Below are 120,083 nucleotides of genomic sequence, written 5' to 3'. Positions count from 1 at the left end.
TTTCTTGTGGTTCCTCCTATTGGTTCTAATTCTTCTTTACAACATAACTAATGTGAAAACATGTTTAATAAGAATGTATATGTAGAGCTTTTATCAGATTGCACACTATCACAAGGAGGGAGGGAGAGAAAATTTAAAATTCAAAAGCTTATGGAAGTGAATGTTGAAAACTAAAAATAAATTTAAAAATAAAAAAATAAAATTGGATATTTTTAAAAACCAACAAATTAAATTATAATTTAAATAGATATATCTCTGGAAAGGCTTAAAAAGAAAAATTGATAACAATTCTGGTGATAAGGTTAATGCTTCTTTACTAGGTCAGATGCCACTCAAAATACTATTTTATTTATTTATTGGCAAAATATTAAAGCAATGCTCACTGTGTTTCCACAGCAAGTCTATCCCTTAATGTTAAAAAAAAAGTACCAATAGTAGAAACTCAAATGATAAGGACATGCCAAATTAGTATAAAAAGAGAAGAAATAAGATGGCTTTGCAGTTTTCCTTTAGTGGCATCTCTTTGTAGTCATAGCCGAGATTAATTTGTCTTCCGTTCTCTTTCTCGGGCAGCCACAAAATTCAGCAGATCAATGGCAGTGACAACACCAAACACCATCTGCCTTTGACTGGAGTTGCCATTGCTGCGATCTAAGGATTTAAAGAAAAGAATAAAGGAAAAAGCAACCTTAGTAGTTTCCTAGAAGGCTCGAGAAGGAACTGAACACCAAACCTTTCTCAGGCAGCTCTTAACCCCAGGGGTGGGTCACCTGTGGCCTCAAGGGCACATGTGGTCCTCTAACCGAATCCAAACGTCACAGAACAAACTGATGTGGATGCAAAGGGCCACATGTGAGGACCTAGAGGGATACATATGGCCTTGAGGCTGCAGCTTCCCTACCCCTGCCATGCCCAGGTATTCAAAGAAACCATAAAAATCCTGTCCAAATTAGGGAACATCTGGGTTGTAAACAACTGCACTTTGGATGACTTTGCCCCAGTATGTTCCAGAGGAGTGAGAGGCAATCTGACGTTTACCTCTAACCTCTCCCAACCCTCAAATAAGGTATTATTTCTAGAATAATGTAATCTTACATGTAAGAGGGATACACAAAGAAATCTGATAGATTATTTTAATCCTGAAATATTAACCACATCTCTGAATAAGTGTTACTCTGGCTAAAAAACATACCAGCCAGCAGTAATGGCCTTTTAAAAAAAAATCTGCTTTCATGTTTCATCATTAGATCTCTGGAATACTGGTTGGTCATAGTATTATACCAGTTTTATGTCGTAACTTATTCAGCCATTCCTCGCCATTCTCCTGTTGACGAGGAGCCCCTCATTCTTTATCACTTGAGACAGCTATAAATCCTTATAGTTTGTTTTGCTTTGGACCAATCTCTCCCTTAATCTATCCACCCTTAAATTCACCCTCCTTGCTTCTCCCCCTTTCCCTGTTGAATGGAATGTATTTCTGTTCCCATTTGTGAATGTATTCTTCCTTCTTTTGACTAACTTGGATACGAATGAGGTTCAAGCGTCAGCCATACTTGTATCTAGATGTTTACTTGTGCATCCAATCCCATTTACCTTCCCTGCTCCTAAACCCCTACCAGGGTGTTTCTCTTTCTCTCTCCTTCCATTCTTTCTTCAACTCATCAAGACAAAATAAGAGAACCACTCCAAGGCCATGTCTAATTAGACTTCATTTATGAACCCTGATGACGACAGTGTTCAGAGGGGACACGTATCATATTTCCCATATTTCAATGTAAGCTATTAAGCCTTGTTTAATCCATCATTGTTCATTCATTTGTACCTTTCTGTGGTTCTCTTTACTCCTCTGTTTGAACTTCAGAATTTCCCCATAGTGCTCATCTTTTCATGGGCAATGCTTAAAACTTTTCTATTTTATTAAAAGTCCATCCCCCCACCCCCACCCTGGCAGCATCATGCTCAGCTCTACTGAGTATGATATTCATTGGCTGTAAACCCCATATCCTTTGTGTTCTGGAATACTGTATTCCAAGTTCTCTTTTATACCGGTGGCTGCTAAATCATATGTGATCCTGGGGCAGCTAGTTGGCACAGTGGATAGAGCATGGGCCCTGGATTCAGGAGGACCTGAGTTCAAAATCCAGCCTCAGACACATAACACTTACTAGCTGTGTGACCCTGGGCAAGTCACTTAACCCCATTGCCTAGCCAAAAAAAAAAAAAAAAAAAAAGGTCAGCTAAATTATATGTGATCCTGACTGCAGTCCTTCAATACTTGAATTCTTTCTTTCTGACTGCTTACAGCATTTTTTCTTTGACCTGGAACCTTTGGATTTGGCTATGATGTTCCTAGGAATCTTCATTTTGAGGTTTCTTTCAGGAGGTGACCATTGGTTTCTTGCCACTTTGCCCTCTGGTTCTAAGAGACGTAGGCAATTGCCTTTTAATAATTCTTGAAACGGGTTGTCTAGATTTTTTTTGGTCATGGTGTTCAGATAGTCTATGATTCTTTATTTTTTTTCTCCTCAATGTGTTTTCCTGGTCAGCTGTTTTTACTAGGAAACATCTTACACTTTCTTCTTTGTTTTCCAGTCTTTTGACTTTGGTTCAATATTTGATGGCTGCTATTTGGTTCATTCTAATTTTCAGGGAGTTTGCTGCTCGGGCAAGATTTTATACCTCTTATGCCAAGCTGTTAGTACCCTTTCCAATTCTTTTTTTCCATAGCTGTCATTTCTTTTCAATTTTTTCAGTTATAAAAACATTAAAACAAATTTTTTAAAAAAAAAATTCCTTGCTTCCTCTCTTCCAGGAATTCTAGTTTACGCCCAAGCTGTATTATTCTGTATTAGCTGTATGTATTCTGAAATTATTCTCCTATTCCACTTTTAGGTTCTGAGCATCCCTGTCACCACAGTAGTTCTTTACAGTAGGATTCTTTTTTTAAATGCTCATTCTTCTAGCCTACTTCCTGACTTTGGACTTAGGGGAAGCTCTACAATACTTCTGTAGGGAAGGTCAGGGTTAGTTAGTTTTATTGCTGCTTTCTTAGGGTATTGAGTGTTGTGTGGTTACAAACAGAGGTATAAACACGATTATTGCTACTACTACTACCTAACATTTATACACAACTTTAAAGTTCAAAAAGCCCTTTATAAACATTAGCTCATTTGAACCTCACCAGTACCTTGTGAAATAAGTACTTTTGAAGTTATTATTCTCATTTTACAGATGAGGAAATGGGTTCAGAGAGGTTAAGTGTACATACCTGAACTCCCTCCCACTATTTCTGACAAGGACTGGTCCTGTGCTGTAGGAGCCAAGTGCATTAGAATCGAAATGTTAGAAAAATGACCATGTCAAAGAAAACTCACTGGCAATCTCCACTACTGGAAAAATAACTCAAAACATTCACCCTACTATTGAAGGTAACAGTAGGTAAGAAACTATAAACAATTCTGAAAAAAAAAATCACCACTTTGGTAAATTAACAACTAATAAATGCCTACATAAGAACATGGAATATTTTTTTGACTATACAGTAAAACAGACATGATATCTCTTTGGTATATGAATACCATACAATAGGCCTTGCAAAATATCTCAATAATAACAACATAATTTTTACGCACACACACACTTTGGGTGGATTGGGGTGACCCGGACTTGTGATTTCATCAATCTGAGGCACTCAGTGAAGAAATTATTCTTCTTTCCAATAGCAGAACAATAAATCATAGGTAACATAGTTTTGGAGAGCTGCCCAGAGGCACTAAGAGATTAAGTGAGATGCTCATGGTCATATAGCTGCATATATGTAGTAGGGCTTGAACTCAGGTCTTCCTGACTCAAAGGCCAGTCTTCTATCCATTACCCCATGTAACCTCACATTTATACAGAATTTTTAAAAAGCTAATAAAGCATGTTTTGTTGTTGTTCGGTCATACAGACATTTCCAACTCTTCATGACCCCATGGACCATACTGTCCGTGGGATTTTTTTGACAAAGATACTGGAGTGGTTTTGCCATTTCCTTTTCCAGTGGATTGAGGCAAACAGAGATTAACAGGGTCACACAGCTAGTAAGTGTCTGAGGTCAGATTTGAACTAAGGTTTTCCTGATTCCAAGCCCAGCACTCCATCCACTGAGCCACTTAGCTGCCTCATTAAAAAAAAAAAACAGTATAAGGTAGGTGGTATAAGTATTATTATCCACATTTTACACATACACGAGAAAGTAAAATCTCAGAAGGGACTTGCCCCAGTTACAAAACTGGTAAATGAGATGGAGTCAGAATTTAAACCCAGGTCTTTTCACTCTTTCAGTACTTTTTGTAGTACATTGTACATCTATGAAGATAAGAAATCACAAAATAAATTTAACATTTGCAAGGGAACCAGTAGCTAAGCAGCATCAGTAATGAACAACTGCTTTGATTCAGATATTTTCCTGGGTTTTCCCTTTAAATGTAAGACTATCCCTTAACCTACATAAGTAATTTTTATAAAGAAGGTTGAAAGATCTGAACACATGACCCCTTTAATGGACTTGGCTCCAACAGCAAAGGACCAGACTCCTGGGAAGGTCAGCCTCACAGGTGGACAGCATAGTTTGGAAGGTACAACAAGATCTCCCAAACCTGAAAACAGCATCCTACAGCCCTCGTAAGACCTTCCCTGCTATCTGGATCAAAATTCCCACTATCACACACACTCTCACAGCCTCCACCTTTGGCTGCCTACCACCCTCCTCTGCCTTCTCTATTACTTTCCTTCCTTCTCAAAACTGGAAAGGGAACTCAGAGACCCTTTAATTCAATTAGTAGAGGTGGGGGCTACTGTTAGTGTGCCCTTTTTATTGTGGCGAATAAAAAGAGGGAGAGAGAAAGAAACTGGAAAAGGGAGGCATGTCTCCTCTAGCCTTTTCCCATAAGCATTGGGGGGGGGCGGGGGGAATATGAATTGATTGCAGGTTTGGAAAGCACTGAGAACCCAGCCTGAAGAAATGAGACAGAGAGCACAGATCTGGGGGAAAGTCATACATGAGCTCACAATTGTGCAGAAAGTCAGTGTTGAGCTATGCACAACCAAGCCTGCAAGCTCGGGATGGACACGCGAGTGAAGGGCTTGGTGGGTGCCATGTCTATGCCAATGAAAAGCTTCTTAGGGCAGGTACCTAGAAAAGAGCTATGTAGTTTCTGACATTCCTTTCAGTGAAGGGAAATGGCAGCCTAGGGAAGGGGAAGAGGGAAAGAAAAGGGAAGGGAATAAGCATTTATATAGCACTCACTATAAGTCAGGCACTTGGCTAAGTGCTTTACAAATATTATCTCATTTGATCCTTACCATCACCCTGCCAGGTAAGTGCTGTTACCGTCCCTATTTTATGATTGAAGAAACTAAGTCAAACAAAGGTTATGTGACTTGCCTAGGGTTACAGATAGGAAGTGTCTGAAGCTAGATTTGAACTCAGATCTTCGTGATTCCACTGTGCCAGAAAGTGCAAATTTTCGCGTACATGTACCTAGAACCTGCTCCCATGTCTCTTAATGCTAAACAATGAGGGGCAAGGGTATTAAGGAGAGAGAGAGAGACTGGTTTTAAATTACTTCTTTCCAGAAGAATTTCAAGTTAGAACAATGTAATAATAAAACAATACTTTAAAAACAAGCCAAAAAGGCAACCTCCACAATCCGTGGATTTTGGCCTTGTACCTTATCTCAGGCTCCCAGGATTTCTACAGAGGGAATAACAAAGTAAACTTACACTGAATCTGTTCATGAACCACTAGAGCAAAATGGTCAGTCTCTAAGATGTGGGAGAGCATCCCCAAGGTGTCTGTCAGATGAATCTGCAAAATAAAGAATATGTATGTTTATGCATCCTCTTGGCTCCCCTGGAGAGCCCAAAGTAAAATGGCTGAACTGTAAATGGCTACTTTTTTCCTCAACAACACCCCCCCTCCCAGGTGCATGGCCAGTGGTGAATTTATCAGTGGATATGGACAAGGATAGGGAGGGATGAGTCATAATCTAAATTGAAAGAACTATCTACATTAATGGGATCCATTTTGTACCTTAATAAAATTAGATACTGGTGAAAAACAAAACTCAAAATAAAGCTTGTCTGAAGATCAAAAGCTAAAATGAGTAAATTTAACATTATGGTCTTTTAAAAATAACCAAAGAAATCTTCCTAGCATTGAACTGAACCAAGAGCTTAAAAGATATCAGAAAAGGGAAACATAAAAGGAAATAAGTCATTTTCTCACAAGTAAACGTGTGTATATTTTGCACACGCTACAAATGATTTATACATCTGGGAGATCAGAGACTTACTCTACAGAGAAAACTGTCTTAACCAACCAATGAATATTTGTTACGTTAATTATGAATTGATTGGGAAGGAAAATAATAGTTACAGCATAGTATGAATTCTTCCTAAATAACTCAATAACGTTACAGGCATAAAGATAATTAATTTGCAAGAACTATGCTAATTAGGAAAACCAAAAGTCCTTGACTTTGTTAGTGACCATCAAGGTGAGGTTTCTTTGCACAAATATTTGTTAAGCTAGACAAAGTTTCAACAGTGCTTTCAATTTTGCAATCAAGCATTCAGCAAACCATTGGTCAGTTATTAAATGAGAATTTAAAATAAAACAGCAAAGTGAACAAATACGAATAACCCATCCCAAGGACTTTAACTATTAAAGGGTAGAAACTACTTAAGAATAAGTTTTCCTCAGAACTAGAATAATAGGAAAATTAATGTTTACTTAAAATCAATCAATCCTTTCTTCTTGCCCACAGAGCCTTTTTGAAGACTCAACACATTCCATAAGAAATCTGTTTTTAGAGATAGTTTTGGCATGATGGAAGGAATTCTAAAGTCTTACCAGAAGGAGGAGCCCAAGTTTGGAACATTTTTTCCTTACCATTTCATTGTGATTTCATTAATTTACAAATCCTCTGGTGAGGAAATTCCAGTGCAGGTCAGCCACTGTTCTGCAGCTAATAACTTGTACCCAGGGTCACACAATATGAGTTGGGCTTGAGCCAAGCTCTTATTGACTCTTTATCCACAATCTCAAGTTAAGATGTGATCCCACCCATACTCTCCCCAGGGGAAGGGGGGGGGGAGAGAGGCTATCTGATCTATGATAGAGCAGTAGATTTTAAGTATACAGGCAGAGGAATGGCAAAGCACCTGGCTAATGGTATGAACACACTGGTGAGAATACATGTAGCGTTCAGTAGCACATCACTGGATAGCAGACTCATTGAAGATCAGTGTCTGTGGGTGGATATCAAGTTCCCAGTGCCTTTCTATGGAAGCAACTGATTACTATGGAGTCCCACTGACTAGATACAGAAAAACTGGAGCAGTCTGGTTGCTGAGAACAGAGGACGACAACTGGGACAATCTCCTTCTCCCCTCTCTCCCACTTCCTGTAGAGTAATTCCAAAGCTTACCTGTGCTTCTTTAAAATTTTTTAAAAATAATGCCATATACTGAATCTGACAAAGTGGTATTAAGATATAAAACTGTTAGCCCAAGGCATCAGTGTTTTATACACATTTTATTTGCTTAAGAAAAAGTTGGGGGGGGGGGCTCAAAATGAACCAGAGATTTTACTGATATAATTAAGTCTGAAGTAACGTTTCAGACCATTTATGGCAGTGAAAGAACTGATTCTGCAGGACAAGGTGGGGGGGACCCCTTTTTTTGTCCAGAGCACACATTCTCTCTCTCTCCCCAATAAGGACAACCAAGAAGTAATAACATAAATAGAAACAAGTTTCCATAACCATAATTCCAACCTTATATTCAGCAAAGGACAAAGAATTTATGCTGTCATTAGTAGGTCTCCTTTGAGCCAGAAAAAGGTGTTAATTTGCAGTGAAGAAACAATATAAAAGAGAAATGATACTCATATATGCTAGGAATCTTGGTATAGAGGAAAGAAGAAGGAATGAATTCAATTTCTATTCCTGGCTCTGATACTAACAAGCTGTGTTTAACAATAGTCCTCACAGAACCAAGTAAGGAAATGTTATGTGAAAGTGCTATGTAAATCTCAGCAATACTAACCACAAATATTTAGGTGCCGATTACATTCCAAAGGTAGTAGGTGAGGGAGAGAAGAAGAACTATTATAACAAGATATGGAAGAAAAAACAAACCCTTCATAATCATGAATATGAATAGGATGGACTCAATCATAAAATACAGAAGGGTAGAACAATGGAGAAGGGAAGTAGAATAGATTACAAAACAAAACCCAATAATTTGTTGTTTCTAACAACTATAAAGACTAAACAGTAAAATAATAATTTCAGATGGCTTAAATGTGCCCTCTCTCAGACTTGGATAAATTTAACAACAACAACAAAATAAGACAGAAGTTAAGTATCTTAATACAATGTTAGAAAATTTAGGTATGATAGACCTATGACTATTACAGAAGAGTAATCCTAAGGAATACATCTATTTTCAGCACACAGAGGTACAAAATACCTATATAAAAACTAACCATAAAAAAAAACCTAACCATATGCTAGAGAGCATAAAAAGCATGTACTAAAGAACATAAGACAAATACCAAAAAGCAGAATAAGTAAACACATTCTAAGAAATACTATGTAAACTGTAAAATGCTATCTATACAAATGTAAGGTTCTGAAATGGTCTAGGTGAGCACAAATTCTCCCTTTTAGCCAATGTGGCTACAAAGACTATGAATTTGAGTGGATGTGGCAGGTTCAAGGTGGGAGGTGTTGGTGAGAAAGTGTTTCCTCCTTTGTTCATCAGATTATAGCCAAGTCTAAAAAAAAAAAGGCATTGCTGCATTGAAAGGTATTTTGCTTCAACATACTCAAGACTATACAGAATTTTCTCTTCAAATCTCCCACTACTTTCCAATTAAAAACTAAATAAGAGGGCTGAACAAGTAAGGAAACACAATAAGAGCTCTCTTCTTGCCAGCACATTAGCCATATCCTGCATAAATCCAAACCTGGCTAAGAAAATGCTGTTCGGTTTGATAATGATTCATAAATATACCAACCAGCCTTCACCAAAGAATTTAAAAATGTAGCTCAAACTTCACAACTTTGAGTTTTTCCCATCTGTTTTCTCTCTCCTGTCTTGAGGGCTGGGACTGTTTTATTTATCTCACTATCCTTCACACCCAATACAATATCTTACACAAAGTGGGCACTGGAATTTAATTGAATCTATAAGAAATTACTCTGAAGAGAATGCAAATTGAATTCTTGAATGCCCCCATTACTGTCCTGCTACTGAAATCACCAGTCTTTAAAGGCTGAGTTCAAGTACCTTGTCAGAGTAGCATTTATTTCTCTCTCCAGTCAAGAATGATCATTCCTTCCTTCTGCAGACCCTGAACAGAACTTACCATGTTCCCACATTATGCCATTACCTTAGAACAGTGCCTGACACATAGTAGGTGCTCAATAAATTTTTGTTCCCTTCCTTCCCCCACATATCATTAGTATAACCATTTGAACCTATCTTTACCCCTCATTCTCTTAATAGACTGTGAACTCCATGAGGACCACTACTATGATTTATTTAATCTTTACATTGTTCTCTGTGCATAGCATAGTGTTCACTGCAGGTGCTTTATAAATGTTTTGTTTAGCTGAATTCCCACTGTTAAAATGTAGATAATATGCCTCTCACTATGAAAGGTCATCAGTGAGTGAGCAGTTCTCTCTAGAAAGGGTTCCTAGTTTTTCAGAGTACCTTCTGACAGAAAAAAAGGCCCATATAACATCAAGTATAGGATGGTGTGTCTGGTTGTACATGCTAGGTGAGTAAACCACATTTTTACCTGACGAAACTGCTTATAGATGACTTTGCTGACTTGGTCTGAAGGCTGAACCTTTCCGGCAAGCAAGGATGAAAGCATATTACCAAGAGTGACCATTCCCAATATCAAACTGTAGGGATATAGAGAACACAGAGATATATATCTAAAATAGAGGAATGTGAATCTTCTTTCTCAAGTCAAACAATATCAACAGAATGCTCAAAAGGCTACCTACCATCTACCATAAAAGTCAGAAATGGTTTTGTCCTTTGGGGTCATTATGTTTCCTGCTTTATTTAAAAAAAAATAAAGAAAAAAGGAACAAGGATATCTCATTTCTTTACTGATCAGTTTTGATCTTAAAACTTTTCATGTGACAAACAAGACCTAAATCAGTGTCATTACTCATTAAGTGATCAGAACTTTCAGATAATTATATAATAATACATAATTGAGGAGTTGGTGGGTACTTTGCAAAACATATAAGAGTCTATGGTATGGACAAACTTATTTTGTATGACATTCCAGCCAACAGTAAACAAGAACCAAGATTCCAACGCGCCACCTTAGCAACAGAGGCTGCCACAGATTTATTCCAGGTCGCACAGCAAGCTGACAGGCTAGCAAGCATCAGTACAAATGGGCTTTAAGCTCCAGTCAATTAGTTAACACAGTGATTTTGCCAATCAACAAGCACTCAGTGAATAATCCTTTTTAATTTCATCCTCATTAATTTTACATACCACTTATACACAACTGGTACAATTTGAATCTGGATTTCCCTCTTTAATTTAAATTGGCTCTCTAGGACAAGGTCTCCCCTGGTACTTAGTAAACTAGGCTCCTGTGTGAAAAGTAATGCAAGACTTGTCGATTAATCTGAACTGCTAGATTCTTAAGTCCCAACTAGGCAAGGATTGTTTGTTTATTATTTTTATATCTCTCCCAGCACCTAGGACAGTGGTTTGCCTACAATGGGCACATAATAGGCAGCTGCTAACTACATGAATGAACTGTCCACATGTTCCTCAGTTTTGCCACAAGGCTGAGTGAACTAAAGGAAGCCCCTACATTTGAGTGGATCCTCTGTGATGAATTTATGGGCAAACACACTAGAGCTGGACAGGATGCACTCGTATCTACATCTCTGGAGAGAATACCTACAAAATGAAATCACAAATCTGCTGGAGTATTAGAGGACTGGATGATATGGAAAGACTTATTCTCAGTCACCAATACTGTCTCATTTCAATGAAATCTATAGAAGGGAAAATCAAATGCAGACCATTTTATACTCTGCAGGATTACACATAAGAAAAAGTCATACAAAATTAAAGGTCTGGACTTACCCAGATTCATCCACAACTGGTACCTGGTCGAAACCCTTCTCTCGAAGGATTTCAATAGTTCGTTCACAGGTGACAGTTGGCAAGACAGTCAAAGGTGCAGAGAGGCTTAATTCTTGGATCCTGAGGTGCCACCACCTGGAAAAAAATGGAAAAGAAATGTGTACATTTGTGGAATTAAAGAGAATGGGAAAACCATAGCCAAGACCCCAGAAATATTTTCACTAAAAAGAATTACATAAATGAGAAAATATGCATTGATTACTCCACTTGGCTGCTTATCACACCATATCTCATTAAGGCATTATGTCTCATTCTTTCAACATTTTTAGCTCCAGGAGATGAATTCCTTCCTCAAATGCCTCTGTGTTCTCTTTCACTGTACCAGTCAGACTAGGTAGAATGCCAATTCTCTTGAGTTGCCAAAATACTGGCATTTGGAAATCTGGAAAATGTTTTCTTACCATGGTTTAGCAATCGTGATATCTTCTTCCTTCATAAATCCCTTCTGAAGCATCCATTTGTCACTCAGAAATTTCGACCTATAAATCATCAGAGAACCAAAGTTACCTATTTCCAGAGTAACTGTTTCCTATGGGCTGTGTCTCAGTGGAATACTTGGAATTGACTCAATGTCTGAAATCCTAAAGTATAGTTTGAAGGGAGAGTGAATTGATGAAGGTTGGAATGTTTGAGATGTACTCTCTTAGAACACAGAATTAACTGAATAAGGTTGGGAAAAGCCAAGATTTTAGCATGGTATTAGGAGGAAAGTCCTCTTTCTCCTCTTCCTGGATGTTCTGCTCCTCTCTCCTCCTGCTCTAGAACAAACCCATGGAACCTCAGGATGGCTATCTGCTGGCCATAAACTGACCTTAAAAACTGCCAACAAAGCAGTTGAGATTACTGGGTTCCAGCAGATGCGGCTGGCCATCTTGAAGACTTCTCAAAGACCTCTACTGGTGGTAGCGCCTACAGTGGTTCTTGAGACACCAATTCAATTAGTTTCTAGGTGGGATTTCAACTCTCAATTTGTATCCTGAGTTCTGTGTGATTCAGGTCCTTGATACTCATCACTGTATTAGCTGCTTCAGAATACATACAACTCATGCCTGGAGCTTTCCTGGGATGCAGAGTGGGAAAAAATACTGCTGCCATCAGTAGATGTATTCAAAGCATGCAGAAAGCATGGTTACTAATATGGCATTATAAGGACATCCAATTTCCCTACGACATCTCTATCCAAGGGTATTATGAACATAGACCCCCAAGGATCAGAATCAATATCTCTCATAGGAAGGGCAGACCACCCATCAGTGATATGGTACCAGTGTAATGTAATGCATTGTCAATACACACCACACACACACACACGGTTGAAGGAAGGAGGAAAACAAAAAAGGGGAACCTTCTTACATGTAATTCCTCACAGAATCAGGCAAAATGACCACACAGCGCTCACCCTCCTTCAGCTCCTTGGCAGCCTTTACTGCAACGGAGATCGTGCTGCCAGAGCTACCACCTGTCACAAAGAACCAAGTAATTAAATATCACTTATTGTTATAGCTCACATAATTATGACTAACTGATCTAGTGTGCAGTATACTGGTTGCATTAAGGATTCATAATCTCAGACCTATGGATTATAGATGGATTTGGACATAATAAATCACTTTTTTTTAAAATATTCCTTGACATAAGCTAGTATTTTCTAATCCAATGCTGGCATACTGAGTGTAGCACTCTTAACAGTATCATCTTTTAAGGAGCACAGCTGGAATTCCATCACTTCCACCAGCCTTATTATTAGCAATACTTCCTAGGGTGTACTTGACTTCATTCTCCAGGATGGCTGGGTCTAGATCAGTAACTACACTATCACGGTTATCAAATGACGTTAAGCTCTTTCTTGCATAGTTCTTTTGTATGTTCTTGTCACCTCTTCTTAATCTCTTCTGTTTCTGTTAAATCCCTACCATTTTTGTCCTTTCAAGCACCCTCCCGCATTGTAGTACACTCTCACAGAGAGACACTGATTCATCTGTCACCCTTCTATTATTTCCTGCCTTGTGTGTTGTTTTTTGTCTTTTCCTGTTTTTCTGGGAGACCTATGAGCCTTAGATTGTCTAGGCAGCCTGTCTTCAAGATCACTAGGTTTTGTTTGCATAGTGAGGGTATGTTAAAAAATAATCTACTGTTCCTTCTTTTGTTGCTTAGATGAAACTTGCCATGCATGGTGTATTCCGGTTTTTCTATTCTAGTAGTTATTTTTGGTGTGCAGGCCATAAATTCTTTTCTCATTCTCATTTCTCTTTTGAAGCACTCAGGAATACTGTTATGGCTCCATGTTATCCTCACATTTCAGAGTCCTCTCTCTCAAGGGTTGGATCATTTTCCTTTGTTTTGCAATATTTATTCACAGATACCTGAACTCATATACTAGATCAGGAGGCCATATTTCCTTCTTTTGTTAATATTTTCCCTGCTGACTTATCTGTTCATGTTCAAGGTCTTTGAGTTTTCTTCTTCCTGAGATTGTTGGTAATTTTAGCCTTTCCCCACCTACTGATTTTCCCCAATTTACTTTCTAACTTTGTCCCCTCTGATGGTGGTGGTGGGGTGGATCACAAAGCATCTCAGGCTCCTCCAGTGCTGGGTTAAACAGCCTGGGTCTCTGTCCAAAGTGATTGTTTGGTGGTCAGAACTGGCTCTAGCTGAATGCTGTGCTCTCTTCCTCAGGCTTAGTGGAGTGCTGCACAGCCATACCGCCACAGCCACCCACATACGGTGTCCAGTCCTGGTCCTTTATGGTCCTGCTCCCTTTGTTCCTCAGTCCTCTGCCCCACTGATGCTAAAGAGTTGTCTGTTCCAGCATTAGACATGCAAAGCCTTGCATCCCTGGTACTATGGGGTTGCAGCCCCTAGCAAGCTTTTGCTCCTGAAGTGCTGCCGTCCATCATTCGCAATCTATCCCTGCCTGAGCAAACTTCCACAGCTTAGAGCTGGGGTCTTCATGGCACTGGAAAGAAAGAGGGGGTACTGGAGTGTAAGACTGAATTTCCTTCCAAGTCTAAACCAATATATCCTCTATCCTTGGGTCTACTATGCAGCCTCAATACTGGTAGAGGGATAAGTAGGGAGGGGTGCTGAGGGAGCTTATGGTCAGTGAATGTCAGTTCATGGGTTTTGGTTTGTTTTTTTTTTAAACTTCTTTTTAGTTTCTGAATGTCCTAGACTACAGAGACAGCTGAACTTGCTTCATCTTTGGTGCATAATTTCTGTTTCAGAGAGGTCTGAGAGGTTGTGGGAATTAGAAAAAAATCTCTATCTTGTTGCTCACATGACCCAGAATGATACAGTTTTAAAAAATTCTTTTCAGGCATTATCTCAACGGTATTTCAATCCTGTGAAAGAAATACATGGACAGATACTATCCTCATTGTACAGATGGGAATACTGAGGGTCAAAAACATTAAGTGATTTAGCTAGGGTCAGAGGTGGGATATAAACCCAGATCTTCATGCCTCTTAGTCCAGCTCTCCATCTACGATTTTAGAGTGAAAATGGGAGTCTTTTGTTCTTAACTTTAGAGATCTAATCTAACCCTCGGATTTTATCGATGAAGGAAATGAAGTTAAATTTTGCCCAATGATCCTAGGTTTGACTTGGCCTAGTTCATTTGCTTTCTTGTCCTATGATCTTCCCAGAACACGATACTGCCTTTAATCTTACCCAATTCGTGAAGTGAACACAAATAGAAGTATGTGAATTTATGATTAAGGTTGATAAATTACATGTGACCTATGTGGCAACATCTTTGTGGGCCATAAGGAGGACATTATCTCCTTGGACATCACACCATTCTGTAAAATGAGATGCAACTCTACCTGCTTTACAGGACACAAAGTTAAGAGGGATTGTTTTTTTTTTCCCATTAAAGAATGTCTATGTTTCAAAACACAAGGCAGGAATTATAACAACTTCTATAACAAATTTTGGAAATGTATGACTATTAAAAAAATAAATAGTATTCTTCCCCCACAGTCCTATTTCTTTTCTGTCCCGTTCACAGCACATCACTCATAGTAGGATTAGTAATCTATTCACTCACTTACCACAGAGTAATCCTTCTTGGGCAATTAACATTCGAGCAAAAGCAAAGGACTCCTCATCACTGCTCTTGTACCATTTATCCACCATCTACAACCAGGTAAAAAAAGAAATGAAGTCCTATATTACAGTTTCGTAGAGATGCACTGTCTGTGTTTTAGGTGGGGTGGGAGTAGTGGGGGAATGGGATAGGATTGTTAATAGTAACGTCACATTTGAAGTTTCACAGAACACTTTACATACATTGCCTCACTTACATACATTTTCTCACAGAGAGATGTGGCTAGATGGCTTAAATTGGCTAGAACTCTAGTTGTATAGTTATTTGCCACTTAGCCATTAACTTCCTCTGATTGGACAAGTTCCTCCTCTGTTCTCTGGTTCAGGTTTGAAAACAATCCTACTAGTCCTTTCATCCCAAGGAGACTTTTGGGCGTAACTCTAGCCCCTCAAGTCCAAAATGTTTCCCACACTACCCCTGAAATCATCTGTATTGCTTTGACCAGATGTTATTATTCTCTCCAAAGGCTCCCTCACTACAGCCCTCCTGAATAAGGTTGATCTCTACCTTTTCTAGCAACTGGACCTACCCATACCATCTATTCTTGTCTCTTGCCAAAGTTCAGCTCCTGCTGCCATTTGCAGAGCATTTTCTCTACCCTCCAAACCTGCCCAATTCCTTCTTTCCCCTTACTTATACCACAACTGTCCTTTATAAGGGAACAAAGTTCAGGCTAGAAAGCAGGTGTCCTAGACCCTAATTCAATCTGATCATTGTCAAGTTCTTACTTAGTCTTTAGGCCCAGAGCTGGGACTAGGTTGTAAACACTACACTGGTATCCAGGGATACAGTTCTAGAGAATGAACTCCTCTACTCCTAGGAGATAATGGGAGAAAAGTAAACATTAACATCTACCCTCCAAAACCAAACCCTGTCACATTAAGACTTGACCACACATCCATAACTCTTATGAATACTGGTGGAGAGGACACAAAAGGGTACAGAAAAGTATCAAAATGAGAAGAAAATGACAGAGAAAGGTACATCAGTGGCTTATGGTGACTTCTTATACTCCTATTGTTTCCCTATCCATCTGTATACACTTTTGGCTTCCTGCTCTTTTACAACAGTTGTTGCTGAAGACTTTTTCAAGAGACCCCCGAGAATCCACCTAACCTCTCCAAATGGATCTCCCCATCAAATCTCACCAAATCTACAATTCAGCTTACCTTCCTGTCTAGTACTGTGGGGATGAAATCATACCCAATGCCCTCGACTTCATAGGCTGTTCTGTCAGTCTGGTTCAGTTCTTCTGGCTCAGCAAGGATAGATCCTTCTGGATCAACACCAATGATCTGAAGAGATTTTCCAAAATAAGTTTCAAGATTGATGTCTTTTTAGGTTCCCACATAAATATACAAAAAATAGTCATCAGAAGCACTATCAAAAGCATTAATAAGTGCCTACTTGAGTTTGATGTCAGTTTACTTCATAGGAATGAGATTTGCCTTTAATTAGTTTATGGTCTCAGATTCACAATTCTCATACCAATGGACTGAGGAAGGCTACCCATGTACATTAAGTGCAGAAATACTGCCAGGTCCTGTATCAGAATTCTCCAATAAAAACAAATCCCCCCAAAAGCCCTCCGTTTTAGCAGTACACCTGGGCTTTGACAATGTATTACAGTGAGTTGAATCTGATATTCACCTGTGTTAGCATTTGATCTACAAACCTTAAATATTTCTAGTAAATTTTCTTGCATGGTACTCTAGTTTCTTCACATTTTCTAGGTAGCCTTGATTACTTTTATGGTAACCTAGGTAGTTCTTAAAATGTGTTTTGTTGTATCTGCCACTGCATATGCCATTCCATCCTGAAGCAAGATGACACTATTTCTCAGTGAACCAACTGTTTAATTTCTGTTTTTCCATGAATATTTCAAAGTTGTTGAGTCTCATGATTACCGTATCCTGTTCCTTCTTTGCTAATTTCTTAATTTAGAGTTTATTAGTCACATGGATGTCTTATTTTTTGATGTTCGTGGTTTTTTTTTATTCTCAGCTTTGCTTCAGCCTTACTAACATTTTATATTTGAGAGGGCTATTCAGTATCAGATTTCTCTTGTGATCTCTTATTCTACCATTTTCCTGGAAGTCTCTCCATCCATCAGAGACATAACTAGCAATTCTGATACCCATGGAAAATACCACAAACCTAGGGCAAAAAATATGAAAGGTATCCTCCAATGAACTTCTTAAGAAAAATTCAATTCAGCTGAGCAGGCAGGCAGGGTATGTGTGTATATAGGGGTAGTGGTAGGGGAGAAATCTCACTTGGGAGATAAAGGGAGAAGAAACAGGGATGAGTTATTTGATGGCTTACTATTTTAACTATTCTTGCTAATAAGGTGCTAAACTTAGTTTTTTCAACCTGCTAAAGGAAAACATAACTTATTGTCTTCTAAATTTTGATGTACCAAGACAAAGCTCTATGGGATACATTCTTCAAAGTTTTTCCACCTACATCTCTATATATCCTTCGATCAGGCAAATAAAATCTAAAACTCTTGGGAAGACTGACAACTGGACTCATGACATCTGACATATACAATTCAGAGTTACATAGCAGAAAGGAATTTCCCTATAAGGCTCATATTAACGCCGTCCTTCAGGAATAGTTATTGAAATGTTTAGGTTCCGGGGAAGCTAGGGTGGCGCAGTGGATAGAGCACCGGCCCTGAAGTAATGAGGATATGAGTTCAAATCCGGCCTCAGACACATAACACTTACTAGCTGTATGACTCTGGGCAAGTCACTTAACCCTAATTGCCCCACCAAAAAGAAAAAAGAAAAAAAAAAGAAATGTTTAGGTTCTCACAGAACTTACTTTGCATCCTGGGCATTTCTCCTTCAGCTTCCTGGCAATACCTGTAATTGTGCCCCCTGTGCCAGCAGAAGCTACCAACATATCTAATTTCCCTGTTGTTGTGGAAGAAGTTAGAAGAGCACATTAACATCATCTTTTGACCACATCGCCATTCAAATGTTGTTGAACTGCAGTATAATTCACCCAAACTGAGGCAAATAACCAAAGACATATATATACATATATATATACATATATGTATATATATACATATATATACATATATATGTGTATATATGTATATATATACATATATACACATATATATGTGTATATATGTATATATACGTATATATATGTATATATATGTATATACGTATATACATATATATACATTTATATGTATATATGTGTATATATATATATATATATATATATATATATATATATATATATATATATATATATATATATATATATATATATATATATATATATGAAACTGAGACAAAAGGAGTTCTTTATTCTTTCTAATCCTACACAAGGAAATTCTTATTAGTGGCCAGAAAAAAATCAGATGGTTTTCCATCAATTATTAAAAAAGGATAATGATGTCTACCAGATCTCATTTCCCCTTACTTCATTAGCTTCATAAGAACTCCTACTCTTGGAGACAGGTCTGAGCATGGATTAAGGAAAGGTGTGTGGGTACCTGGATCAAAACTCAGGGTTTGGGGGCCAAATCAAAGCAAACCAAAAAAGAATCCAATAATGAGGTAACTAACTTAATGTTGCTTGGCTCTGAGGCAGAAAACAGGGTTTAAGTGCTGCTTAATGTCAGTGCCAGAGCTGGAATGACAGGAGAGACCTCATTACCCTCTTGGCACACTACAGTCTACTGGGAGGCACTGGATACATTCCTTCTCCCTAAGGGAGATTTTATCAAGTAGATCAAACAAACAAAAATATTCCCACAAACACATACTTTGCCCTGACCTCTATGAAAATACCCAACGAAGCATTATGAATTTTTTTAAAATTGGCTTAACCTCTTATGAGGTAAATAGGGAAGAATAAATGGCACCTAGCAAATCAGTAGCAATCACGCATAACTCCTGGGACAAGACATACATACCATCACACTGCTGCAAGATCTCTTCAGCTGTGCTGTCATAGTGAGCGAGTGGATTACTGGCATTTCGGTACTGTATGGGAAAATGAATGAAGGGAGCAACAGAATTGTAAGACAAGTTGAAGGAAAATAACATTCACCCTACAAAGTGCTCTTGCAAAATGCTCATCGCCTCAAAGAATGGGAAAGTTGACTTTTTTTACTTCATCTAATGCAATGCTCTCAGCTTACAATGATGAAACTGAGGTCCAGAGGGGTTAAATGATTTGCCCAAAGGTCACCCAGAAAGTTAGAAATATAGTCAGCATTATGAAAATCTCTAGAAAACATTTATCCTCATGTCCTGGAACCACTTACATTCCCCTGATGTTTATGTATAATAGTTCACATTTCTAAAGTATACAAAGTTCCCAACAATAACACTATGAGGGAGGTAGTATGGATATTACTTTTCCCATTTCACGGATGCAGATGGAGAACCAAGAAATTAAGTGACTCACCCAACCACACAGTTAATATGTGTCAGAGCCTGGATCCTTATATTATAACATAGCTGCCTGACAATTAGGTCAAGCGCTTCCTAAAAATCTCTTTCCTTAGGCACAACTTCAAAGGGGAAAACAAGTGGCTATGGAATGGTTTAACGTGAAGAGCCTATGTAAGAAGACTATCCCACGTCCTTTACACAACGTTCATTTCAGTCTAAACAAACAGCAATAAAGTGTAAAAATGCTGACAGATTAACATTTACTTGATTTACTTAATGCAGAACACAAATAAAAACTACACCAATCCTCCCAAGCCCAATGGAACCGGAAAAAATATGAGAGCCAGACAGAAAGCAATTACCAATTAATTATTCTGAGTCTACTCTATAGGCCTAATACTACTGTGCTTGCAAATACTGAAGACCAACTCCTGAAGAAAAGTCTAAGGGACCTACGAGATATTCATGCTTCCCTTCCATGCCTTATACCAAGAACCCAACAGGGAAAAACCTTCCTTATCTTAGGGATTAATGTGACCGCAAAATCAAAAATATATAAGACAAGGCCCACTAGCATAGTCTTTGTTCACTCCAGGTGTACAGCCAGACCTTACCTGGTCCAAAATGTGAGAATTGGGAATTTCATTTTTCAGTCGCCATGCCACCCCTACATGAGACTCAGGGGAATCAAACCTGGCATTTGTTGGAGTTCTCACAATTTCAGCTCCTAGTGCTCTCAGGACATCCACCTGAATGAAGAGTACACTGACATTCAGAGTAGTCTGGGTCAAGAAGAGATAATATTCTATCCAAAAAAGGGTGTTGGAACTGTTTGGATGAGTACTGTTTAAAATTAGGAAGCAGAGCTTTAACAATGATTTATTCACTCTTGCCTGAGCAATCAGTCTGAGTGAATTTGGGCAAACCTACCTTTTCCATACTCATTTTCTCTGGCATCACAATGATGCAACGATACCCTTTTACTGCTGCAGCCAGAGCCAGGCCAATTCCTATAAGATAAACACACAACAAGGATGCCCATCAATTGGGGAATGGCTGAGCAAGTTGTGGGATATGAATGTAATGGAATACTATTGTGCTATAAGAAATGATGAACAGGCTGACTTCAGAAAAACCTGGAAAGACTTGTATGGTCTGATGCTGAGTGAAGTGAGCAGAACCAAGAGAACGTTGTACACAATAACAGCCACGTTGTGAGATGACTAATATTGATAAACTTAACCCTCCCCAGCAATACAGGGACTTAAGACATCTCCAGAGGTCTCGTGACGGAAAATGCTATCCCTATCCAAAAAAAAACTATGGAAGTTGAACTGCTATTTTTTTTTCTCTTCGGTTGAGTTTTGTTTCCTCTTTCTGATAGTTCCTCCTATTGGTTTTAATTTTTACTTACAACACCACTAATGTGAAAATATGTTTAATAGGAATGTAAATGTATGGCCTATATCAGATTGTGCGCTGTCTTGGGGAGGGTGATAGGAAGGGGGAGAAAAATTTTAAACTCAAAAGCATATGGAAGTGATTGTTGATAAATCAAAATAAATAATTAAAAAAGGTAAACACACAAAAAAAGTTGTTTAAAGTAGACTGTGCAACCATCCTTTAGGAATGACACAGCACTGAGAGGGTCATATAAGCTACTGAAAAGAATATACTATCTCTGTGGAATTTAAAGTCCTTCCAAGAACACGTCCAAAAAGCACATAATGGAAATACCTCAATGGACAGAAATTTTTTGGAATTTCAAAATATATATAATTTGACCCCCTAGTCCCAGGAGACGTAGATTAAAAACATTAATAATAATAATAATAAAACATTAATGGATTTACCAGAATAGACAACCAATTGAGTAGAGAGCACAGAAAGCCTAAGTCCAATTTGATAAGTATTTGTTACACATCTAATTTCAGTCACTATACGAGGACAGAAATATAAGATATAATCTGACTTTCAAAGAGCTAAGGATTTAGGTAGAGAGAATTGGGAAGTAAGACCAAAGCAATATACAATCAAGTGTATGATAATGTGATACACTAATGATATGAATACGAGCTAAGTAAATGTCAAGTAAAAAGATCACAATAAGGTTGGTCTTGCCAGGGAAGAAGTCTTGAAGCCTTGAAGGAAACAGAAGAATTGAATCAGAATCAATGAAGATGGGGGAAAGTACACAAAGCTTGCCGTCTCTACTTTCCCACTGACTGGGAGCTAAACTCCTACTGGAAGCAAAGAAAAAAAAACCCCACAACTTTTCATTTTTGTAAACGTAACTAAGCAATGCTGAACAGACTCTGATCGAGGTCAATAACAATCATGACTTCAAAAGACTAATAGTGAAGCATGCCTTCACTTGGCAGATGGTGTGGAATGCAGCATACGCTGTCATAAAATGTGTGGATTGTTGTTTAAATGTGTTTTGTTGTTATTGTTTCAATGGAAGGTTCTACGGTAGTGGGGAGTAGGGAGGAGGGAGGGGAGTTGGGGTGGGGGGAAGTAGGGAGGGCTAGGGAAGAAGGAAGGAAGGTTCCAGTGTTGATAAAACTGACCAGTATTTCCAGAAGTTGGCTCAATGATTGTATCTCCAGGTTTCAAAACGCCTGCTCTTTCAGCATCCTCTACCATTCTCAAGCTGATTCGATCCTTCACACTCCCTCCTGCATTGAAGAATTCACACTTTGCCACTGGGGAAGGACAGAGGATAACAGATCAGGTGGTTCTGATTTCGATTAAGTAAGCCTATCTCTCCTTTAGAATTTTCTTTAGGATTCTGCCAAATTCAGTTCTGAATGCCTACATTCACAGGGCTCACACTACTTGGGAGATTCTTGGGAGACTTGCTAAGCATCCCCTTTCAGGAAGATTTTACACACTCAGATTTTCTTTAGTTACATCTGGTGACATTTTCTATCATTTGAATAGTATTATGGTGCTTAATGAGAATATAAAGATTTAAATGCTTCATTCTGTCCAACACACTTGCACATTTATCACAGAAGAGATCACTGATCCCTTCGCTATACTAATAAGGGGACCCAGAGATTAAGGGGGTAGTCAACAGTGTCAAGAGAGATCAAGAATAAGGGCTTTTTTTTGTGACAGAAATCTTTATTAAAATGTGTCCTTCAATAACATGTTTGCATACATACAATATACACACACATACATATATACACTCTGACACACCTCACGGATCACCACCAGCTGTTTAACCAATAAATTAAAACTAAAAAAAAAAAAAGGAGGGGAAAGGGAGGGACTGGAGGGTAGAGCCGAGGGGGTAAAATTTCCATGTTTCATCTTGTAAGAAATGGCATCTTTTCCAGAGCTACACTGGGGTAAACCTGTGACCAGAGAATATTTGAAATAAAATACATTAACTAAAAAAAGTTTCCAAGAGATGCAGTTACAAGTGTGCTTCTCCAGACAGGAACCTTCGACTTCATACTCTGACTTCCACACCTTCCAACTTCAAGATCATTTCCTCTGACTTATGCCCCTCCACTTGGGCACAGTGGTTCATGTGGGCACTTGGGCTCTGTGTGCCTCTGGCTCGGGGAGTATGGGGGTGGGCTGCAGTCTGGGAGCAAGGGGAGCCACATTCATCTGACGTGATGTCCTGCACATCATCTGACTGTGTGTCCGAGCTCTCCAAGTCGCTTTGGATACTCTCGGGCTGTGCCAAGGTGATGTCCCAGGTTTTGCTGGCAATGCAGTCCTTATGATCACAGCTTTGGTGTTTGCACGGTGGCTCCTCTTCACTGCCTTCCTCATTCTCTGCCATCTGGGCATGAACGTGTACAGAGTCCTCTGTGCTACTTCCACTAACCAGCTGATAATGGCTAGGTTTGGCCTCAATGTCCACTTGGATTTCCATATTTTGCACTCTCTGTCCTGGGGATTGTAGGAACTGATTATGGAACCAGCCATCGCACGAGTGCTGGCGTTGTCGCTAATGGCGCCAAGACTGGCCGTGTCTTTGGGGAAAATTTCCTTTTGGATATCATCTTGGACTTCCAGCCTGCTGTACTTTCCCTTGCCACTGGAGAGAACTCCACCGCTCAGAGTGCCCCGAGAGAGCTGCAAAGCTGGCTGTCTCACTATAGTTGCCCTGCATGACACCGAGTCCATCTGTGGGGCTCCCACTGGTACTCAGCGCACTGGTCATCTTCTCTTCCTAGATACTTTGTCCTGCCTGGCCTTTCATGACACTACTCCCTCTTGGCTATCCTATTTGTCTGGTCTTTCTAAGTCTCCTTTGCTGAATCACTGTCCTTGTCTTACTCTCATTCATTAATATACTCCAGGGCTCTGTCTTCTTTCTTCTGCCTGTTCTTTCTCTAGATGATTCCACCACTTCCTTCTTTCATCTCTATGCAGATGACTCCTCTATGTATCTAGCCCTATCCTAAAATTCAGACTTGTATTACCAACTGCCTACTGGAATCTCCAACTGGATGTCTCGTAAGTATCTCAAACTTAAGACTGTCCAAAATAGAATTCATTAACTATTCTCCAAAATGCTCCCCTGTTTCAAACATCCCAATCCTTCCAGTAACCCAGCTTCAAACTAAGAATCATTCTCAACAGTTCCTCCTTCCCCATCCAATCATTTTCTAAGCTGTGTCAATTCTGTTTCCACAATGTTTCTCCCATCTGTCCCCTTCTCTCACAAACGCTACCATTCTAGTCTCTTGCCCGGATTATTGCAAATGCTTCCTAAATTTATCTTCCTACCTCTCCTCTCTTCTCTCTATAATTCATCTGTCATGTAGCTTCCAAACTGATATTTCTAAAGCATAGGTCTGTCCATGCCATTCCCCCACTCAAGAACATTGCCTGTAGGATGAATACACAAACTCCTTTGACGTTTAAAGTCACTTATAACCTGGTTCTATAAACCCTTCCAGGCTTTTTGAACATTTAACAGTGGGATAGCTTATGCATATAGAGGGACTTGCCTTGGCAAGAAGTAAGATTACTTCTTCATGTGAGTGAAGGAGGAGATAAGGGGTCAAAGCTATCTGAGATGGGAGATGAGGGGGCTCACAGAAAATGACCTCAATTTTTTCTGTAAAACATGAGGCAACAGAACAACTAAGTGGTGCAGTGGATAGAGCACCAGCCTTGGAGTCAGGAGGACCTGAGTTCAAATCGAGCCTCAGATACTTGACACTAGCTATGTGACCCTGGGCAAGTCACTTAACCTCAACTGCCTCACCAAAAAAAAAAAAAGAAAAAAAAGACTTCAAGAATATAAGGGAAAAAAAACCATGAGGCAAGATGCTTAGCTGAAGGAGGAGGGGAAGCCTTGGGAGGTTTGAAGGAGGATGAAAAGGTGGGAAGAGTAACCGTGGAGAGTGGGATAATGAGTTGATAAGGGGTCTAAACTTCTTGAGAAGGCCATAGGTACCTTCACTTTCTCTTCTCCCACTTTTTCTAACTCCATAACAATTTGGCTTCTGACCTCATCGTTCCACCAAAACTACTCTCTCCAAAGTTACCCGTGATCTTTTCATTGTCAAATCCAATGGCCTTTTCTCAGTCCTCCTTGACCTTTCTACAGCCTGTGACATCACTGATTACCCCCTTTTCCTTAAACATTCTCTCAAGATTTTCAGGACATCATTCTCTCTTGGTTCGCCTCCTATCTATCTGATCACTCCTTCTCAGTCCTCTTTGCGGCATCCTCATCCAGGTCACGGCCTCTATCTAACCACAGTGTTGGGCCCTCTTCTCTTCTCCCTCTATACTGCTTCAGTTGGTGGAGCTCATCAGCTGCCATGGACTTAGTTACCATCTCTATGTTAATGATCCTCAAATCCACCTTTCCTGTCCTAACCTCTCTGCTGACCTCAAGTTTTGCATCTATAACTGCCTTTCAGACATTTCAAACTGGATGTCCAGCAGACATCTTAAACTCAACATGTCCAAAACTGAATTTATTATCATTCCTCCTAAACACTTTCCAGACTTCCCTACTACCACACTCCCAGTCTCCCAGGCTTACAACTTAGATGTCATCCTCAGCTTTTCATCATCTCTTCTCCCTCTCCCCATATCCAAGCTGTTGCTGAGGCTTGCTGACTTCACCATCTTGATGTCTCTCAAACACAGCCAGGCCCTCATTGCCTTAGGCTGGGATGGTGGGTCTGCCTGCCTCAAGTCTTTCCCCATTCCAACCCTTCCTCCATTCAACCACTAAAGGGATTTTCCTAAAGTATAAGCCTGATTTTATCACCCCCTTGCTAAAAAAATTCCAGTGGCTCTTGATCACCCCCAGGATTAAATAGAAATCATTTATTTTGGCATTCAAAGCCCTTCCATATCCTAGTCCCCAGGCTTTCCAGTCTTACACTTTACTCCCTGCTACACATACCCTTGGATCCAGTGATAGTGGCCTCCTTGTAGCTCTTTGAACAAGACACTCCATCTCTTGGCTTTGGGCATTTTCTTGCCAGGGATGTTCTCCCTCAACTCTCCCTACTGGCCTCCCTGGCTTCTTTTAAGACCCAACTAAAATTCTATGTACTACAGGAGGCTTTCCCCAACCCCTCTTAATTCAATTGCCTTCTCTTTGTTAATTATTTTCTGTTTATCCTGTATACGGTTTGTTTGTACACATTTATTTGTATGTGAACTCCTTGAGTGAAGAGACCGTTTTGCCTTTTTGTAGCCCTAGCACAATGCATAGCACAAAGCAGGTGTTTAGCAACTATTTTGATTCCCTTACTTCACAGACTAGCTACACCTGCTTTCTTGTTGTTCCATGGATACAACACTTTATCAATGACTCTGAATTTTTGTCCCAACAACCTCCTACTTTATAAAGGTCAAGGGCTACTTCCTGAAAAGAGCCTATTCTGATATGACCAATATAACCCTCCAGAAACCAGTGTGACCATTTCTTTAAAATTTTTATTGTTTGTATATTACCAAGAGAACTTAAGTTCCTTAAAGTCAGAGACATTTCCTTTTTTCTGTTTGTACTCTCAGCACATAACAAAGTGCTTGACATACAGTAGGCACTTAATAAATATTAAGGGCAGCTTTGAATGTTACATGTTTAAATTATCATGTAATTAAAAGAAAAAGCAGACTATACTGGAGAAAGATTTGTCATGTACAGTCCTCTTCTTCTGTTCTACTTTGTCTAGGGAAATGTTCATTTTCTTTGATGCGTATTAAGTTCAGTATCAGTTAAGCTTTCGTCCATAGCATGAAGATTTGGTTAGAACACATTAAAATCACTACAAAGACATTGGTTGTGTGCAGTACTCCTATAACCCCAAACTACCATGTTGTTGTTCAGTCATGACCAACCCTTCGTGATCTCATTTGGGCTTTTCTTGGCAAAGATACTAGAGTGGTTTGCTATTTCCTTCTCGAGTTCATTTAGCAGATAAGGAAATTGAGGCAGACAGGATTAAGTGACTTGCCCAGTCATGCTGCTAGTGTTCGCAGCCAAATTTGAACTAAGGAAGATACGTTTTCCCGATTCCTGGCCCACTGATCTATCCACTGCACCACCTAACTGCTGGAAAACTGTCCTAGTTCATAAGTTTTCAATTCCTCTATGAAGCTAAAATACTTACAAAGTTCACATTTCAGTCCAAAGTTCTTCCCAATCTTATTGATTCTGACCATAGGTGTGTCCCCAATTTTCTTCAAAATATCAGGAATGACTTTGGGTGTCTTTGACCTGAAGAGACCAATTTGTACGTATAATCAGAAGAAAAAAAAAGAACCCACCGGATTTAGCAGCAACAACTGAACATATACTTTTGTTGTTCTATGGTGACAATAAATTATCACGTGAATACAGACATATTTATAGTCACCACCAATTTTTTTTTTTGGTGAGGCAATCAGGGTTAAGTGACTTGTCCAAGGTCACACAGCTAGGAAGGGTCAAGTATCTGAGGACAGATTTGAACTCAGGTCTCCTCCTGACTCCAGGGCTTGGTACTCTATCTACTGTGACACCTAGCCACCCCAGTCACTACCAATTTTTAAAAGTGCAAATCAAAACAGCTTTAAGATATACCTATCAGAATCACAACATTTCAGAGTTGGAAGGGAACTCAGACACCATCTAATCCAACCCAGACCTGAACAAAATCCCTTCTACAGCTAGAAGAAAAAACTTTATACTCTGACCCTGTAATTTCACTCTTAGGGATCATTGCTGGGGGGGAGGAAGAAGCACCTGGAGCTATGATTTCATATGTATAGAGACCACCCTGTGTGAAAATGAACTCTACAATGCAGGTTGGCAACTCACCTCAGCTTCGACACACAAGGAAATTCATACCCTTGATCGCAAAAATAAAAAATCCATCTACTCTACATATACTTATTCATATAGTGTCTCTCCCATTAAAATGTGAGCTCTTTGAGGGCAAAGACTGATTTGTTGGGTTTTTTGCTCTTCTTTGTATCTCCAATGTGCTATAGCACAGTGGTTATCACATAGCAAAGACTTAATAAATGATTAACTGAAATACCTTTTTTAGACCATAACTTCCTATCACTTCATCTCTTCCTATGCTTTAAACCTTCTAACCCTATTCTTGCTCTTCCCCTGAGACCTGAAATACTTTCATCTCTCAACATTCTCCCAATCTCTGCGGAATTGGGTACGATGGACTACCACAATCTTCTCTTTTTCTCTTGCCTTGTCTGTTTGCTCTTTGTCAATTTTATTGGTTCATGCACCACATTGCATACCCTAACTGTGGGTGTACTGTTTTCAAGAGAAAACTCAATATTGTTGGGAATATAAAGGGAATTCTTCATGTGGAAATTGAACTCTTTGTCTAAGATCACAGGATCAACAGGAACTAAAACACAAGGTCTTCCAATCCAATGTTCTATTATTATGTCTTTTACTGCTTCATTTTCCCAATCACGTCCTGGCTTTTAAAGCGCTCTGTCCCCAAACCCACATACTCATCTCTTTTCCTCCTAATTTGTTCACGTTCATTTGTATCATCTGCTGAGTAATAGCAATTTTGGAAGCTTCTGTCCTTTGGGTGAAGTTTGGAGGAAAGGATAGGTTTTACTTCTGTCTAGTTATTTTATGTTGATTGGTTCATTTCTGTAATTTTACCTTCTCTCTATCCCCTCCCACACCCCTTTACAGCTTCTTTTGAATTTTGAATCAAGGACCTTCAATAAAGGGTTGTCTCTTGTTTTTGTTTTTATTTTTGCTAACATTTGCATTCCCAACATTTAGGACAGAGTTCAGCACATAATAAGTGTCTTAATAAATGCCTGTTGATTTGACTTCACTCTCAAAGCCTCTGGTGCCTAAACAGAATTTAACCGCTGTTGCTAAGGATTCAAATGGTGGTATGGGCTAATGTGGAGAATTTCAAAAAGAAAACACTTACAAGGAGACATGATGATGAGGAGATTCTGAGATAGGTTTGCCTAGCTGCCAAGTACACTTGCTAGGGATGTCAGGCCGGATCCACTTTCGATCCTTCTCACAGTTCTCACAGTTAGCTGATGACTCTAGGTTCACATTCTCCAGCTTGCTGCTAGAGAGATGAGCGGAAACCCTGGTTTCCTTCTCCATCTGGGAAGGCTCAACAGGCATCCTATATGGAAGCTAAGGGCAAAAGGAACAAGCAACAAACATTCTATTTAAGATTTGTCCTACATTTAAAAAATTATTTTCACTTTTTAAAGTTTTATTAATGCCATTTATTTTTTACATTACACTATGATCTGGATATACCTCTTCCCACATTCTTCACAACCCCAGCCCTGCCTTTCTTTGTAACAACGAGAAACAATCAAGCAAAACTGATCATGCAGCAACTACCTATGAAATATTCTTTACCAACTCTCCTTAGCTCTAATAGGGAAAAGATTGGTCATAATTTAAAAGTTGGGACTGGTCACATTGTTCTTTTTGTTGACATTCTTATCATTACTCATGTTGTTTTATTATTTCTCCTTTAGTTCATACATTTCTTCTCATATTTCTCTTTTTCTTATTCCTCATTTTTTATGGCACAACATTCAATTATTTTAATATTCCAAAATTTGTTCAGCCATTCCTCAATCAATGGGTATATGCATTGTTTCTGGTTCTTTGCTACCACAAAAAATACTGCTATGAATATTCTACTATATATGGAATCTTTCTGTCTTTGACATTCTTGGTCATATGCTCAGATATTTTCTTTAAAAAGTTAGTGATCATCTGTTCTTTTCCTTCAAAAGACTGAAGAGCATTTAACAACCAATTCTTTCTAGTTAAAGCGTGGTAATGCACAACTGATGCTAGGGTTGTTTTGGATCTAAATTAGACACTTCATAGGGACACACTCAAATGAAGTTATTTGTCCCCCTTACACACCTCCAAAAGCACTTGTATGTTCCATATTTATTTGTAAAATGGTAGAGCTAGAAAGGACCTAAGAGCTCAATCATCTAGCTGTACCCCCTCATCTTTCTGACATGAGTTTAATATACATGTTATGTGTTGCTTTATAAACCTTAAAGTGTTATATAAATACTAGCTATAATTATTTTAATAGTTCCCCCCTCCTCCACCAATTTAAGGATGAAAGAGAAGAGAAAAGGAAAGTTCTGTACAGGTATACAAACATTCCTAGAGTTTCTTTTTCCTTTGCCCTTGAAGACATTTGGAGTCTGCTATGCCATTCCGTTATTTCCACATTGCCAGTGGTGCTGGTGACTGATGGTTGGGTAACTGTTAATGCTGGAAAGGGTTGGAGGCACTGCAGTGGTGGATGTGGCTAGCATGGCAATGTTGTGAAGAACCTACTAAAACCTTCCCTGGAAGCTCAGGACTGATGACCTCAGGTTGGGAGATTGTCTCTTCCCTTGATCTTATCCATGATTCATGTGCCAGAAGGAAGTTTTATTGGGAAAGGCTATCAAGCAAAGAAATTTCTTTACAGCCCTGCTCTGTGCCAACTCCAAAATAGTGCTTTACCATGTTTTTAATAAACCCCATGGCCGGTGAAAATTTAACTGAGAACTGACTTCCCAAATGTGAGGCTGGGTAGAACCACTAAGAAAATCAATGGAGATTTATGCAATTTTAATATGTAAGAAGAGTTTGGGAACTGACTAGTATTCTGGAATTTGAAATTCAGAGGAACATCCATACCCTTTCTAGATTCAAGAGAAATTTGGACTAGCATGATCTTTGAACCAGGAAGTAGACTGGACTCCCACCCAGAAGTTTTTTAAAAAAGGATATAAGCTCCATTAGAGAGCAATTAGCAACAGCAGCAGCAGCAGTTCATACCTAGAACTTAATAATTATTTGACTAGAAAGGAAGTAATAGCCAAGAGGATAATGGGTGATCAGAGAGAGAAGAGCTGAGCTACATAGAAAGGAAAGAGAATACAAAGGACATCTGGCACACACCCTCTGGCAGGAATAGGGGAATATTCCTGACATACACAGTTGGTTTTAAGTTGCCTATTCAAGGCCTGAGGGAAGCTCCAAAAGGTCAACTCTGGCCCCAGTCTCCTCTTCCTAAGCCTATCTGATAAGCAGATTTTCTTATCTCTTTTTATCTAAGCTCTTTATACTGATTTTTCTTCATATAAAAATCAGTGATCTGTACACTCAGTCTATGTCAAAAAAGGAGGGAGGAGGCTGGGGTTAGCTGTAAACATATAGAATTTAAATAAATTAGAGATCTAGACTTCTTTCCTAAGGGGGGGGAGGGAGGTCAGAGCTATAATGTTACTAATAACTTTTTATCTTACACAAATTCCACAAACTAGCAAAGAAAGGGAGTCACTATGGCGAGACTAAAAAGTGAGCCAATTGTTGTAACAAGGTGTCACTGATTAAATCCTAGCCTGAATTGAAAGCAGGAGACAAAAGGGAAAGTTGGACAAAGAAAGGAGAGAAAAGAAAGAGGGATAGAGAGGAAGAGTGTTTAAGAGATGCTAACCAAAAAGATTGTATCCTAAAACAGCTTCATAGAAGGAGCTCATTCCTTGCTTTAGTTCCTCTGAGAACCTCTATTTTAAAGAAGCACCTCAGCCAGTTATATTGACTTCATTGATCTCTGGGTTCCACTCCTGACTCTCTGGACTTCTTTCTCCATCGTTACTCCAGTCTTCTATCCTAGAAGACACTTCCTCCCTGTGGCTTTCTTACCTTAGAAAATCTTTCATTCATTTGGTCCCCTCCTCAGATCGGTGACTTCCCCCCAGAACCTCCATTTTTGAATAAGTGCCTAAGCCAGCCACACTCGCTCCATCATTTCTCTTGAGCTTCTCTACTTCTGACTCACCTGATTTCTCCACCGTGCCCCAAAGCAGGAGCCTCTACCGCCACTCCTTCCAGCTCCCTTCTATGTACTGTCTTCCCCCCACCACAGTGAAAGCTCTTTTCTTTTTCTTTGTATTTGCATTCCTAGCGCTAAGCACAGTCCTGACAAACACTAAGTACTTAATAAATTTTTGTTGACTTCACTTGAGGTCTGGCCTCCGGAGACTCAGTTCTGCACCTTCCCAGAAGAAGGGAGGATGGAGAATAAGTAACAGCCCAGCAACTCAATAGTAATTGACTTCAATAGCAATGCTTGCTGGTTTCAAGAACAATATTTCAGTTTGTTTTTTCCCCGTACTCCAAAATCTATATTGAAACAGTGGGGCAGTAGCAGTCTCGCAATCAGGAGGGGAGAGGGGAGAAGTCTAAGAGCTTGTAAGAAGAGGTGTCCTCTAGTGAGCAGTGATGACACCATAGCCTTTGGGAAATCCAACAGATGGGCAGTGACCACCCTCTACTGAAAACCACTTAGCTGGTAGCTGGTGGTAATGCCATCTGGTGGTCAAATTGTGCACTACACTCCCTTGCTAGTTAATTCACAAGCTGCTTTTTCTGTAGGCTTATAAGCAGAGAATGAGCTAACTGTGCAGTGTCTTATTCAGTAGTGTCAAACTCAAATTGAAATAGATACCTGAACCACATATTTACTTAGAAAACCACAAATTAACATAATCTATACTGTATTATGTTTTATTTATTTTGTTAAACATTTCTCAATTACGGTTTAATCTCCTTCCTCCTGCCAGTCTGCCTTATGTCACCTAAGATACTCACAAGTACATGCCAGCCTGTATTGCTGATACCCACACAAGAAAAGTAAAGCCTAGAAAGGGGAACTAACTCATTCAAGGTCACATAGCTCATTACCTTATGAAACTAGGAATCAGGTAAAGACTAATGGAAAAACATGAACTGAATGCAGAAAGAAAAAAATCCGTGAATGCCATTAGATGGTATACTATAGAACAAAAGGGGCAGATGGTACGTAAGACACTTCCCTCTTCTGGATTTTGTGGATGATAAGAGAAATAAATACTATTCATAATAAAATTTTATGTTGTGCTTTAAGGTTTGTAAAGCACTTTCATCTCAATGACACAGAAAGATAGGTAATACAAATACCACTCTCCAGATATATACAGAGGGAGAAAATGAGGCTTTAAGAGGGTAAGTAACTTGTCTATAGTCCCTTAACCAGCCAGTAAAGTGCTGCCTTGAAAAGATGAGTAAGATGTGGTCAATCCATCAAGAAACAAGCATTTATTCAGCACCTAGTACGTCCCAAGCATGGCGCTAAGAGTTAGGGCTACAAAAACAAGCTTGAACAGTCACTGCCTTCAAGAAGCTTCTCAGGGGGATAACTTGGACACAGAGAACTAAACACAAAGTATATTCAAGATCAATGCAAAATCAATGTGGAAAGAGCACACGAGGAAAAGCCTGAAATAGGAAACTGCACTTTTGAATTGAGTTTTAAGAAAGTTAGGGACCCTAAAAATTGGAGATGAGGAAAGCACACCCTCCAGGTATAAGAGAAAGCTTGTGCAAAGGCACTGAAATATGAGAAAGAATATTATGTACAGGGAAGAGCAAGGCACACGGTGACCATGTGCAAAAATGTCTCTTTTTGTACTCTGAGTCCATTATTTCTGTCAGGAGGTGGGCAACATTCTCTGGAAACATGTTGATAATTGTTTTGATCAGTGTTCTTAAATCTTTCAAAGTTATGGGGTTTTTTTAAACAATATTTTTGTCCTTCAATACACTCACAATTGTGTCCCCTCCAATCGCCTCTCTATACCACTGGTACAGTTTAGCTGATTTTCCCATCTTTGTTCACATTAGTTTCTTTCTATATCTACTACAAGCATGTCCAAGTTTGTGATGTGGTTTCACTTGTTCTTGGCTAAGAAATGCTTGTTAGAAGGATCTGTATGAATCTTTGACATTATTTTTCTTTGTTGTCCATCCTTTTTCATCCTTAAATATCCTTGGCATGACTTTGCTTAGTTGAATCTCTCGCAAAGCTTTCTTTGAACCTATTTTACCCTTCACTGCATCTCTGTACTTTATGAGATCGTGATGCTCACAACTGTCCATCCTTCTTCATAAGATTTTACAGATGAGTTTATGTTCTAACAATTTTGCCTATGGCAAAATTTCTTTCCATATGTAAGACAAAGGTCTGCTGATTAAAGCACTTTCTGTGCTCTTCTGGTATTCTTGTGGCATTTAATTCACACTGGTTAAATTCCTGTATAAAATTAGTATCTGAAGCTTTTTTGGGTGTCCACTTCCGATTTCTATTATGTTTCAACTGTGTGCTATCTCTTTCATTATGATTCTTTCTTCTCCCTAATTTTGATCTTAGCTTTGAATAAGCTTAATAGTCTGATAACTACCACATTAACAGACCTTTTCCTATCTGTTAAAATAGAATCTATTTCATTTATTGTGGGTGTTATTTGGTGCTCATATCCAACAACCAGCTCTTGTCTCTTTCTTTTCTGGCTAGGCAATGGAGTTACGTGACTTGCCCAGGGTCACACAGCTAGGGAGTGTTATGTGCCTGAGACCACATTTGAACTCAGATCCTCCTGACTCTATCCACTGTGCCACCTGGCTGCCACAATAGACATCAAGCTTTTTGTAATCTATGTCTTAAGACTCCTCTCATTCTTTCTTTCTGAACTATGTAGCTTTATGATATATTTCTCCCTCTCTCACCTTTTCCCATGTTTGGGACATTTTTATTAAATTCTTGGTAGAATTTCTCCACCTCATCCTCACCAACTAATGTCGGTGAATAAGCCACAATTATTTCCATTGCTTATTTTTAGTTTGGTTTGGTTCCTGTTGTTACAAATACTTGTTATTAGTATTGCAATATATGATGATCAACCATGCCATGAAATAATGTTTCTTATTGCCTCTGGATATATAATAAAAGACCCACTCCACTAGCTCCTTTCTTTGCCTTTCCAAGGAATACCTGGGAGCCACCCTCCTATTTAAGTACAATTTCTTTCTTCTGGTTTCTATTATGGGGAGAATGTTATTTGCTAAGGAATGATTCAGCTCCCTCAATATGTTTACCTATTGCCTCACTGAACAAGGATCTCACTTTTAGAGTATCAATCCTCAAATTCAAGTTAATGAACAGTTTAAAAATTGTATGACTCTGAGCACCTTCTGCTTCCCTTCTCATCAGTCTGACATGGTCACTGAAAAAGCAGAAGAGGTCTACACAAGACCAAGAACCATTACGCATTTTTATTTGTCCAATGAGTTGCCATGGTCAAAAAATATCATCACTACGAGGCCAGACTGCTAGGTTGGCTCCCAGAAGACAGTCAGTTGAAGAGCCAAATTTGGAGCCTGGTAGAACCTGCCAGAGCTTATTCTTTCTCCTCTGAGAACCCAATTTAACCTCCATATCAAAACAAAGCATCAAAGTAGTGTAGGCGAAGTCCCGGCACATACCACGACCTTAGTAAATACTCGTCCAATTAGCTGACCATCCCTTCCTTCTGGATATTCTCTCATGCTGGGGTTTTTAGAACACTGCTCTTTTGTGGTTCTTTTCTACCTATAGAAGGGATTCTGCTCAGGCTCCTTCACAGCATCATCAGCTGGCCTCTTTGTACAACTGACTCTGGTCTTTCCTGGGGTCTTTTCCTCTTCTTGCTCTATTCTTTCCTGTTGATCTCATCAGGTACTATGGATTCAACTCTCTTCCATCTGCAAATGACTTCCAAATTTACATATCTAGCTAGCCCTTATCTTTCTCCAGATATCTCTATATCTTGGGTCTTGCATCTCCAACTGCCTTCTGGATGTCTCACAGGACATACAAATACAACTTGTCCCAAACATTACTCATTTCCTGCTCTAAACTTAACCCACCTTCTAATTTCTATCGAGTTCCCACCATCTTCATGGTCACCCAAGTTCAGTTTCAGAATCATCCTTGACTCTTCACGCCATCACTTCCCATATCCAATCATTTGCCAAGTCTTAATAATTTTACCTCCTCAGTATCTCCCAAAACCATTGCCCTTTCTCTAACCAGACCAAGATGACTCTACTCTAGGCTTTTATCACCTCTCCCCTAGCGATAGATGGTCCCTCCCAGATGGTCTCCCTGCCACCAGTTCCTTCCCTCTCAAATCCATTCTCCACATATTTGCCAAAATTATATTCCTAAAGTCCCAAGTCATTCCCCAGCTAAAGAAGCTTCACAGGCTCCCTATTGTCTCTAGGATAAAATACAAACTCCTCTGTTTGGTATAGAAAGCCCCTGACAATCCAGCCCCAGCGTACCTTTCTAAGCCGACTGCACTTTACCCTCTGCACCACTCTAGGCTTCAGACAAACTGGCTTTCTTGTTGTTCACCATATGTAATATTACACCTCTCTCCTCTGTGACTTTGCACAGGCTGGACCCATACTTCCCAAATAAGAACCCTCTCCCTTCTGACAACCTGCCTCTCAGAAACCCTCACCTCTTTCATGACTCATTTCAAGTTCAAGATGTCCTTCCTGATTCTCTCAGTTGTTAGCGCCTCCCTCCCTACCACTATGTACTTATTTTATGGTATTTTCTGTATTTACTCATCTCTATACTTATTTGTATCTATAGCATCTGGCATAATGCTTTTCACATTGTAGGGGCTAAATTTAGGCTTCTCAATTGATGGATGGAGAGACCACAGCCTGGGGAGAACAGTAAAGGCTGTATGAAGGAGGTAGCATTTAAGATGAACCCTGACCGATGGTTAAGATTTCAACAGCAGAGGGGCAGCTATGTGGCACAGTGGATACAGCACCGGCCCTGAATTCAGGAAGACCTGAGTTCAAAGCCAGACTCAGACACATAACACTTAGTAGCTGTGAGACCCTGGGCAAGTCACTTAACCCCATTGCCTAGCCAAAAAAAAAAAAAGATTTCAACAGCAGAGAAAGGGTAAAAGTGATGGAGGAAGTTAAGAGGGGAGGCAAGAAGGTGGGCAAGGTCCCTAGTGGGGAACTATGAGCAATAAAATAGGTTAAAAGGGCTAGGCCAAGTACTGGGAACCAGTACTGTGATAAGTACAAAGGAGCCTTACAGGCTAGGAAGCATTTACACTCACAGGATAGGCAATATTACTGAAGAAGTCTAGAAGACCTCTTCTTTCTAACAACAGAAAAAAAAAGACATTTATAGTTATGTCAGGAAAAAAAATATAAACAAAAGAGCCACAGGTGATCTGTAAGGACAATAATGATTAAACCCAAGGGCCAAACTATACAGAATAGCCATGAAGAGCAGTGTGATTTATTAATTCCTTAAATTAAGCAGCTACTATGTGCAAAAGCACTGTATTAGGTAGGTACTATGAGGGATTAAAAAGGTATTTAATAATCAATAAATATTATTATAGAATAATACTGGGCACTATACTAGGCATTAAGGATACAAAAGCAAAAATGAGACAATCCCTGATTTCAAGCTTATGATTTACAGGGAAAACAACATTCTATAAATGTAACCATATTTCAAAAGCCTCTCTTATAGAGACTAGAGGATCTGTCTCTAAAAACAGACAAACTAGGAGTTCAATTGTAACTATCCTGCTAGGAGGCATTTTTCCCTAAGGAGTTTAAATTTGATCTATAAGAATTTATGAGATAAATTACGGAGAAGTGAGATACTAGGTGAGGAGAAATTTCAACCTGGTAAGAATTGTCAACAGTTATTTCAAGCAATATTATAGGGGCAGCTAGGTGGTGCAGTGGATAGAGTACCAGTCCTGAAGTCAGGAGGACCTGAGTTCAAATCTGTCCTCAGACCAAACACTTGACACTTACTAGCTGTGTGACCCTGGGCAAGTCACTTAACCCCAACTGCCTAAAAAAAAAAAAAGCAATATTATGATGAAAATTTTCTGAAAAGTGGAGTCTGGAGAGAGACTATTTAAAATGAGAGTTTGAAAGAGAAGCTGAAGATGCTATTTTCCTGCCAAGTTTGGAGAATGACTAAAAGAGATCATAGAGAAAGATGGAGATATCAATAATAACACTATTTGTGAAAATACAGTATTTATTTTATCTTTTTTTTGGGGGGGGTGTTAAGCAATGGGGTTAAGTGACTTGACCAAGGTCACACAGTGTTAAGTGTCTAAGGCCAAATTTGAACTCAGGTCCTCCTGACCCCGGGCCGGTGCTCTATCTACAGTGCCATCCCTAGGGCCCCCTATTTATTTTTATAGTGAGAAGAAAATGAAGAGAATTCTTTCTTACCTTCATTTCGTATCTTGAGTGACCTAAATGGTATGTTTTCAGAATAGGACTACGGTTTCAAAAAGGAAGAGAAGTAATCTGCAATTGAACTAAGGTTTGAGGTGGTTCTGGCTGTGATCCTTAAGACAAAACATTACAAATAATTATCTGTCTTTATTTTGTTATTTATGTTACTGTTAACAAATTCTATGTTTAATAACTTTAGTATATAAGTTATTCCCAGTTGTACAAGTTACCTGATCCTACAAGATGAGATCTCTTTCCCCCAATCCTTAACATAACATCTGCCCAAGCAAATGGACATATCTAGTATTTCTCAGGGAGAAGGAACAGAAGGGTGTTGGGTCCCTAATCATTTCTTAATTATCAATTATTAATTATCATGTTAAGAAAAGAAACAAGCTAAAATTCCTAGCTGGGGAGTAGGTTTTAAAAGGAAAAAAAAAGAACTTATTTCAATCCAAATCACCACCTAATGTCATCACTTTTAAACACTACCCTCAATAGAAACTGAGTTACACAAGATTCAGAAGCAAATATAGGAGGATAGTAAGGATTCCAACTACCAAGGTAAGGACTTTCTACTCAACAAAACCTGAGAAAATTGTAAATCAGTCTGGTGGAAATTGGGTTGGACCAGTGTCTCTCACCATGTCACCATAAGCTCCAAAAGAATACATCATAAACAAATTAGAGAAGCAGGTAAAGAGATACCTTCCACAACTATGGATAGGAAAAGAGTTTTTGACCAACTAGGGATAAAGATTACAAGAAATAAAAATGACAATTTTTATTTTATGAAATTTAAGGTTTGCACAAATTCAATGCAGTTAAATTTAGAAGGGAATCAGTTAACTGGGAAAAATCTTTGCAGCAAATTTCTCTGATAAAGATCTGATATCCAAAATATATAGGAATTTAACAAACATAAGAACAAGAGCCAATAGCTAAAAAGTCAAAGGATATGAACACAAAGTATCATCAAACAACCATATGAAAAAATACTTCTAATCACCAACAATAATAGAAAAGCAAATTTAAAAAACTGAGGTTCTACCTCACACCCTACAGATTGTCAGAGATGACATAAAAGGAAAAATAATTACTGGATAGGATGTAGGAAGACTGTTGGTAGAACTGTGAATTGTTTCAGCTATCCTAGAATTTGGAATTATACCCCAAAAGTCACAAAATTTACATACCTTTTGGGTCTGAGTATATCACTGCTAGGCCTGTACCCACAAAAAAATCAAAGAGGGAAAGGACTCATATGCGCAAATATACACATATACTTATATTACATTATATACACATATAATATTATACATGTATAATATTACATATATCATACATGTATAATATTACATATATTATATGTGTATAATATTGCATATATTATACATGTATAATATAATAGCAGGACATTTTATTACAACAAATATCTGGAAACAAAAAGGGTGCCAGTCAATTGGAAATAGCTGAACAATTATGGTATAGGAAAGCAATGGAATATTATTGTGCCTCAAGAAATGACCAAATAGTTTCAGTATGAGGAAAACATGACATGCAGAAATGTGCTTGTCCAGATTCATCACCTTCCAAATTTATGGGGATTCACAAAGTACGATTTGATAGACTGTTTTGTTTTTCATCACTCACACAATATTGAAAGGACGATCCTTGTATATTTTAGACATCATCTATCAAAAGAGGGCTCCAGAGAGAAAAAAAATACAGTAAAAACTTGTTGGACTGATGGTTCTATGAAAGTGTCATCTTCGAATATGAAAGACCACTCTATCATCTTCATATTTTATGCTGCTAGCAAGTTTACATAATCTGTTTCCTAGTGGTTTAAATTGAAGTTTTTGTTCAAATGTGAGCAGCTTTGGATCAGTGTTGTAAATTAAAGTTATTATTAATCTAAAAAAAAAGAAAGAAATGACCAAAGAGGGGCCAGCTAGGTGGCGTAGTGGATAGAGCACTGGCCCTGGATTCAGGAGGACCTGGGTTCAAATCCAGCCTTAGACACATAACACTAGCTGTGTGACCCTGGGCAAGTCACTTACTCCCGCTGCCTAACCCTCCCCCCCCCCCAAAAGAAATGACCAAGTGGACAGATTCAGAGGAACCAGGAAAGGCTGCATTAATAGCTTTAAAGTGAAATGAGCAGAAAGAGAAAATAACTCTGAAAAGATTTAAAAATCAAGCTTCCCATCACTTGACACAAAGTGATGGAATAAATGCAAAAAGGAACATACATTTCCTAACGAAAGGCTTTTTGTTATGTGTTGCTTGATTGTACTTACTTGAAGGGAGGACAGCAAGAGTGGGGGGAGGGGGAAAAGAAAAATAAAGAAGGAAAAAAAGTCAAGGAAACATTTTAAATTACAAATGGAGAACAAAAGAAACTTCAGAAAAAGAAAGCCAAGCAAAACCATTTTCTTGGCCACTTCCACAGGAACACATGTCCCCAAGGCATTAACTTTTCACTTTCAAGCAACAAACTTCTTAGTCTTTCTTTTTTACTTAAAATAAACAAACACACACACACAATAATATTCCATCTATCTCTTCCTTCAAAATCCTCAAACAGTGGGTCCAAAAACTACAAAACTGCGTGGCTAGGAAGAGAGAAATCTTGAGTTGGAGGAAACCTTTTAAAAGATATCAGCGTTACAAAGAATAAGTGACACCACGTGGGCCATTAACGACCCAGGAGGAAAGAAAATCCCATCTTCCCAGCCCAACAATCCCTTCCTTACGACAAAACAAAAGGGGCTCCCCACCGCAAGTGGGCTCTTTGGCTTCAGTCCTGCCCAGGGCCCTCGAGGCTTCCGGGTGCCACCGGTCTACTTTCTCAGAACTTGCCCAAGGTTCCTCATAGCACCCAGGACTCTTGTTTAGCGTGTGTACAATTTCCAACACGTGCAGCACCCTTCCAAAGTAAAATATTTGCCCCGTTCGCCGGCCAAAACCACCAGAAAACGTGTAATCCATGCCAAAACCCATTTTCAAATCCATCAAAATTTAAAAAAGAAAGTACCGGTGTTATTAGCTTCCCAAAATTTCCACACCTAACTTTAGAGACTCGCTTCCTCACCCCAGATTTAGATACCAAGTCAGGCAAGGAAAAAAATACTAACTGTAGCCTAATTACAAAGTCCCCTGGAGTTTCTCTAGGGAATTCCAAGTGACATTTGGAATTCTTTTTCAAAATACTTAACTTTGTCCTCCCGGAAAGAGGGAGGAAGTGGCTTAGCCAACATCCCGGAGATCTGGGGGTGGGTGAGATGGAGGTGGGGGCTCCCATTAAGTATCGCAGTTTGCAATCACGAGCAGTCCTAATTCAAAGGCATTAGGTTAAAGAAATTGGACTTGAGGTAGGGGAGGGAAGCACTGAAAACCGATTGTTTTCCAAAGAGGGGCAACACCCTTGCCCTGACTTGTCCAGACAGACTCACAGCAAACAAAAGGTGAAGCAGGAAAAATTTAATTTTAAGGGGGTGGAGGAGGAAGCTGGTTACTTTGTTCCCGCTTAACTTCGGCAAAAAGCTGCGTCCACCCAGGTTAAGATGATGCAATATTGGGCTACGTTAAGTCACCGGGACTACCCCACTGGCATTGGGCCACCTTTTCATGGACCCACACATGCATTTCTGAGCTGGAAAGTTCCCACGCACTGTCGGAATCAGTGAAGCGGAAGGCGAGAAATGTCTAAATAGGAGCAGCTCTACTTACTTGAGTTTAAGTCCGGCCAAAATTCTCGGTGGGGTTGAAATGTTCCCTGCAAACCACCTGCAAAAAGAAGAGGAGAGGGTGAGTAATTCAAGAGCTGCGCCCACAGCTTCAGCTTCAGTCCCCACTCCCAAAGCCAGAAGTAAAAGGAGGCACGGAAGCCAAACTCCTCCCCGGACCAATTGTTCCAGCACAATAATGAAAGAAAGCCGATTTGCTGGGAACCGGGGGCGTAGATGGGCGTGAACAGCCAATCACAGGTTGGACAGTAACCTGGTTTCCTGCGACCAAAATTTCGGGCTCAGTAATTCCTGCAATGTTTGCGAATTGGTTTCGCTGTTGGACTCAGTTCCTAATGCCCGAGAGTGGTAACATGTGCTCTTCTGAGATGATTGTCCATGTCCGCGGTGTTCCCTTCCCCACCTTTCCCTTCGTTTCTCACTGGCCAGAGCTGGGGAAGATCCGAAAGCATACAGAAATTTACAGGCATGAATTTCTTCACTAAGCTGCTGGCTGTGGGTTTAGGGGCGGCCTTGAGAGCCTGCATATGCCCTCTTCTAACCCTTTGTGAGGAGGCCGCCAAAGTCCCCTTTACTGATAAAGTATTTTCTTTCTCATTTTGATTCTTTGCAAAATCAGGGTGCTGCCAAGGAGAGACACTTGGAGGCCTGTGATATAAAACGTGGTAGTAGGGAATAAGGACAGGGTGAGTCCCCGTTGAATCAAGGCGGGCAGAGGCGGAGACAGGAGTAAGTGACCCTCTTTAGGCTTCATGTGTGGCGGGAAGAGGGGAAAATGGGCTTCAAGAAGTAAGACCCCATGATGTCCATGGTGTTGTAATAGAAAGAATTCTAGATCTAAAGTTAAAATAATTCATTTTGATTTTCTGCTTTACCGTGTCCAACTTTGGACAAGTCATTTTTCCTCTTTGGGCCCCATTTTCCTAATTTGTAAAATGAAGGATTTGAAACGATGATCACTTTAGCACTAAATCCTATGAAGCTCTCTGGGTAACTGCTTTAGTTCTCACTGCTTTCTGAATATGACTGGCACTGAACTTCAGTAACCTCAGCAACAAAATAAACATCAGGTCCTTAGTACACTTTGCTTTGTACTTGGTGTCCTTAACTAAATTCAAATTAGTTAATGGGTTTATACAGTCAATTTTGGGGACCAGGAGAGAAAGTTAGTTATAATTATCAATGATAATTGAAGTCAATATCAAGTTTATAAAATCTTTATGTTTAGCCGAGTAGCATTTCCCACAGTGCCCTCACTGAGTGATTATTTCAGAAGGAAATCTAAAGATGAAGAAAATACCAAAGTCAAAGAAGAAAATTCTCACACCTAAATCCCCTCCCCCCAATCACTAGCAACTTGTAGAGCTTCTTTTCTTTATGCAAAATCTTAATTAGATTCATCTATACAGGTTGTTGTTGTGGTACTTTCTTATTGTTTGACCTCCAATGACATCCAGAAGGCTTGAGGAAGTAGGGCTTCTGCAATCAATATTCTTTACCATTTGCTAAATAACTGACAAATAAAAATAATAATAGCTACCATCTCTACAATGCTTACTATGTTGTGCTAAATACTTTACAATTATTATCTCATTTGTTCCTAATGACAACCCTGAGAGGTGGGTGCTGTTATTAACCTCATTTTACTGATGAGGAAAGTGAGGCAAATAGAGGTTAAGTGACTTGCCTAGGGTCACACAGCTAGTAAATGTTTGAGACCAAATTTGAACCCAGGTTTTCCTAATTGTAGGCCCAGCGCTCTATTCCTTGGCCACCTACCAATAAATATTTGTGTACAGCATGTCCTTGGTTAAAGTTTGTTTTACTTAGGACCAACTAATCCCTTCCTTAATCCCAATCTATCTCACTAATTCTCCCTTCCCCCTTCTTCCATTTCCCTCCTATTTCCCTCTTGAGTGAAATGCATTTCTGTACCCAGTTGTGTGTATTTTTTCTTCCCCCCATTTGACCAGGTCAGATGAGAGTGAGGTTAAAGTGTGAGCTGCTCTCCCCACTCTTTCTTCATTGTTTATATAGATTTCAACTTGTCTACCCTGGCTATGTGAGATAATTTTCCCTAACCTTCCTTTCCCTCCCCTTCTCTGTATTGTATCCCAATTCTGATTCTATTCTTTTAAGATCATCAATACAGAACAACTCCCAGGCCTTCTGTCTAATTAGCTGCCCTCCATGACCCCTGATGATAAGGTTCAGAAGGGACACATGCATCATCACCTCATATTAGAATATAAGCAATCGGGCAGCTAGGTGGCACAATGGATAGAGCACCAGCCCTGGATTCAGGAGGACCTGAGTTCAAATGCAGCCTCAGACACATAATACTTACTAGCTGTGTGACCCTGGGCAAGTCACTTACCCCCATTGCCTAGCCAAAAAATATATATATACATAAGCAATCAGTAAACTTGTTTCATCCCTCATGATTGTTCATTTGTGTTTACCTTTTTGTTTCTCTTGACTCTTGGGGGTTAATCTTTGAAATTTCTATGCAGCTCTGGTCTTTACATCAGGAATGCTTAGAAGTCTATTTCATCAAAGGTTTCACTTTTTCTCCTTCAAGATTATACTGTTTTGGGGCAGCTAGGTTGCAAAGTGGATAGAGCACTGGCCCTCAAGTCAAGAGGACCTGAGTTCAAATTCAGCCTCAAACACTTGACACTAGCTGTGTGATCCCATTGCCTAGCCAAAAAAAAAGATTATGCTGTTTTGCTGGATAACTTATTCTTGGTTGTAAGCTTCTCTTTTTTGCCTTCTGGAATACTATATTCCAAACTCTCCATTCCTTTGCTCCATTCCACTCCTGGGGAAGTGCACCTGCTTCTCGAGAGAATCGAAATGGCGCACTTTAACCTCTTTAATAAAAAGTCTTTGAGACACCAGTCTTCAGAACTGAGTCTGGGGTCATCTTTATGACAATAACCAAAAATCAGTCCCCAGTGACAACATGGTCCAAACGATGAGGTTGGGATCTGGGCCCCAGAAAGGAAAAACCCTGGACTTTCCCACAAGGCCAAATCTCTGGCATTCCCTGAGGCTATAATCCCATCAAATGGCCTTTCATTATGGCTACACCCAATCTCTCCTCCATTGTCTTACCTCCCTATGCCCCCCCCCCCGGGCCATTTCCCACCCTTAATCCTGGCTAGGCTCCTAGGCCATGAGGTCCGGGTCCCAAGAGTTCTGTTCACCCAATTTACTGGCCCCTCCTAGGACCCTCCCACAGGCTTTCTGTGTGTAAAGTCCATCTTGTCTCCATTAAGATGCTCAGATTCTTATAATCTAGCCACTGCTAGGATTTTTATAATCCAGCCACTGCTTAGATTCTTAAAATCTAGCCACTGCTCAGATTCTTAAAATCTAGACAGTAGCTTACTAATATTCAGACTCCATAAGGTCTGCCCAATATGATGGATGTTCTAATAAACGTCTTTGGCTGAAAGAAGGCTTGGGTTGAACTCTTTCAGACAGGACCCACATGTTGATTTTGGGGTCCCAGCACCCCTGAACCCCTAAACTGCATCACCATCTTGACTTAAATTCTATATTGACTAAACTCTATATGTTTCAACACTGAAGGACTCTGAGTCTTTGAATGGAGGATGGATTCCCCCTTCTCATTCCACTCCCAAGAGAATGCAAGCAGAGACTATCCCCACTGGTATCTGTTTTCCTTCTGTCCTTGGGATCAGCAGGCCTCGGCTCAAACAATGCAATAATGTTTTCTCCCAGTTCCCACAACTGAATAAAGATTTTTCACAAGACAGAGGTTGGACTATACCTATAACTGAACAGAAACCAAACTGGGCTAGCTCTAGAATTGAGTCATAAGATGGAGTTGGTGTGGTTCACTCAAATTACCACAGTAATCAGAACTATAAAAAAATAATAAAATTCATCTGGAAGAACAGATGGAGTTGGTGTGGTTCACTCAATTACCACAGTAATCAGAACTATAAAAAAATAATAAAATTCATCTGGAAGAACAGAAGGTCAAGAATATCAAGGGAATCAATGAATAAAAATGCAAAGGAAGGTGGCTTAGCAATACCAGAATTCAGACTGTACTACAAAAAGCAGTAATCATCAAACCAATCAGGTACAGGCTAAGAAATTAGTGACTTTCTTCACTGGCCACATACAGCTGTTGAATTGAGTCTGAAGTTGAGGAAAATCCGCCTGCCCCTAGAATGTGGGCATTTGGCCTTTGAATGTTTGTCCTTCATTCTTGAAAAGGACCATGACATTAGGGAGCTGATGCCATGACTTGCAAGTAAATTGGATTTAAGTGAGAGAGGGCTGGGCAAAGTGACCACTTACATTTTCCCCCAGAAGTCATCTGAGTCCAGTGGCATAACTGTGGAATATGGCTTGAGACCAAACCCCATCCGTCTTCCTGTTTGTGTTATTCAAGGCAGGGGTGAGATCAGAATAGATGGAAGCTATCTCAAGTGTGTCTTCTTCCCCTTCCTCAGAACGATGTAGGGACAGCAGGTTTGGGGAGTGGAGGTTTGTTTTGAGTACAAACCTTCCAAGCCAGCTCCTCTTCTTCCTCTTGCCTGTAGGTGCTTCAGGTGCCCCTGTGATCCATTCTAAAGGTGACCTGCCTCCCCAATCCTAGGTCTTTTTCATTCTTAGTTTCCAGTTTAACCCAGTCCTGCCTCATGCTTAATCAGCTGGATCACTTTCCTTAGAATCTCCTTGTATTAAGACAGCCCAAGAGCACGCCTGCATTCCTGTATTTCTGTTACGGGATGTTAGGGAACAGATCTACTTATTAGGTCCCAACACTCCAACCAAATAACTTGGAGTTTAGTGTTTAGGTCATATATGTATTCTGCAAGTTGCAGAATGGAGCCTGGGGTTGTACTAGTCAAATCAGTTTTCATGAGCTCACAATTTTTCTTATTGCTGTAACTAATGATAATCAACCTCTTTGATTTATTCCAACTTTTTCGAAGTCTGTGGTATTCCTCTATTACAGATAATGTTGGCTCTTTAGAAAGATGACATTTACCTTATTAAGGAAACACCCATTTTCCTTTGCTTTATTTTTTTTTACATAAATGGTTATTGTATTTGGTCAAAAGCTTTCTTCTTCATCTATTGATATATTTGTTATTTTTTGTTTTATTATGTTTATAGTTTTTCTAATATTGAACCAACCCTGCATGCTACGCTTGTAGTACATGCCTCTGGCAATTCTAGTTCAGGGAAACAACGTGGGTTCCTCTCCCAGGTAGGTGAAGGCTCTAGAGACTGGGTTGGAAGGGGGTGAGGCTGACAAGCAAGCTGGTGATGTGGAATGGAGAATCCTGAGAGGTTAATGTACTGAAAGCTCCTTTCATAAGTATAAATATTTGTACATCTTGATGGGGGGGGAGAAGAAATTTGTGCATTTGCTCCAGGATTTTCATCAGCTTTTACAGTACCTGGGTATACAGAAATAAGGACTAAACCTGGGATTTCATTGATGTAAAGTGAGGCAACTTGCTCTACCTTCTTTGTAACTTAAGTCTTGAGTTACCTAGAACACTGATTGAAACTTGTCCAGGGTAATACAGTCACTACTCACACTTGAATCCAGGTTTTCCCAGGCTCCAAGGCTAATCATGCTGTCATGCTGCTTTTGTATAGAGTAAGCTTACTTTATTAAAAAGGAAATGTCCTTGTTAAAACCTTGTAGTTAACAGGGACAATGGCATCTTATATAACTTCATATTCTTTAGTACAGAAATTCAGATTGCTCTGTAGCTCTTTTAAACCCTAGCACATCCCATCCCAACATATTTGGCGATCCTAACTGATTTGTTTCACAGTGAATGTCACTCAGGTGCCATGGGTTGCTAATTTGGCCTAGGCTGAAGACTAAGTGGCATTTCAGAAATGCCCTAAGAAGTTGCACAACCTGAAAACTGTTTAGAGTGGTCGAAGGAATGCTATTTAAATAGGAAAGGTGCTACATTTAGTATGAAATGTCATTATTCCTTGATAATTTAGACCAAGGGAGTATATTTCTCTTACTAAGGTAACTAAGACCATAGAATTGAACCAATTTTTTACTAAGCCAACTTTAACTACAAAACAGCCAAAATACATCCGCAGAAAAGCATTAAAACTTTACGAAGGGGTCATTTTAAGAAAAAAAATCCAATAATCAGGACGATGAAAAATTACATTTCTTATTGCTTAAGAAAAAATATTCCAAAGGAAGGAAAAAATGTCAAATCAGAAATGAAGCAGAAGAAAATATTTCATGAGTTTTCCTACTTAGATTCATTTTATCAAAAGAATGCCATTTAGAAGACTTTCCTTTTTAAAAAGGCTTTAAAGCAAAATGCTGAAGTTCTGCAATGTGCAAATTCCTTATTTAAAAAACCTTTATTTTCAACAACTTTTCTCCATTTGGTTTTACATTCTTTTAAACATACATCATATAATATTCATGGACAAGCAACATTTTACAGAAATAATTGGATTTTAACCTAAAGCAAAAAAAGAAGCCACTTGGGATAAATTCCAATCAAAAAGAAAAATTTCATGGACCCAAGTAAAGTTATCACTTTACTTCCTGTAGGCTGATTCCATGAGTTTACTTAAAGTTTATTAGCTGTTATTCACCAGTTGAGATCATAGTATACTCAAATAGAAGTAGCAACACAGTGTGATGTCATCTTTGGAACAAAACTTTCCTCTTCTTCCTTATTCCAGTCCTGTATTAGAGGCACAGAGGGGGAGGGTACGAAGTGAGTAGGTTTCCTCAAGTTTTACTGTCTAAATCTTCAGTAATTTCAGGTGAAAATGCTTAAAGAAACTTATAAGATTTTAATTATAAGCTAGTTCACAGGAAAAATCAAGAAAAAAAAGTAAAACATCCCCTACCTTTCTTGTCTAAATGGCGATTACAAGTTTTCACTGAAATCTATGATGCATCAAATGATTGATTTCATGTTTACTTTGGAGGGAAGATACAATGATCAAAACTAAGTTAACTGGTTCACTAACTTCAAATTAATTTTCATAAGTCCCCCTCCCCCTATGACTAGTATGGTGATTCCTGTAGTAAAAAGATCCAGTATCAAATTTCTACACCTCATATCTGGGTTATAATCAATGGAATTAACTTCACCAATTAGTGGAGACTTTTTATCAAGTTTATTTCATAAGCATTACCTTCATGAAAAATATAGGCCAAGAATATGTTCTTTTAAAAGATTTATTGAATTTCTAGCTTTTGAAAAGCAGGGTGCTCTCTCCAACAAAGTAATGTGCATTTTTCTGAAAATTAAATTGAACAGGGGGGAACTGCATATACAGTGAAAAAGCTGATTTTTAAATACACACACGATAATAAAGGTTCGCCTACACTATATAGAACAATCATGATAAAGTAGGCTTGGATAACCTCTGTTGGAACTCTCATGTTTCTCTAGTCAATCACTTAGACACATGTATTGGGTTTGCCTTTGACAACTGTCCATTTCAGCTTTAAAGCTTTTTAAAAAGCTTTTTCATTCTTAACTTTAATCTTAGTTCTGCTATACACTGAAAAGGAGGGAAAAAGAAAAACATTTTCAACTGCCAGCATTTAAATAGTATATTAACTGATAGAAGTTAATTAACAATTTTAGAAATTTTAATGCACAACCACTAATCATTATATTACTTTACAAAGCAGAGAAATTAAATATGAATAAATCTGATCTTTAGGTGGGTGATTTTTGGAGAAACCCTTTAGGATATATTAGTTTGATTTAAAAGATTTAACTTGCCTTGTGGACTACCAATTGTGGCAGAATGGCCCTAATGGATTCTTATGAGACACTATCAATATTGGCATAATCTTAATACTGATCTTCTAGGCACTACTCTAATTTTGGGGCATTAAGCATGAAATACCATTTAAAAAACCTTTAATTATATACAGACACCACTATCAATTTCCATTAAAGATACACTAAGACAATATTTTATACTAAAAAAATTGGCTTTACTGTAAATATGCTAGTTTACAGTGCAGACATTTCTGGTCACAAATCAAGTTTCCAGCTAAGTATTTCTACAGAGTAAATAAAAAAGATGTTTCCAGGTCTGTTTAAATTAACCTGACACTCACATAGCAGGAAAGAAAATATTATAAAAGTTAATTTTTATGCATCAAGCCTTTTTAGTTACTTGTTCAGTTTATGGTTTCTTCAAATAAGTTTTCTATTTATATAAAGTTCACAAATCAACTTTTATCTATCCCCAAACATTTAAAGGGCAGGGAATCTGTATTACCTTCACCTCAAGCACTGCCAGGTCATGCATTTGATGAGGTAAAGAAATGAAAATTAATAAGACTTCCCACAAGAAATAGTTACGCCAAGAATACTGTATCACTACAAATTTTATTCAGAAGCCCATCTTTTTTTTTTGTTTTGTTGTTTTTTAGAAAAAAAAATTCTCATTATGAACTTTGTTTGGTCAATCAACTACAAGACTTTCTAGCAGACATACAGTAAAAATGGCATGGCTCAGAATCGACCAGATCTTTCACGATCTCTTGACCGCCTCCTATCACGTTCCCTTCCTCCACCACCTCCGCCACCACCACCACCGCCGCCGCCACCACCGCCACCTCCACCACCACGGCCACGATCTCTTGATCGAGAACGACGTTCACGAGATCTCGATCGGGACCTATGCCTGTGAATAGAAAAAAGATAAAATGAAGTGGTTCACTAACTTAAATTATGATTTAAAAGACAGTATACAAATACAAAATTATTACATGATGGTTCCAAATTTTCCTTCATTTTTCTGAACTAATTTAAAGAACTGAGAATAAAATAAGATGAAAGGACATAATTGCCAGGAAGGCATTACATAAATTAGTTTATTATTTCACATGAAGTTTGGTTAGCCAGGCGCTGATGTTTTTCCATTCCCCAAATAGGAAAGCAGACAAATAATGACAAATCACAATAAGGAAACCAATCAAGTTATTCAAGATTCATTTTGAGTTGACTTATTATAAAAGTATTGTTTTCCAAGCTGAATGATGCCAACCAGAAATGCAGTTGCTATGAATAATAATAAGCCTAACTTATTAGATACAAGTCAACTTCAAATAGCAAAATTTAACATCTTTGGCTATGCTGTCAATATTAGTATTATGTTAAGAGGTGTTTGAGGTATAGCTAGGTGGCACAGTGGATAGAACCCTGGCCTTGGAGTCAGGAGGACCTGAGTTCAAATCTGGCCCCAGACACTTGACACTAGCTGTGTGACCCTGAACAAGTCACTTAATCCTGACTGCCTCTCAAAAAACCCCCAAAAAACTCTCACATCTAGAACAGATGCACACCAAAGCCTAATGATACTTAAACCCAAGAATAAACGTTTGGGGAAGTGGCTCCCCATATTTAAAAAAAAAAGTTGGGAAAACTGGAATGCAGTTTGACAAAAAAGAGTTAGTTCAGCATCTTACGGCACAATAAATTCCAACTGGATAAGTGACCTAACTGTAAAGGTGCACGCGCGTAGGGAATGGTAGAAGGGAGAAAAGAGGAAGAGAGGGGAAAAACAACAGTAGAATTTTCCACATTTATGAAGGGGAAAAAAATTTAACCTGGAGAGATTATTTAAGAGACAAAATAGACACTATTATGTAATTACGTAAAATAAAAGTTTTGCACAAATACTATCAACGTAGCTAGAGCTAGAAGAAAAATATCTTCATCGTTTGCTAAAATTTTGACATCCAAAGTATGCTGTGAACTGACACAGAAGTGTCATGTCCCAATAGACAAATAGTCAAAAATGTGATGCTTTTGAAAGAAAAATCATCAAAAACTACCTGAAAAGCTTAAAATAATGAGAGAAATGCAAATGAAAACTCTGAGGTTACCACACAACTACACTCTTCAAGCTAACAAAGATAATGAAATATAGGAAAATTGGATTAAAAGAAAAATGACACATTGGAGGAGCTGCAGAAAAACAGGCACATTAACGGTCTGTTAGTGGAGTTATGAACTAGTTCAGCCGTTATGGAAAGCAAACTGGAACCCTGGAAACGACTAATGTAGGAATTTGTTTTTCTTTACTTTCATGGGGGTGGGTAGAACAGGACGACTTTAATTGAAAACAATTTAGATTTTTTATATATCTATCTATCTATATATATAAATAAACATATATCTTGCCTAGGCAATGGGGTTAAGTGATTTGCCCAGGGTTACACAGCTCACAAGAGTCAAGTGTTTGAGGCTGCATTTGAACTCAGTCCTCCTGACTTCAGAGCAGGTGCTCTATCTACTGTGCCACCTAGCTGCCCCAATAATACACATATTTTTAAAAGATAGAATGGTTTGACTATCCTGGAAAATAATTTGGATTATTAAGTTATTAAAGTCGATGTCTCAGAAAAGGCTAGAAATAAAAATATACTTTCACCAGTTGCCAAAAGACTAAATAGGTTATGGTTTACAAAAAGGAAAATAGTTATCCCTTCCCCATCCTGACTTTCCCCATCGCAGTTTGGCATTAGAAATTAAATGAGATTTTTTGGGGAGATTTATGGAAGCCACAGATGACAAAGAAAAAGTTTAGAAACCTAGAAATACATAAAACATATGTATAGTACTGTATAATATCAACCCAAATTTTACAACAAGGTACTGTAAACACCCTATATAACTCTTCTGATACAAGGGGAGGGCAAAAAATTTTACATGGATTTTCCAGATTGCAGGAATGCTGTGCCCTTAACCCGTATGTTGTGGTACAGATAACAGTATCGCCACATTATAAGAAATGATAAACTTACTATTAAGAATTCAGAGAAACATGAGGAGACTTATGTGAGAAGGGAACATATATGAGAGATTTTATAAAGGCCAAATCAACAGAACCTGGCAACAGACTGGATATGGGGTGGGCATGGGGGAGGTGGTATCTGTGAGATAGTTGAGTTGATACCTGGGTTGCAAGCCTGGTTAACTGGAAGGATGATTAACATCCTTGACAATAATAAAAAGGTTGGAAGACTAGAGGAAGAAATGTTAAGTTCAGTTTTGGACACTGTTAAGTTCACGTATCTACAAGACTTCCACTATGAGACGTCTAAGTTGGAGATACAAGACTGAAGATCAGGAAATAGGTTCAGACTGGACAAATACATCGAGAATCATCTGCATAGATGGTAACTTGAATCCGAGGGAGTTAATCAGGTCTCCAAAGGAAATAGAAAAGAGAGACCAAGGGGCAGCTAGGTGGCACAGTGAATAGAGGTCTGGCTTTGAAGTTCAAATCCAACCTCAGACACTTAACATTTACTAGCTGTGTGACCTTGGGCAAGTCACTTAACTCCAATTGCCTCACCAAAAAAGAAAAGAAAAAGACCAAGACACAACCTTTAATGTCCTAGCCAATCCTTTAGAATTTTTACTAGAAAAGTGAAGCCAAGTTGCTCTACAGTTTACAGACTACTCTTTTATTTTTTAAAAATTGGGTTATTTTACATCTCTAGTTCTGTGGAACCTTAGGAACTATATTAGCCAATTCTTCCAGGGTTGTGATTGTTCATCTGGACCTAGTGATCTGAAGTTATCAAAAATATTATACTATCTTTATATATCTTGTGCTTTAACTCCCTATATACTGTTTGCTGTCTTTTGGTAAGTAAAAATTCATTTGTTTCTGCCACATTCTTTTCAGGATGATGCTGTACATTTGTATCCATATTATTAATCTGCCTTTGCTTCCATCATCTGTTTTCTTTACATCTTAAACTGGTCAATGAGTTTGTACCCACATCTATCTCTTCAGACAATTCTCCCCCATTTACCCTTCCTGGTAACTCTTTCTACCTCTTCAGAAATATGTTCCTGAGAAATTCCATTCCTCTTAAGAGCATTTTGGCCCATACCTAAACTTAAATATTTCTCAGAAACTTAAAATCTTCTCTTCCCCAAACTGGGATATGTGTCAGATCATGCCAACTTTTGTCTGCTTTTCTATCATGAAATTTAATATATAAACTCACCTTTCCCTTTAGATTTCTATTATTTTGGTATCAGTTGCCACTTTTCTCCTTGTAGATAAGAATCAGACATAAATAGTAATTTTCACTTTACCTATCCTTTAAAGGACAAGCCAAAAGATTATTAGCTTCTATACATTTCTGACACATCAAGTAGATGTCCAGATAACTGAAGCCCACCATTACATTTTTTCCATGCCTTCAAGCTAGGTTCCTGATGTTTCCCAAATGCCTTATTCCTTTTGTTCAGATGATCTGTAGAATTTTCCCATGAAACGATCACATTTCTTCACTTTCTGACACTCTCCCCTCATTCTTTCCTTTATTCTAGTCTCTGATGGTTTGCCAAAGCCAGCCTTTAACCTACCAGTATTCCCTGCCTGTACAACCACTCCCTCTTTAATTTTTTTTATTTCTCCTTACTTGCTGCCTAAAAATACTTCTAAGTTGCTTCATTATACTAAAAAAAAAAAAGCCTTATGTGGCCCCACAATCCCTGTAAGCTATTTAATGATTCTGTACCTCTCCTCCTGTTCATAGCAGTACTAGGAAAAAATATATTCCTATATTCCTCACTTTTCAACCTTTGGGAATTTGGCTTCCAAACTGATCACTGAATTAAAACTGCTATTTCCAAAGTGACCAATGATCTATTAAATTCTTAACCCTCATCTTTCTTGACCTTTCAGTAGCATTTGACAAGGCTGACCATCTTCCTTGCTCTTCTGGGTCTCCTATCTGTCTGACTACTTGATCTAGTCTTTACTAGACTATCATTCATATCTTGCTCCCCTGACTACAGGCATACCCCAAAGGTTCCAACCTGGGCCCTCTTCTCAATGATGTCAGCAATTCTCATGGGTTAAATGATCAACTTTATGTAGATAACTCCCAGAGCTTTCATCTTCCTAGTCTCTTTCCTTTTTTTTGGCTAGGCAATGGGGTTAAGTGACTTGCCCAGGGTCACACAGCTAGTAAGTGTTATGTGTCTGAGGTCGGATTTGAACTCAGGTCCTCCTGAATTCAGGGCCGGTGCTCTATCCATTGTGCCACCTAGCTGCCCCCTTCCTAGTCTCTTTTCAACTCAACATGTCCAAAACAGCAACCTAATGGCCATGTATCAAGTCCTCAACATGGGAGTTACCCATGACTCTACTCTCCTCAAATTTCTCTTTGATTCTCCACCCTATTGCCTGCTCTCTACTCACACAGAACCACCCCAGGTTAAACTTTTATTATCTCTTGTCTGAATTATTTCAATAACCCGTTTTCCATTTTATTTTCCAAATAACAAACATTTATCCCCACCCCCTGCCAATTTAAAGTGTTTTAAAACAATTAAAAAAGGGGAAAACAAAGGTTGACTAAGATTTGCAGTCTTGTGGATGTCAGGAAGTGGGTAGCATAGCACAACCAGTGCTCTGGAATCATGGTCAGTTACATAACCAAGGCTATACACAATAGCTTTTTGATTTTTTCCCTACCTCCTCAATCCTTTGTAATAGCTACCAAAATGATATTTCCCAAATCACAGGTCTGACCATTTTACTTCCCTGCCTCAATAAACTCGAGTATATCCCATTTACCTCTAGGATCAAATAGAAACTCTTTTCTTTGGCATTTAAAGCTCTTTACAAACTTCCTAATATACCTTTCCAACAATTTCCCCCTTTACATGTTCTCCACTACAAACTGGCCTTATTCCTTTTTATGGACACATTCCTACCAACTGCCGCGACCTCCACACAAAATTATCTTACATTGATTTTATTCTCTTTCTACTACTACTTTTCAACCAATACATCTTCCTCTTCCCTCTTCTGGTTCTTGAGTTTCTTAACACAAGAATATCTTCCTAATGTATAATGCTTAGCCGACTCCCCCTTCCTTTTATGTTGTTTTCAATAAAACATACCCATCTACAGTCACATTTCAATTGTGGGGGCCCTTTCTATCAAACTGCAGTGACCTAAAAATGTTCACCACTTTTCTATTAAATTTTCATTTTCCTATGTTGGGGCCATTTCTCAAAGTGAGGGTTAAATGTTAGTCTTACAGTAGTCAGGATGTGAAATCCAATCAACTTAATTTACTTGGGCTGGTTAACTAAATTCAGGGCCTGAAGCAACAGAATACCAAGACCTAGATGGCTACAGCATAATGAGTTATTAATTTATAATCAGATTCAGTTCTCTAATCTATTTCTCCCACATTCTATTAAAAAAAAAGTACAGATGGCTAAATTCCACAGAGAAACTTATTTGGCAATAATGAATGATATTTTCCCTTAACTATATTTATTTTTTACATTATGGAATAAAAGACTTACTTTTTTTTTTAAAAGTCAATTGGGGTTAAGTGACTTGCCCAGGGTCACACCGCTAGTAAGTGTTAAGTGTTTGGTCTGAGGCCGGATTTGAACTCAGAAGTCATGTTCTCCTGCTTTCAGGGCTGGTGCTCTATCCACTGTACCACCTAGCTGCCCCTAAAAGACTTACTTCTTACGACGACGCCCGTACAACTCTCGTCGTAGTTCTCTAGAGATGGGTTTCAGATGCATAAAGTTACAGAAGCCTCCTCGAGTACATTCGCTGTGGAGTATAATTAGATAAAAATTGTCATATAATCACTTCATTTTTATCACTTACTATAATGTTCATCATGCTTATTAAATTGGTATGTTGAAAGTTGTCTGGCAAATAAGACAACTTTGTTTCAAATGGACACCACTCCCAAATCTCATCATTACCCCATTTCATATTGGCGACAGCAAGCTTCTCTGAAGTCAGTCACAGGTGAAAGCTCTGCATGAATTGGCTGTCCATTAAACCAGCGATTGTTTAAGTCAATGACAGCCTTTTCTGCATCTTCTTCACGGCGAAACTAAGAAATGAACAAAACAAAAATGTTTTTCATATCTCATTGTAGTTAGAGGTATCTGCAACAAGCAGGTGGCCACTAAGGTTAAGACAGATAATCTATTTCTAGTTATATTACTTAAGGGCTATCCAGCCTCAATACCAATTTTTACGTTATAAAATTCTACTATATATTAGCACTGACCTGGTTGCAAAAAAAAAAAAAGATTTAAAAATACTTTCTACACAATAAATATTTTGATAGAAAATATTAAATAGCTACAAGCATTGAAACTGGCAGTAAGAAACAAAAAACAAACCAGTAATCAGTTACTCACAATAACAAAATGGCTCAAGAAAAAGCAATTTCAGCTCTGAATTTAGCTGTGCATACATTTATAACTTTACTCACCTTTACATATACATTTCCTACAAGATGATCCCCAAGGTTATCACAAACATTCATCTCCTCAACTTCACCATACTTTTCTTCCATTTCTGTAAAAACCTCCTAGGTAGAGAGAAAGATATGAGGTTAGAGCATCTTCATATACCAACCGTATTAGAATATTACTAAGTGAAAATATAAGAGATTAATGAGAGAATATTCTTTTGAAATCTGATAGCCTTTACAGTCATCACTGTCTTAATCACTTAAAACATTCTCTATTTTAACTAGGCACTGTGTCAAAAATGCTAATATTTTAACTTCAAACAGTGAATTTTATATACAACTCACCTCAAAGAATTCATCATAGTGTTCTTGCATTTCAACATCACTCACTGCACCTGAAAAGGAGAGAAATCTTTTTGGTTAGAATACTGAAATGAGGGACCTCTTGAATTTAAATTCAAACAGCTAAACAACAGTAAAGTATCTAGAGAAAGAACACAAGGTGATGCAGTTGTTGAAGATATAGCATAATAAAACTAAGAGTTCTTTTTAAACAGGTGAGATTTTTAAATCTCCCATGACATTCTTAATAGTTCATTAAAAGTTAAATCGAGTTTTAATCAGCATCAGTGCTACAATTTCAGAATTGTTAAGGAAATGTTTAATATCAATTTAGACAATTTTATGTTAGATTTCCTTTTTTCTCCTAAGCCAAGCTATAGATTTATTAAAATTTATGATTAAGATTGAAGGGAAAATGTTAAGTTTATTTTTCTAATTAAAGGAAATCTTTACGTTTACAGCAGAGAAAAATGCTATAAAATCCTTCGTGATGTGATTAAAACCGAAGTACACCATGACAAAAATAATTTGTAATAGATTACTATGTACATTTATGGCATTTGTATGCCACCCAAATAAATGGAAATTACAATGCTTTGTTATAGAAAGCATTCTTAGTGTATATTCCAAAAGAATTTTCATTAAGTTATGTTTCTCTATGTAACTTATACACATGAAATGAAGTTATGTCTATCATTTAGGTAGATTCATGCTACCTAAGCAAACTGAAATTCTTCATTTCCACTCCCCCTCACCAAATTTTAACAATTCACATACTGCCAAAAAGGATCTACTCAAGAGAAATTAAGACATTAGAGTTTGCTAAATTAAGGTGGCTAGATGGGAGAGTACAGAAGACCAGCATTAATGCTAAGCCAGCCTTCAACCTGCATTGTCTATAAGCCCAGCCCTTATAGTTTGGAAACATGATGGGGGCAAGGATGAGCAAGCTTGTTTTATGAGTCACTTCAGGCCTTATTCTATGAAGGCCACAATTTCTTATTCTTACTCAAATAAAAATGCCAAGAACACACTTTCCTTCCCATTAGCTATTTTGCAAATGTTCCCAAAGATGTAAAAAAGATTTCAATGTATAAACAAAACTTCTGAGAACCATTGTGATTTATTAATTTAGCTTCACTTTTAATCTGCATGGGGGCCTTCTAGATTCCAGTTTTTAAAAACTGTAATGTCTATGAATTGTTTTCAAAAACCAGAATTTACTAGGGATTCAAAAACAAATTCAACAATTTTTGATATGTGACCAATCATTTGTAAAAATGTTTACAAGTGAAGTCATAAAGTATTATTTCTCTACTAAACAGGATGCTCAAAAAATTACTTTAAAAAGATTTTACTGCCCTTAAATTCACTTTCTTTTGGTAGTTTTATAGCACCTTCCACCAGAGTGAAAGAGAATGTAAAATGTAAGCTAAGTTATTATTTAGTAGCTTTCATAAAAAGTCAAAATTAGGTAGAGAGAGAGATTTAAACTACTGGCTATAGATTTGGGGATTGTAATGGATTTTAATTTTATCCATGTCACCATGCTATAGAGTTGTATACAATTTTAAAAGCATAAAATAGAAATAATCTGATAATGGGCTAACACTATGGGGAAAAATACATTTTGTCCTGATCTCAGTAATATTGCTCATCAGGATTTAATCATTAAACCATATAAAAATAAACATGAAATATTTTAACCATTCACAGAGGTAACAGATTAAATAAAAATACTACTCAACCATATATACCCCTTTAATGGAAAACAGATTTTAACAGCAAAGCATGAAACAATTATTAATTTCTCCTCTTAAAACTTATGCTTCTTAAACTTGGATTCAATCATTCAGACTGAATTATATGTTTCACTGAAATAGCTATTCTCTGCATAAAAGGGGTAAGTAAATAATTTTAAATTTCAATTAACTGAATTTAGGTATTTGGGAAATATCAGTGAAAGGGTCCTGTAATTAAAGTTCATCAGTTTAAACTGACTTTATATTTAAGATGCAAACCAAACTCAACCTGCTCATGCGGAGAGGGCACCAGCTTTTTGATACTTGTATATAATCAATTCTTATTATGCTACATGCATAAAGCAGTGGAGTACCATGAATGTCTATTGTTTTAAGAGTCCATAGTCAACATTACATATCTAGCTTAATTTTAATATTGTATTTCCAATGAAAGATGAATATACACAACCCCTGATTAATGAGTAAAAAGCAATTATCACAATTATTCAATAACCTACTTTTCTTGAAAGGAAAAGAAGCAAAATATTTAGTATAGCTGTATTTAAATATTTCCTTTAAGTATTTCCCCTGAAGCTGTCCTTTTTAAAAAGTTAAAACAAAAAAATCCTCAGAAAACACTTTGTAGTCATTTAAGAAATTAAGGCCTGTACCACTATATCAATATCACAATTACGATAATGCACTTAGTGCCTCAACTGGCAGGATTAAAAATGAACAGAAGATCAGACCACAAGCTTCTGGCACAGGTTGATCTTTAAAAGGGATTTGAAGTTATATCTATGGATACTAGGGGCAATTTCTCAGTATTTACATTGTGGACCATTCATTGGCCACCTCTGATTTAAAAGGCTGCCAGTTTTTAATTCCAATTTTCCCACCAATAATTAAATTCCAAAGGGTTAAAAAAAAAAGACCACAACCAAACATATTCAACTATGCAAGATGCTAAAATATAAAACTGTTCTGAAGGTACTAGACTCTCCATTACTGACCTATATCCTGTTTTGAAACAACTATCACTTAAGAGAATATTCACATGATACTTGCCATTTGAAAAATAGGAATATTTACTAAATGAAAAATTACAGTTCTTTTCCATGCAAGTGCCCATCTGTTTTCAAACTATAGTAAACCAAATTCTGAATTCCACAAAGAAGACAAACTTTAAATTTACATTCAATGTCATAATGATGATCTTCAAACTTTTTCCACCAAGGACCTACTGGCATTTGGCAAATACAGATTTGCTCCCCAACACCTCCTCTTCCTCTGTTTTTCCCCTGAACTATCTAGCTAGTGTCTATATCCTGCAATAAGGAAAGCTCAGGGTCTCTGTGACCCTATGAATACTTAGAGCAAGGTTTGTTAGAACCAAAATGTGACTTCTGAAATAGCTAAAATTTTTTATTTTCAACTAGGGACAAAATTTTGAATGCAATTTGGGGAAAACACACACGCACACACAAATAACCAAATTTTACCAATCTCTTTTAAAAAGAAGCATTTTAAGTACCTTGCTCTTAAAAGAGCATAACGCTTACTTTGGTATATTTTCCCCTAGGATGACGGTCAAGTAAAGGAGGAAACAGTGGGAGCAGACCAAAACTACTTTAAAAAGCATAGTTTCAGCCCCTTTTGGAAGAATTGGGTTGGGGGAAGGGTTGAATAGGACAAGTCTCTTGACACATTTAATAAAATGTGGTCCTTTATTAAACTAAAATGGTAGATCAGATTAAGTTGACACTGAGCTCTGACAATCAAGCCCAGGGAACCAGTGAAGGAACTTGTATGAACTTACAGCGCAAACCGTCAGCAGACTGGGAAGAGTTTTGAGGGTTACGGTAAATGTTCAAGAGGGCAATGGTCTGAAATACAAAACGCAACAACTTTATATTATGGAAAATAAATTTTTAACACTTAACCGGTTTCCTTTGATGATCACTTTTTGCCGAGTCTCTGTGCTGAAAAAGAGCAAGTTATTTTCTCCAGAGAGGGGAAGTTTTCCTGAACCATCCTAACACTACATAAGAGATCTCATAATATGCTATTATTGTGTTTGTTTTATCAAAACATTCCTCTTTCACAAACTGAACTAAATTATAAAAGTAAAGAATTTGCTCTTTAAAACTTCATTTAACAAAATAACTAAAACTTATTGAGAACAGCTAGGACAAAAGAGCCGCATCGTGTAAACACAATAATTACATGACATGAAATCTCTTATTTCCTTAACTTCTCTTTCTTTCTTTCTCTTTTTTTTTAATGAAACAAGACCCACACTTGGGCAACTTACCTTACCGAATCCTAAATATTTTTATGATTTCATACCTATAGAAAGAACTTGATAAATGTCAGGGGTCCAATCAGTGTAACGATTGGCTGATTAAAAAAAAAAAAAAGGTTTCATATGTATGGACCTTATCATTTAACAAACGTCAAATCAAAAGAAAGGTCCCATCAGTGAGCTTTCAAAGGTCACATGATTTGTTTCATGAACAAATACAGTTATCAAGTTCTTGCTGTGCGCAAGGAGTTCCATCACCTTGTCCTGTTTGCAACAGCTTTATGTCAGCAGCTCAGAAGCCAACATTATTGTCTCAATTAGGAGTGGGCTCTTTAACACCATTCTTTAAAAAAATTTCTCCAACTGTGGGACTTACAGTGTGAGCCGTCAGCCGTCTGTGCACTGTTTTGGGGGTTACGATAGATGTTTTGAATCAAGATGGTCTGCGGGGAAAAAAAAATAAAAAGGGGAATTCTACTGGCTGCTGTGCATATATTAGACAATTGCAAAGAGACAACTTGTTTGCAAATGGCTAAACAACTTTTTTTGCAAGTCAGACATTTTGTGTGTGTCTTCTGAAGAGTAACCACTAAAACCATCATATTATGAAAACAGAGTTTTTGCAGTGACTTATTTTAAGTCAGCTAGCAACCAAGAAGGAACTACAATTGATTAGTTTAATGAGTATCCCCAAGTTAAAATGGCAAAGTATAATAAATACTCTAAGTCTAACATTTTTGTACTTCAAACTAACAGACACTAAAATGTCCTGAAATTTCTCAAATATAAACACATCCCCATGCAAAGTTTTAACCAGTACATAACTTGAGAGTATGCAGTAGGTTCAAGTTTTCTTCCACTGTTAGCAAAAGTTGGTATACAAAGCAAGTTTCTCAAATGTCAACTAGATACCTTATACAATCTTATATAAATATTTCTTGGTGAAGTCTCTGTTTACATAATACAATAATTTTAAATGTTTGTATGTTTTCCGCTCCTTCTTTTAAGGAAAATATCCTTTTAGCCCTTCTGCTTTACACTTGATCAGGCAGACTTGAAACCTTACATTTGTACCGTTCTTCTTAAAACCAAGTTGTCTGAAAAAACAAACCATGTTTAAGTTAGTAAGCTAATATAGCACATGAAATTTCAATGTCCATTATCACTGTAAGTAGCTCAAAAATGTACTGTATATGCTAAAAACCACAAATTTAATGTTAAGTGGGGAAGATTAAAAAAAATCTTCAGTCTTGAAAACATTGCTATGACATGTGTATAAAGGAGATTTATATCTAGTTTATAAAACCAATTGGTTAAATTCCCACGCTAGAGGGAATTCCTAACAATGGCCATAGAACCTCCAAGTCAAAGCCCCAACTCAAATGAAATACATTACATTTTAGTGTTGTTGAGTATGCAGATAAAAAATATAACATTAAACAGAACTGTAAAACTAAAAATAAACTTTTGTGAATGATTATCAACCCTCTTCTCTACCTTTGAATATCTGAACTTTTTCTAATCCACACCCACTTAGATATCAGATCCACTATAGGCATTCTGGGACACAGTCCTCTCAAGACTTTGGAGGTAGGACAGAGAGTTCTATATTTATTTGGGTAATAATTTTATTGCTTATGTTTATAGGATTCCTGAGCTGAGAAAGATAACACAAAATAAAAATCCTGCGCCCATGTGTAAAACATGTCATGGGTTTGCATCTGGCACTAGACGTTAATTTTTACATTTAAAGGGAATAATGGAGTCCCATTAATGATAAACAGTGCCTTAAATTAACTTTAGAAAACAAAATTAAAATTAGATGTGTAATCACATACACACCCAAAGAGAAACCAAGAAAAAAAGAGTTTATGAAATCACCTTTATTTTGATCCCAACATGGCAGATTTTAAAAAGTCACAACTAATAATCTAATTCTGAATGGAAAAAAAAATTTCTACCTGCATTTAGCTAAAGAGCAATATTTATCCTCTTCCCACCCTCTTCTCAATGTCTATTTCATTTACAGACTCAGTGAAGACAAAAACACAAAATCTAAATAGGTAGGTGAACCCTCCCAACCTATGTCTCACAGGAGTATTGAAAGATTTACTTAACCACTGTAGGTCCTTTTCAACTATCAAAATGAAAACCAAAGAACACATGAAAAACTACTCTAAAAGGCTAACATTTTTTCTTTCTGTTGTGGGAAAAACCTTACTTTTAAAATTTATGGTATAATTTATTCATATTTATATATATGATATAATTTATAATTGTAATTATTAGTGTTTCCTTGAGGGTAGAAGTCTAACTCAGCAGTGCCTTGCAGTTTTCCGATATTAAAGCCTACAGAAAATCATATTTCACTCTTTTCCAAATTGCTGAATAGCAAACATGAGATGGGAATAACCTACACCTTTATTTCTCCTAATTCTTTTTAATAGAAGTATGATACTTTTCTCCAATGCTCCAAAATACATGAAATGTCATTCCACTTGCAGTTTCTAGACATTTTTTCTTAAGAGAGTAGCAAAGACTTATTTTTCTTAAGTTTTTCATCAGTCTAAAGAAAATGTACAAGAATTTTAATCATTCAGAACACAAGAAGTAATAATAGCTCAACTCTAGGGGAGTAGAAAGGTACTAAATAGCAATGTATAAATAATTTATACTGAAACCCACATTTTATACCCTAATTTTATTTCAAAGACAGTAAATGTCACAAAATTTCTTTCCCTTTATCTTCCAGTTAAAGAAATGGAGTAAGAAGCTCACTTAGAGTAGAAGATAAATGAATGCATTCAAAATATAAATCTCTTTTATAACTCTAGCAAGTTTTTGGTTTTTTAAAAATTCCTATTCTAACCACTCAACCAAATAACCCCAAGTTAAGTCTTAGTTGGCACGGCCTTTCCCTACCTCTTCTAATCCCACAGTAGTAAATCAGCTGGCAGGGGAAACTGGCAGTTAATGTGAATTACAGCTAACAAACCATAAGGAAAGAAAAATAGTAAAAAATCCCTACAGATCAGGTCAGTTTTTGCATGTAAGGTCCACATTTTTTGAGTCATATTAGCCATGAGAACAATGACGTTCTGAAATCCTTCATATAGATACAAGGAATATACCAGCAGTGTTTATTATACAAATATAGGAACATGACTGATTTGCCTTGAAATCAAATACACCAATTAGCCCTGACCAGCCTCCACTACAGTCAGGATTTTTAATAGCATCTCCTGCAAAAATGACCAGTACAAGCAAAAAGAAAATATATGCACACATACATAAATAAAAGAGAAAAAAAGGGGAAAAGAATTATTTAATATTAGTAGCAGTCTTTGAAAACTTAGACGAAGATTTAAGACAAAAAAAATCTAAGAAAAGACACAAACCTGGCTAAAAGTTGGTTTATTATGCAACCGAGAACATCTGTCTCCATGACGACAAGCTCCAATTTTGAAATAAAACGAACAGTTGACTCTGTAAGTAAAAACAAGACCTGATTATACTGATAGGAAAAAAAAATACATGTAAATATGCAATTAGCACACGATGACTACCAGACTATTTTCCATTTAATTCAGATACATAACTAGACCAATACTACAGTTTAATCTTTATTACCTGATACCTTTTCCCACAGAATTGCTAGAGTTAACTTAATCTAACCTATAACTAATAGTAACATCTTCTATTAATTCCCGAAAGTTGGTCATCTGGCTGGTACTTCAAGACATCCAAGGATGAGGATCTCATGACGGTAGCCTGTTCTACCCCATAAGAACTCTAGTCAGAATTTTACACCCCCCACCCCCAACCTTTCCTCGGGTATATTAAGGCTACATCTACTTTTCTGTGAATCATTCCTCCTAGTTCCACCTTCTGGGGTCAAGAAAGACAAATCTAATTCTTTCTTCTCATGACAGCTCTTTGAATACTTGAAAACAATAATATCCTCTCCCTAACTCTTCTCACCTCCAAGTTAAATACCCCCAATTCCTTTAGCACCTTATATGGCATGATTTGGAATCGTCTCAGCATCCCAATTCACCTCTTTTTCAGTTTGTCAAGATTCTTCCTGACCTATGCTGTCTGCAACTGAATACAATCCTCTAGATGTAGTCTGACAAGGGAAGAGTATAGGAGGTCTATCACCTTTCTGGTTCCTCTGCCTCTTTCCCAAATAATGGCAATGCAAATCCTTCTCATTAGGCATAAGGACATGAATTCTATTTATGTTTCTTTTCCCCATTTTCATTTTCTAATGTTAATTCATTCTCTTTATTGGATTAATTTGCCTATCAACCCAGCATACTCATCTGTTAAGGATCTACAATTTCCTTGGTAAAAGAATTCCTTCCACTCACAAATGCTGCATCTCCACTATAACCTAGAAGGGCCTCAGTTTTCTGAGACTCAGAAAGATTAAATTACTTTACTCCTCATCACATAGTCACAAAGATTAGCATCAGATGTAGGCTTTGACTAAGTCTTTCTGATTCAAGTCCAGCACTCCATCCATTACACCATATTGCCTCTATCTAACATAAGTAAAACTACCTCAAAAACATCGGATTTCCTCTGCCCAGCTGTTAACCTGCCAAAACATTTTCATGTTCTTTCATGCAAGCTCTGTGGTCTCACTTCCGAAAACCTGGACTTCCAGGGGGAACTCATTTTAGTTTTCAGTATCTCTTTGGAAAAACTGAAAGATCAAGACACGAACCTTTTCTTTTATTGGAGAGGCATGGGATGATATAGACAGAATACTGTTTATACAAAAAACATACTGTGCGCTGACTCCTCACAAACTCTGTTATCTTGTCTTGTTTTTTCCCAACAAATCAAGAGAAAATATGAAAGCCTCAAAGAAAATATTTTAATGAAATGGGGAGATCTAGAACCTGATGCTTGCCAACTTCCATTTTTCCTCTTTGCATTCAAACACTTCCCCCTTTCTAAGATTTTCTATCATTTTCTTGTTTAAATTGTAGTCTGCTTATGAGTGATCACCAAGTAAAGAAAAAAATTGTGAAATTTAATTTAGAAACACAATTATATATATAAAAGAAAAAAGCTTTCTGTTTCAAGCCAGCCTATACAACTTACATTTATTGTTTTGCAAACCTGGAAGATTCACTCTGACCAGTTCCCATAAGTTTCAGCTTAACAATTCAGTTACAAAATATTCAAAGAAAGGCTAAATTCTAATCACAGATAAAGTTATAAGTAAAGGATTGAAGGTATTCCTTCGTTAAGGAATATGAAAGACCTTGTACTTAATAATGAGCAAAGTGAATTGTTTTTAAAAAGTGTGGGAGGATAAGGGACTCCAAAAATAATGGTGAAAGCATATTTTTATTTCATGCTAGCCACAGACGGGGTTTTCCAACCCCTCTCTGATCAACAGTGTACAGAGCTGAATTGTGGTTAGTTTTCTTAATTAAAAAATTATATTCCAAAAAGTATGTAACAGAAATAATGTAGAACCTAGCATAAAAAGATGTTAGAAATGGCAATAAATCTAGGCTCCAGAAATGCAAATTAATAATTTCTCTAGTGTCATACCTATTTTCTAGCTTAGATTTTAAAAAAATTCTGTAAGCCAGAACTCCCCAGTTCTCTCCCAAAAAGGCAAGTAAGAAAACACTCAGAAATGCCTGATTTCACAATGCTGTTGAATGGTTAATTTCTGTTAAACACACACACAAGGAGGCAAAAGATAATTGGGATTAATAATCTTCCAAAACAGAGCAGGTAAGTGTTTTTGGTCATAGCATACAAAACTTAAGAAATAATTTCTTCTAATTTTTGCAAGGGTAAACTATAACAAGGAAACTACAGAACAATGGCTATCATGGGATAGAGACCCACAATCCATGGCATTAAATAAGTATAATTGTCAGGGATCTTTGCTACAAGGATACAATCAATCAACAATCATTTATTAAATAACCTACTACTGCCTGGTATAGGGGATACAAAAAAAGAATCCATACTCTCAAAGGGTTACAAAATTCTCTACCCCTAAACAAAAACTGTATAGAAGCAAATAAAGATTTTAGACGTTTCTAATTTGTTCCAATCACAGAAAAGGTCCTGCTTAAAAAATTAGTCTCTGGAAATCTGAGTTAATAATAGAATGAATAGATTTATCTACAAGTTTAGAAGTACTGTATAAAATGAAGAAGTTTTACATGGTTTCAAGCAAGTGGTTGCTGGGGTTATTCAAATAGTTTAAGATCCTAATGTCAAATTTTGGGAAAATTAAGTTTTGCATGCAAAGAATGATTTGTTGTCACAGGATCTGGCGTGGAATCCTAACTCTGTCACTTCCTTCCTGTATGACCTTGGGCAAGTCATTTAATTTCTCCAGACCTCAATTTCCTCATTTATAGGGGGTTAGCCAAGATTTCTGGTGTCAAAACTTCCTAGCCCACAAAAAATTCCTAAGTACAACCCCTCCAGATTAAAATGTAATTGGGAAATGTTTAACAAAGAAATAAAAATAGAACATAATATTAAATTGTGTTTCTCTAAGGCAATATACAGCCTGCATATTTTTTTCGGATCACTTTTTATTGGAGTTTGACATCAGTGGACTAGATGACCTTTATGGTTTTGGCTCTAAGTACACAAAAATCTACAATCCTAAAATTAATCCAATTCACTAAAATCAAGCAGGCCAAGGCCAAAAAAAAAAAAAAAACAACCAAACACCAAAACCAAGCTATTTTATTTAGCTTTTCCCTACACTTATTCTTTTAGAAGTGGCTACAAGACCCTAGAGCACCTTTCTATTTGAAAAGAGAATAAACATCACAGGCAACCTTCCTCATCCTCCATTTTTCCAACTGAGAAGAGCTCCTAATCAGTTTCACTGACATGTATTCACGAGTTGTACATATCCATTTCTTGGGTTATTGTCTATAAGGGTTCATGCCTGAACATTCTTTTGGCTAACTGTGTTAATATTTTATATCTTTGGAAATCTAAATCTATTTCTGAAATCTAACAAAAGTACTAAAATTTGTGCACCAGTTTTCCTTCAATTCAACAAATATTTATTAAACACCTAAATTCTAGTTTCCTCGACCCCCAATACTTTGCATTTACTCATCTCTGCACACATAAGCTACTCAAGGGCAGAGGCTGTTTAATTTTTCTCGTCTGGCACAATGTCCGGCACACAGCAATCGCTTAGTAAGTGCTCTAAGTGAACTGAAAGATCTCTTTTCGGAGGTGACACTTGAACTGAGTCATGAAAACAGCTACGAATCTAAGGAGCCAGATATGAGATAATTCCGGGATGGAGAGGAAAAGAAGCCTTTGCAAAGGAAGAGGCAAGTGAGATACGGAGTATGTAGTAACGAGAGGAAGAATAATGTTTAATAAACCTGGAAAGAGCTTCGTATAAAGTATTTAGGACAAACTGCCCACCCTCTAAAACAAACTTCAATTGCGTCCCAGTCTGAAACAGTCCGTCCCGCAGCGGTCGGTGAAGAGCGGACACAAGGCTTAACAAGCACGGACTCGCTGTGTCTGGGAGCGAGAGGCTACATAAAGGGCCGGCCCCTTCCGGGCCCGGGGAGCCCGCACCCCCATAACCGGCCCCTAGGGCGCACATGCTCCCCACCACTTCCCCTCCCTTCCCCCCGGGGCTCCCTCCGCGGCGCCTCGTGTCCTCAAGCCCGCCATATGGGACCGTGAAACTGGAGCGACTCCCTCCCGTCCCCATCTCCGACTCCGAACAGCCCGCCGGCGCCTCCTGCGTCCCTCCGCCCGCTCCGAGCTCCATTCATCCACTTGGAGTAAAACTCCACGAGAAGGCGGCGCGTGGCTCCCGGGACAAGCGCCGGAGCCCGCCGCGAGCTCGGGCGGGGGGAGGGGGCCAGAGGCGGCCGAGGGCTTTATGAATGAACTGGCTCCACGAGGCCGGACGCCCGCTCCTTCCCGCCGCCGCCGCCGGCTCCCCTCCCCCCACGCCATGGTCCGGGCCTACGGCCGCCCCGCTTCCCCGCCGACCCCGACCGGGGCTCCGACGACGCCGGCGGCCCCCTCCGCCCTTCCGCAACGCTGCCTGCCTCAGGACTCCGCTATGCCCTCCCGAGAACAAGGACCGGGCGGCTCGAACTCACTTGTCTTTTTCTGTGCCGAAAATGGAGGCCAAATACTCCGCCATTTCCCACCCGCCGCTGCCGCTGCCGCCGCCACAGCCGGACGCTGGCGGACACGTCACCCGAACGCGACGGCGTCAGTCACGGCCCATCCTCTCCACAAGAGGGGCCGGCCCCTGCGGCCAATCACGCTCGCGCTCGGCGCGGCGACGCGGCCGAGCGGGGCGGGCGGGGCTGCGGCGCCCCTCCGCGGCGGATGCCTTCCCGCCATCTCGTCTCGGCTGCGTCCTCTGTCGCCGGCCGCGTTCCTATTTCGGCCCACCCTGGGTGGGTTCGAAAGTGCAGGCATCCCCTGCTTCCTTTCCTTTTGTTTTTCACGTATTTCGTTGTCTTCCTTGTCACCTATCAACTTCACCCAGGGTTTTAAAATTTTTCCATGTTTTTAATTCTCCCCCTTCACCTTCCTTACTTTAAAGTTTTCCCCGCGACTAGAACATCCCTTATTAATGCACGTATCCCCAGAAACTTAGTGATAATCAAGGGGAGTTTTGAAAACACAGCCAAAATAAATGAATAGGCAGCCCCAAATTTCCCTTTCCAGGCAAAAAGTTATGCGTTATTTTAAGGCCGTATCCCCCGCTTTCAACCCCAACATTTCACCTTTGCGGGTGGGGTGGTGGGACACGTGGCCTAAGAAGTGCCTGCCTGTAGCCGGCGGAGAAATACAGCAGGCTGGCTCTATAGACCTGCTTCCTAGTGTTCATTTTCACTTAAATTCCAGTGTTAATTCTCTTTTTTTCTTAATTTTTTTTCAGTGTTAATTTTTTTTTCTTCTTTGATTTTTTTTTCAGTGTTAATTTTCACTTAAATTCACCTAGTTAAGAGTCAGCCTGTATTTCTTTTCTCTCTAATTATCTTGTCAGTTTCCATGCCGCTTCCTTCCCTTCCCCCACCGCAACCAGCCTGGCATGTTTTGGAAAACCCTTGTGATTGTATGTAAAGTAACACGAGAAAAACACAGGTAAGATACAGATTCCCCTAAGTTCACACAGACCAGGTCAGTTTCTGGCTCATTGCACTCACAGGGAGTTCTCTAGGGAAATATCTATTATATCAGGGCACATATAGTGAATTAAAAGTATATAGAAAATAATGTAACATACAGTTTAAGTTTCCTTAAATGAGGGTAACAGTGTCCCCAATTACTGAATGGGCAGCTAAATGTACAATATGTAATATTAGGCATGGGGGTAGTCTTTATTTCACCCATGACAGAAAATGCTTGTAAAAGACTCACCTAAAACACTCCCTGAGAAAAGATTAAAAACACATTAGGATTTCTTTTAAGAGGTGACCAGAGGATACTTTAAATTTCTTCTTTACCCTCTGGTTCTAAGATATCTGGACAGTTTTCTTTTATTGAAGTATGATGTCTAGGTTCATTTTGTTGCTGTTCATAGCTTTCAGATAGTCTAATGATTATTAAATTATCCTTGATCTGTTTTCTAGGTTGGTTGTTTTTCCTGTGAGAGATTTCATATTCTATTTTTTCAGTTCTTTTGATAAGATCTAGCGGCTTACAGGTGCTGGAACCCCAAAAATACGACATGGGGGTCCTGTCCGAAAGAATTGGACCCAAGCCTTCTTTCAGCCAAAGACAAGGTTTATTAAAGATCCGCCATGTTGGCCAGACTCTTAAAGAATCTGATCACCTGTGAGCTATTGGCTAGATTGTAAAAATCTCAGCAGTGGCTAGATTATAAGAATCTGAGCATCTTAATGGAGACAAGATGGACCTTATATACAGAAAGACTATGGGAGAGAAGACAGTGGAGGGCTAGGCTGAGTTAAGGGTAACAGAATGGAGAGATTGGACTTAGCCACAAAGAAAGACCAGTTGATAGGACTATAGCCTCAGGTGAACACCAGAGATTTGGCCATGTGGGAAAGTCCAGGGTTTTTCCTTTCTGGGGTCCAGATCCCAACCCCATCACTTTGACTTTTTGTTTCTTAATGTATAATGGCATCATTAACTGTCATTTGGCCAATTCTGATTTTTTTTTATTTTTAGGCAACTGGGGTTAAATGACTTGCCCAGGGATCACACAGCTAGTGTTAAGTGTTTGGGCTGAGGCCGGATTTGAACTCAGATCCTCCTGACTTCAGGGCCACTGCCACCTAGCTGCCCCCAATTCTGATTTTCAAGGAGTTATGTCTGCCCTAGACTTCTGGCCTTTTCTGCTTTTCTGCTGCTTTTATAACTCAGGCTAGGAGCTTGCAACCTTTTAGTGCTCCCAAAATGGTGTGATCCCTAGTGAGGTTGTTCATTCTCCTCCTGCTCTGAGTTCTGCAAGTTTCTGAGCCAGCTTTGGTTCAGTCAGCTTGTTCTCCATTAGAGGTTTTAGAAGATTGCTCCTGGACTTATTTTCTGTTGGCCTGATGAGAGTCTCTGCAGCTTCAGGGTAACTGAACCAATGGATCCCCTTTGATCTGAGACTCCTGCCCTGATTATTCCACTGTGGGTTATACTGGACCAAAGGCTGGAACTGAGACACCACTCTGCTCCTGGTATCAGAGCCACACAACTACTAGTTGCTTCCAGAACTTGTTCCTTGCTCAGTACCACAGCTAGGGCCAAAGCTGAAGACCTCTCCTCCCGGTCCTGGATATGTGACCCAGAACTGGGTAGTCTGGGTGACAAAAGATACCAGATGGCACTTATTCCTGTTCCCAGCACTTGTTTAGGGATCCCTTGGGATTTCTGTCTGCCCTAGGTCTTCCTACCCTTATGTCCTGTCTCAGCCCTCTTTCAATCCCTACTTGCCAGATTGTTACCCAGGTACTGCATGCTCCTGGCTACCCTCACCCCCATTATCCTCAGACCTTTTTGTTGGTCTCCCTAAGTCACCCTAAGCTGGAAATATGATTCTCTATGTCTTTTTCTTGGTTTTCTTCATCAGAATTCAGTCTGGTGCATTTTCTCTAGACTTCTGAACAACATTACTCCTACCTCTCAGCTTAGAACCTTGCCTTATATTTTACTGGAAAAAAAAATCATTCCATGAAAGGTCCCTCTTATCCCCTCCTCATCTCACATCAACCAGATGCCTGTTGCCACTATGTTCACCTTCACTCTTGTCTCACATTACCACTTCTAGGTCTGTACCTCAAAGAGATCATAAAAACAGGAAAAGGACCCACACGTACAAAAATATTTATAGCAGCTCTTTTTGTGTCGGCCAAAAATTGGAAATTAAGGGGATGTCCATCAATTGGGGAACGGCTGAACAAGCTGTGATATATGAATGTAATGGAATACTATTGTGCTATAAGAAATGATGAGCAGGTGGACTTCAGAAAAACCTGGAAAGACTTGTATGAATTAATGCTGAGTGAAGTGAGCAGAACCAGGAGAACATTACGGTAACAGCAGCATTGTACGATGACCAACTTTGATAGACTTAACTCTTCAGCAATGCAGGGATCTAAGACAACTCTGAAAGACTCATGATGAAAAAAGCTATCCACATCCAGAGAAAGAACTATGGAATCTGAATGCAGATGGGAGCATACTATTTTCTCTCCTTTTCTTTTGTTGTTTTCTTTTGACTCTTCTTTCTTGTGGTTCCTCCCATGGGTTCTAATTCTTCTTTACATCATGACCAATGTGAAAATATGCTTAATATAAAAAAAAAAGAGGTGACTCTTTTCCTTACTAAGGCAAACCTCTCTCTACATGCATCCTTGATCCCATTCTGTCTCATCTTCTCCAACAGATTGCCCCTTCCATCCACCCTACCCTCTCATTTATTTTCAGTCTCTTCTTGTGAGGCAGCTAGATGGCCCAGTGGATAGAGAACTGCCCTAGAGTCAGGAGGACCTGAGTTCAAATCTGGCCTCAGACCCGTAACACTTACTAGCTGTGTGACTGTGGGCAAATCATTTAACCCCATTGCCTAACCAAAAAACAAAACAAAACAAAAAAAATCAATCTCTCCTTGCTAACTGGATGCTTCACTACTGCGTACAAAAATGCCCATGTCGGGGCAGCCAGGTGGCACGGTGGATAGAGCACCAGCCCTGAAGTCAAGAGGACCTGAGTTCCAATCCGGCCTCAGACCAAACACTTGACACTTACTAGCTGTGTGACCCTGGGCAAGTCACTTAACCCCAATTACTTTAAAAAAAAATCTGTGTCTCTTCCATCCTCAAAGAACCCTTACTTGATCCATCCATCCCTGCTAGCTAGCATCCTATATCTCTCCTGCCTTTTGTGGCTAAACTTTTTGAGAAGGAGCTATCTACAATTGGTACATTTACTTCCTTTTCTCTCACTCTCTTCTTAATTCTCTACTTTCTGGCTTCTAACATCACGATGCAACTAAAACCACTTTTCTCTAACGTTACCAATAATTTAACTTTGTAGGAAGGAATGGGAGATGTCCCCGGATATAGAAAGAGGCCCACTTGTGGCAAAGAGAGGCTGTTGTATGACTCAAAAAGAGGCAGAATAGATATTTCTAGCCTCTTCTCTCCCTACCTTTCTCCAAGAAGTTTCATTCCTTCCTGGAGGGGAATCAGGAGGCCTTTCTGCTCTCCTCAGAAAGAGGGGGTACCTACTGAGCTAAGTAAATCTATCTACTATATCCCTACTATATCTGTCTGCTCCCTTAAATATTATTAGTCTAGAGAGTATGACCAAGTTCATCCTAACTTCTGATTGCTTTGTTACTTGGGTAGGGGGAGGAGGGCCCCAAGCTCTATATCTGAGTCTTGACCCCTTTCCCACCAAATACCAGTTCCACAATGAATAGAATAGAGAATAGCAAAGAAAATCCGTTTATCCAAATTGGTAGCGAACAAAATCAGAGAAGGTATACATAGGAGAATACGTATCAGCCAATACGGTGTGAAGAGTCTCTCTCTTTAGGAGCTAGGTAACTCAGTTCAAATAAGAGAAATTATCATTGATCTCACCACTCCACATTCAACAAACTCTGGTGGCTCCCTGTTACCTCTAAGATCAAATATAAAATCCTCTGTTTGAAAGTTGAAACCCTTCACAACCAAGACACTCCAACTCTAGACTCAAAGCATTTTCACTGGCTGTTCTCTATGCTTAGAATACTCTCCTTCCTCTTCTGCCTCCTGCCTTTCCTGGTTTCTTCTCAGCTAAACTTCCACCTTCTATAGGAGGTCTTTCCTAATTCCCCTTTAGGGTAGTGTCTTTTATTTGTTGGTTATCTCCAATGTATCCTATAAATAGCTTATTGGTATGTAGTTGTCTTCATGTTCCCATTAGATTGTGAAATCTTTGACAGCAGGGACTGCCTTTTGTCTTTCCTTGTATCCTTAGCACTTCTTGGCACATGCTTGGTACTGTGACTGACTAAAATGTTTTTGGGAATTTTCATTTTGAGGTTTCTTTCAGGAGATGACCAGTGGATTCTTTCTATTTTTTTGCCTTCTGGATCTAAGAAAACTGGGAAGTTTTCTTTTTATGATTTCTTGAAATAAGCAATCTAGGCCCTTTTTTTGGTCAAAGCTTTTAGGTAGTCTAACAGTTTTAAAATTCTGTCTCCTATCTGATTTGAGGTCAGTTGTTTTTGCTATTCTATGCCTTGCATTTTCTTCTATTTTTTTCCAGTCTTTTGACTTTGTTTTGGTATTCCTTGTCACATGAAGTTATTTGTCCATTCTAATTTTTAAGGAGTTTGTTGCTTGGGCAAAGTTTTGTGCCTCTTCTAAAGCTGTTAATTTTCTTTCTAAACCTTTCTTTTTTTCATTTTTTCTCTAGTATTCTCATTTAATTTTTAAAATTAATTAATTTATTTTTAGTTTTCAACATTCACTTCCACAAGATTTTGAGTTCCAAATTTTCTCCCCATCTTGTCCCTCCCCCCACCCCAAGATGGCACGCATTCTGAATATCCCTTCCCCTAATCTGCCCTCACTTCTATTTCTCCCCCACCTTCTCTTAGCACCTTCCCCTTCAATTTTCTTGTAGGGCAGGATAGATTTCTATACCCCATTTCCTGTATATCTTATTTCTCAGTTGCATGTGAAAACAATTTTTTTAACATTTGTTTTTAAAGCTTTGGATTCCAAATTTTCTCCCTCCCTCCCCACCCACCCTCATTGAGAAGTCAAGCAACTCAATACAGGTTCTACATGTGTAGTCATGCAAAATACTTCATAGTAGTCATGTTGTGAAAAACTAGGTATATTTCCCTTAATCCTATCCTGCCCCCCAATTTATTCTTTTCTCTCTTTTGACCTTGTCCTTCCTTAGAAGTGTTTGTGCTTCTGATTACCCCCTTCCCCAATCTGCCCTCCCCTCTATCATTTGCCTGCTCTCTTGTCCCCTTCCCCCCCTTATTTTCCTGTAGGATAAGAGATTTCCATACCCAATTGAGAATAAGATTCACTCATTCCCTCTCACCTTCCCCTGTTTCCCCTCCACTGTAAAAGCCATTTCTTATCTGTTTTATGTGAGATAATTTACCCTATTCTATCTCTCCCTTTCTCCTTCTTCCAGTATAATCCTCTCTCACCCCTTAATTTTATTCTCCAGATATCACCCCTTCATCTTCAACTCACCCTGTGCCCTCTATTTATCTATCTGTCTATCTATCTATCTATCTATCTATCTATCTATCTATCTATCTACCTATCTATCTATCTACATACATATAATTTTTTCCCTACAACTACCCTAATACTGACAAAGGTCGCATGAGTTACGAATATCATCTTTCTTTTTTTTTAATTTATTAATTTATTTTGATTTATCAACAATCACTTCCATATGCTTTTGAGCTGAAAATTTTTCTTCCCCTTCGTCCCCCCCACTCTCCCCAAGATGGCGCACAATCTGATATAGGCTTTACATTTACATTCCTATTAAACAAAATATCATCTTTCCATGCAGGAATGTAAACAGTTCAACCTTAATAAATCACTTATGATTTCTCTTTCATGTTTATCTCTTCATATTTCTCTTGAGTCTTGTATTTGAAAGTCAAATTTTCTATTCAGCTCTGGTCTTTTCATCAAGAATGCTTAAAAGTCCTCTATTTCACTGAATGACCATTTTTCCCCTGAAAGATTATACTCAGTTTTGCTGGGTAGATGATTCTTGGTTTTAATCCTAGCTCCTTTGCCCTCTGGAATATTTAATTCTAAGGCCTGCGGTCCCTTAATGTAGAAGCTGCTAAATCTTGCATTATCCTGATCGTGTTTCTTGAATTGTTTCTTTCTGGCTGCTTGCAATATTTTCTCCTTGACCTGGGAACTCTGGAATTTGGCTACAATATTCCTAGGAGTTTTCCTTTGGGGATCTCTTTCAGGAGGTGATTGGTAGATTCTTTCAATTTCTAATTTGCCCTCTGGTACTAAAATATCAGGGAAGTTTTCCCTGATAATTTCATGAAAGATGATGTCTAGGTTCCTTTTCTGATCATGAATTTCAGATAGTCCAATAATTTTTAAATTCTCTGTCCTGGATCTATTTTCCAGGTCAGTTGTTTTTCCAGTGAGATATTTCACATTGTTTTCTATTTTTTCATTCTTTTGGATTTATTTTACAGTGACTTGATTTCTCATAAAGTCACTAGCTTCCAATTTCTCCATTTTAATTTTTAAGGAGGTATTTTCTTCAGTAAACTTTTGAACTTCCTTTTCTATTTGGCCAATTTTGCTTTTTAAGGTATTCTTCTCTGCTTTTTGGACCTCTTTTACCATTTGGGTTAGGCTATTTTTTAAGGTGTTATTTTCTTTAGTATTTTTTGGGATCTCCTTTAGCAAGTTATTGACTTGTTTTTCATGATTTCCTTGCATCACTCTCATTTCTCTTCCCAGTTTTTCCTCTACTTCTCTTACTTGCTTCACAAAATCCTTTTTGAGCTCTTCTATGGCCTGGGACCAATTCATATTTTTCTTGGAGGCTTTGATGTAGGAGCTTTGACTTTGTTGCCTTCTTCTGGTTGTATGTTTTGATCTTTTTTGTCACCAAAGAAAGATTCTATGGTCTGACTTTTTTTGTGAAGTTTGCTCATGATCCCAGCCAATTACTTGAGTTATAAACTCTTTGTTAAGGTAGGGGTCTGCTTCCAGTGTGGAAAATGTACTGTCCCAAGCTTCAGGGATTTTGTGCAACTATTTTCTGAGATACTTCTAAGGACCTTTAAATTTTCAGTTCTTCCAAGGTGGTATGATAAGGGGCAAGGTGTTTACTCCTTTCCTGGCCTTTACTTTGGTCTATGAGTGACCACAAGCACTCTTTTCTGCCTTGAAACTGTGAGGAGGATTTTCTCTGCACCACCACTAGAAGCTCCACTGTACCAGCACTCCTCCTTGCCTCAGGACCACCAACCCAGAACTGTGACCCAGATCCAAGCATGGCAAAGCAAGAGAATCCTGCACCAGCAAAGAGAGATCCCTGCAATCCCTCTGTGATCAGCCACTTGATTCCCCCTCAGTCTGTGGCCTGGAAGCTCAAGAAGCAGCCGCTGCCCCTGGGCCACATGTGGGGACTGTGGCTGGGACCACGCTTCTCTCTCACTGTAGTCAGACTTTTCCTACTGACCTTCTAAATTGTCTTAGGCATTCATGGGTTGAGAAGTCTGGAAACTGCCACAGCTGCCCATTATTCAGTCCTCTGAAGGCTGCTCCAGGTTCCGTGAGGCCTATTTTGCCTGCACACCCACGCCAAACTTTGTTCCTGTCCCTGCCCCACATCTTATACTTTCTGAGCAACCATTCAGGTTGTCTTGGGTTGGAAATTTGTTTCATTCTGTCTTTTTGTGGGTTCTGATGCTTTAGAATTTATTTACAGACATTTTTTACAGGTATTTGGAGGGGTTTGGGGGAGAGCTCAAGCAAGTCACTGCTTTTACTCCACTCTCATTTAATTTTTAAAATAAATTTTTTAAGCTTTTTTTTTTTAAAGCATTCTCTTCTAGGAATTTGACATGAATTTGTGTCCAAAGCTGTGTTTTCCCTGAGGCTTTGCTTATACAAGTTTTGGAGTATTTCTCTTCTGGATTTGTGTCTTTAGCTTTGCTGTAACCATAATAGCTTTTTCCCCCTTTTGGGGGGGCAAGATTCTTTTTTGCTCACTCATTCATCTAGCCTAGTGCCTGACTTTAGACTTTACATTACGGCCAGGTTCTGCACACTTCCAGGGGGAATGGCTGAGCTGAGTTTTTGTCCTCTTAGGTCCTTTTGCTACTTTTTGGGGTTATTGAATGTTATGTTATTTCATTATCTCAGGGATAGGTCAGGCTGGGGTCCTATATATTTTTAGTGCTTCCATAATGGTGTGATACAAGGAAAAGTCTGCTCATCCTCCTGCTCTGAGCTCTGCAAGTTCCTATGCTGGTTTAAATCTATGCAACATTCTTACTGGTTTATTCCTAGTTGGAAATCCTAGTAATCTGCTACTAGACTCAGCCACTAACAGCTAGCTAGAAAACTCTTTTTGTTCTGAGTGACAGAATTGTAGGCTCATCTTTGGTCTGGGATTGCTGCCCAGTTATTCCATTTTAAGCTTCAGGGTGAATTGAAGGCTAGAACTGAGACCATATTCAGCTCTTAGGGCTAGAGCTCCAAAGGCATTGTTTTCTTTGGAACAGTTTCCTTCTAACTCAATATATAGTGTAGAGCTCATGACCTTTCTTCATCCTGAAATGCTATCCTTAAGTACAGGCCCCCACCATAGTTTACCCTAGATCTGTAAACCAGAATTGGGCAGTGAATGATAGAAATATCAGTTGGCACTTGTTTCCATAGCCTTTACAAGATCGGGGTCCCTCATAGGGAGACCTTAAGGTCTAAGACCTCTTCTTTTTTATTTTTATTTCTATTCATTTATTTATTTTGGTGAGGCAATCAGGGTTAAGTGACTTGCCCAAGGTCATATAGCTAGTAAGTGTCAAGTATCTGAGGCCAGATTTGAACTCAGGTCCTACTGACTCCAAGGCTTTATCCACTGTGCCACCTAGCTGCTCTTCTAGGGCATCTTCTTGACCAGGTAACCAGCCTCAGTTCTTTTTTGGTACCTGTTTAGTGGAATAATCTTCATAGGGTGCTCCCTGTTCTTTGTGTTCACAGTTCTATCTCCCTATGCTGACTTGGGCTGGAAATATGCCTCAGTGTGATTTTTTTCCCTTGGATTTCCTGATCAAGATTCATTCTAGTGTCTTTTCTAGATGTTTGTGGAGGGGTTGCACTGAAGGACTTATGCTATACTTCCTTCTTCTATTCTGCCATCTTGGCTCTGCTCACTCCATTATGTCATCTTAAGAAAGTGATATTTTGTTTCTTCTTTGCATATGTTTATTCCCTTGGTTTCTTTTTACTGTGTTATTGCTATAGCTAATGTTTCTAGTGCTTATGTTAAAAAATAGTATTGATGATGGGCACCCTTGCTTTACCCTGTTCTCACTGGAAATGCTTCTAACTTTCCTCCATTATATATGGAGTTCTTGGTTTTAGATAGATATTATTTACTGTATTAAAGAAAAGCCCATTTCTTTCTATGCTTTATGGAGTAATATGAACAAGTGTTAAATTTTATTGAAAGCCTTTTCATGATATATTGATGTAATCATGTTTTTTTATTATTTATGTTAATAACCTAATTTATTATATTTATAGTGTTTCTTTTTTTTTTTGGCTTTTAGGCAGTTGGGGTTAAGTGACTTGCCCAAGGTCACACAGCTAGTAAGTGTCAAGTGTTGGGTCTGAGGCCGGATTTGAACTCAGGCCCTCCTGACTTCAGGGCCGGTGCTCTATCCACTGCGCCATCTAGCTGCCCCTATAGTGTTTCTTATGTAACAGTGACTACTCTGGCCCCCACTGCCTTTAGACTAGGTATGTTACATTTTATTCCTCCCCAAGAATTCTCCAGTATCCTTAATGGGTATCTAGTCTGCCATTTCATCAAGCTCTTACAGTTCATGTTCCTTCAGTTTTAGGAGGTCCTCAGCATCTCAGTTCCATTAAACAGATTAGTGTTTACAAAACAAATTTACTTCAGAGATGGTTGTTGTTGTTTGTTCTTCATTTCAAAGAGGACCAGTGACATCACAGGTGATGACTTGCACTTGAATTGAATTTAAGGGAGACAGAGTTGCAAACAGACAACCTTACTCTCTCTTCCTGAGTCATTGAAATTCAGTGGCAGGACAAAAGTCAAGACAACTGGTGATGGCCCAGAATGCAGTGGATGTCCTTGGCATCTTCAGTGCCCGATCGAGCTCTCAGCACTCCACAGAGCCTACTTCAGCCACCTTCATGGCCAGTGGAACAAATTTTTCTCATCTGCCCAATCCACCAGGAAAGTCTTCACATGCTTGGGGTAGACACCCCTCTAACTCACCAACAGGTTTGAGACCTGTTGGTTACCCTCAACCTGGTTTAGCCCGTCTGCCAAAAAGGTTCACTGGAGTGTGGCCACTGTGCATGCTACATCTTCTTGGAGCCACAGGTGAGAGTTGGGTGACAGTGGACACCTCAGAAATGCTCTGTAAGCCCTCATACTAGAGGTGCTAGAAGGTGGCACAGTGGAAAGAACATTGGGCATGGAATCAGGAAGACTCATCTTCGTGAATCCAAATCTGGCCTCAGATACTTTAGCTGTATGACTGTGGGCAAGTCACTTAACCCTGTTTGCCTCACTTTCCTCATCTGTAAACTGAGCTGGAGAAGGAAATGGCCAACCACTTTGGTCTCTTTGCCAAGAAAACCTCTACAAAAGGGGTCATGAACAGTCAGACACAACTGAAACAACTAAACAACAACAACAAATGACCTTGAGCAATTCACTTAGCTCTTCTAGATGTTCATTGTCTCATGTCTGAAATGAGTAGGTTAGACTGGATGAGTAGGTTAGACTGGAAGGCCTCTGAGGTCCCACCTTCTGGCTCCAGATATTGAAGAGGTAGAGTAAGAAAAAACACACACATTCTCTCCCCAAACCTGGGAGTCATAACAGCCCCCTGTATTTTCTCCGTCTCTGGGGAATGGAAGAGGATTGAGTTCACAGCTAAACTCAGTTTAGTCCAAAGGTGCCCTTTTCCTCAGACTTGCACCCCACATTCTCAGGGTTTCTTTACTGATCTGGCAACAATATCTGGCCTGGAATCCCGGCTCCAAGGTTTCCATGGCTTAAGTTCCCAAGTCTGGAAAAGATAAACAAAACAAGACCAAAATCTCGAACCTAGTTCTTAGGGCCACAGGGTCTAAAGGGAAAGAAGGTAACCCTTCCCTTACACTCAGCTGAGTTCATGGTGCCATGCTTCAGGTGAACAGTATCTTTACCTGTGGATACCACCTGAAAGAGAGGGACAGACTGTCCTAACCTGGTAATTTTAAAGACACAGCTTGTTCTGCAATGCAGCCGGTAGAGAGAAGCTTCTTCCACACATGTGGTAGGAGAAAATAGAATGGTTTTTTTTCCCCCAAAATAGGTTTCTTCAGTCACGCATACCAGTATCTCCATCTTGGGTGATTTGGGCATGAAAGTCCCATTACACTGAACCAACTCTGAATTCTTGGCATAAATCTAACCTGGTCACAGTATATACTTTTTAAATATACCTATCTATTCTGTTGATTTTTTTTTTTTGCTTTTTTTGGTGAGGTAATTGGGGTTAAGTGACTTGCCCAGGGTCACACAGCTAGTTAAGTGTCAAGTGTCTGAGGCCAGATTTGAACTCTGGTCCTCCTGACTCCAAGGTTGGAGCTCTATGCACTGCACCACCTAGCTGCCCCTTCTATTGCAATTTTATTGAATAAATTCGTGTCACTATTCATTAGGGATATTGGCCTATAGTAGGGTTTTTTCCCTTTGCTTTATCTTTCCCTGGTTTAGGTATCAGAACCATATTTGTATCATAGAGATTGGAAAGCTCACTTTTCCTATTTTTACAACACTTTATGTAATATTGGAATTGATTGTTCTTTGAATGTTTGATAGAGTTCACTTATAAATCCAGCCTGTCCTCAAGTTATTCACTTTGGGAGTTTATTTATGGCTTGTTCAATTTCTTTTTTCTGATATAGGGTCATTTAAATAATCTAGTTCTTCTTTTGTTAATCTGGGTATTTAATTTTTTAGTAATTATTCATCCATTTATTCTGAGTTTATTTTTATTTGCTTATAATTGGGCAAAATAGTTTCCTTTATTTCTTTTTCAATTTTTTTATTTTATAAATTTTTATTCCTTAATTTAATTTAAATTTTATTTCCCCAGTTATATATAAATACAAAATTTTAAACATTTGTTGTTTTAAAAATCTGAGTTCCAAATTCTCTCCCTCCTTCTCCTCCCCACTTTGAGAAGTCAAGCAATTAGATATAGATTTTATATGTGCAGTCATCAAAATATTTCCATATTAGCTATGTTGCATAAGAAAACACAGACCAACCCCAGATTAATAAAGTAAAAAACAGTATGCTTCAGTTTGCATCCATACTCCATCAGTTCTTTCTCTGTAGGTGGATAGCATTTTCCATCATAAGTACTTTGGAATTATCTTAGATCATTGTATTGCTAAGAATAGCTAACTCATTTATAGTTGGTCATAGTACAATATTGCTGTTACTATGTACAATGTTATTTTGGTTCTGCTCATTTCACTTTGCATCAGTTCATGTAGGTCTTCCCAGCTTTTTCTGAAAGCCTTCCTGCTCATCATTTCTTATAGCCCAGTAGTATTCCATCACGATCATATATCACAACTTGTTCCGCCATCCCACAAGTGATGGGCATCCCCTCAATTTCCAAATGTTTTTGCCAGCACAAAAAGAGCTGCTACAAATATTTTTGGACATATAGGTTCTTTTCCTTTTATCTCTCTGGGATACAGATCTAGTAGTGGTATTGCTATGCCAAAGGGTATGCACAGTTTTTTGGGTTTTTTTTTAGCACTTTAAGCATACTTCCAAATTGCTCTCCAGAATGGTTGGATCAGTTCACAACTCTACCAATAGTGTGTTAGTATCCTTATTTTTCCATATCCCCTCCAAGAGTTGTCATTTTCCTTTTCTGTCATACTAGCTAATCTGATAGGTATGAGGGAGTACCACAGAGTTGTTTTAATTTACATTTCTCTAATCAATAGTGATTTAGAGCATTTTTTCCTTATAGCTTTGATTTCTGAAAACTGCCTGTTCAAATCCTTTGGCCATGTATCAATTGGTGAATAACTTGTATTCTTACAGATTTGACTCAGCACTCTATATATTTGAGAAATGAGGCCTTTTTTATAAAAAAATTCTCCAGTTTCCTGCCTTCATTTTACTCTTGGCTGCATTTTTAATTTGATGTACTAAAAATTATCCACTTTATATTCCATAATGCTCTGTATGTCTTGTTTTTTCATAAAGCAAAACCACAAATCGACAGGTAAAATATTCTATGCTTCCCTAATTTGCTTATGGTATCACCCTTCATATCTAAATGTACCCATTTTGACCTTATCTTGGTATAGGGTATGAGATGTTAGTCTATACCTAGTTTTTGCCAAACTGATTTCCACTTTTCCCAGCAATTTTTGTCAAATAGTGAGTTCTTGTCCAAAAATCTTGGGTCTTTGGGTTTGTCAAACAGTAGATTACTATAGTAATTTGTTTGACATTTACTATTGTGTATTGTGTACCTAATTTATTCCACTGATCTGCCACTCTATTTCTTAACCAGTGCCAGGTTGTTTTGATGATTACTATTTTGTAATACAGTTTGAAATCTGATATTGCTAAGCAATCTTTCTTCACGTTTTTTTTTTCATTGATTTCCTTGGTATTCTTGATCTTTTGTTCTTCCAGATAAATTTTATTATTTTGTTCTAGCTCTGTAAAATAATTTTTTTTTGGCAATTTGATTGGTATAGCACTGAATAAAGTAAATTAATTTAGGTAGAATTTCATTTTTATTATATTGGCTCAGCCTACCCATGAGCAATTAATATTTCTTTAATTGTTTATATCTGACTTTGTTTATGTGAGAAGTGTTTTGTAATTATGTTCATATAGTTCCTGAGTTTGTCTTGGTGCTGGACTCTCAAGTATTTTATATTGTTTGGAGTTATGTAAATGGAATTTTTCTTCCTATCTCTTCCTGCTGTGCTTTGTTGCTAGTATATAGAAATGCTGATGATTTATGTGGGCTTATTTTATATACTGTAGTTTTGATGAAGTTGTTAATTGTTTCAACTAGGTTTTTAGTTGATTCTCTAGGATTCTGTAAGTATACCATCATATCATCTGCAAAGAGTGATAGTTTTGTTTTCTCATTGCCTATTCTAGTTCCTTCAATTTCTTTTTCTTATTTTATTGCTATGGTAGCATTCCTAGAACAAGATGAATAATTGTGGTGTTAATAGGCACCCATCTTATTGGAAAGGCTCCTAGTTTGTCCCCATTGAGATAATGCTTGCTGACAGTTTTAGATACTAGCTGTGTGACCCTGGGCAAGTCACTTAACCCCAATTGCCTAAAAAAAAAAAAAGGATCGCTTTAGTTACATCCCATAAATTTTGGTATATTGTCTCATTATTATAATTTTTTTTGATGAAATTTTCCATTGTTTTATGTTTGGCCTATTCTAATTTTAAGGACATTCATTTCTTGGGTAAATTTCTGTTCTAAGGTATCATTTCTCTCCATTCTTTCCTCCCTAGCAATTCTATTTTATATATCTTGTTTCATTTATTCCACATATTTTTGTGATCTTTGTGGTCAGAACATTTTTTCTTTGAGGGTCTATTTTGACTTGTTGTGGAGTCACTTTTTTCTTCTCTATTTACCCCTTGAGCTATGATCAATACATAGTATTTTTTTTTATCACGTTAGGTCTTTTATTTTTCATATCACCGTCCTTAGTGTCTGGATTAAGGGCTTTTGCTTGGGTCCAGCTCTGCTCGTGGATGGCTAGGGAAGCTCTCTGGATTTAGTTCATCAGTCATTTAGTCCAGGTTCTCTTATGCAAGAAGCATGATGCAGATGGAATTTTCTGCCTCTATGAAGGTCACTCAATCAATCGATAATATGCCTGTTATTTATTAGGTACTAGAGATTCAAACAGAAGACAAATGAAGTAATCTCAGCTTTGGGGGGGACAGCACATGCGTGTATGTTTAGAAATATATGCACATATTTGTATATGTGTATATATTTATATATCTCTATATAAGTATCTGTATTTATATGCATATGCATATACACATATACATATATACATACACACTATACATATATATGTATACACATACACTCATATATACATACACACGTACATATACACACAATTAAAAATAAATTAAAAATAGTTAAAAATTTGGAGGGAGGGAGGACACTAATGATTGGGAGGATGAAGAAAGGCTTCATGTGGAAGGTGATCCTTGAAGGAAGTAAGGGATTCTTTGAGGTAGGGGTGAGGAGAGAATGCATTCCACATATAAAGGACAGCTACCACCTATTAATGTCCAAATTCCTGTGTCACTTAATCTTAGCTGCTTAGAAGTAAATGATTCTCCACTCCTATTTCCTGTTCTCATATCCATATTTTCTTCAGCCCTTTTCTTCTATGTTCTGCCCAAACTCTGTTTACTTCTACTCTGCTCTTTGGAATTTCTGTTTCATAATGAACAATCTTTCCTTCATTCTGAATCTCTTCAATATTTTTGCACTTATAGAAACCTAGCTTCCCCTAGGTGACATTGCATCCTGCCATCCTGTCCAGGCACACTGGTCCTGAAGAGGGAGTCAGAATACTCCTTGCCCCTTATCGACACTTTAAGACTGTTCCTTTGAAAATGTCCTCACTTTGCAACCTTTTCGCCTTTGAAGTTTATTTTAATAATGTTTTTCATCCAACATAGATCATAGTGTCTATTGTCTTTGGGTCTTAAGGTTATTCTTCCTCCTTCCTCAAGGTGTTCAGTACCAGTGTCATTTTTTTCCTGTCTTCCTCAACTCCTTTCCTTTTGCTGAAGTTCTTCAACTTTTATGTCAGTGCACCCTAACCTCCCTCAAATCCCATGACCTACTACTTCATTTTACTTCATCCCTGCACAGTCATCTCCTGGATCTCACCTTTACCGCAAGTGTTAACTTCCATGATTAAAAAAAAATTCTGATGTTCCTGTATCAGACCATAACCTATCATTCTGCCTCTCCCTATGCCTTATCCCTCCTAAACCTATTTTTCCCCTTTATTAGTACCCCCAACTTCTCTATGCCTTGGGATTTCTCAGACTATTACTCTCTCCTCTGATGCCACTTTCTTGATTGACTTCATCATCTTGACCTAGTCTAAGTGTAGAGTCTAACTCCACACTTTCCTCTCAAATCTCTTTCCCTTCATCCTATCATTGCTCATCCTTGCCCAATCCCATCTGCATTACTTCTACCATTTTCCTCTCCTGCTCCTATATAATAATTATGTGCTGTTGAACAGAACTGGAAGAAGTTATGCAACTGAGCTGACTAGGTACCCAACAAATTTATGTCATTTAAGATGGCACCTACGTGTCAAAGTAGATAGAGAGCCAGACCTGAAGTCAGGAAGATTCATCTTCCTGAGTTCAAATTTGATCTTAGACGCTTACTAGGTACATGATGCTGGGCAAGTCACTTAAGTCTTTTTGCCTCAGTTTCCTCATCTGTAAATGAGCTGGAGAAGGAGATGGCAAACCACACTAGTGTCTTTGCCAAGAAAGCCCCAAAATGAGGTCACCAAGAGTTGGGCATAACTGAACAACAACAAGACAACAAAACGATGGCATGGTAAAAATAATAGCTATAAAAAACCCTCCCCCACAAACTTGAGGTACACTTTCTTACAAATACACACAAAGAGGAACTTGTAACTGGTACTGTCTTAATGTCAGTCAATAAGCATTTATCGAGTACCTACTATGTACCGGGCACTGTGCTAGAGAAAGGCAAAAGACAGTCCCTGCTTGCAAGGAGCTCACATTCTGATGGGGAGAGACAGCATGAAAAGAACCATGTACAAACAAGCTGCATACAGAAGCAATCTAAGATAATCACTAGGGGAGAGGCTCTCTTATTATGGTGGATCAGAAAAGGTTTCTCCTTGGAGATAAGATTTTATCTGTTACTTGAAGAAAGCCAGGGAAGGCAAGGGGCAGAAAAAGTGAGGGGGAGAGTATTCTAGGCACAGGGAACAGCCAGTGAAAAATGCCCTGAGGGGCAGCTAGGTGGTGCAGTGGATAGAGCTCCGGCCTTGGAGACAAGAGGACCTGAGTTCAAATCCAGCCTCAGACACTTGACACATACTAGCTGTATGACCCTGGGCAAGTCACTTAACCCTGATTGCCTCACCAAAAAGCAAAATGAAACAAAACAAAACAAAAAGAAACCTGAAAAATGCCCTGAGTCTTGAGAAGTGTGTTGTTCAAGGAATAGAAAGTAGTTGTCTAGTGTTACTGGATTGGGGTGTGTGTGTGTGTGTGTGTGTGTGTGTGTATGTGTAAGGTATACGGAGAATGGAAAGGTAAGAAGGGGCCAGTTAGTGAAGGGTTTTGAATTTCAAACAGAAGATTTTATATTTGATCCTAGAGGGTAATAGGGAGCCACTGGAGTTCATTGAGTTTGGATAGGGCTGGGAAGGAGGGAAGGCAAGTGGCATAGCCAGATCTGTACTTTAGCAAAATTAATTTGAGCTGAGCGGAGGATGGACTGGAGTGGGGAAAGACTTGTGGCAGGGAGACCAACCAATAAGCTATTGTAATAGCCCAAACATGAGGTGTTGAGGGCCTGCACCAGGGTGATGGCAGTGTCAGAGGAGAGAAGGGGGCATCTATGAGAGATGCTATAATTGTCAAATTGACAGGTCTTGGCCACAGATTGGATGGGGGTGTGTGTGTGAGAGAGACAGAATGATGAGTTAAGGTTGACATCTAGGTTGTGAGCCTGGGTGACTGGGGGAATGGTGGTGCCTTTGGTGATAAAGGGAAAGTTTGGAAGTGGAGAGTCTAGGGGAAAGAAAATGAGTTCATAGTGACCTAGATGAAGGTCCAGCAAAAGAGATGGAGAAGAACAAGCCAGACAGGTAGGAGGAGAATGAGGAAAAGAGGGTGATGGTGCCAAAGGCTAGACAGAAGTCAGGAAGGAATCACTGATAACTTTGAAGAGAGTAGTTTTGGTTGAATGATGAGAAAGGAAGCCAGAAGTGTAGAGAGTTAGAGGAGAGGAAGCAGAGGCACCAATTGTAGTTTAGCCACAAAAGAGAGGAGAAATATAAGATGATATGTTGCAGAGATGGATGGATTTCAAAGAAGGGTTTTTTGAGGATGAAGACAACCTGTTGGAGAATACAGGGTGAAGTGAGATCAGTGACCCATGTAGAGGCTGTGCCTTGGTAAGGAGAAGGGCCACCTCTTCATGTGAGACAAGGGTGAAGGAGGACTTAGTGGCAAAAGGCATCTAGAGATTTGAGATGAGGAGGGAATAAGAGGGAGCTCTTATTTATTGGTTTTCTTTTTTTTCCCAATTAAATATGAGGCAAGGTTCTCAGCTGAGAGGGTAGGGGAATGGGGAGCCATGGAAGGCCTGAAGGAAGATGGAAAGGTTTGGTGTCTAGAATAGTGAGTTAATTAAGGAGTAAAGAAATGCCTTAGAGCAGTGATGACCCAGTTGAGGTTATATACCAGAAAGTTGTAGCGCACTTCCTAAGCACAGTTTTGTGATTTTTCTCCAGCTTTCTTCAGTAGCACATGGCAGTGATTCAAGACTGAGGCTTGGCAGGTCAAGACTGGTGATGTAAGAGAAGAGTATAGTGTAAGGTTGAACTGGTTTATCCATGGGTCAAGATGGAGAAGGGAGGAAAGTGCAGGGTGATGGCCAAGAAAGAACTGAGGGGTCAAGAGAATGTAGGTCACAGTGTGGACCAAGAACAGAAGTTGGGGTAGAAAGGCAAGGGAAGAGGTATAATAACAATAAATTGTAATCAGATAAGGGAACCTCAGAGTTCAAGAATATGGAAATGGTGCATTTCTAGGTTATGGAAAGATTAAAAATATGACCATTTTTTGTGTGACTCAGGTGAAGTGGAGGAGTATGTTATGTCAAAGTTGAGGAACTCTGAAGTCCAAGTGTTTTTGAGAATATTAACATATGTGTTTAAGTGTCCTAGCATGAGGGCAGAATTTGAAAGGAAAAAGACCATGAATCAGACACTGAACTTGTTGAAGAAAGAGAAGTATTTTGGAGGTCAGGAGACAACAGCTACCCAAATTTTATTTGGGGGGTAAATATTGCAGTGGTATGCTGGAACCAACTCACTAGCTATAATTGTTAAATTATCAGTATAAACATTTATACTTCAGCAAATACTGTAAATCAGGGCTTGCTTTATTGTTTGTTAATTGTTTAGACTTAAAATGATGGGGAAATTTTTAAAAAATGGTGGGAAATGTTAATAATGCAAATTAAATTAAAAAGTGTGTTATATGTATGTATAAATATATCTTTTTCTTTTTAGAGACTTAGTTATTTGTTTATTTGTTTGTTTTTTTACCAGCACAGCCCTGGGTAAACCTCAAAGAAGAAGAGGTTACTGAGTGATGATGGTAGAGGGAGAACCTGGAAGTGGCAATGGGAAACAAAGGAATATTTCAATTTTCCCATTTCAGAGGAATGAGTGCAAATAATGTAAGTATTATCCCCCTGGGAGAGAATAATAGGATTGTATCATGTTTTAAATAATTATCAATGTACACTTATAAATTTTGTATTTTAAGCATTTTTTTTTGATAGAGGAGTAAATGGTTGTCTGTACCTGATCTAATTTGTAGAAATAGACCCTTTTTCTGGAAGAGACCCTGTTAACCCTTCTGAAGAGATCTTGGACATGAATCAAACCTAAAAAAACTAGGAGGTTTTTTCCCAGGGTCCAGAGTGGGAATATAATGAGCCAGGGATTATGAAAAAAGCCTTATTCTCTCTTTAGAGATCAGGCTCTCCAAGGATTAAACATGGTTCACTTGAGTCCAGAACAGGCCCCCTTAATGAGAGAAGGTACCCTAAGCCCTTTATGCTATGCATTATACATAGAAAAGGAAGCTTATCCACAATAAGGTATTAAGGATTTATAATAATTGTTACCTCTCCTAAAGAATCATTTAAAAGAGGAAAACTTTAGACGAGTTGGGAAACTGACGGGGATGGGATCTGAACTCCTAAAAAGAAAAACCCTGGACTTTCCCACATGGTCAAGTCCTCTCAACTGCCCTTTCATTGTGGCCTATGCCCAATCTCCCAATTCTCTGTTACCTCCTGGAAACTTTCCACCCTTGATCCTATCTAGACCCCATTTTACCTCCCAGTCACCCTTGACTACTTGGCCACTCCTAGATCCCTCCCACAGTCTTTCTATATATAAGATCCATCTCATCTCCATTAAAGTGCTCAGGTTCCTTAAGAGTCTAGCCAATATGGCTGATTGTTAGAATCATGCCCTCCCTCTGTTGGTGTCTGATATAGGTTCTACTTATACATTCATATTAAGCATATTTTCCCATTAGTCACGATATAAAGAACAATTAGAACTAATGGGAAGAACCACAAGAATGAAACAATAAAAACAACAAAGGAAAATGAGAGTAAATAGCATGCTTCCACCTGCATTCAGACTCCATAGTTCTTTCTCTGAATGTGGATAGCAATTCCTATCATGAGTCTTTTGGAATTGTCTTAGATTCTTGCTTTGCTGTGAAGAGCTAAGTCTATCAGTCAGTCATGGCACAATGTGGCTGTTTCTGTGTACAATGTTCTCCTAGTTCTGCTCATTTCATTCTTCATCAGTTCATGTAAATCTTTCCAGATTTTTTTGAAGTTTGCCTGTTCATCATTTCTTATAGCACAATAGTATTCCATTACATTAATATACCACAACTTGTTCAGCTATTCCCCAGTTGATGGGCATCCCCTCAATTTCCAATTCTTTGCCACCACAAAAAGAGCTGCTATAAATATTGCTATAATATAAATATCAATAAATATGTGATATAACCATATATTTGATAAATATAAATATATGAATATATTTATTGCTATAAATATTTATAAATATAATTTTTAAAACCTCATTTTTTTTAAATAAGAAAATTTTAACACATTAATACTCTTAAAAATATCACTGTCACTTTCTAGTGGCTCCCACCAGCCTTGGTGGTTGTACTTCTGATAGACTACACACTCTTTTAAGGGAAAGGAAATTCTTGTCATTTGAACATTACATCTCCTCCTGTTATATCCACTCCCACCAGAGTATTCTGAACATAGTAGGTGTTTTAATATACATTTGAAAGGTTGAATTGAATTAGGTAGATATATTTGTAGGACTTCTTGTTTGGGGGGAGTCCAGGGAAAGAAGGCAGATGCAATATTTTTCTAGGAAATAAAGTAAAAGGATCACAAGATAAAATACTAAGACGCTCACAAACAAAGGTATTACCTTGGTTAAGCTACTTAATCTTTCTGAGACTTAGCTCCTTCTGTAAAGGGAGGGGTTGGAATGAATGCTATTATTCTAACTTAAGTTTCATTAGAACACTATCATTTACATGCTTTGCACAATTTCATAGGGCCCAGAAGAATAAAAGAATCTGAAGATAGAAGGGCTGTCTAATATACCTCAGACCTGAATAAAAAAGCCTCTTGACAAATCACCTGAAAATGTCTTTGTTTTTAAGACTTCCAATGGGGGGAACTCACTATCTCCCCAAGCAGCCTATGACACTCTCAGGCATCTCTAATGGTTAGGAAGCTTTTCCTACAATAAGCCTAAATTGACCTTTTTGCTTTATTTATACCCCTTGCTTCTAGTTCTGTTCTCTGGGGTTAAGCAGAATAAGTCTTCCTTTCAAACATTTGAAGAGAACTGGGAAAGGACCATCTTCTCTAAGTCTTCTATTCTTCAGGCTAAATATCTTCAGTTCCTTCAGTCAATCTTCATATGACATCGACTTGAGTCCTTTCTCCATCTTTTTGTTGCCCGCTCCCCCAGTACTCGCTAGGTCAGAGCTGGGGAACCTGCAGCCTTGAGGCCACATGTGTCCTTCTAGGTCCTCAAGTCCTGCCCTTTGACTGAATCCAAACTTCACAGAACAAATCCCCTCAATAAAAGGATTTGTTCCCAAGGACCTAGAAGGCCACAAGTGGCCTTGAGGCTGCAGGTTCCCCACTCCTGTTCTAGGTTATCAATGTCCTTCCTAAAATATGCATCCAAGAACTGAACACAATACTTCAGATGCGGTCTGACCAGGGCATGACAATCACCTCCCTAGGTCTGGCATTACACTTTCCTTAATACAGTTTAAGATTACATAAGAATTCTTGTCTGCCACATCACATTATTTACTTATACTAGTATACTTCAGCTTACATGGTTTCTCATTTCCTCCATCTCCTCAACTCCATCTCAGCTGCACAAGGGAATGCTCATACCCTTGATCTTGTTTTTATTTTAATTTTAATTAAAAAAGAATTTTTTTGTTTATTTGGCGAGGCAATTGGGGTTAAGTGACTTGCCCAGGGTCACACAGCTAGTGTCAAGTGTTTGGTCTGAGCCTGGATTTGAACTCAGGTCCTCCTGACTCCAGGGCTGATGCTGTATGTACTGTGCCACCTAGCTGCCCCCCCCTTGATCTTGTTATCACCCACAAGGGTATCCTTTCCTTAAATAGGAATTCTGATATTCTTTTCTCCCACAGTAATCTCTTATCACTCATCACTCCCTATGCCTCTCTCCTAAACTTGTTCCTAGTCCTTGTTCTCATCTGTTTCATCATGACCTTTTGTCCCTCCACCACCCCTCAGTACTCTCACAGCCAACATCCTTGCTTTGGTTTCACCTTCCTTCCTCCAAGTCTTGACCCTGTAATTAGCCTGTTCAATGCTATGCTGTTTTCTATTCTCAAATCCCTTGGCCCTTTCTCCAATTTCTGTTTATGCATGGCTAAACTCTAACCCTGGATAATTTTTACCACCCACCTCCTTCACTCCTGTTGTGCAGAATACAGCTGGAGAAAATGCCTCAGCTGAGCTGATCTGGTTCAGTTGGTTTTTTTCAGTCATGTCCGACTCTTCTTGACCCTATTTGGGGTGTTCTTGGCAAAGGTACTGTAATGGTTTGCCATTTCCTTCATCAGATCATTTTACAGATGAGGAAACTGAGGCAAACCATGTCAAGTGACTTGCCCAGGGTGATACAGCTAGTGTCTGAGGCCAGATATGAAATTAGGAAGATCTGTCTTCCTGACTCCAGGTTTTGCACTCTACCCACTGTACCACTGAACTGACCTGGGTCCATTGATGTTATCTAATAGCAACCAGATCTTCACTGTAGCAGGATACTCTTTTTACTTACGCCTAAATAATTCTCAAATGCATTCTCTGCAGTGCCTGTTTGAAACTTTTCCTTATCAAGCTTTGTACCTTATGTGCTGGCCAAACCCCACCCTTTTAATCTGATTACATACTTGCTGAGGAAACATCTGAACTCCCTCTTCTCCCTTACTCTACATCTCAAAACTCTACATCTCAAAACTCCTTGAACACTATCCTCCACTGTCTCATTCTTTACTTCAGTCTCTACTGTAGGAGTATCACCTTCTCCTTAAACCCTTCCCCCCATTCTGGCAGACAGCTCCCATAATCATCTTTTACTTTTCTAATCTTCATTATCCTCTTATTTACTGTCTCACCCTTTGTTGACTACCTAGGTCTGCCCCCATCCTTATAAAACCCACACTTCACTTTATACCATCCCCTCAAGTTATTATCTTCTGTCTTATCTCCATTTCACAAATTGCTGGAGAAAGCTATCTTCTGTTGCCCCTCTACCACTTCTCTTCTCAGTTAATTTTTTTCTTTTTTATTATTATGAACTTCATAAACATCAACAAAAACAATTATTTCCATATGTAAAGAACAGGAAAAGATGATGGCATACGAAATTACAAATTTCATTTATGCACAGCATGTTGTTAAATTATATAATAAAATTAACATGGCAGTTCCAAAACTGTCCTTGTTTTTGTCTCTTTTTGAGCTTCCTCCTGCTCTTTTCTGTGTATTTTTAAAATATTTCTTTTTTTTCTTTTGGCATCACTATTACTACCTTCCCTCTTCCCCTATAATTCTTCCTTCTCCTCCCTCCCCCAAATCAAAGCCCTCACTTATAACACAAGTATAGCTAGACAAAAAAAAAATCGCACTTTGGCCATGTATGAGAATTTATGTCTCATTCTGCATCTTTACTCCATAACCTCTCAGCCAAAAAGCATAAAGCATTATTCTTCACTTGTCTCCTGTAATTATTGTTGATCATTACATCGATCAGCGTTCTTAAGTCTTTTGTACTGGGTATTCTCAGGCCTCACCTTCACAGAAAGAACTGCTTATCTCTACCCATCCTCAGGATTCTAGGATATCATGAGGGTTTGGAGAGGTGTCCCTTCTCTAATGCTATTAGCTCAAGCCCAGACAGTTTTTGTTTTTTTGACTTTTAGGGGCTAGTACCCAGTTTCAATGAAAAACAAATAGCTTTTACAATGGGATATTTACTTAGAAGACACAGCAAGGACAAAAGAATAAATACTTCTTACCCCCTAGCATTTTGGGGGATATCCTCTCCCCTATCCTTTCTCAGTCTCTGGGAAGAATGAACTCAGATTTAGCAGGGTAGACATAACAATGGTCCCACTGACGTCATCTCTGAATGAAACATTGGGGCCAAATGAGTCCTTGTTCAGCCCCTGCTGGGCTGGGTCCCAAAGGTCATTCTTTGCTTCTCAGGGCTTTGATGCTAAGCTGGATATAAAACCTGGATGTTGGGATACTGGAGCACCTTCTTTCCTAGCCTTTTGAGACTCACAAGATCATAGTTTCTATTCTATTCCCTTCATCCAAACCAGAAAAGAACATGTGTGGACAGCAGGAACTGAGGTCGTTTCATGGGGGCCTCATCTTGACCTCAGAAGGAAGGACCTAAGGGCTGTTCCCTTACATTATTATGTCTCACTGTTTGCCCTCAGTGAAGGAGTCAAACTGAGAGCAGCTGAAGGCTGTGATGCTGACTCAGGACTTTCTGAATGTTTCTGCAGTTAATTAAAGAGCCTTCTGTTCACTTGATTAGCCAATCAGAACCCCTTACACAATGTCTAGGCATGCTCCACAATCTCACCAAAACCCTTCCATGACATGCCATCACGGCTTAGCTAGAAACAGCCTTCCTCACCTCTTCTAAATGGAGAACTGGCATCAGTAAGCACACTGCTGCAATTGGTTGCAGGGCAGACACATTAACACTTTCAAAGTTGTTTTCCTTTATAATGCTGAGGTGTTGTATAATTTATACTGGTTCTTCTCATTTCATTCTGTAATCATTTGTATAAGCCTTCTTTTTCTGAATCTGTCCCTTATTTCATTTCTTGAGGTACGATAATATTCCATTATGTTATATAAGACAATTTGCTCAGCCATCTCCCAATTGATGAGCATCCCCTTTATTTCCAGATCTTTACCACAATGAAAGTGATGCTATAAACATTATTGTGCATAAGGACTCTTTCCCTTTTTTGAGCTCTTAAGTGTACTCTAATTAGGGGTGTTGCTGCATCTAACTATGCCCATTTTAGTGACTTTGGGGGCATAGTTCCAAACTGTTCTACAGAATGGCTGACCAATTCACAGAGCCATCAGCTTTGCATTAGTGTGCCTATTTTTCCATATCTACAGTAGCAATTGCCATTTTCCTTTTGTCATCTTTGACAATCTGATGGGTGTGATATAGAACCTGAACACTTATTGAATTAATTTGCATTTCTATAATTATTAGTGATTTTGTGTTTTTCCTATAGTTGTAGATAGCATGCATACCTTCTTTTGAGAACAGCCTATTTATGTCCTTTGACTGTTTATCTACTGGGGAATGACTAGTTTTTATCTATTTGAATCAATTCCTTATTTACCTTGGATAGCAGTGTGTTTTGCTTCAAGGATTTCCCCTCCCAGTTAACTGTTTCTCTTCACTTTTAACTGTGTTGCTTTTGTTGATGCAGAAACTTTTCAATTTTGTGTATTCCAGTTGCCCATTTTATCTTTGTAATCCTCTCTAGCTTTTGTTTGCTCAAGAACTGGTCTCCCATCTTTAGGGGTGAAAGGTATATTCTTTGATCTTGTGATTTGTTAATGATGTGGCCTTTTACATCTAAGAAATGTGTCATTTGGAGCTAATTGTTGTTGAATCATCTTAGTCATGTCCAATTCTTTGTGACATTTTGTGTTTTTCTTGGCAGACACTGTAGTGGTTTGCCATTTCCTTCTCTAGCTCATTTTACAGATGAGGAACTGAGGCAAACAAGGTTAAGTGACTTGCCCAGGGTCATACATCTAGTAAGTATCTGAGGACAGATTTGAACTCTGGAAGATGAGTCTTCCTGATACCAAGCCCACTATGCCGCCTAACTGCCTTCAATTGTGGGATATCATGTGAACATTGGCCTGTCTAATTTCTGCCAGACTAATTTCCAGCTTTCCAGCAGTTTTTGTCAAATAATGAGTCCTTATGTCAATAACTGGGATCTTTTGGGTTTATTAAACATTTATTAAAAATTTATTAAATTTCAATGTTTGTTATGTTGTGTACTCGATCTTTTCCACTCACTGACTTTCCTATTTTTTAGCCAGTACTAAATAGTTTTGATGATTATTGCTTTGTAATAACAGTGTGAGATTTAGTTCTTCCAGAGTCCCTTTCTTCCCACTGTTTTTCGTTATTTACCCTGCAACCAGTCTATGTCACTGTGAGACAAGTTTTGACTATGTCATAGAAACCCATGGTTAAGTAGGAGGAGCAGATTCTTTCCACACCATTCCTTTCCCCTCTAACCAGTCATTTACAGCAAGTATGATCTTCCCTTGCTCTACTCTCCTCCACCTAAGAGGACAGAGTTTTCTCCTGAGGCACCTCTGTTTTGAGTTACACTTGTCTCTGGTTTAACAATAATGCCTATTTTAAACCTAGGATTGGTCTCAATCTACTTGGGTCATATCTCTGCTAATCTTATGACCTTAAAAATTAATCACTAAAACATAAGATTCTTTTTAAGCTTAGAGCTGTTAAGTAAGGCTTTTCTTCTGGCTTCCAGCAAGAAGTTCCAGGTTCTCTTTAAAGGACTCTGAAGGGGGGAAAAAAACTTTGGGAAGAAGCAGACATGTAGAGAAGCCAGCCTCGTGAATGTCCCTGGTTTCTAGCTTGTGTCAGTAGAGATTTCAGGGAATTTTCCCTTAGATGAGATCAGGGCCTCTTTATCTCTTTCTCTCAGCTTACCTGAGATATCAAGCTTCTACTGGGAGAGGTCATTCATTGTGTATCATTTGGAATATTTTAATTTAGAGATCAAAAGGGGAGTCACTGGAATTTACTGAGTAGGGGGCAACATGGCCATACCCATACTTTTGGGGTATCACTTTGGTTATAGTGTGGAGGATGGGCTGGAAAAGGGAGGGATTGGAGGTTGGAGAGTATTAGGAGAGTATTAAAATGGTAGTAAAGATGAAAGGCCTGAAGTGGAAGGCTAAGCTCCCCTGCATCCATTTCACGGAGGTGCTGGAATCCTTGGAAACTAAAATTGTGAGTTGAAAGCTTCAGACCATTTCCTTCTAGCTGATCCAAAACTTTCATCCACACTTTCCTCGTGTTCTTCCTAAAGACAATAATGTCATCAGAGTATGATCTAATACTTGCCGATAGTTCACATCTCCAACTTCTCTCTCTTAATCAGTCTTTGGAAAATATCAGGTGCCTCCAAAATACCTTGGGATATGTGATCAAACTGGTAAAATTCATCTGGGCAGAGGAAAGCTATCTTCTATTTGTTTTCCTCTGCCATATTAATCTGGTAATAGCTACTGTAATTACAATTCTTGTGAATTACTTTTTTTTTTTTTTTGGTGAGGCAGTGGGGTTAAGTGACTTACCTAGGGTCACACAGCTGGTGTCAAGTGTCTGAGGCTGGATTTGAACTCAGGTCCTCTTGACTCCAAGGCCAGAGCTCTATCCACTGTGCTACCCAGCTGCCCCATGAATTACTTTTTCAGGCATTCCACATTCCACTCATTCAGTGGAAACACACCTGTCCTTTTGCTGAGCTTCTGCCTCAACCACTCCTTCATTCTTTTGGAGGAAGAAAGGGGGATCCTCACATCAGTTTTCTCAGGATTCTGGACTCTGTCCCCTTACATGCCTCAGCACAGGCTGCATAGATGGTCAAAGCATACATATATTGACTCCCAGCTTGCTGATTCTGCTAATATCTTGAACAGACTAGGATTGGCTCCAGTTAGAACTGATACTCCATAAACATATATTGGGGCTAGACACACTACAATGTGTCCCCAGTGTTTTGTTGATACAAGCAATTTTTTTGTATTCTAAGTTACTCAGCGATTTGTGAACTTAAAAAAAAAGTCTGATAACTATATTTCAACATAATTTATTTTCTTGCAATCTTACATATTTTAATTTATGCATTTAAAAACATTATTCTGAGAAAGGGTTCGGGGCAGCTAGGTGGAGCAGTGGATAGAATACCGGCCCTGAAGTCAGGAGGACCTGAGTTCAAATCCAGCCTCAGACCAAACACTTGACACTTACTAGCTGTGTAACCCTGGGCAAGTCACTTAACCCCAATTGCCAAAAAAAAAAAATAAAGAGAGAGAGAGAGAGAGAGAGAGAGAGAGAGAGAGAGAGAGAGAGAGAGAGAGAGAGAGAAAGGGTTCAGAAGTTTAGCTAGATTAGCAAAGGGGACCATGACACAAAAAAGTTTAAGAATCCCTGTTCTAGAGGCTGTAAATGTTTTTTCTTTAAATATCTCTTATAAAATGAATGGAAAATGGTGGTCAAGTATTCCATACTCTAAGCAGTGGAATCCACATTCTCATTCTTCATCATCACCTCTATATAAGTTCTATGAGTCCAGGTGGAAAAGACTCATTGGAAATTTTCGATAAAGTTGTGCTCATTGCTTGTGGAGAATATGGTGACTTCCTTCCTTGACCACCCCCTCTCCTTTTTCTGAAGCTGTTTCTACACCTTTTGCTTCTACACCACCAGAGCTCCCTTTTGTTCATGAGATCATGTGACCTGCATATGACCATCTTCTCCACAGTAATAGCAGAACGAATTTCTGCCTTTCTATTTTTCTCCTGGTGATTTGTTGTTTTTTTTTTTTAAATCAGTCTGGCATGCCTTTGTACTCTTGCCCTATTACCCTTTCAGATGGAACAGGTCTGCGTACTTTTAACCCGATTTTTAATGAGGTTCAGGTGACATTGTACTTATTTGCGCAGTTATTCCTCTGCATAGTTTCATTGAATCATGCATTATCAGATGTTCCTAAGGTCAATTAGAGTTTCCTGTTTTTGAGAATGAGCCTCTCATTGCACCTTTAGATTAGTATATGTGATGTCATATACTCATTGTTTTAATATGGTATATGACCAATATGACAGCTTTGCTACAGCCTCACTTATGAATATATTCAAGTCACACCAGCCCACTACTTCTTTGGTGTCTTGCCTCAATTGTGTCACATCTTTTTGGTTTTTTTTTAATCAGACTACAGTATTCCTTTCAGTATTAGTGTCTCTAGAGATCTGTCCTTCCATGCCTAAAATCGGAATGGTAACATCCCCTTATGTTGAATGATATTGACCAGACTTTGGAAGCACCTTTTTCTTTTTTTGGTGAGGGCAATTGGGATTAAGTGACTTGCCCAGAGTCACACAGCTAGCGAGTGTTATGTGTCTGAGGCCAGATTTGAACTCAGGTCCTCCTGACTCCAGGGCTGGTGCTCTATCCACTGTGCCATCTAGCTACCCGTGGAAGGCCTTTTTCACCAATACTTCAGAGCCATAGAAAATCTCAATATACTTAAAACATTTTAGATACATAATTCCCAGATTTCTACATCCTAGATCTCACAGGCATTCAAATGAGGAATGTTTGGTTGTTCAATCAGGTCTGATTCTTCATGGCCCCATGGACCGTAGTACACTTCTATCCTCCACTATCTTGTGAAGTCTGTCCAAATTCATGTTTGCCTCTGTAGGTTACATGTGCCTACAAGAGTCTGTCATGGTTCACAAAGAAGCATGGATAAATATCTCCTAGACAGAGTCTCCTCTGCCCACACTCCTCCAATGGACACTTTGACTCCTACTAAAAGGGCAAGCAGGAAGCTGGAGCCTGAGTCTGACTGCTTCCCTCTTCTCAGAGAGAGGGGTGCTGGACTAGAATTATATCTACCTGCCTCCCTAAATATTGTTAGTTTAGGGCAGTGCTTTTTTTTTTCACAGTGGTATATTTTATCATTGCTGCTGTTAGGTAGTTTCAGTAATGTCTGATTCTTTGTGGAATTTTCTTTATTTTATTAATTTATTTTGATTTATCAACAATCACTTCCATTTGCTTTTGAATTTAAAATTTTTCTCACCCTTCCTCCCTACCATCCTCCCCAAGACAGCACACAATCTGATATAGGCTATACATTTACATTCCTATTAAACATATTTTCACATTAGTGATGTTGTAAGTAAAAATTAAAACCAATAGGAGGAACCATCAGAAAGAGGAAACAAAATTCAACAGAAGAGAAAAAAAAGATAGCAATTCAACTTCCATAGTTCTTTCTTTGGATGTGGATAGCATTTTACATCCAGAGGCCTCTGGAGATGTCTTAGATCCTTGTAATGCTGAGAAGGGTTCAGTTTAACAATATTAGTCATCGTATAACGTGGCTGTTATTGTGTACAAAGTCCTCTTGGTTCTGCTCACTTCACTTAGCATCAGACCATATAAGTCTTTCCAGGTTTTTCTGAAGTCAACCTGTTCATCATTTCTTATAGCACAATAGTATTCCATTACATTCATATACCACAGCTTGCTCAGCCATTCCCCAACTGATGGGCATCCTCTCCATTTCCAATTCTTTGCCACCACAAAAAGAGCTGCTACAAATATTTTTGTACATGTGGGTCCTTTTCCCATTTGTATGATCTCTTTGGGATATAGCCCTAGAAGTGCTATTGCTGGGTCAAAGGGCATGCACATTTTTATAGCCCTTTGGCCATAGTTCCAAATTGTTCTCCAAAATGGTTGGATCATTTCACAATTCCACCAACAATGCATTAGTGTTCCAATTCTCCCACATCTTCTCCAACATTTATCATTTTCCTGTTTTGTCATGTTGGCCAATCTGATAGGTGTGATGTGGTACCTCAGAGTTGTTTTGATTTGCATTTCTCTAATCAATAATGACTTAAAGCATTTTTTCATATGACTATAGATGGCTTTAATTTCTTCATCTGAGAACTGTTTGTTCATATCCTTTGACCATTTATCAATTGAGGAATGGCTTGTATTCTTATAAATTTGTCTTAATTCTCTATATATTTTAGAAATGAGGCCTTTATCAGAGAGATTGATTGTAAAATTTTTTTCCCCAATTTTCTACCTTCCTTCTAATCTTAGTTGCATTGGCTTTGTTTATGCAAAAACTTTTCAATTTAATGTAATCAGAATTATCCATTTTGCTTTTCATAGTGTTCTCTGTCTCTTGTTTGCTCATGAATTCTTCTGTTCTCTATAGATCTGATAGGTAAACTATTCCTTGCTCTCCCAGTTTGCTTATAGTATCAGCCTTTATATCTAAATCATGAACCCATTTTGACTTTATTTTGATACATGGTGTGAGATTTTGGTCTATGCCTAGTTTCTGCCATACTCTTTTCCAGTTTTGCCAGCAGTTTTTTTTTTCGAAGAGTGGGTTCTTATCCCAGAAGCTGGGTTTATCAAATAATAAATTACTATAGTCACTGACTATTGTGTCTTGCATATTTAACCTATTCCACTGATCTACCACTCTGTTTCTTAGCCAGTACCAAGCAGTTTTGATGATTGCTGCTTTATAATACAATTTAAGATGTGGAATTACTAGGCCACCTTCCCCTGAATTTCTTTTCATTAGTTCCCTTAATATTCTGGACCTTTTGTTCTTCCAAATGAATCTCGTTATTATTTTTTCTAACTCTATAAAATAATTTTTGGTAGTTTGGTTTTTATGGCACTGAATAAGTAAATTGTTATTTTTTTCTAACTCTATAAAATAATTTTTGGTAGTTTGGTTGGTATGGCACTGCATAAGTAAATTAGCTTAGGTAAAATTGTCATTTTTATTATTTAAGCTCAGCCTACCCATGAGCAACTGATATTTTTCCAGTTATTTAGATCTGATTTTATTTGTGTGAAAAGTGTTTTGTAATTGTGTTCATAGAGTTCCTGGGTTTGTTTCAGTAGGTAGACTCCTAAATATTTTATAATGTCTACAGTAAGTGTAAATGGAATTTCTTTTTCTATCTCTTGCTGTTGGGCTTTGTTGGTGATATATTGAAATGCTGATGATTTATGTGGGTTTATTTTATAGCCTGCAACTTTGCTAAAGGGTGTTTACTATTTCAAGTAGTTTTTTACTTGATTCTCTAGGATTCTCTAAGTATATCATCATGTCGATTGCAAAGAGTGATAGCTTTGTTTCTTCTTTGCCTATTCTAATACCTTCAATTTCTTTTTCTTCTCTTATTGCTAAAGCTAACGTTTCCAGTACAACATTGAATAACAGTATTGATAATGGACATCCTTGTTTCGCCCCCAATCTTATTGGAAATGCTTCTAGCTTGTCCCCATTACATATAATGCTTGCTGAAGGTTTTAGATAAATGCCATTTATTATTTTAAGGAAGATTCCATTGATACCTATGCTTTCTAGTGTTTTTAATAGGAATGGGTGTTGTATTTTGTCAAAAGCTTTTTCTGCATCTATTGAGATGATCATGTGGTTTCTGTTGGTTTTGGTGTTGATATGCTCAATGATGCTGATAGTTTTCCTAATATTGAACCAGCCCTACATTCCTGGTATAAATCCTGCCTGGTCATAGTGTATTATTCTTGTGATAAGTTGCTGTAATCTATTTGCTAATATTCTGTTTAAAAATTTTGCATCTATATTCATTAGAGAAATTGGTCTATAATTTTCTTTCTCTGTTTTGACTCTTCCAGGTTTAGGTATCAGCACCATATTTGTATCGTAAAAAGAATTTGGTAAGACTCCTTCTTCACCTATTTTCCCAAATAGTCTATATAGTATTGGAATTAATTGTTCTTTAAATGTTTGATAGAATTTGCTTGTAAATCCATCTGGCCCTGGAGATTTTTTCCTAGGGAGTTTATCAATGGCTTGTTCAATTTCTTTTTCTGAGTTGGGGTTAAGTATTTTACTTCCTCTTCTGTTAATCTGGGCAATTTATATTTTTGTAAATATGTATCCATTTCACTAAGATTATCAGATTTGTTGGCATATAGTTGGGCAAAATAATTCCTAATTATTGTTTTAATTTCCTCTTCCGTGGTAGTAGCTTCACCCTTTTCATTCTTGATACTAGTAATTTGGTTTTCTTCTTTCTTTTTTTTTTAATTAAATTAACCAAAGGTTTATCTATTTTATTGGTTTTTTCATAAAACCAGCTCTTAAGTTTTATTTATTAGTTCAATAGTTTTCTCAATTTCAATTTTCTTAATTTTTCCTTTGGTTTTCAATATTTCTAATTTGGTGTTTAATTGAGGACTTTTAATTTGTTCTTTTTCTAGTTTTTTTAGTTGTATGTAGGGCAGTGCTTCTTAAACTGACCCACAGTTTAAGAAGTGCTGAAGGGGTCACAAGTGATAAAATTTTGAGAAGCCCTGGTGTAAGGGGTGTGATCTTTAGGTTCGAGCTGAGCTCCTAATAATAGTAGTTAGCATCTATATAGCACCTACCATGTGCTAGGCACTGTGTTAAGCACTTTATAATATTATTTTATTTGATTCTCACAAAAGCCCTGAGAGGTCAATGCTATTATTATCCCTATTTTACAGTTGAGGAAACTGAGGCAGCAGAGGTTAAGGAATTTGCCCAAGGTCACACAGGTAAGTGTCTGAGACTGAATTTGAACTCAGAATTTCCTGACTCCAGGCTGTATCTATTGTGCCACCTACTGCCCCTATCTAGTTTCTGATCACTATCCTTTAGTGGAGAAGGAATGCCCCAAGTTATAAATCTAAGGCTTGACTCCTTTCCCACCAAATTTCAGTTCTACAATGAATACATGAAGCAAAAAGCAAACAAACCCATTTATTTAAGCCTGTAGCAAACTAGAAAACAAAGAAGACATAAATATGAGACTATAACAGATACCACAGGGCAAGTGAGCTTTCCTATTAGGAGTGAAATGTCTTAACTGAGTATCAGCTCCTCTTCCTGTCAGCTTCTTCTCAGAATCTTTCTCTCTCTTCAGGGACCTAAAGAGGATCTGGAGCTCTGTATCTTCTTCTTTGAAGCTGGAAGTCAGAAAACCAATATCTCCCTTCTTCCAAGTTCTCATTAACTCCTCCCTCATCACCCTCTACCAACAAGGAGAATCCCATGCAAATAGGCCTTGAGCCATGAATTATATGTCTATATTGCTACATCTTGTCTTGGACCTGGTCACAGGTACTGAATCTCTGTGCCATTTAGGGGACCTAGCCCTTGCTTGATGTACCATCTTTCTCTACTATAGTGGGCCTAACTTTGGGACTTTGTCTTAGATGCTGTACTTCCATATGATTTATGGGAGCTAGCAATCTGTCTTTGTATAGACAGAGCCAGATTTCTCATTTTTGATATATGGAATATGGAATCAGAATAACTTATAAATGAATAGTTCTTTTCAATTATTTAATTTTTTCACCAATTACATGTAATAACAACTTTAATTTTTTTTTAAATTTTTTAAAATTTTTAAAAATTAAAAAAATTTTTGAGTTCCAAATTCTCTCCCTTCCTCCCGACCCCCCTCACTGAGAAAGAAAGCAATGTGATATAGGTTATACATGTTCAGTCATGCAAAAAACATATTTCCATGTTGAAGGATCTATTTCTAATGACAAGAATCTTGCCCTAGTTTTCCATGTAGTTGAAAATCCAAGTATAAAGCCCAGGCTTACACCTTACCTTCTGTGCTATGTCATTAGTTTATTCATTAATGTTGCAACATTTTTATAGCATTCCTCCACTTGTAGTGGAAGATTGTGAGCCAATTTTCAGATACTCTTCTTTACCTGAATTTTATCAGGTATTTTGAGTGTCATGACCAATGAAACAGTTTACATACTCTATCCTAAGGTGACCTGTTAAATAGAAGTCTCCCTCAACAAAGTTGCCTATCCTTTTGTTGGATCTTATTTGAATTTGTTGCTACAATTTCCTACAAAGACTAGGGCCTGTGGTTCTTGACTTCTTCCTATTTTCCCAAATTCTTCACTTCAACCCAGAACACGAAATCAGTTCCAATGTACACTTAAAATTTCCTACAGTGCAATAAAACTTAAAGATTCAATTCAGTTAAACAAAAATAGTCAACAAGATGTCATAAACACATTTTCCATATTAATCATTTAATCTGGTAAAGGTTTAATGCAGAAACTGTGAATGCAAGGTGTCCAAAACACTTTCCTTTTTCAAATTTCCCTACTACTGGAGGGCAGAGCCAAGATGGCAGAGAAAAGGGAGGAATTTGCCTGAGCTCTTTCCCAAACCCCTCTAAACAACTTTAAATAATTCCTCAAAAAAATTCTGGAGCAGCAGAACCCACAAAAGGACGGGCAAAACAGATTTCCAGCTCAAGACAACTTAGAAGATCAGCAGGAAAGGTCTGTTGTACCTGGATGAGAGTGGAACACAGTCCAGTGCAGGCTGCTGCACACCAGTAAGCCAGCTGTAGACCTTGGGAGTGAATAAATCAGTGAATGAATTTTCAATGTGAGCATTTCCACTAGATTACCAACAAAACAATCAATCAAGCCTTGACTTGTAGCATTTGCCAGTTTCTATGGTGGAAATGCTCATATTGAAAATTTAGCAATCAACTCTTTCCAGCTGTTATGAACTTCCTCTAGCACAGCCCTGAGTGTGATAAACCTAGTAATATATAATTGAAGTTTTCTGCTCCCATTCTACTGCCTCTCATCTCTTTTACTATCCCAGTCCCTGATCTCCAGTCTTTTACTTTCTTTTTTCCTTTTAATGCCCTATTTATTACCACGGCCCAAAACTGAAGTATGTTTTGCTTCTGTTTATTCCTCCTAATCTATACTCTCCCTATCTCTACTGTTTCCTTTTTAATTTTAATGTATTCCCACAACAAATTTTTTGTTTGTGTATGTGCGTGTGTTCAGTTTATGTGAGTGAAGTTCATGTGTTGCATGCACTCCTTTCCCCTTTCTCCATGTTTGTATATTCCTCTTTTCACGCTTCTCAATTATGACAAATACTAAGTTCCTTCTCATTATTTCCCATTTATTCCATAGTATATTTTGTTTCCTCTCTCTTTTCTTTCCTTTTTTAAAACCTTCACAATGGACAAAAACACACTTTGTCTTAAATTCCTGGGTACCTCTGAAGACAATGGGGCTTTGAAAGATGCTTGTCTATTTTCCTCCAATTAGAATACAATTAATTATAATTTAGTCCCTTCTAATTTGCTTAAATATATTTGCCTTTACCTGTTTCTTTTGGCTCCTGCATTTGTTTTCTTTTCATCAAGAATACTTAGAAGTCCATTCCCTCCCCCACTTCTCCCACAGGACTATGCTCAGCCTTGCAGGATAAGATATTCTTAGTTGTAAGTCTTTATTTTTTGCCCTTTGGAGAATCACATTCAAGATTTTCTCTCTTTTATAATAGTTGAAAAACAGATTTTTTATGATCCTACCAGTATTTTCTTGATACTTGATCTCTTTCTGGCTAATTGGTTTTTTTTTTCTCTTATTGGTGAAGAACAAACCAACTTCCCCAGTGCCATTTGTCTGTTCCCTCTTTCCCAATCACCCTGTCATTTAATTGAAACTATTCCATCTAAAGTTACCGATGTTCTCTTATTTTCTAAACCTATTTCCTTTTTTTCAGTCCTCACTCTTTTTGATCTCTCTGCTGCATTTGACACTGTTGACAAATTTGTCCTCCTAGATGATTTCTCTTTTCAGTTTTTGTGACTTCTCTTTCTGGTTCTCTTCCTACCTCCTCCTATCTGTGGGTATGCCTTAAGGCTGTTGTAGACCTCTTTTCTCTTGGTATTCTCTTACTCGATGACCTCATAAGCCCCCATGGGTACAATTATCATCTCTAGTAAGTGATTCCCAGTTCTATTTATCTAGTATTAAACTCCTGTCCAGCATCACCAATTGTGCATTGGACATTTCAAACAAGATATTCTATAAACATCTCAAACTCAACATGTCCAAAACAAAACTCATTTATCTTTCCTCCCAAACACAGTACTCTTCCAAATTTTCCTAATGTAATAATGGAGAGAGAGAGAGAGTGGGGACCCTTGTGTATAGTAAGACACCATGTATTGTAAGGGGCCTGTGATATGTCTCAAAGGAAAGTAAAATACAGGGGGTACTGGTCTAGAAATATATCTATCTGCTCTCTTAAATATTGTTTGTCAAGGGGATATGATCAGGTTCCAACTAACTTTTGATCACTTTGTCATTTCTAAGGAAAAGGAAAACCCTAAACTCTATATCTGAGGCTTGACTCCTCTCCCACCTACTAACAGTTCCACAATGAACACACAAAGCAAATGGCAAAGAAACCTATTTGTTCAAATCACAGTAAAACAGAAATCAGAGAAGATATACATAGGAAAATATATACCAGGCAATATGAAATGAAGGAGCTGTCCCATTGGGAGCAAGATAACTTAGCTCAAATAAGAGAGAGTGTCCTGGGTCTTACCCAAAGGGAAACTTCCCAAAGTCTCTAGAGTAGCAAGCTGAAAATAAGGACATGATGGAGACTGCCTCTTCTCTCACATCTTCCCAGAAACTTTTCTTTTAGCAACTTGAAACAGGGTTGGCCTCTTTCATTCTTTCTCTCAAAGCTGGAAGCCAACTCAACACTATGCTCAAAGAAAACTCGAAGAATACTCTTACTTGGAGAATCACAAAGGGAGACTCCCACTTGAAGAGTCCTCAGAGGAACTGGCTGAGAACTGAAGCCCTCTCTTTTCACCAACTTTGCCCTGGGCTTTGGTACAAGGGTTACCACCCATGTTTTCAACCTATGTGCCATCCTCAATTCTGCTGTCTCTCTCTTTCAGTTACCCCGTATATCCCATCACTTGAATAAATTTTATAATTGTATATATATTTATGTACACACACACACACACACACACACACACACACACACATGTGTTGAGGTTTAGGGGTGCTAGGACTCCAAAATACTGATACAGGTCCTGCCTTGAATGAATTCGACTCAAGCCTTCTTTCAGCCAAAGACAAGGTTTATTAGAACAGCAATTAAGGTGGGCAAGATCTTAAGGAATCTCCGCATTGGCCAGACTCTTGAGGAATCTGAGCATTTGCGATGCTTGTATTGACAAGTGGCCCGATTGAATCTGAGCACTTTAATGGAGGCAAGATCGATCTTTTATACAGAAAACTGTGGGAATAGAGAAGGGGTCTAGATGGAATTAAGAGTGAGAAGTGGCTCCCCCCAGGGTTCTCCAATACCCTTGAGTGGATTAGGGAGGCATTTAGGCTCTCTCCCTTTGGGTCTAATCACCATCTCCCTGATGTCATGGTCCTTGAAGAAAGAGCAAACCACAACCTGTGAGTAGTCAGAGCTGCCTGAATGGTGATCCAGCTAGCCAGTTCCAGTTGGGCAACTCAGCTTGTCCTGTCCTCCCCGCCTTTCCCCTCCCCTCTCCTCTCCTCTCTCCTCCTCTTACCTGAGGGTGTTCTGCCCAAAGGAGGGTAAGTTTTGATGGCTGAAAAGCTACCTAGTTAACTTGGGGTTTATTGGCTTGATTTCTCTCAAAGACCAAGCCTTAAACTAAATTCACTCAGGATCTCATGAACTAGACAACAATAGGTCCTTGCCCAAGCACCACTTAATGGTTATTTTTTTGGGCCCTCCAGGCTCAAAGTGAATATAAATAGTAACTGTGTCTCTTTTGGCCAGCAACACTGAGGGTCTTCCCCTCCTAGTTTGATTTTTTTAAAAAAATTAATTTATTTTGATTTATCAACAATCACTTTCATGAGCTTTTGAGTTTTAAATTTTTCTCCCCCTCCCTCCCCACCTCCCTCCCCAAGACTGCTCACAATCTGATATAGGCTATACATATACATTCCTATTAAACATATTTTCACATTAGTGATGTAAGTAAGAATTAGAACCAATAGGAGGAACCACCAGAAAGAGGAAACAAAACACAACAGAAGAAAAAATGGCAAATCGTATGCTTCAATCTGCCTTCAAACTCCATAGTTCTTTCTTTATATGTGGATAGCATTTTCCATCATGAGGCCTTTGGAGATGTCCTAGATCCTTGTATTGCTGAGAAAGCTTAAGTCTACCAATATTAGTACCTAACTGATTATGTTATTCCCTTCTTGAGCCAAATCTGATGAGAGTAAGGTTCAAGCAATGCTCATCTCCCTCCCTTCTTTCCCTCTGCTGTAATAGGTTTTTGTGCCTTTTCCTGTGATGTAATTTACCCTTGTCTGCCTCCTCCTTTCCTTTTCTCTCAGTACATTTTCTTAGTTAGATCAGATTAATCCACTTACTTAGATCCATTTAACCCAATTGATTAGATTTTTTTGGTACATCAAAGTCAACTTATAACCACCCCCTTTATGTATACACCTTTAACATGGTGTAATAACAATACAGTTCTCAAGGGTTACAAGTGTCATCTTCCCTTGTAGGGATGTAAACAGTTTGCCCTTATGTTGTTTCTTTCTGTCCCGTTTACCTTTTTATGTCTCTCTCGAGTTTTTTGTTTGAAGATCAAATTTTCTGTTGAGCTCTGGTCTTTTTATCAGGAAGGTTTGGAAGTCCCCTATTTCGTTGAATATTCATCTTCTGCCCTGAAAGATCATGGTCATTTTTGCTGGGGGGTTGATCCTTGTTTGTAATCCAAGCTCCTTTGCCTTACAGAATATCATATTCCATGCCCTATGGTCTCTTAATGTAGAAGCTACAAGGTCCTGTGTAATTCTGAATATGGTTCCATGATATTTAAATTGTTTCTTTCTGGCTGCTTGCAGTATTTTCTCTTCGACCTTTGACCTTTGGCTACTATATTCCTTGGCTTTTTCAATTTGGGATCTCTTTCAGGAGGTGATAGGTAGATTCTTTCTATGGCTGCTTTATCCTCTGGTTCTAGGACCTCAGGGCAGTTTTCCTTTATGATTTCCTGAAAGATAGTGTCCAGGTTCTTTTTTTCATCATGATTTTCAGGTAGACCAATAATTTTTAAGTTGTCTCTCCTGGATCGATTTTCCAGGTCAGTTGTTTTACCAATGAGGTATTTTACATTTTCATCTATTTTTTCATTCTTTTGTTTTTGTTTGACTGATTCTTGCTCTTTCAAAGAGTCATTAGCTTCCATTTGCCCAATTCTAATTTTTAACAAATTGTTTTTCTTCTATTAGATTTTGTACCTCCTTCCCCATTTGGCCAATTGTATTTTTTAGGGACTTGTTTTCTTCAGTGTACTTTTTTCCAGTTGGCCAACTGTATTTTTAAAGGACTTGTTTTCTACAGTTGATTTTTGTCCTTCCTTTTCCAAGCTATTAATTCTCTCTTGCATACCTCTCATTTCTTTTTCCATTTTTTCTTCTACCTCTCTCATTTGACTTTTAAAATCCTTCTTGAGCTCTTCTAAGAAGGCTTTTGGGCTTCAGACCCTTCCCTTTTGAGGTTCCAGATCTGGGTTTGTTGGCAATCTTGTCCTCTTCAGAATTTCTGCCTTGATTTTCACTCGTCCCATAATAAAAATCTATTGTATATTTCTTTTTGCTCATGGTGTTTGCTTATTTCCCGGCCTTTAAAGAGACTGAGCTCTCCTGCTGGGGAGCAGAGGGCACTGATCCAAGCTTCTTGTGTTGGGAGCCTAGGGCCTGATCACTGGCTTTGTGTGTTGAGGCCTCCAATGCTGGCGGGTTGGAGGCTGTAGGGTTCTGGCAGCTTACCTGTTGTTGGGCTGGAATCAGCAACACTGGAGCCCTAGGGGTAGGATTGAGTAGTGTGGCTCCTGGAGATTTCCTGCTCACCCAGGCCTTTCCTTTCTTTCACTTTCTTCATTTTTATTTTATTTTATTTTATTTTTTGCAATTTGGTGAGGCAATCAAGGTTAAGTGACTTGCCCAGGGTCACATAGCTAGTAAGTGTCATGTGTCTGAGGCTGGATTTGAACTCAGGTCCTCCTGACTCCAGGGCCAGAGCTCTATCCACTGTGCCACCTGGCTGCCCCCTTTGATTTACTTCTTAAAGAGACCTATTCACTGAATTTGCCTCACTCAAAGTGAGAACCTGGAAAGACCTCAGTTTAAAAGGGCCAAGGTCTCCTACTACATCCTGGGCCATCTCCAGTCCTCCTCACCCATATCTGGCCACTGGACCTAGATGGCTCTGGAGGAGAAAGTGAGGCTGATGACTTTGCACAGCACTCCCTCCCTCAAATCAAAATCAATTGCAAGTCATGTCATCGTCTCCCTGATGTCACGCTCCTCTTCTAGAATGAAGGACAAACCACACACAGAGCCCTAATTAATGGTGTTGCTCTTAATTGCAGGGGTTGTGTCACCTGCACTCCAGTTCTTTTTTTCCTTTTTTAAATTTAATATTTTATTTTTCCCCAATTACATGCAAAAACAATTTTTAATATTTTTTTAAATGTTTTGAGTTCCAAATTCTATCCTGTTTTCCCTCACCTTCCCCTCTCATTGAGAAGTTAAGCAATTAGATATAGCTTATACATGTATAATGTGTGTAATATACATCATACCCTGGGTTTGTTGGGAATCACTACCAGCACCTGAAATTGAAAAGGACAAACTAAATAGAACAAGATGAAACCCCCAGACATGGGTCTAAACAGAGAGGACAAAGAGGGTATCCCCATCCCTGTTTAGTTCATGATGCTTGCACTATGGGGGCACCCTCTGAGCATGGCAGAAAAATATGCAAGAAAGAAAGACACTGTTTCTGTCAGGCTAGTTTTAAAGATGCAGCCCCTTCTGGCCATGTAGCCTGTCAAAGGAGGCTACTCCCACCCATATTATAGGGGAACTCAGGGAAGCATGATGTCTCTATGTTGGATTATCTGGGTATATACAGGGTATACATACATGTACATATATACATATTTAATAAGATAATAACATTTCTCTGTGTCCCCTTCTACATTTTTTTTTACTCTACACATTAAAACAAATGTTTTATTAATGCTCCTTTTTTTGTGTGTGTGTTTTTACCCACTTAATTTTGTTGCTAAGTAAGTTACCCCATAACAAATATGTATACTCTAGCAAAAGTGATTTTTCTAAAGTTCATGTCTGGCCTTGTCATTTACCTGCTCAAAAAACTCCAGTGGCTCCCAAATACCACTCAGAGGAACAAGTAGGAGGTGAAGTGAATAGAGTCTCAGACCTGGAGTCAGAAAGAGACCTAAGTTCTAATCTAGTCTCAGACACTTATTAACTGTGGGACCTTGGCCAAGTCACTTAACCATATTTGCCTTAGTAAAATGAGCTAGAGAAGGAAATGGCAAACCACTCCATTATGTCGGCCAAGAAAATCCCAAATGTGGTCACGAAGAGTCAGAAGTGACTGAAATGACTGAACAGCAATAACGAGAACGCTAACTACTCTGGCATTTACAGACCTTCAGAGCCTCAATCCAGCCAACCTTTTAAGCCTTATTATGTTACTCCTCTTCTTTATAACAAGAAAACACCATTTCACACAAATAAGAAGTTACAAATGGTAGTAAAATTTGTATCACTTTGATAAACCAGAAAACTCTTTACAGTAAGATTTTAGTGTTTAAATATTTTTTTCGTATAAGACATGCCTTTTAACCATTCTTGTTTAGATACAGTAATACTAAATGTATTGAATTTTTCCATGGCAAATGGGTTGGTAATCCATTCATATGTATTGGGGAGGCAAGTCCAGGCCTTGAAATGGTCATGGAATTACCTTTCTTGCTAGGTTTTATAGAACATACCATAGTCTCTACTTGTTACCAATCCAACATGTGTAGGATTGGTGAACATTCTGAGGAAGAGTGATTGAGGGGCTGGTGCCAAGTAATGAAGAGGATTTTTTCTTATTGGAACCAGAAGGACTGATCACTGAGCTAGAAATGAATTTGCATATAAGGGGATAGATACATCTCTTCTCTTTTTGTGTTTCTCTCTTCCTTGGCAGCTTTTCGAGTGATAAAATGAGGCTTTGGGTGGGGGAAAGGGTGGTGACTGAGCATTTGGAAGATATGAGTAGTGGAGTGAAGGGAGGTATCTTCTCAGCTTTTCTTTGGAGTCAACATTGGTAGATGTTGTTATTTCCATTTCATTGCCGTAGCTGTGCATTTTGTTTTCCTGATTCTCCTTACTTCATCCTGCATTAGTTCATAAAAATCTTTCAGTATTTCTCTGTTTTCATCATGTTTGCTATTTCTTATAGCACAGTGATATTTCGTTATATTCATGTACCACAATTTGTTGAGCCGTTCTTCAATTATGGGCATCTACTTCTCTCTCCCTCCCCCTCCCCAACCACTTTTGGTTCCTTGCTAGCACAAAAGTTGCTGCTATAAATATTTTGGTGTACATAGAGCCTTTCCTTTCATCTATGAGTACCTTGGGTATGTGTGAGGGGATGGGGGGAGGGGAGAGTGCAATTTACCTAATAATTTAATCTCTAAGTCAGTTGGTTGTCGTTCAGTTATTCGGTTTGTGTCTGACTCTTCATGACCCCATGGACTATATAGCATGCCAGGCCTTTCTGTCTTCCACTATCTATTGAAGTCTGTCCAAGTTCATGGCTGTTTCCATGAGACTGATAGATAGTAGTCTCATCCTCTGATGTCGCCTTTTCTTTTTGCCTTTAATCATTCCCAATATCAGGATTATTATTTTTTTTCCCCAGTGAGTCCCATCTTCTCATTATGTGGCCAAAGTATTTAAGCTTCAGCTTCTGTATTTGACTTTCCAGTAAATAGTCTGAATTAATTTCTTTAAATATTAACTGATTTGATTTCCTTGCTGTCCAAGGGATTCTCAAAAGTCTTCTCCAGCACCACAATTCAAAAGCGTTAATTCTGTAGTGCAGACCTTTCTTGATAGTCCAACTTTCACAGCTATACATTGCTATTGGAAAACCATAGGTTTGACTAAATGGATCTTTGTCAGCAAGGTGATATCTCCACTTTTTAGTATGCTGTCCAGATGAGCATATCAGTTTATTAAGCAATGCATGTCAGTTGTTCAACAAGCTGGGACCAGGCCTGCTTAGCTTTGGCACTACCTTTAGAACAATGAATCAAATAAGAACAATTAATTAAAAGGAGACAATACAGCCTGGGGTAATCTGATTTCTAATTGGAGGAAAGATTAGGAACTTTCCAAGTTGGGAGGGGAGAGTGAACAGGTACAGTTTGCTGAATTCAAAAAAAGAGATGTCTCACTCTCCCCAAGTGTCTGTGAACAATCAAAGGAACATGGAAACAATAACTGATTGATCAGAATTGGGCATGTTTCCAGATAAGACATATGGTTTGCTTGAGATGTACAATTGGGAGAAAACTCCTTGCAACAATCTTTGGATCTGACTGAGTTTCTGGTCAGTTTACTATGTCCTTAGTGAACAGTAGGTAGAGGTGGTCCAGCTTCCCTGTAATGCAGGGTTAGGTTCAAGCAATACAATAAGGTTTTCTCCCAATTTCCACAATTGAATAAAGTTTTCTCACAAGACAGAAGTTGGACTAGACCCATAATTAAATAGAAAGAGAACTGAGCTAGCTCCAGTATTGAGTCACAAGTTAGAGTCAGTGTGGTTCACTCAAGTCTCACCATTAGTCACTTGCTGTCCTAATCTCCTCAATTCCCTCAAAAGTTTGGGCATAAGTCTAACCAGAATTCTTGGATGAGATAAAACAAGAGTTTTTAAAAAGAGTTAAATATGATTTAAGAAACTAAATCACAGTGCTAGAAGAAAAAAATGGGAAAAGAAATAAGAGCTATGGAAGAACAAATTGGAAAAGGAATTATCAGCTTGGCACAAGTGGTATAAAACCTTCCTGAAGCAAGAAAAAAAAACCTCCCTGAAAATCAGAGCAGATTAAATATAAATTAATGACTCCAGAAAACACCAAAGAATATTCAATCAAAGTCAAAGCCTGAAAAAAAATAGAAAAAAAAATGCAAGGTTAGCAAAAACAATTGACCTGGAAAAAAAAGTCATTGTTCAAGTCATTTTTAATCATGTCTGACTCTTCCTTTTTGGGGTTTTCTTGGCAATGATATTGAATTGGTTTACCTTGGTTTACCATTTCCTTCTCTAGCTCATTTTACAGATATGGAACTGAATCAAAGAGGGTTAAGTGACTTACCCAGAGTTACACAGCCAGTAAGTGTCTGAGGCTGGATTTGAACTCAGGTCTTCCTAACTCCAGGCCTAGCACTCTATCCACTGTGCCACCTAGATGCTCAGGAAAAAAATATCAAGGAGAGATAATATAAGAATCAATGGATTAACTGAAAGTCATGGTCACACATACCCCCTGCAAAAAATAAAAATAAAAACAACATATTTTAGAAAATTATGAAAGAAAACTTCCAAGATCTCTTAGAACCATAGGATAACATGGAAATAGAATCCACCAGTCAGATCCTTAAAGAAATCCCATAGTGAAAACTCCCAGGAGCATTTTAACCAAAATCCAGAGCTTTTAGATCAAAGGAAAGATGCTGTAAGCACTTACACAGAAATTCATGTACAAGACGGGCAGCTAGGTGGCACAGTGGATAGAGCTCTGGCCTTGGAGTCAGGAGGACCTGAGTTCAAATGTGGTCTCAGACCAGACACTTGACACGTGATCCTGGGCAAGTCACTTAACCTTGATTGCCTTACCAAAAAGCAAAAAAAAAAAATTAAAATTCATGTACTGAGGAGATACCCTCATGATCAGGATCACACAAGATTTAGCAGCCATCACTGTAAAGAAGTGGAGAGCTTGTAATACCAAATTTCAGAAGGCAAAAGATCTAGGCTTACAATCAAGAATTACTTACCTAGAAAAATTGAGCATAATCCTATGAAGGAAGAAATGGATCTTCAATGTAGTAGAGTACTTCTGATAAAAAAGACTGCAGAGAAAGCTATGTAGAAACTTTGACATACAAACAAGGTGTCAGGAGATGTATGAAAAGATAAACATGTGCAAAGGAACTAAATAAGGGAAAAAACCAATTACATTCTAGCATGGGAAGTTTCCCTCATCTAGGGTCATATAGTGAGTCTAATTAGACAGTGGGCCTGTGAGTGAGTGGTTCTGTTATGTTTTGATGACCTTAAAAGAAGAAGGGAAAGAATAAGATAGAGGTAGCAGGAATATTTAGAGGAGATGGAGAAGAGGGATGGAGAAAGTTATTTCACATAATTGTTGTGCAAGTAAAAGTCTATATAAACAATGTACAATGTTCTGGTTCTGCTCACTTCACTTTGCATTAGTTCATATAAATCTTCTCAGGTTTTCCTGAAACTATCCTGCTCGATATTTCTTACAGCTCAATAGTATTCCATCACAAATCATATACCACAGTTTATTCAGCCATTCTCCAATTGATGGGCATCCTTCCAATTTCCAAATCTTTGCCACCACAAAAAGAGCTGCTATAAATATTTATGTACGTATAGGTACTGTTCCCTTTTTTAAAAAATTTCTTTGGGATACAGACTTACTAGTTCTATTGCTAGGTCAATTATCGTATTGTGCATGACACCTTTGCAAAAACTGACTATGTGTTAGATAAGAGGTTCCCAAACTTATTTGGCCTACTACCCTCTTTAAAAAAAATTATTCAGCACCACCCTGGAAATCTACTTTCTTTAACGTTTTAACTTTTTAAAAAAATTTGCATCATTTAAAAAATATAAAATATGTATTTTTAAAATGACATCTTAAATTTAATAATCTATTATAAATTTTTGGGTTTTTTCCCTGCATTGAAATTTTGATGATGCAATATTGCATCATGTAACTGTGTAATATTGTATTGTAAACAAGTCATTATGTGCACATATTCCTGCCAATGCATGCTGGACTTTGTGACAATGCACAACATGCTTGCCTGCCAACAGGCTTGTTAAGATCTGTTGGCAGACTTGACCACTGATTGGTTATAACTTGCATTTTGTGTGTTTATTTGGAAAATAATGCAATCACTACAACTTTAACTCTGTTACGCAACAGATGAAACATGTATGAATGGTTTTTTAAAATTCTCTTCTTTCCTTATGCTTTCTCTGCCCCATTATTTTTATTTAATGCCTCTCAATTGCACCCAAGGTTACTGCCCCCCTGGATCATTCCAGCCCCCCGCAGGAGGCAGTATCACCCACTTTGGGGACCTCTGTTAGATGATAAAAACCTTGCAAATTATTTCAGGAAAGCAGAACTATTAAATCTATTTCTTGCTGACCGCAACACAAAAATATTCTATTCAATAAGTCACCCCCAAAGAAACAATTAAAAATTAACTAGAGACTAAATAAATTAATCCAAAAGAAAGGGTCAATCAAAAATAAATCATTGAAACAATCAACAATTTCATTAAAGATAATGACAACAATGAGACAATATAACAGTATTTTAGGGATACAGCCAAAGTAGTACTTGGGGAAAATGTATATCTCTAAACACTTTCATTAATAAAAGATGAAAAGAGTAGATCTATGAATTGGGCATTCAATTAAAAACATCTAAAATGCCAACAAATCAACCTCTTCTTTCCCAATTAAATGCCAAAATGGGAATCCTGAAAATCAAAGAAGAGCTTTATGAAATTGAAAGCAAAAATACCCAAACCAAACCAAAGCAAAACTCCATTGTATTTAAAACTAGAAGCTGGTTGTTTTTTCGTTTTTTTTTTTTTGTAAATTTTTTAAAAAAATTTTAAACTTTAAATACAAAATAAGAAAAGAAAAAAATATTGCCATGTACATGGTAGACCATAAGAGAGGATTCAGTGTAAAAACAATAAATTTCCATTTCAAGAAAACCTATATAATAAATACTACACATTGTTTTCAAAGCTGCCCAGCTTTTCTTTCCTTCCTTGTTGGGTTTTTTTGGTTCTCTGCTGTGTAGTTTTTACTTTATTTTTTTCCTCTCTCTCCCCCCACCACCCTAAAGAAGGCTACAATTAAGTGTGAATATATATAGATATAGATATCTATAAACATACACATAGCCACTCATATACATATATGTAAGACTGTACTATGCTTATTTCCTCCTATCATCTGTTTCTCTGAAGGTGGATAGCACCTTCCTTCCTAAGTCCAACTCTTTCCATGTTTTTCTAAATCAACCACCTTATCCTTTCCTATACCACAGCAATATTCCAACTCAATCACAACCTATCTGAGAGATTGTCTATGAAAGTTTTTTCCCCCAATTTTCTGCGTTCCTTCTATTCTTGCCTACATAGGTTTTATTTATACAAGAAAATTTTAGTTTGAAATAATTGAAATTATCCTTTTCACACTCCAACAATACTATCACCTTACAGTCTAGTTTAAGGTCTGATACTGCCGAATCTACTTCTTTTACATCTTTTTACCCTGGTTTCTTTCAAGTTCCTGACTTTTTGTTCTTCTGAATGAACTTTGTTATTATTTTTTTCTAACTCAGTAAAATACTTTTTTTTAGTAATTTAATTGAAATGGCATAGAATAAATAGATTGGTTAGGTAAAATTGTCACTTTAAAAATTATATTGGCTTAACCTATCCGTGCACAATAAATATTACTTCAATTATTTAGATCTGACTTTATTTGTATAAAAAGTATTTTATGTTTATATTCATATAGTTCCTGTTCCTGTTTTG

The 120,083-nt window shown here is 38.4% G+C and overlaps 2 protein-coding genes across 6 annotated transcripts; both read right to left on the bottom strand.

Annotated features, from left to right (window-relative positions):
• Window positions 1–297: 297 nt before the first annotated feature.
• Window positions 298–42,349, bottom strand: CBS (cystathionine beta-synthase). Of its 2 annotated transcripts, XM_020973887.2 has the most exons (17): window positions 42,164–42,349; window positions 29,199–29,419; window positions 27,399–27,505; window positions 22,353–22,487; window positions 20,713–20,792; window positions 20,397–20,531; window positions 19,299–19,368; window positions 18,185–18,276; window positions 16,525–16,650; window positions 15,300–15,384; window positions 12,601–12,706; window positions 11,649–11,726; window positions 11,188–11,322; window positions 9,860–9,968; window positions 5,767–5,851; window positions 3,269–3,310; window positions 298–651 (listed from the first exon to the last, which is right to left on the bottom strand). In XM_020973887.2, the coding sequence occupies exons 2-17, from the start codon at window positions 29,405–29,407 to the stop codon at window positions 542–544; spliced, it is 1,704 nt and encodes a 567-aa protein (XP_020829546.1). In that variant the 5' UTR covers window positions 29,408–29,419; window positions 42,164–42,349; the 3' UTR covers window positions 298–541. The 2 variants fall into 2 exon arrangements, with proteins under 2 accessions (XP_020829546.1, XP_020829547.1); XM_020973888.2 differs by lacking the exon at window positions 3,269–3,310 and having other exon boundaries at window positions 42,164–42,348.
• A 6,211-nt stretch (window positions 42,350–48,560) lies between these two features.
• On the bottom strand, window positions 48,561–70,121 carry U2AF1 (U2 small nuclear RNA auxiliary factor 1). 4 transcript variants are annotated; one of them, XM_020973865.1, is made up of 9 exons: window positions 70,012–70,121; window positions 65,266–65,353; window positions 61,382–61,448; window positions 57,824–57,873; window positions 57,497–57,595; window positions 56,976–57,109; window positions 56,725–56,817; window positions 50,698–50,886; window positions 48,561–48,911 (listed from the first exon to the last, which is right to left on the bottom strand). In XM_020973865.1, the coding sequence occupies exons 1-8, from the start codon at window positions 70,053–70,055 to the stop codon at window positions 50,715–50,717; spliced, it is 747 nt and encodes a 248-aa protein (XP_020829524.1). In that variant the 5' UTR covers window positions 70,056–70,121; the 3' UTR covers window positions 48,561–48,911; window positions 50,698–50,714. The 4 variants fall into 4 exon arrangements, with proteins under 4 accessions (XP_020829524.1, XP_020829525.1, XP_020829522.1 ...); XM_020973866.1 differs by lacking the exon at window positions 61,382–61,448 and adding an exon at window positions 62,244–62,310 and having other exon boundaries at window positions 48,561–50,886; XM_020973863.1 differs by having other exon boundaries at window positions 48,561–50,886.
• Between the last annotated feature and the right edge of the window lie 49,962 nt (window positions 70,122–120,083).

Source organism: Phascolarctos cinereus, unplaced genomic scaffold (genome assembly GCF_003287225.1).
Source record: "Phascolarctos cinereus isolate Bilbo 61053 unplaced genomic scaffold, phaCin_HiC Scaffold_726;HRSCAF=1367, whole genome shotgun sequence".
NCBI classification, from domain to species: domain Eukaryota; kingdom Metazoa; phylum Chordata; class Mammalia; order Diprotodontia; family Phascolarctidae; genus Phascolarctos; species Phascolarctos cinereus.
The sequence above is the reverse complement of the archived record's forward strand: the minus strand, read 5'-3'. Positions and strand labels throughout refer to the sequence as shown.

Excerpts from the sequence above, each read along its gene's own strand:
- CBS (XM_020973887.2), bottom strand. The coding sequence starts at position 29,407 with ATGCCTGTTGAGCCTTCCCAGATGGAGAAGGAAACCAGGGTTTCCGCT. Across the intron at positions 22,488-27,398 it reads TGGACTGAAATGTGAACTTT|TGGCAAAGTGTGAATTCTTC; the intron begins GTAAGTATTTTA and ends GTCCTTCCCCAG. Across the intron at positions 12,707-15,299 it reads CCAAGAAGGATTACTCTGTG|GTGGTAGCTCTGGCAGCACG; the intron begins GTAAGTGAGTGA and ends TCTTTGTGACAG.
- U2AF1 (XM_020973866.1), bottom strand. The coding sequence starts at position 70,055 with ATGGCGGAGTATTTGGCCTCCATTTTCGGCACAGAAAAAGACAA. Across the intron at positions 65,354-70,011 it reads TTCGGCACAGAAAAAGACAA|AGTCAACTGTTCGTTTTATT; the intron begins GTGAGTTCGAGC and ends TTTTACTTACAG. Across the intron at positions 57,874-62,243 it reads GACGGCTGACGGCTCACACT|GTGCAGTGAGTGATGTTGAA; the intron begins GTAAGTCCCACA and ends TCTCCTTTTCAG.